The sequence below is a fragment of the Zootoca vivipara genome, chromosome 7, assembly GCF_965207765.1.
Source record: "Zootoca vivipara chromosome 7, rZooViv2.hap1.1, whole genome shotgun sequence".
Classification (NCBI taxonomy): domain Eukaryota; kingdom Metazoa; phylum Chordata; class Lepidosauria; order Squamata; family Lacertidae; genus Zootoca; species Zootoca vivipara.
In genome coordinates this window covers 78,113,516-78,257,694 of record NC_142590.1, presented here as the reverse complement: position 1 = coordinate 78,257,694, position 144,179 = coordinate 78,113,516, and the positions used below count along the sequence as shown (strand labels likewise).

At 42.9% G+C, this 144,179-nt stretch overlaps 4 protein-coding genes and 1 long non-coding RNA gene across 29 annotated transcripts; 2 read left to right on the top strand and 3 right to left on the bottom strand.

Annotated features, from left to right (window-relative positions):
* Positions 1 to 8,352: 8,352 nt before the first annotated feature.
* On the bottom strand, positions 8,353 to 15,020 carry LOC148685152 (uncharacterized). Its single transcript, XR_015951164.1, has 2 exons — positions 14,861 to 15,020; positions 8,353 to 10,306 (listed from the first exon to the last, which is right to left on the bottom strand). It is a non-coding gene; the product is annotated as an uncharacterized LOC148685152 (long non-coding RNA).
* On the bottom strand, positions 12,372 to 14,853 carry MOCS3 (molybdenum cofactor synthesis 3). The gene has a single exon (XM_035123376.3). The coding sequence runs from the start codon at positions 14,851 to 14,853 to the stop codon at positions 13,546 to 13,548; it is 1,308 nt and encodes a 435-aa protein (XP_034979267.2). The 3' UTR covers positions 12,372 to 13,545.
* On the top strand, positions 14,955 to 26,806 carry DPM1 (dolichyl-phosphate mannosyltransferase subunit 1, catalytic). Its single transcript, XM_035123377.3, has 9 exons — positions 14,955 to 15,158; positions 17,197 to 17,296; positions 19,458 to 19,491; positions 20,022 to 20,098; positions 20,206 to 20,231; positions 22,293 to 22,388; positions 22,844 to 22,912; positions 23,118 to 23,232; positions 26,461 to 26,806. Exons 1-9 carry the CDS (start codon positions 15,055 to 15,057, stop codon positions 26,563 to 26,565), a joined length of 726 nt encoding a protein of 241 aa, XP_034979268.1. The 5' UTR covers positions 14,955 to 15,054; the 3' UTR covers positions 26,566 to 26,806.
* A 7,808-nt stretch (positions 26,807 to 34,614) lies between these two features.
* ADNP (activity dependent neuroprotector homeobox) lies at positions 34,615 to 83,078 on the top strand. Of its 5 annotated transcripts, none has more exons than XM_088674636.1 (6): positions 34,615 to 35,008; positions 50,078 to 50,154; positions 71,982 to 72,097; positions 73,785 to 73,877; positions 74,741 to 75,028; positions 78,863 to 83,078. In XM_088674636.1, exons 3-6 carry the CDS (start codon positions 71,990 to 71,992, stop codon positions 81,998 to 82,000), a joined length of 3,627 nt encoding a protein of 1,208 aa, XP_088530762.1. In that variant the 5' UTR covers positions 34,615 to 35,008; positions 50,078 to 50,154; positions 71,982 to 71,989; the 3' UTR covers positions 82,001 to 83,078. The 5 variants fall into 5 exon arrangements, with proteins under 5 accessions (XP_088530762.1, XP_088530763.1, XP_088530761.1 ...); XM_088674637.1 differs by lacking the exon at positions 50,078 to 50,154 and adding an exon at positions 37,189 to 37,299; XM_088674635.1 differs by lacking the exon at positions 50,078 to 50,154.
* A 1,624-nt stretch (positions 83,079 to 84,702) lies between these two features.
* Positions 84,703 to 143,890, bottom strand: BCAS4 (breast carcinoma amplified sequence 4). 21 transcript variants are annotated; one of them, XM_088674644.1, is made up of 7 exons: positions 137,065 to 143,890; positions 128,932 to 129,003; positions 122,735 to 122,836; positions 120,600 to 120,734; positions 116,830 to 116,861; positions 108,525 to 108,555; positions 84,703 to 86,157 (listed from the first exon to the last, which is right to left on the bottom strand). In XM_088674644.1, the coding sequence occupies exons 1-6, from the start codon at positions 137,500 to 137,502 to the stop codon at positions 108,540 to 108,542; spliced, it is 795 nt and encodes a 264-aa protein (XP_088530770.1). In that variant the 5' UTR covers positions 137,503 to 143,890; the 3' UTR covers positions 84,703 to 86,157; positions 108,525 to 108,539. The 21 variants fall into 21 exon arrangements, 19 of the variants coding, with proteins under 19 accessions (XP_088530770.1, XP_034977176.3, XP_034977178.2 ...); XM_035121285.3 differs by lacking the exon at positions 108,525 to 108,555; XM_035121287.3 differs by lacking the exon at positions 116,830 to 116,861.
* Positions 143,891 to 144,179: the final 289 nt, after the last annotated feature.

The window sequence follows — 144,179 nt, the reverse complement described above, 5'->3', positions numbered from 1 at the left end:
ACCTAACTGTACAGTCCAAGCAAAATTGGAACCTGCAATAAGTGTGACTTATTTTTGCATCTTACACTGCCACCTTCAGGCCCTTTGCATAAGTTTTAAAAATATTTTTTATTATTGCTATAAAAATGTATACCAAGTGATGCAATAGAGTATTAAGAGTACTGAGACGAGTAATACTGCAGAAGCTGCAACATTTGCGGGGCGTGGGAGGGCGGCGGAATAGATGGATGAGTTCAGAGGCCCCGATTTTGCTCCCAGGGCTACTTTTCACAGGGAACCCTACCCAACTCTTGGCCCCCTTAACAAACTACAGCTCCCAGAATGCTTTGGGGGAAGCCATGACAGTTTAAAGTGGCATCATAGTGATTAAAACATATGCCATGAGTGTGGCCTAAGAAACTGGCATGATTGCCACTCCCTGGGCTGGGTGTAAGAAAGAAAGACAAGGCAGGTGGGGTTGCCAAAGAGCAGATTGAGAGTGGTAGGGCAGTGCCCACCCACCCTAATAGAGCAGCCTCCACTCATGGAGGCTTTTTCAGCCATTAGGCCAAATGGCCGAATTTGGGCTAGCAGCACAATCCCACTTCTCTCTGTGTGTTGTACATCAGTAGAGCTATTCTTAAATAAAAATAACTTATGGCACGGCCAGTTCCCACAACTATGAAATAAAAAGCAGAGTCCTTCCGATGCTTCACAAAGTTGACCTTCCTCCAGCAGAGAGGACTAACCCCAGTTTATGTGGCAGCATTTTTATTTTATTATTATTATTTTGCTGTATAGGATTTAGTCTTATTTTCAGCATCTGGGTTCAAGGAGACCTCCATTTGTGTCAGAGGGGAGTGATTTCTCAAGGTAAAGTCATGAGAGGGGAAAAAAATTAAATTTGGAGATGGAAGCAGAGTTCTTGTTCCTTAGCAACTGCACGGATACATTCGGTGTGTTGGGGGGGGGGGGACAGCAGTTATTTTGCAACAGAGGGGCCACGTGCCAATGTCCGCAGGAGCCTGCAACAGCGCCCAGCAATTTCTTCCTTTTGTGGTAGATTGTGAGTGACCCCTGGCAGTTGGACACCTGAAGAGCAATTGTTATTTATTGCTTATTTGGCCAGAGTCAGTTTGAACACTTTGGGGGGGGGTGTGACCTTCAGAGTGGGGACATACACAGTGCATTCAACAAGGTATAGAGAGGCCATGAGTGAGGCATCCTCGGCCCCTTAGTTGAGAGGAAGTGGGACTGAGAACCAATAATGGGAACCTGTTTTTGTTTTTGTTTACAAAGTCAGACCCTGAATCCATCTAGCTCCCTATTGTCCACTCTGACCACTGGCAGTGGCTCCCGATGGACTTCAGACAGATGCCCAGCCATGCCAACCCTTGATGCCTGCCTCAATCTTACATAGTGAAATACTGCCTCTTCCAGTCTCTGTCTATTTTAAGTGCTCTTCACCAGAGCAGGGATGTGGTTGTGCCATGGTCTAAAAACCACCGAGCCTCGTGGCTTGCTGATCGCAAGGTCGGCAGTTCAAATCTGCGTGAGGGGGTGAACTCCCATTGCTCTGTCTCAGCTCCTGCCAACCTAGCAGTTCTAAAGCATACCAGCGTGAGTGGATGAATAAGTACCGCTGCGGCAGGTAGGTAAATGGCGTTTCCCTGTGGTATATGGCTTCCGTCATGGTGTCCTGTTGCGTCAGAAGCGGTTTAGTCATGCTGGCCACATGACCCAGAAAAGCTGCCTGCAGACAAATGTCATAGAATCATAGAACCATAGAGTTGGAAGAGACCACAAGGGCCATCCAGGCCAACCCCCTGCCAAGCAGGAAACACCATCAAAGCATTCCTGACAGATGGCTGTCAAGCCTCCACTTAAAGACCCCCAAAGGAGACTCCACCACACTCCTTGGCAGCAAGTTCCACTGTTGAACAGCTCTTACTGTCAGGAAGTTCTTCCTAATGTTTAGGTGGAATCTTCTTTCTTGTAGCTTGAATCCATTGCTCTGTGTCCGCTTCTCTGGAGCAGCAGAAAACAACCTTTCTCCCTCTTCTATATGACACCCTTTTATATATTTGAACATGGCTAACATATCACCCCTTAACCTTCTCTTCTCCAGGCTAAACATACCCAGCTCCCTAAGCCGTTCCTCATAAGGCATCGTTTCCAGGCCTTTGACCATTTTGGTTGCCCTCCTCTGGACATGTTCCAGCTTGTCAGTATCCTTCTTGAACTGTGGTGCCCAGAACTGGACACAGTACTCCAGGTGAGGTCTGACCAGTACAGTGGTACTATTACTTCCCTTGATCTAGATGCTATACTCCTATTGATGCAGCCCAGAATTGCATCGCCTCTCTCAACCTGAAAGCGGAGATGAGCACCGGTAGTTGAATTCGACTGGACTTTACTGTCCTGAGGTCCTTTAACCTTTATTTCATCAGACTGCAAAAAAGGGTGAAGAATTACTGAAAGAGGTGGTGAGCAAAATCCAGAGTAGCCACACAACCAAATAACAGCGTAGGACCTGCGGAATCAGAAATAAAGACCTCAAGGGAGAGAGGAAAATTGCCCTATGCCAAATCAGACCATTGGCCCGTTAAGCTCAGTAATTCTGCACTGGCTAAGCATGGCTCTCCAGGGTTTCAGGCAACAGCCTTTCCCAACCCTATCAGGAGATGGACAGGGATTAAACCTGGGAACTTCTGCATGCAAAGCAGATCCTCTATGACTGAGCTGTAGCCCTTCCCCTCATGGGCACCAGGCTAGTAACATATGTTGGCATGCCCTGGCATTCTCTTATGAAATAATTTCCTTCATGTTTGGGACCCTCCAGGCTTAATTACCATTTGACTTTAAGCTTAATTATGTGCTCAAAGTCTTGAGCTGTCCAAGGCATTGTATAGTTCTATTTGTTTTCGAGCCAGTTCCTCCACAGACATGCTATGGAACTAGTCTTGTGAAGAAACACACATGGGAAGTATTACATTGGCATGAGAACTCTGCCCAGGACGGACATACCGGTATTTTTTTATGAGCAGCGAAGGAAGTGTCCCCCACTGTGTTCAGTACAACATGTATTTCTGCGCCAGGAACCAGGATACATTCTCAAAAGCTGGTTCTTCAAGCATTTGCTGAGGTTCAGTGTGAACTGAAGAAAGTATAGCCATGAAGGGCGCCTATTGGATAGTACCTGTGACATCACTAATTGCATCTTGCCACCCACCCCAAATTCCAGAGCAGTTTTGCAATGTTTTGAAAGATGCTTTTCACCATTTTATGAATGAAAATATTATATATAAAAGAATGAAAATATTATAGCTATAACGGTATGTATGTTGTCCTTAAATTGGACAGCCTACTTGATACATGAGGGAAAGGCAAGATTGACTGTTTAAGCAGCATGTAGGTCTGGCATGTTGTAGAGCCAGAAAGACACCTCAAGTGAAAGGTCCACTGTGACCACTGTCAAAGTGTTTCTTTTGGACCAGAACAGGTCATACTGCAACTCATAAAGACTGAATTCCACAAGTTTCCTTAAGAAAGATCCTTTCAAAGTGAAAGCTTTACATTTATCATTATATAGTCTATTGTGGTGTTTATACTGAACCCAGGAGGAAATTTTTAGATGACTTGGCTGGTTTTGATAACTTACTTGTAAATAATTCACTTTCTGCCTAACCAAGAGAAATATGTTACTGTCAGAATTGCAATATTTCCTTGGCTGCACAGAAACAGAACAAAATGTATTGCAACAAATGCCATAAACTGTCAAAATGTACATATGTATTAAGATGTGTCTTTAAACATATGGACTGCCTGCCATCACCCTGTTTGCTTGTTTTCACTTCTGCTACAGTTTAAATTAATGCTGTACAGTATATTATTTTTTAGCAAAGATACTGAAGTCTTGTAACGATGTAACTGGTTAAAGCAGCTGTTCCTATTTGGGTGAAGTTCAGTTCCCATCACCCCCTAACCATTAGATATACTGACTGGGGCTGGCGGAAGTTCAAAAACATGTGAAGGTCACCAATCTGGGAAATGCCAGGTTCAACCGTTGGCCTTCATTCAGCTGGTAGATCAAGACCCACTCATGGGTCACAACTCAACGTAAACCAGGTGACTAGTAGCGCAGCCACCATAGAAATATGCTGTAAAAAAATTAAGAAGTGGGTCTCCAAGATGCACAAAGGTGGGTCCTGATAATCAAAAGCATCTCCACCCCCATCGTTCAGCTGAGGTCCAGCTCCAAGGGCCTTCTGGCGGTTCCCTCACTGCGAGAAGTGAGGTGACAGGAAACCAGAGAGAGTAAGCCTTCTCAGTAGTGGTGCCCTCCCATCAGATGTCAAGGAAATAAACAACTATCTGACTTTTAGAAGACATCTGAAGGCAACCCTCTTTAGGGAAGTTTTTAATGTTTGATGTTTTATCATGTTTTTAATATTCTGTTGGGAGCCGCCCAGAGTGGCTGGGGAAACCCAGCCAGATAGGCAGTAGGTAAATAAATAAATAAATAAATTTTTTAGAAGGTTAACTACTGGGTTAATCAAAACATATTTTGACTGACTGACTTGGATAGGTCAAATGATTCAACCTCAATCTGTTAACCACCACCCATCCTACACAGCCAGGTCCTGTATCTATAGCAGTGACCAGAGGAGGAAAGATGGACGGGAGGAGTGCAGAGAGAATAAACACCATGGTGCGTCCGGACACCTTCATCTGCCCCAGCTGCAACAAAACATGTCTCTCCTGCATTGTTCTCTACAGCTACATAGCCTGCCCTTCCGTGGCTCAAAACAAAAACAAAAAACCCTTATGTGCATTTATCCAAGGAAGAAATACTAGGGAGAAAAAGAATGGATAGTACTGTTCATTAGAAGACAATAAAGCAACATAGCCTAGAAATAGCTATGAATCCAGTACAGTCTCCGTGTTCTATTTCAAACTTTTCTTTTTTAATCTAAGTCAGTGAAAGATTAATCAGGCTCTGTGCATAACAAATAACGTCATGTGGATAATTAATCAAGAGCTCTAATAGGCTTTTCAATGCTTGGAGAAGTATCCATTCATTCACCTAATTATATGACGAGTAAAAGTCAGCGCCAGAAATTTCTTCCATAATTAGATTAAGTCCCTTGATCATGATACTTTTTAAAAGTTTACATCAGCCCCTGCCTCCTTATTTCTTACTTTCTTTTAAATCTGGCAAGTAAAAGTGGCTCATCTTAACACTTTGCTTGTGCACAGAAGAAGAATATACCCTTTAACATTTCGCAGGTGAAATCTGCATATTTTACAACACTGCCAAGCTTGACTATCAGAGGACTCCGCCGTTCACCTCTGGCTGCTGTTCTGTTTCATTAAAAATTTACTCAGCAATTGCCTGACCTATGAAGCAGTGCAGAACTGAGCGTAACAGTTTATTTGTTCCATTTATTTCCTGCCTTTACTCTGAGGTAAAGGTGCTGTGCACAGTTCTCTTCCACAGTATCCTCACAAGAACCCTGTGAAGTAGGTGAGACTGTGACATAGTGACTGGCCTAAGGTCACCCAGTAAGCTTCGTAGAACTGCAGAGTTGGAAATGATCCTGAGGCTCATCTAGTCCAACCCCCTGCAATGCAGGAATCTCAACTAAAGCCAGGTTGGGTCTTGAACCAGGATCTCTTCTGTCCCTTTCAGGGTTTTTTTATAATAATTTTATTGATTTTATACACTAATAACAAACAAACAAACACATAACACCATTCATTACATTATCCTTTTCAATGTATAGGGACTTCCCTCATTCTCCCCCTCTGAGCTACATTGTCCATTTTTTTACATTCAGCAGGTTTGTTTTCTAAAACCATACATTTTTAAAAAAATTATCTTACTGGACCTAATGGTCAGGGGTCCCTTTACCATTACCTTTACCCTTCTATCCTTAATAAAATTTCTGTTATACTGCCTAAAGCCTATACTATGCTTCCTTAAAGGTTAATTATATCTTGCAATATTTCTTTAAATAGTCTCTAAATTTCTTCCAATCTTCAGTCTTCTCCTCCTTCTGGTCACAGATCCTTCCGGTCATCTCGGCGAGTTCCATATAGTCCATCATCTTTATCTGCCAGTCATTGATTGTGGGCATTTCTTGAGATTTCCAAAATTTAGCTATTAGTAGTCTAGCTGTAGTTGTGGCATACAGAAAGAATGTACAATCTTTTTTTGGGATCTCATCTCCAACTACTCCAAGCAAAAAGATCTCTGGTTTTTTTTACAAAGGTATTCTTGAACACCTTTTTTTAATTCATTATAATTTTTTCCCCAGAAGTCTTTTATCCTGGGGCAGGTCCACCACATGTGGTAAAACGTACCTTCTTTTTCCTTGCATTTCCAACATTATCAGTTGCATGATGCATTTTTGCTAGTTTGATAAGTGTTAAATACCATCTATACATCATTTTTAACACATTTTCTTTCAATACATTACATGCAGTAAATTTCATTCTTCTGTCCCTTTCAGCCTGGCACTCTGACCAATACAACACACTGGCTCAAGTAAACTTAATAACGTTCAGTAGAACATATGGACCCACTTACAAAACAGCTGCAGCTTAAACTCATCCAGATAGACAGCGTTAAGGATTGTAGCAGCACTGGCATTTCTGTGTCTCTGTGTGTCCATTTCCACAATGTGCACTGGGGTCAAGGTGCATCTGTCAAACTGAGATTAAGCTTCTAGAGAGCAGGGTAAGGGAGCTGAGCCCCCAAGAAAGGCAAATGTACTACATATTTGAGCAAACATTATTTTTAAAAGAAATCCTCAGCTGTTTCCCAAATTGGGGGGGGGGAGCAGTGAGTACTTGAAACAGGGAGAGAAACAAAAAAACTAGGCCTGTTGGAGTATATATGAAAGTGCATAATTTGTACGATCCTTTGTTGTTTTGAGATCCATGTTTTTCAGATGCTGCCTATAGTGAGCATGCTGGCTTAACATTCGCTTCTACACCGTTCCTGAGAACAGCATTGTTATCTGTTAACAAGGCTCGTGGGGTGCTGGATTTTATATACTAGCAGTACTGGAATCAAAAGAACCTTTACAGCTGACTTCAATAAAATCAGGACTTCTAGTCCCACTGCTATATGAGAAGTACTGAGAGCAGGGGGAAGCTCAGTTAGCCGCACAAGTACATTATGCTGAGTAATGCATGTGCAGGAAGCTTGGTTTTCAGCAGTACAAATTATAGAGCAGCAGGGAAGGGATAAGAAGGAATTTACCCTACTATGCATCACATATTGGCATTTACTTGTGAGGAGAAAGGAGAGAAGGAGCAATGGTCAAACACAAGTGGTTGTATCCTATTATTATTATTATTATTATTATTATTATTATTATTATTATTATTATTATTTCTATACCATCCTTCATCCAAAGATCACAGGACAATTTACAATATAACACAGTGGAGCTCCATGGGCACAATGGGACTTCCATTTCTTCTTCCTAGTGTGCATTCCTCAACCCCCAGAGCTTATTTTGAGGGTGCAAGAGAGGAATTCCTGTTGCCCGCATGCAAGTTCCTTGTGCCAGCAGTGCTGCAGCATTAGAAACGGCTCTAGGCAAGGAATCCGAGCAGGAGCAGAAATAATAAGTTCATTGGGTCCAGAGCCTGGCATGAAGCGTATGTGAGCAAGGAGCAAGTGTTCATCAATGGAAGATTAAGGTCAAGTCTGGGCCAAAGGTGAAGTAATGGGAGAATGGGTGCAGTTATACTGAGTTCCATCTGTCCAAGGATTCAGCAAAAGGGCGGCACACACACCATTCTTAAGGCATAGTTTTGTATGTCATTTTATTGTTAGGCACGAATCAGCATGAAGTAGGAATATGGGCACTATTTGTGGCTTTGTCTTGGATCTGGCTAGCATCCCCAGAAGGATGGATACTATAGATTCCAGAAAAAAGAGGGACAAGTCCCATTGAGACTAACCTCAAAGACTGGTAGATCAACTTTGCACTTTAACAGATGGATAAAGCAGTATGATCAGGATTGTCAGGAACTGATCAAAAGAATTGTTTTAGCTATTTAAGATCTGAAGGTGTGTCAGTTATGTTTGTCAGTAATGCTTGAGTTATATACTTAATCTTTCCAGAAACTGGGGGAGGGGGAAATGTGGGAATGTTAGGGATGTGGATTAGGATATATTATTAGATAGATCCTATCCAAGCTTGTGTTCGCAAGCTTCCAATATCAGCAGAGTGACATTCCCCTTTTGTGCGCAGCAAAGCATGTGTGTTAGGTTCGCTAGAACCTCTATAACAATATAACACTCCCTGGCAAAGGTCCCCTTTGTCCCTCTTAAAAGATATACACAACACAGTGTTTATAAAATAAGATAGAGTTTACTTACAGTTTCATCCTGAGTTACAGCATAATCTCAGAAAGGCAGGCTTGCTTAGAAAAGTTACAAGTATATATACATCTAGAGTCTACTTAGTAAAGTGAGACTCCATGAGGTCTCACTCTTGGCTGCAGGCCTAGAGTGAGAACCATCCTAACTAGAGATTCTCTGGAGATGTGTCCTCATCGAAGGAGGAAGTAGCTAAGAGAGCGAATGATTGCTGGTTTGGGGCTTAAATCAGCTAATCCAACTCATCTGCATATCTGGAGGAACAGGAACTGCCCTGTAGTCAGGTGTCCCTCCAGGTGAGTTCCTGTTAGTGGACACTCTAGGAACTGTTGTGACTTGTCTGCCCCAGTGTTCCATCCCACAGGAAAAACCTCTGAAAGCTCAATTCTTATTTCCCCACTGGATTAGTAGAAAAGTACTTTAATCAAGATTTATAATCCTGATACTTTAAGGGAAGGGGCACAACATGAAAATCTGATTCTTTACATTTTGTGGTAAAGGTTATCCATACAGGAAACAATCTGATTCTTTAAGAAACCTCCCCAATTTTCTTTAAAAGTTAAAAACTAAAATGCTTTAAGTACTGGGCAATTTTAGGTAGGACAATTATTCCCCTAATGGGGCATGAACTGGAGAAGCATTCTGAATATCCAACAGCCTGAAACTTAACCAGCATGTTTGTGATCCTATTGTGCCTGTGCTACTTAGCACTGTCCATTCATTTTAATGAAATCTGCATGGCCACCTGCAGCACCACACTTGAAATGAATGCAGGCAACACAGAAACTTTTTGCTTCACTCTTTTTAACTGTCTTCAGCCTGTCATTATGTGCTGCTTTTGAACTGCTAAATTATATGTACCAAATTGCTGCTGTCGATTTTATATGATTTGCACAAAATTCCAGTCCTCCCAAAATATGGTAACTGTCTAAAACGAAGCAGCTCATTCTCATCCCATGAATTGAGATTCCCGCCATGCAAAGTTAATCATGTATTACCCTGCAGCGCCACCTAGCACACGTTGATTTAACTGTGCAAACTTTAAAATGCAATTTTGCACTAGATTTACATGCTAGACTATTCCCATGGTGTAAATCTGCTGTTAGTAAATCTGCTGTTTTCCACAACAGCCATAGAGCCAGTTCATGTGTGGGCTGAATCACACTAAGAAGCTTCCAGGTTACTGCCAGTCATTGCTGCTACCATTCATCTGTCTCGGAAGATAATGGAGGAGTGCGCCTTTTGGGGTGAAGCCAAACAGTTGGAAGGGTACAGTTCCTGTGTGGTGTAGTGCCACACAGAGCCAGTGCCAGAGCCAGTGTGGTGTAGTTGTTAAGAGCGGTAGACTCATAATCTGGGGAATCGGGTTTGCATCTCCGCTCCTCCACATGCAGCTGCTGGGTGACCTTGGGCTAGTCACACTTCTTTGAAGTCTCTCAGCCCCACCCACCTCACAGGGTGTCTGTTGTGGGGGGGGGGAAGGAGATTGTTAGCCGCTTTGAGACTCCTTCGGGTAGTGATAAAGCGGGATATCAAATCCAAACTCTTCTTCTTCTTCCTGCTGTAGCTGTAGAGACTGACACAGGAGGCACGTTTTGTTGCAGCTGTCACAGAGTAAGGCATCCGGTTGTGCTGCTGCACAAGCACCATGGTGTTTATTTTCTCTGCGCTCTTTGCTGCAGTCATTCCTTCTCTGGTCACTATGGATGCACAACCTGACTTCCTGTCTCCAGGCACTGCGGTCGTCTGCAGGTTTGGTGTTGCCAGCCTTCATGGCATGTTTGCAGATATCTCTGCAACGTAGAGTTGGTCTGCCAGTCATTACCAAGGAATTTACTGCAGAGGTACAGGCTTGCTACGTGATGTACACAATGGGTGGTATTAGCCACATTATAACAGAAGTCTGTAGAAACTGCCAGTGTAGATCTACAAGTACAAAATGTAATATGGAAAGCACGAATGACAATAGCGAACATGAAAACACACATTCAAATCAACCGTGAGAGCCAATGGTTTCTCAGGAATGTAATTGTAGTGATATAAATCTAAGATTGCAATATGATTCTGAGTTGCAACCTAGGTAGGCCATGTTTCTTGAACCTAGACATTTAATTACACAAATATCTAAATTAGCAAGATCAACTGATTGGACTGTTGAGATTATGTTATTTATTACACATATATCCTAGCATTCATCTAAGGTCATGCAGACAGATAATGGGAAGGGGTGGGTGTGTAGGGTATGTTCAGCTTCAACTGTAAAATTTCATCACATGTCAAAAGTCTCTAGCACTAAGCACACTAAGAGGAAGAAAGGGGCACTAAGAGGAAGAAAAAAAATGAATGTAATATTCACAGCCTATTAAAGCTGTTAGAAACATTAACCATTTTACAATTAAGCCATATAGAGTGGTATCCAAGTCAGAGTCCAAGTAGAAACACTGAAATCAATGGGATTTAGTTAGTCATAATTAGCTTGTCCACTGATCATAATGATCTACTCCAAGATGACTTAGTCAGGTACCATCCATATCACTTTGTATTTTCCCCTAATCTCCCATAGCTTGGCTAAATACCACTTATCGTGTTCTCTAAAGCAGTGGTTTTCAACCAATGTGCCGTGGCACCCTGGGCTGCCTTTGATTGATGGTCAGGGGTGCTGTGGGCAATACTGGCCTCTGTTGCTCTTTCCTTCCCTCCCTCCTCTGATGCCCTCTCCCATCCCTGCCTTTTAAAGACTTGCACAGCTGTTTGTTGCAGCAGCCCTGGCTACAAACTCCCCAAGCAAATGGTGCCTCTGGGGCTGGGTTGCCAGGAGCTGAGACGGTTCAGAGACCAGGGGGGGCTGTGGCAGTTGCCTGGAGGACTCCCAAGGAAAGGGGAGACTGAGGCTGAGGGAACACTCCACAAGGGACGGTGTCTGAAAAAGGGTGAGAGACTGCCAACTCAGCAGGCAAGGGATGACGTAACCGGGCTCCTGAGCCCCACAGGGGTGCCACAGAAAGAATGTAGTTGGTCAAGGGAGCTGTGACCTCAAAAGGGTTGAAAACTCCTGCTCTAAAGTGCCCAGAATAGATTTGATTGAATTTCTAGCACACATGCACTCCACCCTGCAAAAAGTAGCCCTATTTCATTTCATTTAGAATAAATTTGGATTTGATATCCCGCTTTATCACTACCCGAAGGAGTCTCAAAGCAGCTAACAATCTCCTTTCCCCTCCTCCCCCACAACAGACACCCTGTGAGGTGGGTGGGGCTGAGAGACTTCACAGAAGTGTGACTAGCCCAAGGTCACCCAGCAGCTGCATGTGGAGGAGCAGAGACTCGAACCCGGCTTCCCGGATTACGAGTCTACCGCTCTTAATCACTACACCACACTGGCTCACACAGGATCACAGTCATAGCTAGTAAATGTATGAAAAGGGGACAAAAACAGTATAGGAATACTGTATAACAGGAGACACAGTGCCATTAGCATGCATGGTGCTCAGTACTTCAATCTAAAAGACTGGATATGCTTTTCTGTTTAAATTTTATTGTAGTATTCTATTAATTATGGCATGCTTTCATATTGTCAGCTGCCTCAAGAATTATTGTTACTGAGGTGGGATATGAATGTTTTAAAGTTCTCACTGTGTAAAAGTTGACTATTTAAACACATAATCAGATACTTTAAAAAAAGATGATTTGGGAATAATAAATTCTATAAAGCAACAACTGAAGTGAGAGGGATTCCCAAAACTCCAGCTTTCATCTTCATTTATCTAATGCCTCTATCTGCAAAGGAATATTGGGGGGGGGAGTGGGGACAGTATCTGTTCAAATAATCACATGGTTCTCAATCTCCCTCCTATTGTGACATTTATTGCACAGCTGTTTCACCCTATTTTCTGTCCCAAATCTCCAAGATCTGTTTGACATCATGAACTCTGAACACAGGAAAAAGCCACGCAAATGCTTGTGAATACATTTATATGTTCAGTGAGTCAAATTATTTTTGATTTATGTATTTATTTTGCAGTACTGAGGAAGCACGTTTCGTTAGCATTCTCCCAAGATCTGTTAGTTGAGTAAACATATGAGCCATGACCTTCATGCCAGAGGACATTTGCACACCAGTACAGACAAGGAGATGAATAGTACAGTACACAACGGACATCATTTTCTTGTTGTACAGAAAATGGCTCTTTCCGAAATCCACTACTAGTCGGGTTCAAGCAGATATGAGGTGGAAAACCTCAAGTTATTGGTTATATAAATGTCTTCCTCCAAGTTATTTAGGAATGCCTCTTTCGCATGATTTTATAACTCACAACCAAGTAGGTCATGAAGAAAAATGGAGAGACTGGAGCTAAAGGAAGAGATGAAGTGCTAGATAACAAAAGTTCCCAGCAATAGTGTGTGGGAGAAAGCAAAGGATATGTACAAGATGTAAACCCCATACACCCAATAGGACTCAGGAGCAAATATTCTCCAAGATGTAGAGACAGCAAATGGCATCCAAACTGATACAGTGGGATGCAGCAAAGAGGGGAAGAAGGAATACATGAGAAAATTGAAGAGTGCTCTCTCTCAATTTAACAAGGCACAATACTTGCACTCTCTCAGCTTCGTTAAGCAAAATAATTACTAAAGACACACGATGAAAAAGATAAAGAAAAGTGAAGAGGAGACTGCCATTTTCAAAGTTCAGTATCATTTCCAAAGTTTACTGGATCGGTGATGTTCAATGCTCTCAAGAGTATTTGATGTACATAGATGGAACCTGATATATGCCTTGATGTCGCAGCATCAATAGTAAAAGGAAAAGTATTAGAAATTCAAAAGTAAAGATGTAAATTAACCAGCTTATTATGGAAGCAATTCTTCTGAAATGCCACGAGTTGCATTTCTCATCAGTAGATGCATTAATTAATTAAATTAGATGCATTAAATTAATTAAAATCCCTAAATGATGTCCATTGGCTACAAGCCCATATGACTTTTTAACAAATCGCCGCACACACACTTATCTTTTATAACAACAACAACAACTTTTTTCCTAAAAAAATAAATTCCATATATTCCGAAAAGGCTTCTGCAGGATTATTACAAATATTTTCAGCCACGACAGTGACCAATGAAACGCTTGAATAAAAACAGAACGCTATCGCTCTTAGAAAACATCAATACTGGGGGAACTCTTCATCGATTTTGCTAGCCCATGCCATCAGCCCTCCCCTGATATCCTTGACAGAAATGGGACCTAGTCCATTCTGAGACAACTCCTGCAATATTCGCACAGCCTTCTGAGAGTCATTTCCCAATTTGCAGACCACGTAAAGGGGGAGAGCCGAGCTGTCGTCCGCCCCTTGCCTCGCTTCGTGTATCCTCTGCCGCAGGGACTTCAGGGCTCCTTCGTCCCCTCCTTCCAGCTTACTTAAGGGCATGTGGAGGGAATGCGGCAGGCGACAGATGTCCACTTCCACTGGCGGGCGCACGTCCACCAACACGTGAGGAGCCCGGCTGTCCAGGACCCTTTTGTACTCTTCCACAGACACCCTCTCCTCGCTGCTCAACAGGTGCAGCGCCCGGCACTTGTCCGTGGCCGATGACCCACAGAACTCCTCGTAGTCCTGGAGGGCGGTCACTGTGGGGCGGTCCCCGCAGACAGCACACCTGGGGTCCCTGGGCCTCAGCTTGATGTGGCGGAACCTGCCTTCCAGGGCGTCAAAGAGCAGCATGGACCTGTGGCATGTGGCACCCATGCCAGAGGCGATCTTGATCACTTCCAAGGCCTGGAGGGTGCCGAGGATGCCAGGCACGACCCCCAGGACCCCTCCGTCGGCGCAGTTGGTGACCGTCTCCGGAGGGGGCGGCTTGGGGAACAGGCAGCGGTAGCAGGGGCCTCCTTGGTGGTTGTACACCACCAGCTGCCCTTCGAGCCTGAGGGCGCTGGCGGAGACCAGGGGCTTCCCGGCCAGGACGCAGGCATCGTTGACCAGGTAGCGGGTGGGCACGTTGTCCGAGCAGTCGGCCACCACGTCGTGGTCTCGGACCAGCTGCAGGGCGTTGCTGGGCGACAGGGCCAGCTCGTAAGGCACGCAGCGCACCCGGGAATTGAGCTCCCCCAGCGCCGAGGCCGCCGAGCGCGCTTTCGGGGTGCCCAGGCGGCTCTCCCGGTGCAGCACCTGCCTGTGGAGGTTGTCCAACTCCACCACGTCCGGGTCCACCAGGCCCAAGCGGCCCACGCCCGCCGCCGCCAGGTACTGAGCCACGGGGCAGCCCAGCCCTCCGCAGCCCACCACCAGCACCGAGGAGCCCGACAGCCGCAGCTGGCCGCTCACGCCCAGCTCCGGGAGAACCAGCTGGCGGGAGTAGCGCCGGATGTCCAGCCGGCTCAGCGGGAGAAGAGGGCCTGGCGCCTCCGCCTCCTGGGACCCGCCGCCGCCGCCTCCCAACACGCTCCCCTCAACGCGCTTTCCCGCTGCCATGATTTACCTCAGCAGCTCACGGAGACGGTAGAAACGCCTCAGCGGCGAGCCGCGGGTGTTTGTGAGGGAGGAGGAGGAGGCCTCGCCTCTTCCGCTTCCGCGGCCCTTCGGAGCTGAGGCGGCCGGTTGGCACGCAGGCGACGCCGGCTCTACCCTTGCCAGGCCTCCGCCTCCTCCTCCGCCCCGTCTGCCGCAGCCATCATGGCCGCCTCCCGGGACAAGTACTCGGTGCTGCTGCCCACCTACAACGAGCGCGAGAACCTGCCGCTCATTGTGTGGCTGCTGGTGAGGAGTTTCGAGCAGAGGTGACTGAGGGGAGGGGACTTGCTTCGTTTCAGCGACTCTATATACAAAAAAACCCCTAGCGCTAACGAGCTCCCCCTGAAAAAATCCGCCCCGTTCCTGTACTCCGCGTTAGTTAATCTGGAATAGCTAGTCCCATCTTCCAGACCCCCGTTCCGTTTCCCATCGTCGCCGTTGCGAATTAGAATCCTCCATATCGTGGGGATAAGCTTTCCTCCCGAGGCCGTTTTCAAGGTGTCGGGGGTTATGAATCCGTGGTATATGTACCCCGAAGTAAGGGCATGATGGTATTGGGTCTGCTTAGCTTCCAGGGGTAAAAGATGTATCTGCTTCGTTTGTTTCAGGCACCAGCCCATAACTAAGGTTTTAAGGATGCGTCAGACCCATTACGCCCCCATAGAATATGTTTAGACATGACTTTTGTCTGTCTGTTGTTTTAGAAAAGCTAGGACTTTGCAGGGAAGCCCTGTGCATGTAAATCTCACTGTGTCCATTGGGGTTTTCACACTTAGGGGAGTGTGTGCATAGGATTAAAGCCTGACAGCACAAACCTGTGCGTGTCTACTTGGAAGTAAACTTGTGTCTACTTGGAAGTAAACGTGTCCAAGTGAGATTTCCTTCCAAGCAAGTGTGTATAGGATAGGAGTGAAACCTAAACATTATTTCCCCCTATCTGCATGTAAACTGGATGGTGATTTTCCAGGGACATTCCTATATTATTATGAAAATCAATTTATTAATCACTTTCCAAACCACTGTCTCAAGGCAATCTATAGACCGGTTTATGTGTACCTGTAAGTGAGTAAGCGTCAGAGTGTGGATTTTGAATGTTTTCATTAAGCAGTCTTAGGATTCTTGCCTATGGTGAAATTTTTCAGCCTGTTTTGACAGACAGAGCAAGCTGTGTGTAGATTGCCAGCAACTTCTCCTGAAACATGATTTTTCACCAGCTGTAAGCACATTATTGCATGTTGATAAAGAGCCAAAATCAAATATGATAGCTTTATTTATGGAGTACTGTAGTACAGTAACTTACTTATTTGGAATGCTGGTTTAAGGGCCAGATCTCTTGAATGGGACACCTACGCGGTAGGTTGCCAGTAGTATTTGTGAAAAGGATCTAGGGGTCTTAGTAGACCACAAGCTTAGCATGAGTCAACAGTATGATGCAGCAGCACAAAAAAGCTAATGCTGTTTTTGGATGCATCAACAGAAATATAGCGTCCAAGCCAAGGGAAGTAATAGTATCACTCTGTTCTGCCGTAGGCCACACCAGGAGTACTGTGTCCAGTTTTGGTCACCACAATTTAGGAAGGCTATTGACAAGCTGGAACATATGCAGAGGAGGGTGATGAAAATGATAAAGGTTCTGGAAACCAAGCCTTAACGTGGAACAGCTGAAGGAGCTGGGTATGTTTAGCCCAAAGAAGAGGAGGCTGAGAGGAGATACAGTAGCCATCTTGAAATATCTAAAGGACTGTCCCATGGAAGATGGAGCGAGCTTGTTTTCTCCTGCTCCGGGGGCTAGAACTTGAACCAATGGATTCAAGTTGCAATAAATGAGAACTTTTTGACCTTAAGAGCTGACTCCCTTAGGAGGTGATGGACTCTCCTTCTTTGGAGGTTTATAATCAGATGATGGGTGGCCATCTGTCACAGATGCTTTAGATGAGATTCCTGTATCGCAGGGGTTGAACTAGATGACCCCTGGGGTCCCTTCCAATTCTAGGATTCTAATCATTCAGTGTCTGAATGAGGCAAATGCCTGAGGCAACTGTGACCCATGAAATGAATAACCAACATTGGTCAACAGTGCAAACTCTACTGTTATTCTGCTGTATTTACTTGGAGCTAGGACACTATGAAGCATTTCAGTTCCATTTTGAGAGGCGAGTGCATTGTAATAGAATTAATAACACCATTTACCTTTGATGAGGAAACATTGGCTATTTCTCTCTGTTCCCCTACTGCCTTTCATAATACTTTATATACTTTAACTTTTGAACCTGGATTTAAAACGTAATTCTCTATTTTTTTCAGTGGAAATGATTTTGAAATTATAGTAATAGATGATGGAAGTCCTGATGGGACACAGGAAGTTGCTGAACAGTTGATAAAGATTTATGGATCTGATAAGATTGTGAGTCATATGTTTATTTTTTTCCTTAACTTGTTTGCTGTTACAACACAAAGTGCTTAATAACATTACAGTGGAACCTCAGTTTACACCTACCTCTGTTTATGAACGCCTCCGTTTACGAACGCCACGTACCCGGAAGTGTTTACATCTGGGTTCCGCGGAGTCGGATGCGCAGATCGCGCATGCGCAGAAGCGATCTGCGCAGCGCGTGCGCAGAAGCGTGCCTTTGGGGAGCAAATGCCTCCGTTTACGAACGCCTCCGTGGAACTGATTAAGGGATGAAATTAGAACGCATGGGTTATTCATTTTCTTAACACTGAATTGTTTACCAGTTTATTCAGATTGATAACATGGGTAGCAACATTGGGAGTAGTTTGAAATTTCCTGAATTATCATATTTGGATGCAGTTTTAATTTTCACTTTATAAAGTTGTGCTAATTCTTAGAGTTGTCATCACTTGACCTCAGAGGATGCTCTATAATAGCTGTCGGTGAGAAATCTACCACAGCGTTTCTCAACCACTGTTCCGCGGCACACTACTGTGCCGCGAGACGGTGGCTGCTGTGCCGCAACGTGAGGCAACGAGAAGGGCGATTTGCGGCCGCCAATAGGAAAGGAAGCCGGCCGGGTCAGCCTGGAGGGCGCGAGGGTGCGAAGGGTGTTCCTCCGTCATCTCCTTGCGCTCGCTCCCTGAGCGAGGCAGCGCTTCATGGCCGAGGCCGCCTCCTCGCGCTCTCCCCGCCGCTCAATGGAGAAGGCAGTGGCGCAGGGCGGCGGGGACTCTGGAGCAGCAGCAGCCCCATCCAGCGGCGGCAGTAACAGCAGCAGCAGCCGCAGCAGCAGCCGCCCCACCTCGGCGGGCTCCTCGCCGTCCTCCTCCGCCAGCCGGGGAGGGCTCTCGGGCCGCCAAGGAGCAGCGGCGGCGGCGGCTACACCAGCGGGGAGGCCTGAGGGAGGAGGCGGTGGCGGCAGCAGCAGCAGCTCCAGCTCAGCCGCGGCCAGCCCAGGAGGGAGCGGGGGGCTGGCGGCAGGCAGGACGACGGAGGCGGTGCTCGAGGGCTCTCTCAGCAAGTACACCAACCTCATCCTCCCTATTCCTCAGTCCCCCACCCATTCCCAACCCCCAGGATTTGCCCCATCTTTTAATGGTGGTGTGCCGCGTGATTTTTTTGACGGAACAAGTGTGCCGTGGCCCAAAAAAGGTTGAGAAACACTGATCTACCAGATACCACTTTCCCCATAATTTTTGCATTGTGACACAAACAGAAAAGTTTATCATATTCAGCATTGCAACAGGGGATCCAGGTGCAGTGTTAGCAATGCTTCTTCAGCTGCATATACAGCGGATGGTATTCAGTGTTGGTTGTAGTCTGAGTAGATCCATTGAAATCAGTGGACTCTACTTGTCCATTAATTGCAATGGGAATGGGTTCTACTCTGATTGTGACTCAGTTGGATATTATCCAATACATTTTCATTCATTTGATACTGTGCCCACTCAAATTTGCAGAATTAAGTCGAATACCTCTTGATGAAGTGTTGCTAAGAAAAATTGGAAATGCATGATTTTTTAAAAAATGCAATGTACATATTTCTGATAATGAACAAACTTACTCGCACTAAGCCCCTGCAGTTTTTATGTGAGCACCTAAGAGAGCATAGATGCATGGCAGGTGTATGTTCTAACCCTGCTAGTCAAGCCTCCCTTACTTTGAAGTGCTTGGTGGTGAGCCGTACTTTATGCTAAGGGAGGGGGACTTTTTTGGCTCTTTGAGCTGAAATGAACAAGTGGGTGGGTTGACCATCTGCCAATCACCTGACATCGCAATGACTTCAAAGACCCAAAGTCAGGACTACTAAGCACCACCCACAGCTGATTCAGTCAGCTTCAGCTCTATTACCCATCTTCAGCCAACCACATCTTCTAAACTTGGTCTACAGCTCTATATTCTATAACTGTTTTGATCTGAATTAATGTCTGTGTAATCCAAATGTTAAAGGCATGTTGCTTTGTAAATATGGAAGTGTAGCAATCCTATTTGAGAGAAGAGCAACTGAGTGAATATTAATATTTAGCTGAAATAATAATAAAAAACCTACAATCATGGATCATTTAATGCAATTAATCTGTTACTCATTTCTTCCACTGATATTTTACAGCTTTTAAGACCCAGAGCAAAGAAACTTGGATTGGGTAAGTATTCATTAATTTGAGGATTTACACGTTTTATATTCCGACCTTGAACTTCCAGGGCGGTTTACCATTTTAAAAAGCATAAGTTTAATCATACCTTTAACTCTATTGGCTGGCGTGTGTGTTGGAAACTTGGGGGAAACTTCCATATGTGTGTATATATACCTTTCTGGGGGTAGGAAGGCATATTTGTTGGTTTTCAGCAGTATCCAACATATCACAACTCCAGTTAAATAATAAGCTGGACCTACACAATTTTCTCTAACCATGAAATTACACTGTTTATCCCCATTTATACACTACACTTTGGGGTTGTAGTAGCTGCTTGAAACTCATGCATGTGTGACTAACTGCTGCCCAGGACAGGCAGGAGTGAGATTGATCAAGCAGCTGTTCAATAAAAATGTATGGCATTTTTTTACTCCATATGTTGACTTTAAAGAGAAACTGAATCAGCCTTGTAGCTGAAAGCTCACATACATGATTCTGAATGTGGGTGACAGATCTTGCTTTTGTATCATTTACACCAGGGACTGCTTACATTCATGGAATGAAGCATGCCACAGGAAACTTCATTATTATTATGGATGCTGACCTCTCACACCATGTAAGTGTTTCCATTGTATCTGTGTTAGTCTTTATAGTTTTCTTTATTTAACTTGCATTGAGCTGGAGTATATTTTCATTTTCCCATATCTCTCTTTTGTGTTTCAGCCAAAATTCATTCCAGAGTTCATCAGGTGGGTAGTATTTTTAGTATTTTTTTAATATTTCGATCAGACCTTGATATTTATTGCCCAGGTGCATAGGAAGCTGCCTTATACCAAGTCAAACTATTTCTCCAACTAGCTCAGTATAATCTACACTGTCAGCAGTTCTCTAGGGTTTCAGGCAGAAATCCCTTCCAATCTTACCTGGAGATTTTGAACCTACAACCTTCTTCATGTGAAACAGATGCTTTGTCCTGTCTGCATTTACATTTGGTACATTAGCAATGGGCAATAGGTTGAACAATGAAAGAAATCAGAAAAGAAGAGTCTAAACTTTAATTTTTGACCAGAATTGAATAAAGTTTGCAGCAAGGTCAGAATCCTGCCAAACTTCACAAGGATAACAGCACAGAGATATGAAAGTCGACAAAAAACTCTTAAAACTGTGGTGGCAAGGGGGAACTTATTCTGCCTATGCTTTTGAGTTTTTCTGAAAAATAATGAGTTATGAAATATTTTCCTCCAGAATGGTGAATAAAGGTTTTAAGACTAGGTTTTCATAAGCATACTCCCCCCAGAATGATTTCTAAAAACTGCAACAGGTAAACTTTTATGTAAAACTATGAACAGTATTGGATTCCTGTACACCTAGGGCAGGGGTTCCCAACAAAATTTTCTCGAGGACCCCTCATCGAGCCGCTATTGTGACAAGGACCCCCATTAATTCCTAATCCTAAAATTAAAAAGTGAGAGCCAAATTAAGAGTCTTTTTATATTTTATATTTATACGTTTTTTACAGTTACAACAGAGTACTCCATCAGTATACAGTTAGTTTTAATTTTCAGTTCTTAATGAGATGAGTTAAATCTGTCCTTTGAGTCCATTGTTTCTGAAATATTAGGTTCCAAACTTGAAACTTTCACTCTGAAATCCGACCGCATGTCGAGCCGATTCCTATATTTGTTTTTCATGAAACACATGGAAGAAAATGCTTGCTCACACCGATATGTGGTTGCAAATGGAAGGATCTTTTTCATTGCCTCATCTCCAAGTTTCTTGTAGTCCTTGCGGCATACAGCAGAACTACTGCCTCTATCTAATTCTAGTTTTGCGCTAGACTCTGCTCATGCAGGAAGCGGCCAAAACAAAAAATCTGTTTTCATACGAAATATAGTTAATATATTTTTTATTCTAATAGGATCTTGAGGACCCCTCTGGCATAGCTCGCGGACCCCTGGGGGTCCCCGGACCACCTGTTGGGAACCACTGACCTAGGGTACAACACTCAAATGCAAGAGCAAGAATCATTTTTGCCTCTAGGGGGCACTGCCGTTGTCACAAGAGAAGGGAGAATTCAGGGTCTTCTTTGCTTGTGGGCTTCCTTTTGTTGACGTACCGTATATTCCGGCGTATAAGACGACCCCCAACTTTTCCAGTTAAAATATAGATTTTGGGATATACTCGCCATATAAGAAATATGACCCGGCGTATAAGACGACCCCCAACTTTTGAGAAGATTTTCCTGGGTTAAAAAGTAGTCTTATACAGAGGAATATACATAATTGGTGGATCTGTTTCTGTCTTTTCTATCCTCTTGACCTCAAACTTGTCATCATTTGATACATATGAAGAAGCAGAAACTGATAGTGATAGCTTAGAAAATGAAAGTGATTAAATTTCATGTAGTATTTATTGAGTCTTGCTTCCCACCCCTTTTTCTCCGCTATTTTTATGGAAACAAGTGTTTTGTGTGCTTGAAACAGTGGGGGACTGGAGGAGGCATAATAAAACAAAGAAAATTATTATAATGTTGATTTTTTTTCTTCTGTTATTGCTTTTTGCCTGGTCCTCATGAACTGGCAAAACTAAGATGGGAAGAATTAAAAGGGATTAGTTTCCCAGTTGAAATCGCTCCCTTTTACTACAACCTAGACCCGCTAGTTGCAAATGGACCCTTTTCCACCCCTTCTCAACTTGGTGCCTTCCTTAAGCTGAATTTGTTGTATTAAATTGGACCTAGATTACTGGAAGTTAATAGATTTTTTGTTAATGTAAATGTGTTTCCCACTTTCTCTCAAATGTTTGCGTAGAACACAGAAAGAAGGTAACTTTGACATTGTGTCTGGAACGCGATATAAAGGAAATGGAGGTGTGCATGGGTGGGATTTGAAACGAAAATTGATCAGGTTGGTAGCTACTTCTTCCATCATTCAAGGTCTGTAATAGAAAAAGCCACACAGGAGGATTCTGAGTTCTGTTATTAACTCTTATCCTCCTCCTTTTGTTCTGTTCTAGGCTAGTCTTTCATTCTTGTTTGGTCCTAGGATAATAGCATTTTTTGTTTTCGTTCTACTTCATAGATAGTAAACCTTTAGGCAGAGATTTGATTATCTTTTTTTCTTGTAATTCTCCTGGTTGTGTTTGGCAATATATAAACCATTTACAAATGAGATAGATAAATCTTTTTTGTTCTACATGCTTCTTTTCTTGGCTTGATGTAAATTAGCAAACTCTTCCAAAGTATGCATTTGTATTGACACAGGCCAATGTTACTATAGTGAAATCCCATCTATAGAACAGTTTGTGATTTTTCAACATCAGATTCCGAATGTTTACCAAAAGTCCTTATCTTTCTTGGCAGCCGTGGCGCCAACTTCCTCACTCAAGTTCTACTGCGGCCAGGTGCATCCGACTTAACAGGCAGCTTCAGGTGTGTTGCTTCTAAAGTTGCATTCAGCTTACAAAGATGAGCAGTAATATATAAAATTAATGGTCAATTTGAAATGGATAATAAAGTCAGACATGGATTGAAATGGTAAAACTTGTTTAATTTTGGGAGTAAAGACTGCAGTGGTGGAGTGTTTGTATAACAGAAATATTTCAAGAGGTTTTGATTTTATGTACTTTCTCTGTAGGTTATATAGAAAAGATGTTTTACAAAAACTGATGGAGAAGTGTGTTTCGAAAGGATATGTTTTCCAGATGGAAATGATTGTCCGAGCCAGACAACTGGGTTTTTCTGTTGGAGAGGTAAAGAATGTTAAATCACAAACACTACATTTTATATATTATAAATTTACCTGATAATAGAATAATAATTGGCTAACAGCTGCAAAATAGCCCAGGAGGTGTAATAATAATAATAATAATAATAATAATAATAATAATAATAATAATAATAATTTGTACCCCGTCCATCTGTACCCCGCCCCCAGCCACTCTGGTCGGCTTCCAATCAAAAATTAAAACAATACAGCATTAAAAACTTCCCTAAACAGGGCTGCCTTCAGATGTCTTTTAAAAATAGGATAGCTGCTTATTTCCTTGACATCTGTTGGATTCTACTCTGTATTTTGGAAAGTTGTTTGTTCACTATGCATTTGGACATCTCTTAAGATATTGGGCAAAATTCACTTGTAGTTCTAAGGAAATCATTCCTTCCATTTCTGCTTTGCCCTATGGAATGATCTCCCCTTGGCTCCCCCAGGGTGTTGTTCTGGGCGTTCTCCCAGTCCTCCAGAGTGGATTTGGGGGAGGTGTGGGGTACGAGAGGGAGAGGGGGAACCCCATTGTGCTAATGGGAGTCCTTGCACTGGCTTCCAGTAGCAGAACAGGGCAGTTGAATCTCATCCTATGTAACCCAATTTTGCATGATGGTTCCTGACATCAAGGAGCAGGTTTTTATCTATACAGTGGTACCTCGACTTACGAAGACGATCCGTTCCGCAGCCGTCTTCGTAAGTCGAAGTCTTCAGTTCTCAAAGCGCCCGTTCTGCACATGCGCTAAGCGCAATTTTGCGCTTCTGCACATGACCGACCGCACGTGCCGCTTCTGCGCAGGCGCAGAATGCGCACGGCGAAAAGACTTCCGGGGTTGTCGACTTCGGAAGTCGAAACCTTCAGAAGTCGAGTTGTTTGGTTGTCGAGGTACCACTGTACTTAGATGTCATTTTGAATCAAGATAGTGGACTGAACCTTTCAGAACTGCACTGATTTTAATCACTGGTTTCAAAATTGTACTGATTTTTTGGTTTCTTAGGATTCCCAAACAGGTACAAGACTGCTAAGAAAACAAACATGTTTTATGAGATTTTTTTTTAAGCATAAGCGTTCTAGACTGTCTCATTCCACTACATTCCAAGCTGCTTTTTCCTGCACTGGCAAGAGCCTCCAGTAGGAGTCCCAGATTCTTTAGCAATTCTGTTTCAAGACTGTACCCTTGTTGTCTCTGAAGCAACTGAAAATGTACTAGACAAGCCTATGCCTTTGGCTCTCCATTGGCAGAAAAAACTATTGCCTAGAGATGCAACAACTCATGCTTGGCAGAGCTGCATGTGTGTGGGAAGCATGGTTTTTTCCACTTCTGCCTGCCAGCTGATTTCTGGTTGAGTATGCCAACTGAGAGTACCTAGCCAGACTTTCTGTGGATTCCACCGTCTGAGTTTGGGCCCTTGGGTATTATTTAACATATAGTCTTACACACTGGAATGTTAAAGTTCCTGCTTCAGTATAGCGAAAATAGCTGGCATTCTAAAACATTGCAAATCAGTGTTTACTATATTTAAATGACTAGCTACTGAATTAGAACCATGTGCAATAGTTATTAAAGGAGCAGCACTCTCTTGTTCTCACAGCAACCCCGTGAGGTAGGTTAGTATTGTTCCCAAATTACAGATAAGGCGCTCAGGATGAGAGGGAGTAACTTTCTCAGGGCCATATGAATTCACATGCTTCTCCAGATCAAGTCTAGTATTCTGTTCATTGAAAGGTGCTAATTTCCCTGACAGTGCGATCCTATGCACGTTTATCATTGAATATTTCCTGCATTCATTGGAAGTACTGTGTTACTTTCAGATAACACCTGCCACTGCTTTTGTAAAGGGTCAGTCAACATTGTGCATATATTAGCTCTCAACTGAATTGCTGGTATTTGTACTTTTTGCATTTTGTTTCCCCCTTATCCCACTATTTACAACCATATATACCAGCAACTGAGAATTACACTTCATGCAACTGCTAATAAATCATGCTAAAATAAAGTGTGCTGGTTTTTAAAGTGCTACAAGAGTAATTGTTGTCTGAGGCTAGTGTGTGTAGGATTGTAGCCCAAGTATGTATCCCTTGGAAGTATAACACTAATTGCAGGTATATCACTATTTTAACTACTGTTGAGATGGTGATGAATTCTGCTGCAATAAGGAAAACCCACCACCATATAGATGGGGATGCTGAAAAGAAAACCGAACAGGATTTTGTCTCTGCTTTTCCCTTTGTTTAAAAGATTTATACCCTGCCTTTTGAACAAAGAGTTTTAATAATATTTTTGCCAGGCTGTTTGCAACCATGCCCAATTCAAGACCTTGACTTTAACATACAAAGCTGAAGGAGGACCTCTCCCCATATCTGCTCACCCAGGCCTTGACATCTGCAGAGAAGGCCCTTCTCACGGTCACATCAACAAATATGGCCCATTGGGTGGTGATGCGAGATAGGACCTCCTCTGTAGTGCCACCGGATCTGTGTAACTCCCTCCCTTTGCGGGTGTATCCCTCAATAATGTATTTTTGTTCTCCTCTCAAGAGTCTTCTTTTCACCAGGTGTTTGTGGGTGGAGTGTAAGCCAGAGAAGTAATTTTTTATGCCTGCTGTAATTACTTTTTATGTCTCCTGTAATTGCTGATGTCATTGTTCTAATCTAGTGTTTATGCTGTTTTCTTGTACTCCATCCTGGGGTCCAACAGGATGAAGGGTAATATATAAGCACAATAAATGTTTTTTAAAAAAAAACAAACAACAAAACAATTTAAATCATTAAAACAACCTAACAGACAGAATAACATAGCAGGGCATTTTGCTGCAGAAAATCGTCAGATTAAAATGCTGTCAAAAACCTGAGTGAACAGAAAAGTTTTCCGCCAGTGCTTGAAAGACCATGTTAACCACAAGGAGAAAGGAGAGCCCTAACTATTATTTTGAGCCATTGGTGCTTCTGCCACCACATGCAAGATCCATTCATGCACACTAGGAACATGCTTTTACAGGAGATGGTAGCTGAGATGCTTTGGATTAGAACTAGATTTTGAGAGTGAAAATGGCTTTGATAACATAGCTGCCATCATTTCATACCTTCTCACCAAAGCAGATTTTATTCTGGACACGATGCTAGATGGAGCTGAAGTGGCTCTTTTCTTTCTTTCTATTACTTCTTGAACTTGTTACGTTAAAACTAAAATAATTTTGTGCTCTTTTTTTTTAATAGGTACCTATATCATTTGTGGACAGAGTCTATGGCGAATCTAAATTAGGAGGCAATGAAATAGTTTCTTTTGTAAAGGGACTGTTGACTTTGTTTGCAACTACATAATTTATTAAAGAGAATCTTCCTAGCATTCCATATACCTTTTCATTGGACTGAAGAAATTATTTTTATATGGCATAGTGGAATCTTGCTAAGTTTACTGGTGGCTATATATAGAAAATCATTGCTAATTTCTGATTTGAAGAAAAAATACAGTGCATATAATCTGGGCGGCATTGTTTATTAAATGTGACTAATGATCACTGTGTAATGTTTACTATTCAAAAATAAACCCATTCCATTTAAATTGTGTTTAAATTTTGGGTATGTGTGGGATGAGTACCTCCTCTGAATGGAGTAAGAGATTTGCATCCTTCTTTAACATGATATTCGTTATTTAAAGATTCACATGTCTGCAGGGGAAAAAATGGGACTATGCATGTTAGATTTTAGGCACATAGACCACGTTTGCATGTTGCATCCCAGGGAAGCTGAATGTGGATCAAGTGCATTTGCTCCTCTCCATCTGCATAAGTCAGAGCATCAGAAAATACCATTCAATCTGCCCTTCCATGTATTTAAATTAGGTGCATTTGGACCAAACAGGATCACACCCCTACCACATGAGCTGATGTGGGGAGGGCAGGTCCTATTTAGTGCTGGGTGTGGTTCTGCCTCTCATGGACCCAAACCCAGTGCTAAGCAGCCTTGCTTCTTCCTCTCCCATCATATGGCACAGAGGGGAAAAACAAAACTACATTTTGCAAGCAACTGCAGCAAAGTGAAACAGTCACACTTGCAAACTGCAGCCTTGTTTCTCCTGTCCTTGTCAATGGATGGGAGGCAACAAACAACCACTTTGCCAGCTCTAGTTTCCCCAAGCACTGAACATGGGGCTGACAACATCCCTTGCAGTGTGGTTCCCAAGCGAAACCCCCCATGCAAGTCCCCAGGCTGTGGGGGATCCTTTCCAGGGTGGGAAATCGGCCAGTTTCTCAGAGACAAGAACCACTTGCCCCTAAAACCTCCATTTTGCCAGGATTCAAGCCTCGTTTATTTCCCTGCATCCCCTGGTCCAGGGCCTGCACAGCCTCCTGTGATTCAAATGTTGTGGAGAAATAGAGCTGTGTTTATTTTATCAGCATACTGATGGCACCTGACCACAAATCTCTTAATAACTATTCTCAACAGCTTCATATGGATGTTAAGCAGCATAAAATGCCCTATGGCATAACTGCTAGAGGTCCAAAAAACACACTCCCCGTGCTAAACTTTTGATTTGGACCTTTAGGTAGGGCCTGAACCACATTATGTAATACATACTGTAATTTCACTGCTTTGGAGAATTACTATCTCTCTAGGACAGGGGTTCCCAACAAAATTTTCTCGAGGACCCCTCATCGAGCCGCTATTGTGACAAGGACCCCCATTAATTCCTAATCCTAAAATTAAAAAGTGAGAGCCAAATTAAGAGTCTTTTTATAAGAGTCAAGGGAGGAGGGAGGGGAATGGAGAAGACAGGGTACCTGCGCAGTAGCGCACAAATGAAGCCAACGCGCGCAAAGCATCTTGGGGAGGTGAGCGTTAGTAGAATGCGCACGCTGCCTCTTTGCAAAACAGTAGTGTTTGTAAAGCACCACCTAACGGCATACAGCAGAACTACTGCCTCATCTAATTCTAGTTTTGCGCTAGACTCTGCTCATGCAGGAAGCGGCCAAAACAAAAAATCTGTTATCATACAAAATATATTTAATATATTTTTTATTCTAATAGCATCTTGCGGACCCCTCTGGCATAGCTCGCGGACCCCTGGGGGTCCGCGGACCACCTGTTGGGAACCACTGCTCTAGGAATTATGGCTGGACTTTAGCTTCCTTGAGCATTTTTATGCAAAGGCAAGGCAGAAATTTTTAACAAATAATGTTCGTTTGGGACTAGATAGGCAAAAAACTTCAGAAGCACTTTGATATGGACACATGTACAGTGTGGCCTGTTTTTCGTGGATGCACCTACATAAGATTTCTTGCGGCTAAATACAACAGTGCATACTTCTCTGAATACAGCTAGTGCAGTAATGTCTTCCTGGCTGTACACTTCTCCATATTTAGATTACTGCTAACATTAATAGAATCCTAATGTGAACTGTTCATGGAAAAACAAAACAAAAAGTACACTCTGATCCCTGGCAGTAATATTTTGTGCAGTATACCTCTGCACTTCAAGAGAGTTTGGTTATTTGTAATTCATAGTATACATGAAAGGAATATGGAAATGAAGCTTCAGAATTCAGGCTGTATAGAATTGCAAATTATCTATCCATGAATGGTTAGGTTCTCTTTTGGAAAATATAGCAGGCCCACAGGTACTCTGCTCCCAAATTGTGATTGTATTGGGGGAGCAGGGATAAAACTACAACCAGATCTGTTATGTTTGTGTATAGTGGTGAATGCAAGAGATTAAGGAGCTTGCTGTGGTAAAGGTAAAGGACCCCTGACTCTGGGGTTGCGGTGCTCATCTCACTTTACTGGCCGAGGGAGCCGACGTTTGTCCGCAGACAGTTTTTCCGCGTCATGTGGCCAGCACGACTAAGCCGCTTCTGGCGAAACCAAAGCAGCGCACGGAAACGCCATTTACCTTCCCACTGGAGCGGTATCTATTTATCTGCTTACACTTTGACGTGCTTTCGAACTGCTAGGTTGGCAGGAGCTGGGACTGAGGAACGGGAGCTCACCCCGTCGTGGGAATTTGAACTACTGTATGTATTTCCTAGTGCATCTGTTGTGCATCTCCTAGTGCAGAAACTGTTTCAGTGTATCTGACGAAGTGTGCATGCACACGAAAGCTCATACCAAAATAAAAACTTAGTTGGTCTTTAAGGTGCTACCAAAGGAATTTTTTTCATTTTTTAACTATAAGCCTTAGAACCTCGTTCCCCCGGCCATGTCTCATTATAATGACAGTATGTGATCCAACTCCCTCGCCCTTAACATAGAGCCCTGGCTATAGTACTTCATACAGTCATACGTCAGGTTGAGTATGTTGCAGGTTGCATACTTTCAGGTTGCGTACTTGGCGGACCTGGAAGTGTTTACTTCCAGGTTCTGCCCTGTGCGCATGCGCAGAAGCGTTCTGCGTGCTTCGCGCATGCGCAGAAGTGCTCTATCGGCACTTCACGCATGCGCTAAAGTGCCGCTCGGGTTAAGTTCTTTTTGGGGTGTGAACAGCACCCCGGAACGGATTGGGAACTTAACCTGAGGTACCACTGTATCTGAATTCATGTTTAGGAAGCTAAGATGAAAAAGGTGGACTTTAGTTTACTTTGAACCTAGACAGCGCTTGATCAGAACCTGAGTTCATTGGGCTTAACATGGCACCTAAACAAAAAATGTTTGTAAGGCCAGATATGCTTGCAAAACGGAATTTAGAATCATAAAATTGAAAGGGACTACAAGGGTCATCTAGTCCAACCCCCTGCAATGCAGGAGTCTTTTGCCCAATGTGGGGCTCGATGCCACGGCCCTGAGATTAAAAGTCTCATGCTCTAGCGACACAGCTATTGCAGCAGTAATTCCTTGAATGCACAGGACTCAAGCCAGGTATTACCATCCTTCTCTTCACAAGAACCCTTAAAGTTAGCCTGCTGTTATGTCCAATATGCAGAGGAAGATTCGAGTTGCGAAATAGATGGTTTCAGGCAGCTGCTCTCACACATTCCGATATGAGCATAGACGACCATTCTCTTCACACCCTCTTGTTAGATAATAATAATAATAATAATAATAATAATAATAATAATAATAATAATAATAATTTATTTGTACCCCGCCCATCTGGCTGAGTTTCCCCAGCCACTCTGGGCGGCTTCCAACAAAAAAATTAAATACATTAAAATGTCACACATTAAAAACTTCCCTGAACAGGGCTGCCTTAAGATGTCTTTTAAATGTTAGGTACCGGTAGTTGTTTATCTCTTTGACATCTGATGGGAGGGTGTTCCACAGGGTGGGTACCACTACTGAGAAGGCCCTCTGCCTGGTCCCCTGTAGCTTTGCTTCTCGCAGTGAGGGAACTGCCAGAAGGCCCTCGGCACTGGACCTCCCCTTAACAAATGAAATTTAACAAATTCCATTTACGTCCTCGGTTGTCTGCATGCTGGCATTATCTTTGATTCCTTCAAAGGATAAGAAGTCCCTTCAAAGTGACTGGAAACAGAAATGTACTACTTGAATGGAAAGCATTCCTTTTAAATGAATGCCTATTTGCTCATGTTTAATTAATTGCTGGTGTTTACTAAAATAAGCTCTAGCTTTCCTTCCTTCCTTCCTTCCTTCCTTCCTTCCTTCCTTCCTTCCTTCCTTCCTTCCTTCCTTCCTTCCTTCCTTCCTTCCTTCCTTCCTTCCTTCCTTCCTTCCTTCCTGTGGCCAGAAGATTAAGGGCCAAAGTGTCATACTAATGGTCTGAGCTGATGGTGACTAACCAGAGTGGTTTAAGAATCATTCCCTCTTCCATGGGGACTCTGGGAATTGTAGTTCTCTGAGTGGAACAGAAGTCTTCTAACAACTTTCAATGCCCTTAACTAACCAGAGGTCCCAGGATTCCTTTTGGAAAGCTATGACTGTTTAAACAGGTATGATACTGCTTTAAGTATATAGCACAGATGTGGCCTTGCCTACTTTTCAAAGTGTGACTCTATATGTAATTAATCCTGAAGTAGATGGCATCTATCTGTTTCAAGAGACAATGGAGTACACATCTGGGGGGTGAAGTCAAACGGCTGCTTGCAGGCTTTTTCAATGGGTGTTCTGATCATAATGTGATTTCACACAAGTGTGCAAAGACCTGAAATGAAAGCCCCACGCCAGGGGGGAGTTGGCATGCCATAAAAATAATAGTAATGACAATTTATTTGTTTGTTTGTTTGTTTTACAACTATTATTATAATAGTCATTCACCTGTGAACATAAATTGACACAACTCTGATATCAGAAAGGGCAATATTTAGAGAATATTTCTGTGCCCTCAAGCACTCTGTCACCAACCTTAATGTGGGCATTCTTGAACACAGGAACTTCAAAAGGAGACTCCAGAGTGAAAAGACAACTTTTCAAGAAGTTCAAATCTATCACCTGGGGCCTGAGTTGAGATAACTGACATTTCTTTTCTTTTCCCATTACAAGTTTCAAAAGGCTTAAGGATGCCAGGATGTTTCTGTTATCAACACCGCTTTGTGAATTATCTCTGTCATTATTTTGCATATGTTTAAGATAATTGTCAGTTCACTGCTGTTTGCATTTCATTTCTCTCTCTAACCTCACTGCTTATAGTTAGGGACACAGGAAGTTGTCTTGCACACAGCAGGGTTCACGCTCAGTATTGCCTAAACTGACTGGCAGCAGCTCTCCAAGATTTCAGACAAGGGACATTCATAGCCCTACTTAACTTGAAGCAGCAGGGAATTTAAATCTGGAACCTCATGCATCCAAGGCAGATACTCTTCTACTGAGCTATGGTCCTTTGCATTCCCCACAACCACAGTCCCTCCAAGTGTCCCTATTTTCCAGGGACCGTCCCAGATTTACAGAAGCCACCCGTTTCTGATTTGATCCCAGAATGTCCCGCTTTTCCTTAGGACGTCCCTATTTTCATCAGAAAAATGTTGGGGGGTATGGAGTTATGCAATCCCCAAGCCAAGGAGATAAGTAACTATACAATCTTTAGAAGGCAGCTGAAGGCAGCCGTGTATAGGGAAGGGTTTTTGTTTTAAATGTTTGATGTTTTATTATGTTTTTATATGTTGGAAGCAGCCCAGAGTGTCTGGGGCAACCCAGTCAGAAGGGCAGGGTAGTAATATATATATATATATATATATATATATATATATATATATATATATATATGTGTGTGTGTGTGTGTGTGTGTGTGTGTGTAAAAGGGGCCTGCATGTGAATTGACCTTTCGCCAAAACCGCTTTACCGATTACGTTCAAATTTTGACATGTCAAATGCGAATGTCTGAGTAACACCATGCCCATGTCACAACTACCAGGTAAAACCCCCAAAACAGGGTCCATCAGAACTCTCAAATCACACAGCCGGGGAAGCTAGGAAATAGAAGGCAGAAGAGGTTGCAACATAGCGCCCTCGAGTGGCAGCTACACTGGTACTACAGCTAGAAAACCTTGGCCCTCTATCAGAGGCTACACTGGTACTGCAGCTACTAGGCTGAATGGAGGCTTGACTTTACAGACTAGGCCGAATGGAGGTGGGAACTTGCCTGGGTGTGGGTTGGGGGGAAGGGGACAGGGTAGGTCATGGATCGGGACAGGGTGGGGGGAATCACAGGGATGAGCCACAGCAACGCGTGGCCTGGCCAGCTAGAAGAATTATAAAATTGGAAGGGTACTTGTGGAGGTTATCTAGCACAACTCCCTCCTTAATGCAGGATGTAACCATATCGCTGATAGATGGGTGTCCTGCCTTTGCTTAAACACCTCCAGGGACAAACCAACCAACCAACCAACCACCATTTCCGGAGAAAGCCTTTCCACTGTTAAATAGTTCATACCCACTTGAAGTTTCTCCTAAGGTTTAGCTGAAATATGGTTCTCTGCAATTTTCACCCATTGGTTCTAGCCCTGCCTTGTGGAGCAACTGAGAACAAGTCTTCCCCAACCTACACAACAGCCCTTTAGATACCTATCATGTCTCTACTTAAAATTATCTTCTCTAGGTTAAACATACAGTACTCAGCTTTTTCAATGGCTCCTCATAGGACCTGAATAGGACCTGTTATTGTCTTTGTTGGCCTCATCTGGATATACAGTACTCCAGTTTGCGAACCTCCATCTTACAACGCCATGTCCAGAAATGGACAGAGTACCTTTGACAGGGCCTAACCACTGCATAATGGAGTGTAATTATTACTTCTCACGCTATACAGCCTTAACAGTGTACATTAGCCTTTTTAACAGATGTACCACATTGGTGGCTCGTGTTCACTTTGCTATCAGCTACAACATCTTCATCCTCTTTTGCACGTGCATCCTATACTGCATTCTGTATTTTTTAATTATTTTTTTAGGTAATGTAAATGCTTCGGACGAGAGGATGAGATGGTTGGACAGTGTTCTTGAAGCTACCAACATGAATCTGACCAAACTACGGGAGGCAGTGGAAGACAGGAATGCCTGGCGTGCTCTGGTCCATGGGGTCACGAAGAGTCAGACACGACTAAACAAAATGCTTAGTAGCCAATGAAATAAAGGCCTGTCCAATAAAAAACACCACTGGTATGCTATCTGTTAATGCCACTGTGATGTCCATCCGTTCTCTCTTGATGGTGCGCCGATGGTAGGTGCTGATGGGTGATCACCACTGTGTAGGAACAAATCTGGCAGCGTGTTACTGGGAAGTGTGAGGCACACTGCTGGTAGATCACAACACAAAAGGGTTCTGCTGCGTTATTCCAAGAGCAGCCGCCAGACTGTGGTACAAAGATGCTTCTGCCACCCTGTGCTTCTCACACTCGCTCGTGCACTAGTGCAAAGGCGTGTGACCAGCAGCTTAGCGGCACGAGGTGTCAGGATGCTCGCTCAGGTGAAGCTGGGGTCACGTGGCGAGCTCACTCCCGAGTCACGTGGACGCGGGCTCACTCCGGGCTCTTCCCCCTCCCGCGCGCCACCTCTTCCCCGACGTGGTGACCCCCTTCCCCTCCTCCCCTCAGGGAAGGATGTAGTGCCGGCTGGGGGCGGCGGAGGGATAAGCGGGCGGCTCCGCGTTCCTCTCTCTCCGGCCCCAGCCGCAGGGCGCGGCGCCTCCTAGCGGAGCCGGGGCAGATCCCGCCGCCGGCTGCCTTTCTCGCGAGAATCCCCCCACTCTGACGGGGTTATGTAACCCGCTCCCCTCACCCACCCACATACTTTTTTAAAGGGCCCGCTTCTCCTCACGCCGGGAGGGGAGGCGCGACTGAGGGGGGGGAAGCAAGTCCCATTGCCGGGCTCCGGCCTCCTCCCGGCTCAATGCCCCCCACAGGAAGGGGGGGGCGCGTGTGTGTGCCCGTGAGTCCCCCTCCTCTCCGGCCGGACAATGAGTCCCATATGCTAATGAGCGCCTCGCGTCACTTCCGCTCTTTCTCGGCCGCCATCTTGGCCAGGGCAGGTTCTGGGCAGGAGGGACCCGGCTGTATTGTCTGCAGGGCGCCTAGGGAGCCCCCCCTCCCCTTCCCCGCGGCCCGGAGCCCGACGCCCCTCGCCCCGGTGACGGAGCCGCCGCTGCCGCCCTCTCATCCCCGCTGAGGGCCCAGCCCCCGCCCTGCCCCCCGCGCAGCCGCCCCCCCGGCGCAGCCCGCCATCCAGCCCCCTTTGTCTCCCTCGCACCGCCGGCTCCGCTGCCCGCCCGCCCTGCCGGGAGCCGCTAACAGGAGCAGCAGCGCCGCCGCCGCCACCGCCGGGGGAAAGAGCGCCCGCCGCTGCTGAGGAGGAGGAGTAGGAGGGAGCGCGAGACCCAGCCAGGTAGGTGCCTAAGCGCGCGCGGGAGCCCCGCGCAACCCTCCCTCCCTTCCCTCGCCCTCCCTTCGCCGCCGCCGCCTGCTTTCTTTCTCCTCCTCCGGTGCAGCCGGGCCCGGCGGCCTCCGATGCTCGCATCTTTGCACATGCCGCTAAGAAGCACTCGCTCACGGTCCCTCCCTCCTTTCTTCCTCCTCCTCCTCTTCTCCATCCGTCCGAGGCCGGGTTGTAAGGCGCGGGAGGACGCCTCCGTAGCCGGCTTCCCCCTTTCCTCGCCTTAACTCCTGACGCCTCTCCGTTTGCATCGCTCTCTCGCTCCACCACCTCACCTCCCGTTCCTTGCAGGGAGGCGGCACATGGATGTTGGCCAGCCCGCGATTGCATGGGCTGCATCGTGGACCGATGAAGGAGGGAGGGAACGAACGAACCGGGCGGGCGTGGAGTGGGGGAGAGGATGGCGAATGCAGCCCGTCCGCTCCGGCATGCATGCTCGGAGATTCGCCTTTTCCTCCAGCATGTGCGCTGGAAGGAGAGGGGGTGCGCGGGGGGGAAGGAGACGAAGCGAGGAAAGCCCCCTACGACTGCAGAGTTGGCGCTGGAAATTTAGAGCAGGCTGCGGTGCAATGAATGGAGAACGGCCGCCTCCTCTGCGACCCCCCTCCCTTTCCTACTTAGAGGTGTCGGGTGTACTGGAAAAGGCGGGATTCGTAGCTGTAGCAGAGTAGCAGCTCCAAGAGAGTAACAGGCACCCATCCACCCCCGTAACTCCTGTTTACTGCATCCATCCCGCGCAGTAGTTCTTCTAACCTATATTTCAGACAAAGAAGAGGGGAAAGGAGGTTGTCTTCTCCTTCTGTCGCAGAAAAACACCACCACCATGCACTTTTCCCTCTAACGTGCTTTTCTACTCCGGTGTTGTGACTATTTATGTATTTGCCCGTCTCCCCCATCCCCAGTTCAGTTTTACTTAGGCGTGTGCGTAATCAGCGCGTGGCTTCATGTTAAAACTACCGTTGCTTGGGATTTGTGGCCATCGAAGGAAAAAAATACCAGCCCCCACCCAAACTGCACCGCAGCCAAGTCGGTGGAATGGAGAAATGAGCATGCAAGTCAGTAGGGGGCGCATTCTTTTCACTGGGTAAGGCTGCTGCAGAGAGGGGGGGGAGGGCCCCAGATGCACGGAATAGAGTTGCCACACAGCGCCTTCTATAGGCCTGGGAAAATGGGCCTATCACTGCAGGCTCAGTTGCTCTGACAGCAGCACAGGCAAAGATTCAGTGAGCAGAGAGCATTGATTTAAAGAATCTGGCCACTTCCATCTGCTATCCTGGAAAACGATGACCAAAAGTGTCATCCTGATGTGGTACCTAAAATCTGTGCCGTTCTTAATGCACCTTACCTCCCTGAAGCTTTTGCTAAAAGTCATGGAGGTTGATTGTGCCTGTGCCACTGAAACAGCCTGATGGTAGTTAAGAAGTTGCTTCCCAAAATCAAGGTGGTGGTTTAAAGGAAGGGACGTACCGGTAACTACAATGCAGTGAGGATGCTTTAAGCCTTTTCTAGGTTTAACATTAAACTTTGTTCCAGGTTTGAACATAAAACTTCATGATGAGTAAAGGAACTACACTTCAACTCATTTGTGATTGGGGATGCCATGTGTATTATTTACTTGCATGGCTGTTTCTTGTGTGCTGTAGTTCATGATAATAGAGATTGTTAGGAATTTCCAAAGATGCATTGCCTTTCCTCAGGCACTGTTTTTTGTTGAAGAAGTATTGCAGATATCTGTGACAAATATGTGATAGAAACTTGAGTTCTTGGGGAAAACATACAACTCCTACAAGTTCATCCTGTGGCACATGCCAATTTTATTCTCAGAATGTCAATGTTTAGTGGAGGCAATGTGTCAGATAAAGGAAAATGCCACATGTGTAGTATGGTGTGACCTACATTTACATTATTAACTCCTTCCCTGATGCCATGCCTTGTGTTATAAGAGTACTAAATTCAGTTTCTTGTCCCAGGATCTCCAACACCACTTCCTTCCCCTGGACAGAAGTGGTTCTATGTGAAAGGTGCTAAAATGAAAGTGAGAGCTAGGCAGAAGCTTTAAAAGCTTAATTAAAAGATTGCTGCTTAAAAAGCAAGACCAAAATAAGTCGTCTAACATTTTGTGTTTGTTCTAGAGTGTTTTGATGGGAGCTGGAAGCAGTTGGATAGCAACCAATCAACACATTTATTGCAATGTGCAGTGAAGCCAGAGCATCCTAGAAAAATGAAAGAACCATAGCTTCCAAGTATGTCTGGTTGAGGTTGCTTCCTTGAACTATGGTTGTTTAAAGAGATGACAGTGTTTTCAGTGTCCAGAGTATAAACACCTGTCAGGAAAGATGTGCATTTTGTCACAGTTCATGTACTTTGCAGTTAATAGAAATATTGAACTTAATTCAGACATTATCTATCCACCACACTTGTATGATTCTGCAGGAATTCATCCTACTTAATATTTTTTTACATGTGCTTTCCCCCCTTAATGTTGAGAAACATTTTCATTCCTTTTCTGCTTGATTTTTTAAGATTTAGAAAGTTTCAGCTGTGATAAATATGCCAACTGAAATTTCACATATTTGCTTGCAGGAATATTTTGGACAACTGTTCTACTCTAGTGGTTTAGTAACTGATAAGGAATCATTCTGATAGGCCATAAAACCCACTTTGAGTTGATATGATTCAATTTAGACTCTATTCCCCCCAAACATTTCATACATGTTTAAAATTACGAATGTTGGAAATCCCAGGAGATATAATACTACAGTACATAGTCTAGTTCTGTATTGCATGATGCTACTGTGATGTCTAATACAGTAAAGAAAATGCTAAAACCATTTTACTTGAGTTTCAGCATGTGGTGTCTTGAATCCTATTCTACATGCAGAAAACTGCTCAGCTACAGTTTAAAGTCAGGTGTTGTCGGTTAGTAATGGCAGAAGGTAGAAAATGTGTCATGAAGCACACATTTTTTGCAAGTTTTGTGATTTTTTTAAAAAAACAAAATAAAGATTTTTTGGGTTTACAGAAGTATGAGCAATGTCTCTCTTTTTCCAAGTAACATTTTTACAGATCAGTTTCATTTCTTGAGACATTAGTGTTATATTAGGAAGAAAAGGGGGGAAGAGGTGGAGGGGGAAAAGGTGAGTGGGGGTGGGGTCGGGTAGCGATATTTCTGTTTTACTTAATATATGTGTGGGGGCAAGTTTTGTAATTTTAAACAAATCAGAGTTGTGTCATCAAGAAAAAGGTAAATGCACAGGAATCCAGAAAGAGTTATTGACCATTGCTGCATAAAGCCCCACCTCCCAGGTAAAACCCAAATATGTTGAACTTCCCAAAGTGTGGGGGAGTTAAAAACAAAGATGAATTTTCTTGTACTGCTCTCATTTGATGCACAAAGTTCTGTAATCATTGGAAAAGGATTGGGCATAGTGCGTGTGTATGTGAAACACTTTCATAAACAAGTACTTTGTTGGCTCCCAGCAACATCGGTCACCTGGAATGGGATGGGGAACACACATTTTCTCCTCTCAACTCCTAATTGTAATTTGAGATGGGCAGGCAGAGCCCTACTTTGCCTACAGTTAGTGCAAAGCAATACTTGGACATTTCAGATAGTTGTCAATGAAATATGCACATCTCAGTGCTCTGGGCAGTGGTTTTGAGACATTTAAGATACAATACTTTTAACTGGAATAATTAAAAGATTTGGATTGAAACTTGGAGTGTTTGTATGTCAGTTTGGTAAAAATCCTGGGTACGGCCGTGTTTTATGATGCAGGCTGCCGGTGGCAAAGTTTAGAGCAGTGTATATCTTTTGCCTGCACAAGGCTGTGTATGCAATTCCGTGTTTCTCCAGTTGAAGAATATTCTGCATCGGAGCAGGAAAATACCTCTGCCTGAGACATGAAGAGTTATTACCCATTGTAGTGGGATGCATAGTCAAGCAGGTCTGACTCGTAAAATGACTCTTATTCTTATTAGATGGATTGTAAATGGACATTAACACCAAAGCAGAAAAAAAGTCAGTATCAGGTTTGAAGATCTGCTGTCAGGCTGCAGTTACACTTACCTGGAGACTCAGTAAGACTTGCATCTAAGTAAACATGAATAGGATTGTGCTACAATTCACTTGCAAGGCCAAAAATAGAAGTACATTAAACATTTTACTTGAACTGTACAAGACAGAGCATCTGATTTTTTGCCAGTACACTCCAGCCAGTGAAGACATCTATGGTTTATCATGAGGGTTGAAGGACCCTCTGGTGCAATATAGGATATGGCGCAGAGGGCTGAAATTAGTATGGGGTTTGGTGAAAATTGTGTGTTTTGCCTTAAAAGTTATTCTGATGATAGGCCACCACTGAATGCAACCTCATGCTTCCCTGAAATAAGCCACTGTCAGTAAATAACTTTATATGGTCAGGTCGGTGTAGTTATCAAATGATATTTGGTGTTTATATACTTTGCTTTTAGCTTCCATATCTGAATATAACCTGTCTATATTTATTAAACAGAACAAGCTGCAAAATGGAATTGTATTGTGATTTCAGAATAATTAAACTAGTATTAAGCAGTATGAAAGTGTGATCATGTACACAGTTAGTCTTCTTGAATTTACTGGGATTTGCTCTATCGTGTGTCCAAGCCAGTGTGCTTGAAGCCCTGAAGATTTGCACTGTATTTTAAAAGGAAAAAAGGCAGAGACTATTGAAACGAATCAACTGTGTGTGAGTGAGTGTCTTACGCTTTAGCTTGTTCTGTTTTCTTTGTCTTTTTCAATAAACTTTTTACTGTCCATGTGCCTGTCTTCATCTGTTCCTCTCCTGTTTGATTCTAGGGCTATATTTTTCTTTGTTGTCACCACGGGGCATAAGAACACACAACTTTTGTTGGATCCAACTATCCATTCCATTATCCTGTTTGCAATAATACTTGCTTATGGGTGCCTTATAAGAAACAGCCACAACGTGGTCAAGAGGGGAATATACTGTATTCTTGCTTGCTTGTTCAGGGGCCTGGTTCATGTGCAATGTTCCTGTCTGACCTAATCATCCAAGCTTTGTTTTGCTGGAGAGTTTCTCTACTCCTCTCCTCACATACCCAGTTGCAGGAGTTCCTTGTTTGTTAAAAGAAGTTACCCCATGAAACTGGCCAAAGCACTCCCTAAGAGAAAATTCGCAACTCATGATGAGTTCAGACATCATGGGAAAATTGGTTTAACAAACCAGGAAGTGTCTTCTATAGCCAAGGGGTGGGGAGAGAAAGGAAGTGCTTGAGATCAGCAGTTATTCCTGCTTCAGTAAACCATAGTTTGGACTGGGAATGTTGCATCAGACCTAGCCAAGACACTTGATAGCATAAAGGTCAGGGATACACAGAAGAATGTGTACTATAACTCTTTCATTGTGATTGATCCCCCCCCATTAGATTTTTGAAGTCAGACATCTTGTAGCTCCCAAGTTACATTGGTCATTACTATGTTGTGAAAAGTATGTCTACTTTTCTTAAGTTCACTGCAGTATTAGAGACCCTTATTAGGTACCTTATAGTTCTAGGTCTTGCATTTGTCCTTAGTACCCACAACTTAGCAGTAGGGAAATAACATACAACTGATGGTCTACCATTTAGGGTTTTCCCTCTGGCATTTCTACTCTAATTTTTCATATGAAATAGTGGCTCCATAATGCTTTGTTTTATTGTACTTGTTCTTACACCCTCTCTTCTGCTGCCGTAAATCATTACTATACAGTGGTACCTCTACTTACGAATGTTTCTACTTACGAACGGAGCTCCATCCGCCATCTTGGATGCGGTTTAGATAGGATTTTTTTCTACTTACGAATTTTTAGATTGGGTTGTTTCGACTTACAAATATTTTCTCCCAATGCATTCCTATGGGATTTGACTTGCAATTTTTTTCGACTTACGAATGTGCGTTCGGAACGCATTAAATTCGTAAGTAGAGGTACCACTGTACTAGATACCGTATGCCCTATTGATATACATTGAAACATTGATGTGTTTTGAATTGTTTCCTGTTCCTTTCTTGTTAGAAATACTGTGTTAGGATGAAGTGGCTTTAAGCAGTGATTACAGCCTAAATAAGTACTTTGTGTAAGATAGGTGTCTCATTAGTTATTAGCCATTATAGCTAAATGATAGCAAATGTCAGGGGCAAATAGAGGATGGACATTGTTTTCATGCCCTGCTTGTGCGTTTACAGGGATGTATACCTGATCACTATCAGGAATAGAATACTGGAGATAGATAGATCTTTAGACTGGTCAGTAAGATACTAAAACATTTCCTTCATGGACATGAATGGAAAAAAACCCTTTAATTTCAACATCGGGCAAAAATTTGTTAGGAATTTTGTATTGAGGAGTATAGTAAAATGTTTACAACAATGGTAGAATTGAGTGTTGCACTCTTCCATTTCCTCTGTGTCCAAGCATTTCAGCTTGTCAATTGGAATACTCTCCCCTCTTTCCCTGCCTGCTATTCTGAGGGTCTTTCCTTGAGCCAATTTTGGTGGGCATATGAGCAGGAAGCCCTGTTGTGCAAGCTGAAGTCCTTGCACATGGCTTCTGCTGATGGGGCTGGTAGGTGAGTCCCGCCCATTTAAAAAAATGGCAAGGTACTTTTTGCATTTTGTCTATTACTATTTAGTAAAACACCCAGACAGCTAATTATGAAAGTCTGAGCGTTCAACATAAAATTATGTAGGACACAAACCAGCCAAAGGTAAGCAGTTTGAAGTTTTACATGTTTGGATTGGGAGAGTTCAGCATGTATTTCATAGAATTGTAGAGTTGGAAGGGACCCCCAAGGGTCATCTAGTCCAACCCTCTGCAATGCAGGGATCTTTTGCCAATTCCATCCTATATACACTTACCTGGAAGCTAAGCCCCACTTAGTGTATAGAATTGCAGTCTTAAGCTCATGCCTAACTGTCCTGTTCAAAGTACTTCTTTTTCAGGGATTTCCACCCTGCTCTGTAAACCTAAATGGACTTTCAGAGCAGCCAACAATTAAAAACCAGTAATTTAAAGCAAGCATTTATTTAGCATGTGATGAGTGCCCAAAGCTATGTATGTTAAATAATCACAGTCACAGCAACCCTGAATTAACAGACTAGTACAGTGGTATCTCTGGTTGCGCATGGGATCCGTTCCGGAGCTCCAGTCGCATCCCGAGGAATTCGCAACCGGAGGTGCCTGTTATGCACATGGTGCGGTAAAGCACTTGTGCGCATGCCCACACAGTGAAACCTGGAAAAAGACTTCTGGGTTTGCCATGTGCGTAACCTGAAGGATACGCAACCAGAGGTGTGTGTATCCAGAGGTACCACTGTATTGGACTGAAGTTGTCAGTAGTGTGCCTTCAGCTGCCCAGAAAATTCATGGGTGAGATTGTAGTAAGCAGGCTGGGCTTCAGTTGTAGACAACAAGAAATTAATGATATGTTCGAATAGGGTGCACTGCAGTACACAATTTCTTCACCTTATTGCAGTTCTATACATGTATTCCTAAACAGTGTGGCACACCCCCATAACAACAACAACAACGAGACCAGTAGCTTGCCTTGTTTTCTTAGTGCAAAATCTCACAGAAGCCTAAGGCCCTCCAGTTGTTACTGGACTTCAGCTCCCATCAGCCCCAGCCAGCAGTCAGGGATGGTGGGAGTTGTAGTCCAAAATATCTGGACCAACACATGTTTCCTGTCCCTGTCACCCCCTCCGCTTATGTCACAACTGTTTGAGATACCGATTTGCCTTAGTATTTAATTTGCATCAATAGTTGTCTTCATCTCTGTTGTGCATCCTTCAGTACAACCCCCATGACACGAACAGTCACAGGTAGAGTTGACAAAAAGTGCTCATGGCGGTGTTTTCCCTTGGCTTGCACCCATGTATTTGTCTTAGCAAGTTCAGTACATAATTGGTGAAGGTAAAGGACTGTTCATAGGGATGAAAAATGTGTCTTGTGACCTGATAACAAAGCTGTGCCTACGTTTTGAAGAGAAATTTGCACGTTTTCCTCTTTACATGATGGGAAATACAAGGCTTTAATTTCCACAGCAATCAGTGTGATAGCTTCGTGAAAAGTAATACGTAATACAGATTGCTCTGCAGCTTAGTGCTTCATAAGGAAACGGTTAATTCCTTTTCTGTTAAGAAGTTAGGATGCATGCCCGCTAGATGGCGTGTCAGCTGCCAGTGGAAAATTCCAGAACTCGCCATGAGTGAGAAATGTATGTGAGTCAAAAGGATTCTCTTTGCTAGGCTGCAGAACAGATGGGAAGACTAGACCAAAAAAGGAAGGTGGTCTTTATAGGTTATGTCTGCCTTGAAGCCCTCATCAAAGCCCTTCCTTTTAACATGGCAATCAGGTGATGGATCAGCAATTTTCTAACCTGTGGCTCACAAGTAAAATAACCTTGGTGCTGAACATACTTTAGTGCCTAAGCCAATAGGGTTTTCTGCGTTCCAAGAATCCTGAGCCCAGCCCATGCTTGAGTATAAGCTTTCATCCTTCCATTCTCCTCTGTATTTAACTGGAAGGTTTCGTGAGAGTTGGGTAGTCACAGAAATTCCAAGAGAAGTGTTTAAATAAACTTGCAACTGGAATCCTCGGCGTTAGTGTAATTCCTCTTTTAAAGCGTATGCCAAATAACAGTTCACGTGTTTCTGTTTAAAAGGCTTCCTAGCAGAGCAGTAACCCTGGGACATGAAGTAGCCAAGTACAGTGGTACCTCGGGTTAAGAACTTAATTTGTTCTGGAGGTCCGTTCTTAAACTGAAACTGTTCTTAACCTGAGGTACCACTTTAGCTAATGGGGCCTCCCACTGTCGCTGCACGAGTTCTGTTCTCATCCTGAAGCAAAGTTCTTAACCCGAGGTACTATTTCTGGGTCAGTGGAGCCTGTAACCTGAAGTGTCTGTAACCCGAGGTACAACTGCAGTGTCAAAGGCACAAAAAGATTAAACCCTCAAACATTAAGTGACAATTTGAAAATTGCAGTCTTTTGACCTAGAATAGATGGTGCTTCCTTTACAAGCTTCATCTCTCTTGCAAACATGTGTTTGTCAATAAAAACTTTTGAAGGAATAGTGCTTCTACTCCGTAATTTCTTAGAAAACTTTCTAACTAGTGGTTGAGCCCTCTATAAATAGAAATGAAACTTATTTTGCTTTGTCTTTCAAAATAAAAGCAAAGTTAAGTTTTATAGCTGAAACTAACTTTACTTTTACAGTTATAAGGGTTTCGTTTATAAGTAATTCTAACTAATTTCACTATGAACGGTTAATATTTACATTTTCAGCAAATACATCTGCGGACAAAGAGAGAGGATTGCCCCCCCCCCCGCATGCACATAGTAGGATGTAGCAAGCACACCCTCTGTTTTGAAGTGATGTTTTTATGGTAATCAATGCCTGTACATGAAGCATGCAGTGCAGCTGAGTGAAATTGATGAGTTTAAAAAGTAATTTAAACTTGTGGCAGGATGGTGGTGGCCTTTATCCGGACAGCTTCAAAGTAAAGTATTTGCTATTAGAATGAATTTCTGATCCAAATGGTCCTTTGAGGGGGTGCACCAGTGTCTTGTAACCAGTGTTACTGTGCCATAGTACAATGAATGTCACACTCCTACATCGATATATTTATTGTATGTAGAACCAGTGTTAGCAACTCAGATAAATAACCTAATCACCAAATTGCACCTTAAACCTATGTTACAGTTGCCACAAAGGAATGTCTAGGCACCATTCTTTCCAAAAGTCAACTAAAACAAATTAAAGCTTCAAGGAAAATATTTCAGGCGCTTCTCTAAGTGGCATTTTGCTTTCCACATATTTATTTACCTACTTAATTTATATAGCTGCCCCATAGCAAAAGTGCTTTAGGAAGCCAGTAAGGTGTAGTGATTAGAGTTGCAGGTAGGTACCCGTGTTGGTCTGCCATAGTCGAAACAAAATAAAAAAAATTCCTTCCAGTAGCACCTTAGAGACCAACTAAGTTTGTCATTGGTATGAGCTTTCATGTGCATGGGTATGTGAAGAAGTGTGCATGCACACGAAAGCTCATACCAATAACAAACTTAGTTGGTCTCTAATGTGCTACTGAAAGGAATTTTTATAGTGATTAGAGTGTTGGACTAGAACTTGGGAGATCAGGGTTCAAATTCCCACTGAGTCATGAAGCTTACTGGGTGACCTTGGGTCAGTCACAGCCTCTTAAGCTACCTCACAGGGTTGTTTTAGGGATTGAGGAGGGGGGTGAATCGTGTACTACTCAGAGGAAAAAGGTGGTATATAAATGCATTGAATAATCTCTTCTGCTTACCTGCAGATGGAGATGTCAGTTGCCAACCTGGCATCCAGAGATCTCCATGTGGTTGCAATTGGGCTTCTGCCAGTTGCAAAATGCTCCTGGCACCTGGCTAATTTCCAACACTAGAACAGTTTACTGTGATTTGGGTTGGAGTAGCTGAAGGTGAAGGTTATATGGGGTTATGCTTACCTTTTCAGAGTGGCTTTAAAAATATCTGCTCTGCCATCCTAGTTTAACTGTGCTTCTCTTGTAGCCTGTTAGCATTTGTGTTGCTTGGGCTATTTTTTGTAACTGTCAAATTCTAACCTTTACCTGCAACATGCTCTGTGCTAAGGCCAGGCTGATGAATGAATAGCGGATGAACAATGTACAGTATATGCTGTTGAACATTTTAAAATCATTGTTTCATAGACTGAATTTCTTTTGGTCTATGGCCAATATCCAAAGAACCGTGAATTGTTCCAGAAACCCAAAGTGGTTTTGGGTGTTTATATCCAGCAGTAGCCCCTGTCCCCTGCAGTGTAACAAACCGCTTTTGCAACTGAGTGGATTTTCAGAAGTGGGTTATGATGAGACAAAGGAGTAATTTGTTCAAAGAAAAAAATGAATTGTTGGGGCACTAGTACTGTACAATTGTAGCTAGTACAATTTGGATGCCTGGGCTTAAGAATTTTTTTCTGGATCCTGGCTCGTGTTTAAATTTCACCTATGGTTTTAAAACTACCGTGCCATAATCATATGCTATAGTGCCTTGTAAACAAAACAGGTTGACTTGAGTGGAGGAGTCTTGTAAGCAGATGACCTAAATCTAATCTTATGAACAGTCTTGGTTTGTTCAGTGCTTACATCAACAGCAGTGTTAAAAACTCAGGTAAATAAGCAAGGCACCAAATGACTCCTTAAACTAGGATTACGGTCACCAAAATGGAATGGCCAGTTGGCATTTTAGGGCCGGACGGTTTGAAAGTTATATTTTTCAATATGCTTTTTGCTTCCTGGAATTCTTTCTGATTATGCAGATAAAACACCACAGATAGAATTCTATAGGATGTGTGGTTAATGTGTGAAAACAGGCAAGATCCAAGGATCTCCAGGCAAGCACCTCCAGATGTTGGAGATGTTGGGCGCCATCCTGGTGCCTGGACATCTTTACTTGGTCACATGTGGCCAATAGCCAGGTGCAAAATGTGCCTGGCAAATTTCGAATGCTGATCAACAGGATGATATACTCTATAGAAACTTAGTTATTTCAGAAGGAAAGTTAATGATCCCAGTTCAGTGAGTCACATAAACCTCTATTACCTTGAATGCTTCATGGAGCCAGTCCAGGCAAGATGTATTTGCTTGTCTAGTGTGTCACAGTTATCTGAAGCTATTCTGCTTCCTGAAACTTCTGTTGCCTGTTACGCCTGGAAACCTTTCCCAGAATGCCTTGTTTCCCTTACTTTATTCAAATCCCTGCAGGGTGGATTTGATTTAAATCAAACTGATTTAAATCACGATTTAAATCACGATTTAAATCACTAGTCAGTAAGGCTTGATTTAAATCATAGTTTTCTACATAAAGACTAATTCTTGCTGGTATAACTTTAATATGCAAGTAGATGAAGATTTTTAGAATAACAACTTTTCATATTAGTTTTTTTATCCCCAGTTTAATATTCATATTTGGACAACTTTACTGTTGTACTTAGGAAGGAGAAAAATAATCATTACCTGAATAATAACAATTTAAATAGATTTATTCAACTGAAACAATAAACATTACAGCATATGTTATTTGCTTAAACAAACATTCATGTTTGTTAACTAATTTGGCTAAACAAAAACAAAATATATATATTTTAAGAAACTTAGACTGTCAGCCCAGCCTACACATGAAAAACTTAAATACTGTCCACTCCAAACAATCAGAAAAATATTGTTTCTATTCTATTCACTGAACTTCTTGAAACTTAGCACTGAAGGGGTTGTTTCTGTATTCATAGGTTTGTAGAACAATAGGATTAAGGTCTTTTTCTCAACTCTGTTCATGTTATAACATTTTTGCTGTGAAGAAGAGGCATGTGATCTCTGTTGAGTCAATTCAGTTTTGAGAACTGCAAAAGTAAACCAAGCACCTGTGATAATATCTTCTAGGCAGAGAAACTGCCCAATAATCTTACAAAAACCTCTGGAAGAGCATGACATTGCGAATGGATTAATGGAATTCATTTATCCAAAAAATTAAACATATACAACCTTATTCTACATAATTAAAAAACTAATCTTTATTTCATGATGGAATAACCTTTGGGTGGTAATATATTTTCCTCAAAAAGCATTTTATTTAAAAAAATCCAATTTAAATCAAAAAAATTGATTTAAATAAAAAAAATCTGATTTAAATCAAAAAAATCCATTTTTTATTTTTAAAAAAATCATTGATTTTTATCCACCCTGAATCCCTGCCTCAAACTCTCATTTGAAGGGGCTACCTTTGAAGGTGACCCGGAAACTACAACTGATCCAGAATGCGGCAGCTAGACTGGTGACTGGGAGCGACCGTCGAGGCCATATAACACCAGTCCTGAAAGGCCTACATTGGCTCCCAGTACGTTTCCGAGCACAATTCAAAGTGTTGGTGCTGACCTTTAAAGCCCTAAACGGCCTCGGCCCAGTATACCTGAAGGAGCATCTCCACCCCCATCGTTCTGCCCGGACACTGAGGTCCAGCGCCGAGGGCCTTCTGGCGGTTCCCTCAATGCGAGAAGCAAAGCTACAGGGAACCAGGCAGAGGGCCTTCTTGGTAGTGGCGCCCGCCTTGTGGAATGCCCTCCCATCAGAGGTCAAAGAGATAAACAACTACCTGACATTTAGAAAACATCTGAAGGCAGCCCTGTTTAGGGAAGTTTTTAATTTGTGACATTTTAATGAATTTTAATATTTGCTGGTAGCCGCACAGAGTGGCTGGGGAGACCCAGCTGGATGGGCGGGGTACAAATAATAAATTATTATCATCATCATTTTCATGATGGTATTGGAACAATATCAGTGATCCCATGCTCTACTGCAACTAAACCTAAGTCCCCAGAACTGATATTAGAATAAGTAACTGATGCAAGTTGCAGCAGAAGCAAATGCATAGCAGTGATCATTTCTGCATTCTTTCGTAGAAAAAAAGTCATGTGGGGTGCTTGTTGAAATAAGCATGCCGCAAGTCAGTAGAGTTCTTTAGCCATTAGCAAGTTCTCTAGACATTATCTACTAATAAGGTGTACAGATTTTGGATTGTGGTTTTAAGTTGAGAATGCTCCTGCTACATAAATGCGCTACTGCATTTAGATATATGCTAACAGTTCCGACTTCAGTCCTATGCCCTTTTAATTGGAAATGTCCTCTTGTCCCCAAAAGAAAGGGGGAATCACTTGGTTGTCACCTCAGCACTAGAACTTTCTTTAGGATGACTATACTCGGAACAGTTGTAAGATTTCTGTCCTTCTAAAATCTCTATGGAAATCAGACATTCTTCAACTTCCATTGAAAGGGTAAGAAAAACTGCACTAGTTTACCACAGCCTGCATATTACTTACAGACAAAAAAAAAGCCTGTTTATTTTAAAATATGGCTGTGCTTAGATGATTGTTTTTATGAAATGTGTCCTTTTTGTGCTCCAGATACATCTTTATTTTGATTTTAATGAGCAAGTATGTCATTATGTGCAAAGTTGACTAACTTAGAAATACTGCAGGTCTATCCCTTCATTGCCTGGGACTGTCACCCGCATCACATAGAGAGTTATGGAAGACTTACTGGGATGGGATAGTGCATTTGGAAGCCCTATTCGTGAACTTGGGATGAAAGACTGTGGTCTTGAAAGAGGAGTGCATGCACACAAGCCTGGCTAGAACATCCCTGCATGTACTGGTTCCACTTCCGTCCTTTGCATGTTCAGTGTGAAGATCTGAAGTGACAGTCTCTCAAGTAAAGGCTTTCTGATTCCAGGGAGGATTCTAAGCATGCTTGCCCAAAAGCACTTAGAATCCCCTTCAGACTTCCGTGCTGAATATGGAAAGCTCTGAAGTGGAACCAGTGTGTGCAAGGATATTGGGGGCAGGTTTTGCATCCCTCTCCCCACTGTAAGCCCACAGCCATTATTCCCAAATGCCTGAATAGGATTATAGCCATCAACAAATTCTTCCTGTTGGTGCTTTCTCTGATAGCACTGGGAATTAGTTAGCTATTAACTTAAGCATGCATAGGTTTAAGTGCTGTGACCAGCAATGGAGAAAAGTAGAACTAAAGGCATGCTAATGTACAGAAAAAGTATACGAGCCAGTGTTTTGATGAAATCGCAAATATATATATATATGTTGAGATGCTACCTTGCTATAAGCACTACTTTGGATTTTGCTTAAAATGTAGGCTAGTAATGAACAGACTGTGGCATAAAACTGATAAAATTCCAATTTATTGCATACTTAAGTGTTCTGTATGCTTATAGATGAACTCCTTCGCTTATTTTTCAACGAAGTATTTTGCTGCATTGGCAGATATGGATTGGCTAGTGTGCTATGTTTTTGTTCCAAGTAGTTACTTTTTTAACAGTGCCACTTTCTACTGTAATATGCTTTTAGAACTAATTGTCACAACCATAACTCTTAAGGCTTATCTCACTTTAATTTTATTTAACACTTGGTTTTGTTTAGGAGGATATGAACTTTCGCCTATGCCTGTGCTGTGACCTCATATAATAGGCGTAATACTCGCTGAAGTGGGAGGTTCGGTAAGGACAATGATTTTTTGGAAGCTTTTGCACAAAATGTCCTCAATAAGTTTGAAACCAAAGCACTATTAATATTGTACATAAAATGTCTGTATTATGTACACTGAATAATGAAAAGAGACTTTTAAATGTTCAGAAATTGGTACTGCACCCAAGTGGTGTGTAGATGAATGGTTACTTTGGGACAGGGGTGGGCAACCTAAGGCCCATGGTCCACAAGCGGCCCACAGGGGTTGTTTAACCGGCCCATGAGCTGCCCCCGAACCAAGTCGCCCACTTGGCGAGTCCCCACGCGCTGTGCTAAACCAGTGCGGTGCAGGGACTCGTTTCTGCGGCGCCGGAAATTGTGTCTGTGCAAACGCAGGCGCCAGAAATTGCGGGCACACGTGTACGCAATCCGGCCCTCGAAGGGATCTCTGCTGGAGTGAACCAGCCCAGGTGAGGTAAACCTTACCGCCCCCTGCTTTGGGACATGGGCTTTCATTGGCTATACCAAAAGCTGGCAGAGATAACTTGCTGGGAGCTAAGTAATGTGGTGCAAAAAAAATTGTTTCCAAAGGTGCTTGCACAAAACCAGCGGTAAAGGAGGGGTGCCATTCAGGGTGGATAAAAATCAATGATTTTTTTTAAAAAAAATCGGATTTTTTGATTTAAATTGGATTTTTTTTAAATAAAATGCTTTTTGAGGAAAATATATTACCATCCTAAGGTTATTCCATCATGAAATAAAGATTAGTTTTTTAATTATGTAGCATAAGGTTGTATATGTTTAATTTTTTGGATAAATAAATTCCATTAATCCATTCGCAATGTCATGCTCTTCCAGAGGTTTTTGTAAGATTATTGGGCAGTTTCTCTGCCTACAAGATATTATCACAGGTGCTTGGTTTACTTTTGCAGTTCTCAAAACTGAATTTGACTCAACAGAGATCACATGCCTCTTCTTCACAGCAAAAATGTTATAACATGAACAGAGTTGAGAAAAAGACCTTAATCCTATTGTTCTACAAACCTATGAATACAGAAACAACCCCTTCAGTGCTAAGTTTCAAGAAGTTCAGTGAATAGAATAGAAACAATATTTTTCTGATTGTTTGGAGTGGACAGTATTTAAGTTTTTCATGTGTAGGCTGGGCTGACAGCCTAAGTTTCTTAAAATATATATACATATTGTTTTTGTTTAGCCAAATTAGTTAACAAACATGGATGTTTGTTTAAGCAAATAACATATGCTGTAATGTTATTGTTTCAGTTGAATAAATCTATTTAAATTGTTATTATTCAGGTAATGATTATTTTTCTCCTTCCTAAGTACCGTGTTTCTCATATTATAAGACACGTCTTATATTTATTTTTTCCTCAAGAAAACACACTATGGCTTATTTTCAAGGGATGTCTTATTTTTTTCCTCCTCCTCCTGCCACGGCCGGCATTGCTGCTGCGCCTATCACTATGCCTTATTTTCGGGGTATGGCTTATATTCCTTGAATGCTTAAAAATCCTCCTATGGCTTATTTTATGGGTATGTCTTAAAATATGAGAAACAGGGTACAACAGTAAAGTTGTCCAAATATGAATAACCCATTAAACTGGGGATAAAAAACTAATATGAAAAGTTGTTATTCTAAAAATATTCATCTACTTGCATATTAAAGCTATACCAGCAAGAATTAGTGTTTACGTAGAAAACTATGATTTAAATCAAGCCTTACTGACTAGTGATTTAAATCGTGATTTAAATCAGATTGATTTAAATCAAATCCACCCTGGTGCCATTGATGTTATATGAACTCAGGCAATGTATAAAAGGTTATAACTACAACTATGTCTCTCTATCTATTAAATAAAAAACCTTTATTTTTCCAAATACAATGCAACCTAGAGAGTTGTAAGTAAATGAAGAATGCAACCATCTCTGACCCCAGTGTACCAAACCTTGGAACCAAAAGAAAAAAGATGTACCCCAATCCTGGCAATACAATTAGGCAACAAATACATAAGGATAATACTGCTTGAAGCTGCTGGAGGTTAATCAGGGAAGCAATGAGATTAACAACCAAATTGTGAAGGAAATAATATGCAATATTAATAGACCATGTTGCATTATAACTCCTGTCATAGTGACATGGTAGTCTCAGTCAGTATTGTTTAAGGTTCTTTCGTTTTCAAGAAACATTGGTTTGAAATCTAGGCTGGTTCCACATATGTTATTACCCTGAAATTCACAATGTATGTAGAAAGTGAAATGACTGGCTGAAGTTAATTAAGCAGATTTGAAAACCTATTTAGCAGCATAGTAATACTTGAGTCACCTTTACAAATAAGCAGTGTTTGAAACCCAGATGGTTGAGTGTCTCTGAATGAAGTTGCTCTTAAAGAAGTTGCCAAGTTAATGCATTTTAAACAGAGATGTAATTGCACCTGTTCGAAAGCTTAATTGAAATGTTTCCTAGTTTGAGTTCCATATTTATGAACGAATATAAAATACCTTTGCTTTCTTTTAAACTAAAGAATTCATTTTTGCATCTTAATTCAAACAGGTATTATATTCCTTGTAATTAATCATTTCTCCAGAATACTATTGGCACCAATTTATTGGGGATGTTTTCAAGATGGAATTTGCAACAAACTTTACAACAAACATCAAAGTTAGAAGGAAGCAATGTGACAAAATTATTTTAAGCAATAGGCAAATTAACAGCCTTTTTGCCAAATAACTCCTACTGCTGCATATGCTAGAGCAGGGCATAGAATATTTATCTGTAATGACTTCTGGCGAGATATTGTTTTGCTTTTGTAGGCTTTGGAAACTATTTTGTAGTACCCAAGCCACACAGTAATTAAATAGGGATGAAGTGTGTGGTAACTCAAGAAGAGGCTTGGAGAAGGGCTCTCTTAACCTCCCTTTTTGTCACCTATTGCCCACTGAACTGCAGCAGCAATGGTTTCTTCTGGTTTTGGTCCTATTGAGTCCCAATCTTTCTTGATAATTGGGGCTTGTAAATAAACATTTACCTGCGAGAATTTATTTCCTGAAATGTAATGCCGTTACAGGAATGTGTATATATATGAACAGTTAATGTAGTTCCTTGCCATGAGTTTGTTGTCCTGGGCAACAGTAACATGTGAATGAACTATAACATTAACTCTATCTTTGCATTTGTTCTTGTACATGTTCCTGGAACTGTGGGAAAGCAACTGCAGTGCTCCTGTAAGTAAGTGTGAACTGAATCCTGGTGGACTGCTTAAAATGGTATGACTAAAGGAAATAAAATGCAAGTAGGATTTGAGGCTGCTTCCTCTTCCCGCACCCCAAAGATTAGTATTAGTGTCATGAGTCCTGTGGTGGTGCTGGGCTCAATAGTGGAGGATGAAATAATAATAATAATAATAATAATAATAATAATAATAATAATAATAATAATTTATTTGTACCCCACCCATCTGGCTGGGTTTCCCTAGCCACTCTGGGCAGCTTCCAACAAAGATTAAAATACTGTTCATTAAAATGTCACACATTAAAAACTTCCCTAAACAGGGCTGCCTTCAGATGTTTTCTAAATGTCAGGTAGTTGTTTATCTCTTTGACATCTGATGGGAGGGCATTCCACAAGGCGGGCACCACTACCAAGAAGGCCCTCTGCCTGGTTCTCTGTAGCTTTGCTTCTCGCAGTGAGGGAACAGCCAGAAGGCCCTCGGCGCTGGACCTCAGTGTCTGGGCAGAACGATGGGGGTAGATATGCTCCTTCAGGTATACTGGGCCGAGGCCGTTTAGGGCTTTAAAGGTCAGCACCAACACTTTGTATTGTGGTTGGAAACGTACTGGGAGCCAATGTAGGTCTTTCAGGACTGGTGTTATATGGTCTTGGCGGCCGCTCCCAGTCACCAGTCTAGCTGTCGCATTCTGGATTAGTTGTAGTTTCTGGGTCACCTTCAAAGGTAGCCCCACGTAGAGCGCATTGCAGTAGTCCTAGCGGGAGATAACTAAAGCATGCACCACACTGGCGAGACAGTCTGCAGGCAGGTAGGGTCTCAGCCTGCGTACCAGATGGAGCTGGTAGACAGTTGCCCTGGATACAGAACTGACCCGTGCCTCCTTGGACGCTGTGAGTCCAAAATGACTCCCAGGCTGTGCAGCTGGTTCTTCAGGGGCACAGTTACCCCTTTCAGGACCAGGGAGTCCTTCACACCAGCACGCCCCCTGTCCCCCAAGAACAGTACTTCTGTCTTGTCAGGATTCAACCTCAATCTGTTAGCCGCCATCCATCCTGCAGCCGCCTCCAGGTACTCACACAGGACCTTCACTGGTTCTGATTTAAAAGAGAGGTAGAGCTGGCAGACAGTGGTTTGACTTCACCCCAGAAGCACACTCCATTGTGTCTTGCAACAGACAGATGCCAACAACAGGTACCAGTTGCCACAGTTGAGATTATAGTAGTTCAGGTAATATGGGAAACATTGTAATATATAATAAGAGAGTTGGGTAGGGTACTGAAGGACAGGCTGAACATATGCCACCAAACTCTTGCTAATTAATAGTTAGAAAACTGAACAAGAGCAGCTGTTTTTGACATTTTGCTACCCTTGCCTGTGAGCACTCTGATTAGAAAGGGTTGGGTGAAATTCTAGCCTTTGATTGGAAGCTAAAGTAGCCATTGAGTAAACTGTAGGTCCCCTCCTCACCTCCCTGACCATTTCCTATTGTGGTAGTGTTTTCCTTTTTTGCAAGCCTTTGAGACCAGGCTCAGAGAACATTTTGAGCTCCAGATTGGTTCACAATTTGAAATTAATCCAAAGTGGTCTCGCAGTCCCAGTTACTATGTCCCATTTGAGAAAATGTGGCTATTCTTGAAGATAGAACCTCAGTTTCCATGCTGGTGTTTGTCTTTTTAGTTTGTAGTGTTCTTGTATTTCCCGTAATCTTGATTGAAACACATATTTATTAAATTGGAATAAACTGGAAAAGTTTATATTATAAAATGCAAGCTACATGTTTGGTTTACTGTTTAATAAGTTCATTTCCAGAGGGGTAGCTACGATAGATGAGGTTTGTCTGCTTCTTTTAAGGTGTGGTGAAGTGCAGCACAGTGACAGGCTCTGCTTTACTAAAACAATTTTAGGTATCAATCTGTAATGCTATGATATTGCTATATTTAGGATTTAGAGCATTCTGGCCTTATTTATGCAGTTATGCTGTTCAGGTGTTTGTGGTTCCGCCTTTTGATGATACCAGCTATTATGTATAAACTGATTTTAAACGGAGCAAGAACTGAACTGCTTTTTATGTTGCTTTTCCATGGGAGGTTATTACAACATTTGTTTCCAGATAAACACAGGAAGTAGTGGAAGGAAAGCACTTGCTGTGATAAACTGTTCTTAACCAGCCAGCACAGCCTGCAATTCAGTGTTTCATGTTCTGACACCCACAGTCTAGTAGTTGTCTGTCGGCAGGAGCCGCAGACGGTTTCCCCCTAAGAAATTCAGTCCAATTAATAGTATTAGATTAAAGCTGCATACTTTCTAGCGCTTGTTTTGTTGTGTCAGTTCATTCTTGCTTTTCTTTTAACAACTGTTTGTGGTTTCCTGTATCATAATGAACGTGGGAGGACAATGCACACTACCTTACCTACATTAGCTTGGTCTAAATGTTGGGATGAAAAATTCCTGCCAATTTTATGGTGCAGAGCAATTCAAAGGCGAAGTGGGATCAAGAAAGTAGAGACAAAGTCCCCCTGTTTCGTAATACTGAAACGTGGGGTCACTCATTGAAACAGATAGAAGGTTTAGGATACACAAGAGATAATTCTTCACACTGCATAATTGGACAGTTTAGTTGATTTGTAGCCATCTGATACCAGATAGTTTTCCAGTTGTCTCAGTCATGGCTGTAATAGTTCAAAAGTCCCTAGTCAGGCTATTCTGACCTTCAGAATAGTCTCTGCTGTAGTTTTGAAGGTGAAATCTTCCTGAGGAAGTCTTGCACTGAAGATGTGAAATTCTCTAACCTCAGGGTGCATTTGTTTTGAATGCAAATTGGTCCTTTTAAAACCCCTATGTGCACATTGCAGCTTGGGTATGTTGGTTGAGTCACCTATGTACCTCAGTCTCTGAGGTCCAGTAATGAAATTTATTTAATAAAAACATTCCTTCCAGTAGCACCTTAGAGACCAATTACCGTGTTTCTCCTAAAATAAGACACGTCTTATATTTATTTTTCCTATAAAAAAAAACATCACGGCTTATTTTCGGGGGATGTCTTATTTTTTATTAAGCATGGTACAGCATTGTTACCGGTAAGTACCGGTATGGTACGGGGCTTTCTTGCGCCGCCCGCTGAGCCCACTGCTGGGGCCCTGGGCTTGACGCGGTGCGGCGCGGTGCGACTGGGGCTGCTGCCGGCTCCTGCCGGCTGCTGCGGCTTCGCGCGCCGCCCGCTGAGCCCACTGCTGGGTTCCTGGGCTTGACGCGGCTGGGGCTGCTGCCGGCTGTTGCGGCTTCGCGCGCCGCCCGCTGAGCCCACTGCTGGGGCCCTGGGCTTGACGCGGTGCAGCACGGCTGGGGCTGCTGCCGGCTGCTGCGGCTTCGCGCGCCGCCCGCTGAGCCCACTGCTGGGTCCCTGGGCTTGACGTGCAGCACGGCGCAGCTGGGGCTGCTGCTGGCTCCTGCCGGCTGCTGCGGCTTTGCGCACCGCCCGCTGCCGGGTCCTGGGGCCCGTTCAGCCGGAGCTCAGTGCGTCGCTGTGCTGGGGCTCCCGCTGGGCTGGGGCGCAGCGCGCGCTGCTGCGTTTGCCGGCTCCTGCTGGGTCTGGTAGGTACCCCCCCCCCAGACGTCTTATTTTCGGGGGATGTCTTATATTTTTTTGCTTGTAAAAGATCGTGCCATGGCTTATTTTAGAGGCACGTCTTATTTTAGGAGAAACACGGTAGGTTTGTCATTGGTATGAGCTTTCGTGTGCATGGGTATCTGAAGTGTGCATGCACACAAAAGCTCATACCAATGACAAACTTAGTCGGTCTCTAAGGTGCTACTGCAAGGAATTTTTTTATTTTGTTTTGACTATGGCAGACCAACACAGCTACTTACCTGAAATTTATTTATTCAGGGTTTTTTATACTGCTTTTGAAGCTTGTTTACATAATTAATGGCAGCTTAAACTATGTTCCAGTGAAGTTGTTTCAGAGTCTCCTGCAGGGATGGGCTTTAACATGCAGATCTTTCAGACGCACCAGATTGTCTACACAGGTTCTGGCTGTCTTGGATAGCAGTCCTTTCAAGAAATACTCAATCCTACCCCCCAAACCAAATTTGGAGAGAGATCAGACAATTTCCATGGGATTTCTCCTGCCACACAGCTCTTTTTTCAGGTGGAAGAAGTCTGTCACATTCTCCACCCCCCAAAAGATTGAAAAATGGGGGAAATGATTATGAAATAATTTCTTTTAAAATGGACAAAAAATTTAAGACAAAGTTTCCATATACTTACTGCACCAAAATGTTTTCTAAAACTGTGTAACAGGAAGTCTTGTGTAAGATGATGTACAGTATCAGATTATTGCAATTCCTATGCACTGAGGACAAATTGGTCCTGAATTGTACCCTTAGAGTACAGTGGAACCTCGGTTTATGAACACCTCGGTTTACGAATTTTCGGTTTACAAATGCCGCGGACCCATCTGGAACGGATTACACTTTCCATTATTTTCAATGGGAAAGTTCGCTTCAGTTTATGAACAGACTTCCGGAACCAATTACACCCATGCTTCGGGTTAAGTACGCTTCAGGTTGAGTACTCCGCGGACCCGTCTGGAACGGATTAGTCCACTTTCCATTATTTTCATTGGGAAAGTTCGCTTCAGTTTATGAACGCTTCAGTTTATGAACAGACTTCCGGAACCAATTGTGTTCATAAACTGAGGTACCACTGTAGTACTCTCAAATGCAAGAGCATACATTTCTGCCTCTTGGAAGGCACTGCTATTGCCAGAAGAGAAGGAAGAAAGATTTAGTGCCTTCTTTGCTTGTGAGCTTTCTCTTGTTGACATAGTTGGTGGATTTGCTTCTGTCTAGGCATTGAAGGATTGAGAGTGAGAGAAAGTACAGAGCTGCATAATTTTGTTTCCATATAATTCATGCCGCTGCAAATATGTTGGATCCAGGATTGAAAGGCAGAAATGTAAGTGACGATAACATTGCTTCTGCATTTGACTGGAATACAAATCACACAGCACACTTAGGACTTGATTTTGGAAGGGTACTTTCAGATGTTGCAGAGTACAGGACATCTCCAGGTATTTGGCCAAGAAATGCAGTTTGGGATTCTGCCAAGTACAGTATATCACTCTTGCAGCATGGTGGCAAAGCCTTTTGTACAGCACAGCCCCTGGTACCTCTTGCTTCTGCAGCAGGCGAAAGATGTGGGTCTGGAAATACACCAAATCAAGAAATGTACTGATGCGAACAGTAGAGGCCTGGTTAAATCTAGGGATTTTTAGAAGTTCATTGTAAATATGGTGACAAACACGAAGAAACAGAAACAGATAGTGATAGCTTTGAATAAGAGACTGATTACATTTCATGTAATGTTCATTGAGTTTTGTTCCATCTTCCTTCCTTTTCTCACCTCTTTTTATGTCTGCTTGACACTCTGGAGGAGTGGAGAAGACACAATAGTTTTCAGAATAAGTAATAATTTGTTTTACTATACTGTCTATGGTTTCTGCTTTTATTGTTTCTCAAGAGCCTGCTCGTCATAAACTGGCAAAACCAAACAGTTGCTGGGCTCCTTACAGTTTAGCTTGTGGCTCCAGTTTCAACAAAAACTTATAAATTCCATTTGTAATTCTTGAATAAACTGTACTTTTAATATGTCATACATGATAATTCTATTATAAACCAACTTGTAAATAATGCATTTTATGTTCCTCAAGTAACAAAGTGACTTTGTATATATAAAGAGTACTTAAAACAAGTATTGCTTTTCTCTCCCCCCCCTCAATTTTTTTCAAAAAAGATTTCTGAGGGAATATAGGGGGCTTTTTGTTGGGGTTTTTTTTTTTTTGGCCTGGCTTCAATGTTTCCATAAATTTTACATCTCTATTTTTTGTTTGTTGTCACTTGATGTTGAGTTTGAAAAAAAAAGTATTGGATTGCCTGGCTGTGTTTGGCTGCTAGGGTAAAAGCATTAACCCTGTTTTGTGAGGTTTCAATCTTTTATAGGTGCTACCTTTCATTTTAATTCTTCAGCAACATAAAAGTTCTGTGCAAGGTGAAACAGTTATAATTAGAAGTTTGACTTGACTTACCACTATATTGTTTGAATGAGTCTTTGACCTAATTAATACCTAACATTCCTGGCTCAATAGACCTTTGGGCCCATATCCTCATCCCTCACCCCGTCCCTCTCTCTCATGCTGGCTTCAGCCCTGGTCTCTTTAAACCAGGGGTCAGCAAACTTTTTCAGCAGGGGGCCAGTCCACTGTCCCTCAAACCTTGTGGAGGGCCAGGCTATATTTTTTGGGGGGGAAAGAGAACGAATTCCTATACCCCACGAATAACCCAGAGATGGATTTTAAATAAAATGACACATTCTACTCATGTAAAAACACATTGATTCCCGGACCGTCCCCAGGCCTTAGTTTGCCTATCCATGCTTTAAACCATAAAGGTAAAGGGGCTCCTGACAATCAGGTCCAGTCATGTCCGACTCTGGGGTTGCGGTTGATTCCCGGACCGTCCCCAGACCTTAGTTTGCCTACCCATGCTTTAAACCATAGTTCCCTGTTAACATCCGCAACAGGGAACTATGGCTTACTGTTTATTTACTAACAAGGATCTTAAAAGCAGTTCTATCCTGATTTGATGTTGTTAGTAAGCTGTCCCAAAGCTCTTCATTTTTGACATTAAAGAGAGCTAGTATGCAAGAAGAAATGCATGCTCTGGCTTATTAAACCAGAAATTATTTAGCCAGAAATATTATAAATGAATTGGCCTATTATTTTCTTCAGGTCAGATCCAGAGAACCATGGCTGAATTTCCACACAGAAATGAACCTCTCCTAATTCACAAGGGATGGGATTGGGAATTAGGAGAAATCTATTTTTCTTATTTAAAGTTGTTTTTGTTATAAATATGTGCTCCTGAAATGAAGTTGAATGAATTTGGTTTCCCATTCTTTTATATTCAGCCTGCTGTGGCAATTTCTGAAATACTTTAATTGAGCACTTAAAGATTGCTCCCTTAACAGTTTTTAATGCTTCAGGTATAATATGAAATGCTTATAAAAAGAAAAAGTAATCCATATAGGGCCCTAACAACTTTGCTAAGCACTGCCATGCAACTTGTATATTTAGGCTGGTTCTTAAGTGATATAATGAAGCTACATTTTCATTTAAGATTTACAAGCTGGCCCAGTCCAACTGACCATTGAACAGTTTTGGCTGTGGCTGGCTTTATTCCAGCTCCTACCTAAGTAGGCAATAGTTGTTAGTGTCTACATAAGGGCAGAAATCATTACTATGTAAACAGTTTAGCTTATGTTAGATTATTTTATCAAAGCATCACTATGAAAATATTATCAACTTTGTATTTGTTGAAATTGGTTCTTTTTTTTGCAGGCAATACCATTTATCTAATTGCGCTACTACAAAACGTAGTGTCAGTATTACTAATGTAAGCAAAATAAAAAAATTCCTTCAGTAGCACCTTAAAGACCAACTAAGTTTTTATTTTGGTATGAGCTTTCGTGTGCATGCACACTTCTTCAGTATCTGAAGAAGTGTGCATGCACACGAAAGCTCATACCAAAATAAAAACTTAGTTGGTCTTTAAGGTGCTACTGAAGGAATTTTTTTATTTTACTTCGATCCAGACCAACACGGCTACCTACCTGTAACCAGAACTAATGTAAGCAGAATGCCTACTAACATGCAAAAATGATTTCTAATTACATATGTGCAGTGCAATCCTATGCATGTTTGCAATTGGCGAGAGCTGGTTGTTGTGTGATAAGAGTGTCAGACTTAGGACCTGGGAGACCAGGTTCAAATCCCCACTTAGCCATGAAGCTCATTATGTGATCTTGGACTAGTTACTGCTTCTCACCCTGGCCTACTTTACAGAGTTGTTGTGTGGATTAAATGAGGAGGGGGAGAACCATGCAATGCCACATTGAACTCCTTGGAGAAAAAAGTGGGATATAAAGACAATAAACAAGCAAGACTTGCTCCCTCGTGTATTTAGGATTTCATCCTCAAAGTGATGTACAGAATCAAATTACAAACAATATAAAACATTGGAAGACAAAACACATAGTGAAAACAGCATTACAGTAATTCACACAGGTTCATAGTTTCATCTGGTTTGGTAAGAACGCATGAACACTGGGAGTTTGTTGATTCTTTATGTATTATCATTGTAAAACTTCTATACCAGTGCATGCACTTTAAGTAGTGATCAGGTCCATAGGAATTTATTTATTTTTATTTACATCACTATTCAATAACATCATATGGGTGGCTCGCAAATCGAAAGAATAGAAGACAATACAAAACAAATGAATTACAAAACCTGATTTACAAAATTGAGAAACAAAATTGGCGACAGACCATGCATTTGGCATCAGTAAACCTCTTATGGGAGGCTGTTCGTAACTTCAGTGCCACCACCAAAGAAGGCCCTAGTTGCCAGCCACCTCACTTCATTTGGGAGAGGCCCTCAGAGCAACATGTCTAAGATCTTAAGGATTGGGTAGGTGTATTTGGGAAAAGGATGATCTTTCAAGCAGCTTGGCCGTTAGGCATTACAGCAGGGATGGGTAACCTTTGGTTCCCCAGATGTTAGATTACCACTGCCATCATTCCTGGCTGTTGAATACGTTGGCTAGAGTTGATGGCAGCTGGTTCCACAACATCTAGAGGGCCACAGGTTCATCACCCCTGCTTTAAGGGCTTTGAAAGTTAAAACCAGTTCTTTAAAATGGGGCCCACAAACTGACTGCAAGACATTGCAGCTGGCAAAGCAAAGGGAAAATCTAGCGTCTTGTGACTTTGAGCAAGCTGCTCAGCTTCTGTTTCCCCTTTTGTAAATGAAAGAACTCTATACAGGAATAAATATAAGTGGAGATCTGCAAACTCTTGAATATTTGTGTGTTTACAGGCCCACTTGTTCCCGGCTATACGGACCTAGATTTGAAACAATAAAGCTGCTAGCACATTAGCAAAGCTAAGCAGGGTCCGGTATAGTTCCAAATTAGATGGAGGACCATTTGTTAGAGATTCCTGGATGACTCTTGGAACCTCCCAACTCTACAATTCTGTGATTCTAGGAAGGTACTAATTTCCACTCGTTGCATCAACATTTTCAAAATAATTGTCTCCCTGACCTCTCTTAAAGACAGTTTGTGGAATCCAGTTGGTGCCCTTGCACACATGGAAGGGCTTTTGGTTCAGTGGAGACATCCATTAATGGAAGATGTGGGCGCACCTTCTGCCAAGTTTCCCTTGCCAGTGCCACTGCCCCTGCAAATCAGCACCACAGAGTTGGGGAAAACCATCCAGAACTTGTTGGGAGGTGGTATGGAGAGCAGCAGGGGAATGGGGGAAATCAGCAAAAATCTTCTGTGCTCCCTTGTTAGCTGGATCAAAAGCCTTTCTGTGAATGCAAGATTATAGATTGGATTCCTCTCAGTTGGGAACTAATTGGACCTGGCTGGTGCAGAACAACGTTTTAAATAGGAATTGAATTGAAACTTTAGATGGTTTCTTGAGAAATAATTTAGTATATGGCCTTGTTGCTATTATAACTACCTGTCTTAAAAAACCAGCTCCATTTTACCTCGGTGTTGTGTGATGATTGTGTGTTTAAAGCTTTTCTGACCAGGAATGTTCCATGACAGACAAGTAGCTGAGCCAAGCCATTACCCGAGATGCTTCATTTCAATCAGATGAAGCTAGATTTCTCAGAATTATTTCAGACAATGCAGCCTACCTACCCGAGGCTTCTATTTTGTTGAATTGGTCTGATTTTTTAAAAGTGCTAATTTTTTAAAAAAGTTTTTCCTTCTGTGGTTTTAATTTTTTTTATTAATTATAATAAGGTCCTGGGATGGGTTACAACAATTAAAAATACAGTTTAAAGCGGTTAAAAAACATCCAATTAAAGAATTGCAAAAAGTAGGGTTAGTCCTGAAAATAAACATCTCAGGTGTCAAAAGCCAGGGTAAAGAGGTACATCTTCAGCATTGCCAGACGCTCCTCTGAGGGAAGGAGTCCTACAGTTTTGAGGCTGCCACTGAGAATGCTCTCTTTAGGGCTACCACCATCTTGAGGGTGTCAGAACCACCACTGCTATTTTTAGCACCTGAGATGGTCTGTAGAGAAGGAGGCTACCTTTAATGAACCATCTCATTTAGATCTGTGGGGACATCCTTGCTACAACCCATTATCTGAAGTTGTCTTTGAAAATATACATGAGATCATGTCTAACTGCAAAAATAATGTTGAAACATATAAATTAATTTTAAAAAAATCCTTCGCAGTCCTCTTTCACAAAGGAAGAACACTTTTGGGAAACTGGAGGTGAGATTTCAGCGCAGCACTTGTTTCTAGGCCTTTTTCACTAGCTGATGGTCACATCCTCATTTTGCCTGTGTGTCCTCTGAGAATGTCACACACAGCCATGTTTGTTGGCAGACCAATGTTTCATTCTGATTCACCATTGGCAGCCTTAATGGTTCTTCTACCAGAAGTCATAAGGTACAGGAACTGTACCAGAAGAGGAACTTGCAGGAATAGGAAGGCTCTGGGAACTCATTGCCTTCAGCAGCTACAAAGGAGTGTGTGTCAAGTTGTTTATGGGTCTAAAGGATGGTTGCTTTTCAAATGGGTCCTGGAGAAGATGCAACAATCAGCAATCTAGGATGATGAAAACTGATATTTGATCTCTTAGAGAGGATTATTGGGAAAATAGCAGTCTGTGATCCCTGACCAAAAGCCTAATATACTTTGCACATTAGCTTCTTTAGTCAAATGGACTTCCTCTTGTTTTAGTTCCATTTATGATGCTTAAATGTTGCCTCGCTGGATTAGATCAAAGGTCCACTTAGGCTAGCTTACTGACTCCAACCTTTTAAGTATCTGAGTTCTAATATTTTGAGGTGCTAGAAGTCATTTCTTTACTACAGGGTTCCCAAACTTGAATAACTAGCTGTTGTTGGACTACAGCTCCCAGCATCCCTCGCTAGCGGGACCAGTGGTCCGGGATGATGGGAATTGTAGTCCAAAACCAGCTGGAGACCCAGGTTTGGGAAGCCCTGCTATACTCCACATAGTTCTGTCAGTCTTAATAAGCAACCCTTGAGATACGGCAACATGATATTACAAACGTGGGCATCATGGGCACATAACACCATTAAGATTGTAGTTTTCTTTTTTTAAAAAATTCCCTTATTCCCCCCTGCCTTATTTTTACTACCAAAGCTCATTAACGAGATACCTAGTGAGCTTTCTATTATAACCTCCATTTTTTTTCATGTGACTAGCCACTTTTTAATCCTCTTCAGGATATTTGTATTTAGGATATTTGTCTCTCAACATCACTTAGACCAGGGATGTACCAGGTTGCAGGCCTTTGTGCGTTTTTGCTGGGGTGGGGGTAAGGGTTTGAAATAATAATAATAATAATAATAATAATAATAATAATAATAATAAGCACTTCCTATTATGATGGGAGAAATGCATGTGTGACCTAACTGGTCATTGTGGGAAACCTGCAAGCAGGATTTGAGCACAAGAGCACTCTCCCCTCCTGTGGTGAAGTGTATGTGTGAGAGGGATACTTGTGTGTCTGTGGTGTGTATGTATACAGTTAGCGTGTGTGAGGAGGAGCAGGTTAGCCACCTTGTACATTTTTTTTCCTCCTGGGAAATGCTCCCTGATATTAGACCGCAAGGGACAGCATCAGGGTGTGGATCTGGGTGTAATCAATATTGTGTGATTGCCACAGTCAGGATGAGCAGCACCATTAATGACTTCTCACAGGAAGCATGAGGTGGGGCAGGAGCAGCAATGGCTGCACTCTCTCTAGTTTTCTGTTACGTTACCCCCATCCCCAGCAGTCACAGCGCTGCCTTCCAATTCAAAATGCACCTGCTGATCCCAAAAGATTGGCGACCCAGTAAGCCTGTCCGATTGTTGCTCAGATCTCCCTTCCCTGCTAATCCCTTTCTTCATCTTGCTTACATTACCTGTGCCTGGAGTTCAGTTCCAGGCTTGGTAACAAACAATTGTTTTTTTTTAATTATTATTAAAGATTTTCTTGGCTTACAAAGATATGTGCAATGTCTCTCATAACGTCCTTATAAATCAGTTTCATTTGTTGAGACATTGGGAAGAAGGGGGGAAAGAGGTAGATGGGGAGGGTGGCGTCGGGTGACGATGTTTCTATTTTGCTTAGTGTATGTGGGTTGGTTTGTTTGTTTGTTTTTTGTCAGCGTCGCTTGTGTAGGTTCTCTGCTGTTTGCTTGCATTCCTTTGGTGGTGAGAGATGTTTGGGTTGGCCTAGGATATGGTTGTTCATTTGTGGTTGGCTGTAATGTTCTTTGTGTCGTGTGTGAGTGGGGTGGGTGGGTGTTTTAGATCAGGTTAGCCATATTGATTTGTATGCTGTTGGTGGATTTTTGTCGTTGTCTTGTTGGGCTGTGTATGTGATCAAGGGGAACCATGCCGGGGTGAAGCAGTCTTCTTCTATTTGTCCCTGTGTCAAGTTTCAGCTTATTGGTTAATTTTTCTAGTAGGGCTGTTTCCCATACTATTTGGTACCATTGGCCCATGATTACTCCTGACAGGTCTCTCCAGTGTCTGGTTATGGTGTTTCTGGTTACTGAGAGTAAGTGGGTTATGAGTTCTTTGTAGTGTAATTGGGCATTATTGTCTTGGAAGATGTTTAGCAAGGCTGGTTCTGGGGTGATTTCTAATACTTGTTTGGTTATTTTACATATTTCTCGTATGGTTGTTGTCCAGAATAGTTGGATTTTGGGGCACTCCCACCACATGTGGAAATATGTGCCTGTTGAGGTGCAGTAACAACCAATTGTTGAGGGTATTTCTTCTTCACCAGCCAGTTTGTTTTACCTTGAAAGCCGCATCAAAGTGTATTAAATAAATATTTGAGGAGAATTGGGAGACTAGTAATTCTGCTGTTGGTTCAATTCTTCAAAAGCATTCGCAAAGCAAGATCAGAATTCTAAGCAGAGAATGCATTGTATTACTTTCAGAGAAGAGTGGATTCCAGGCAGTCATGGTAGCATAAGATTTTTCAGTCATATGGGAAAAGGTTTTGGGTTCTAGATTGGAATTGTAACAGGACCTGTAGTGAAGAAATGTGCACAGGACGAACAGTTATTTTATTTTATTTGCTTCAAAGCTAAGCTGGGTCCAGTATGGTTTCAAGTTGGATTGGGGACCACATACTGAGATTCCTGCATTGCAGGGTGTTTTACTAGATGGCCGGAGGAGTCTCTTCCATGATTCTATTATTGCTTTGTAACTCATCTTTTCCAGCCGCACTTTGTGAATATAGGTCATATTGAACCATTCTAATTCAGGGAAACCAGCCACCTTCTTCACAAGTGAACAATTGCTGTGTACCATTATTAGCAAAATGCTCCGTGAAGGTAAAGATACTTCTCTCTCCAGTTGTGTAGAGATGAAAATCACAGTACTCACAACCAGAATGAGGCGTGCACTAAAATCTTAAATCCCCTGAATGCTATGAAGTGATCTTATGCCCTTATAACTTTTTGTGAGCACAAAAATAAAGCAGCTCCATTTTTCATGGACTCCAGCATCTTAAGGTGGTGGGGTTTTTAAAGCAAGCATTTGGCCTTTGTGAATCAGATCACTATGCATGTGGTTGCTCACTTCTTATCCAGATAGTCAATGTGTTTGTGAATTACAGACACATCAAGAACATTAATAGGTTCTCACACAAATGAAATGTTCATGTGCAAGTGTATAATCTTTTAATTGCGGTAGAATTATAATAAGGTAGAACTGATACTGTGAATGGGAATCATTTTTGTATTCCATGGGAACCTGCTTCATTAGGCAATCAGTTGCACAATATTTTTTCCAGAGCGGCCACTTGTAAACATGTGGTGACAGCTTTTTTTGGGGGGGGGAGGCTTTAGTCCTTCAGTTTTGCAGGATAAAATCCCAAACAAAAATTAAAAATAAATACTAATACAAGGGCTGGGGGTGGGTGGGAATGTTGCTAGTAAATGTGATTACTACAATTTTGCTGATAAGTACAAAATCTACCAGACAACTTAACAGTTACTGGAGTGTTCAGAAGCTCAGATAGTCAGAATTCTCCTGGCGAGTGTGGATTGTGTGCTTCACAATTATGCAGGTTTCTAAGCTACCTTATTTAGTGTGGCCTCGTTCTGAATGTCTGTTTCTGCCCTGGCCAGACATGTTATTGGAAGTGACCTGTTTTGTATGAAGATGCCCTAAATGCTGGTCATGCATTAGTGTTGTTGCGTTAGGTGAAAGCACTCGAGGGAGGTGGAGCAGAGGCAGCGAGGAGTGTGACTCACTGAGAGCTTCAAGGGCAGATGAAAGAGGACTGCAGTTGATCCCGGGGCTTGAGATCCCCCCACCCCTGCTCTACAAAGACCAGTAGCTACAAGTGGTTTAAAAACAAAGTTTGCTGGAACTTGCTGCTGTTTAAACAATGCACTTTGCTGAGTTGTCTGGAAAGAAGGGAGCATCTTAACAGTAGTGAGGGCGGGAGTAGGCATACATCTTGCCTAGCAGGTGGTTCTAGCTTAAGGCAAGCTGCTTTTCAAAATAAGCACTTCTTCGTGGTTTGAATGAACCAGATTCTGCAGGTGCATTATGGGAGGTCTTAGTGTTTGCAACCTAGTATAAAACATCTCCTACATGACCCAGGCAAAACCTTCAATTCTGCCAGCTTTAAGAATGAAATTACAAGGGCAGCACAGAGGTGGCTTGCTCACAAACACACGCAAGCACATACATAATGGACAGCCCTTTGGCTTTTAAAAATCAAAATCGATCCTCATCAATTGTAGTAAAATAGGGGTGGGCTTCTTCTTTGTCCCCAAAGACTGCATGCTGAGGTGGGCTATGGGCCACATGGCTGTAGTAGGCAGGGCCTGGGCTCCCCCCCCCCCCGCCTACTCGCCAACTTAGTCTCTTGTACGTATCCTTTCCCCAGTTTCAGTGTGGAGAGAAGAGAGGTTTAAGCACTGAGATCCAATAACATCTTCCTCCCTGCTGACAGCTGCTGGGAATATTTCATCTGGGCAGTGAGAAAAGGAGGGCATATGTTGGGAAATCAGTGAGCAAGCCATTGTGTGCATCTTGCACACCCTGTATTATTTGCACTGGAAACAGCTAGGCAGCAGGACAAGGGAGGTTGAATCGGCTGGGGAGGGAGCCAGAGGCTGCAGATTGCCCGAGTGCCATTATGAGACACTTTGAATATAGTGGGTGGAATTCAATGTCATACTCCTAGCCATTTTGTCTGTGTAAGCATTACAGTACTGTATGCCCGATGGAATGATTTCCTCTCTCCTCTGCACTGAGCTGGGGGTTTCTGCCCAGAGCTGGAGGGTGTGTTGGGGGAAGAGTGGGAGGGGGCAGCGCTGTTGCACAAGTGGAAGTCCTTGAGCAGTGCTTCCACTGATAGGGCTGGTTAGGAGAATCCCGGCCAGAATGTTTGTTGGGAGACTAGTTCATGAGTGACAGGCATATGAACAAGTAATAGTGATGAACTGTATAATATATTTCAAGTCAGGTAATGGTACACCAAGAGGGCTGGCTGGTTTGTTGCATGGTAGAAACAAAATATATTTGTTTCTCCACAATATGAACCAAAAGAAAGACTTGGGTTCTGCTCTTTCAGCTTTTGAACGTTTATTGGCCTTGTGTGTTAATTCTTAGCAACTGGCAGGGCAAACAGTCCCAATTTTGATAATAGGATATACATTTTTATTCTTCTGAGAATGCGGATTTTCTGGAACTGGTTTTTTGCTTCACTTGTAATTGTATAATTAGGATGATGCACAACCCTAAGTACAAACTGCAGATTGTAAATCACCATCCTCCAGCTACTGTCATAATTATGGTAAGTGGTGAACTCTTAACACAGAAAGTCTGTTGTGTGTGCTTATTCATATCTGATATTGATCAAATACTTTCTTAAAACAAAATAAAAAAATTCCTTCCAGTAGCACCTTAAGAGAGCAACTAAGTTTGTTATTGGTACGAGGTATCTGAAGAAGTGTACATGCACGCGAAAGCTCATACCAATAACAAACTTAGTTGGTCTCTAAGGTGCTACTGGAAGGATTTTTTTATTTTGTTTTGACTACAGCAGACCAACACGGCTACCTACCTGTAACTAAATACTTTCTCAACTTCCCTATAATCGCATTAAGACATAAGGTCCGCTAAGGAGCAGTTTAATGTTATTACAGTGGTACCTAGGGTTACAAACTTAATTCGTTCCGGGGGTTCATTTTTTAACCCGAAACGGTTCTTAACCTGAGGTACTACTTCCGCATTAGCAGAGTTTGTAACCCGAAGCGTTTGTAACCCGAGGTACCACTGTACATTCTTCAAATGCATCATTTTGCAGGCTCGTAGAAGGCTATTTTAACAACTTTAGCAGTTGTCATATGCTTGGGACAGCTGATGCATTTATTTATTTTCTATCCTGCCCTTCCTTAGAAAGGAGCCCAAGGTAACAAACAAAACAGCAAAAAACCCACAAAACATTTTAATAAGAATCACACCTCCTCACCGCTAGATAACTTCAAGAGTTCCAGTCACAATATATTTCAGCAGCCAAATGCTAGGGTACAATTGCAAGGATGTTTAAAAGTCTGCCCAAATGGTAATATTGGGGGAGACAGGTGCACCTCAGTAGAGGAAGTATTTAGTAAAGTAGGAATTGAGATTAAGCCACTGCTTTAAGTTGTAAGTATTGCCAGGATGCTGATGCAAGCAGTTGAAATTCAGATTTAAGGTTCTGATGGAGTTTGAAAAAGCCAAGTTGTTGATTAGTTATGAGAATGCTGTATGGGTTATGGGAGTGGAGTGGGATGTGTACTGCTGCAGGTAGGGTGTGTGTGTGTGTGTGTGTGTGTGTGTGTGTGTGTTACATAGGCATCCCCAAACTGCGGCCCTCCAGATGTTTTGGCCTACAACTCCCACAATCCCTAGCTAACAGGACCAGTGGTTGGGGAAGATGGGAATTGTAGTCCCAAACATCTGGAGGGCCGAAGTTTGGGGGTGCCTGGTGTTGCACTATTAAGAAATAAGTTTCAATAAACTTTGTAATTTGAAATCCCTGGAATTTGTCATACTAGTTTCTAAACGAGACTTTTCAGAAGAATGAGCTGAATTCACAGTCATTTGGATTTTGAGGTTCAAATGCTTTGTTGTTTGGTTGTTGCTTTGATCTTCTAGCTGGTATAAGTCAAACTCCTAGCCTGTCTGCCCTTCTTCATTGCGTGCCCATATCCCCGCTTCCTTCGTGCACTAGACTGAAAAACTGAACTCAGCAATTTCACTGAGCTAACGTAGTCTGTTGAAGAAGAGGGTGGTGGTGTGAGCAATGGCTGATTTATGTGTTCTTCAAGAAAATGGACAACTGCATCATGACATAGAAAAGACTTAACGTCGGGCACAAGCCATTCTGTTTGCCACGGCAAGTGTGGGACTCCACCGAGGCGCATGTGACAAGGGACTGCAACTTCCTCACAACATCAGACCTGCAGAAGTAGGCAGAGATCATCCTGGCCGTTGCTTGGCTGTCCTTTCCACCTTCCCAGCTCCAAAGTTGGAAGGATGACCAAGGCTTGTACATCAGCTGTCTTGAGTCATGCAGGCAACAAAACAAGCAATATCCTTAAATCGGCCAGCCTTGTATTTTACAGAGCAGACAAGGGAAGGGTTCAGGGGAAACGGTGGGGTATAAATTGAATTAGTATTAATTTTGAAGGTGCCTTTGATTCTTTCTCCGCATTGACCCTTTCTCTTGGGAAAGGTGAGTTGTGTGTTGGAAGCCTTTTCCCCTTCCCTGCAGAAAGGCCACTCTCCTCAAGCCAGCGAACTCCCATTTCTAAGGGAGAAGAACTGGTGATTACAATTTTTTCTTTTATTTGTATTTGACTTTAATGATTAAATGTTCATAATTAATTTAGATACTTGTCCAATAAGACATTGGGCTGGGGTCACCTAACAAGTCCAGCTCTGAGGGGAGGGCGAACTCCCAGAAAGTGTGCACTGCAATGCTTGCACTGACGTTCCCCTTAGCACAACATTGAATTCCATCCTTTGTAGTTGTCTTTAATTTTTGTGTATTATACGTGCATGTAAACAATTGACTTGGCCAGCAAAGCCAGCCAAAAACTGTAGATCTTTTGTCAGAGTAGAATCTTTTGTTGGGATGAATGTGACTTTTCCACATAAGAGTGGGTATGTAACTATTGGTCATAAAGTTGGATGTGTGTGTTTTAGACCAAATCTGGATACTATATTCCCTGTTCCTGTGGTGTGTTTTTTTTTTTTAAAAAAAATTTCCTAAAGTTTACTTACCTGGCTCAACTTTGAAAACAAGATGGCTGAACAACTCAGTTTATTTTGAACTGCCTAGAATCTGAGGGATATGAAGTACATAAATGTAAACAGAAAATTGAGTGATAACAGACTTTTTGATATGAATTCAAGCACTTTGGGACAAAACGTTTTGAGAAAGAAAAAAAATGTTTCCCCTCCCTCTTCTCTCCCCCCTCGCAGTAGAAACTATGTTCCAGCTTCCTGTCAACAACCTTGGCAGTTTAAGAAAAGCCCGGAAAACTGTGAAAAAAATACTAAGTGACATTGGTTTGGAATACTGTAAAGAGCATATAGAAGTAAGTCAAATCTTTCATTGAACCCTTGGGTTGCAGTTTAAACTGAAGGACTGTATCTTCCATTGGGAATATTATAAACTGAAAGGTGAAGTTTCAGGAGAGCAGAGGTCCAAGGAGTGTTGCTGAAGAAATGCCCACGGAGTTGTTTCAAGGCAAAAGGATGATCTCACTGTGATAAATATCACAGCATTAACTGTGGTAGACTGCAATGATCTATTCTAGTAATGTAGTACAGTGCCTCAAACCGCTTCTCCCTCTGCAGTGGAGAACCTCTTCTCCCTATTGAAGGGTGGAAAACCAACCATGAAACTGAGGTGGTACAGCTAGCCGGCAGGAAAGGAGAGGAAGAAAAATGGAGATGCTACAGAATACTGCTTATTGCAAGCCCAACACGTTTTGGAAAACCTTGCTGGAGGGCATGTTTTTATCAACAGTTCTGACACACCAGGGGTTACTGCAGTATCCTTTGTATATTAGAATTGTTGCTAAAATCTGCCCTTGAGAAATGATTTTTTTCCAAAATGCATTGGGCTAAAAATGAACGCTGTCTTGTAGCCCTTCCAAGTCTTCCCACCCCCAAATCGTGAATCTGACTTACACATTTCAAAACCGTGAAGCTGCAATACTAGATTCTCTTGTTTAGCTACTACCGGTACCAAAGTTTTAGATTACTTCAAATAAATGGGTGTGTGTGATTTTTTGTATATAACCAACAAAATGGATTGGTGTTAATGCCCAATTTATCAGTAATAAAATAAAGATGCACACTGTGTCTGTTTAGTGTTCACAACTGCAGCACTTAAAAGCAGCTATGATTGATTTCATTGGGACCAATTTAAGCATGAAATACTTTGAAAACGGGACAGGTTATGCCACAATAAATTTGTTGGTCTTCAATGTGCCACATGACTCTTGCTTTTGAACAAACGCTAAATGCATATTTTGAAAAATGTGGGCTGAAATTTCATGTTACCTTTGATTTTTCACACAATCATTTCTAATTTTTGTAGTCTGGTATATAGATTCTGCTCCCGCACAGGACAGATCTAGGAGGATTCTACCCTCTAGCCAGGGAATTAGTGCTCATGCCCTCTCCTTTTCAGAAGGTTTGGCTCTGTTATCTTCTGATTGCCATGACAGTGGTATCTTGGAGAGCATCCTCAGTAAAGGTTCCCACTGAGCCTAGCTTTTTAGAGACTACTCTTTCCGTTTCTATGCCTTTTACTTTAAAGTACAAATAGCCTGTTGGCGCACAAACTAATCTATGCTCCTGCAAGTACTTCCTTGCTCATATGGTCTGACAGGCTCATTCCCTCGAATAATTTTTCATATGTGATTATCTGTATGACTTACAGATTCCATAAAAAAATAAACAGACTTCGTAGGGGAAAGTGAACAGGGGCCAGACAAATTCAAGCAATTTTAAGTCATCTTCATTTCAAAGGAATGTTAAGTATCTGTCTTCTATTGAAGTGGTTGTATCATACCCTTAATTAGTATAAAAATGCATTAATTAGTAAAAATTATACTCCCTGGGAGGTTTTATGTTAATGAGTCCTTTTATTTGTAATTCTTGGTACCTTAATAATTGTTCTTGAATTTTCAAGATCTTAAGAAATGAATAGGCAGTCATTCTGTGGTTTGTTATTTCTATTTATGCTTTTGTCAATCTTTTCCACTGTTGCAGGATTTTAAGCAGTTTGAACCCAATGACTTCTATCTGAAAAACACTACATGGGAAGATGTTGGATTGTGGGATCCTTCACTTACAAAAAATCAGGTTGGTAATAACGTGGTAAAATGACCTTATATCTGAAACCAATTAAGTTTGGAATCGTGTTTTTATGACAAACGTTAAGTGCTTTACAACCTAAAAAAATTTCTGTTTACAAAAGTAATAATTCCCACTGATTTCAGAGAGATTTATTGCAAGATGTGTGTGCATAGGTTTACAGCCCAGATGTCAGCAGGGGTGGGACAGAAGAAAAAGAGTGTTATAGTATTATGGGGACTGCACTTTGGTGTCTGTGGAAACGGCAGTTGCTGAGTGGTGTCTCAGGACTGAGTAGGTCTGTTGAAATCTTTTGGACTTGAGTTTGGCAGTGAGTGTACTCCTGAGTATGACTTAGTTGGCTATTACCACTAGTAGTACAACATATTGAAGGAATTTTAACTTAACTAGCAAATTTGGTGCCCCTTTCAAGATAAGCAGAATTGAGAACGAACTGACAGCAGGTAGTTCAACTCTGATATACTACCAAAACATAGTTTAAAAAGCTTAACAATGGTTTGGTGTGTCTGAATTGACAAAGCATAGTGTATACAGTGAGGAGGGGGGGGAAAGTATTTGATCCCCTGCTAAATTTGCCCGTTTGCCCTCTGACGAAGAAATGACCAGTCCATAATTTTAATGGTAGGTTTTATTGTAGCTGTGAGAGACAGAATAACAACAGGAAAACCCCAGAAACCCAGAAGACAAAAGTCAGAGGTGGATGTGCATTATAATAAGTGAAATAAGTATTTGATCCCCTATCAACCAGCCAGATGTCAGGCTACCTGGTATCATCACTGTATGTAACGAGCTGAGAGTAGAAGCACCTGCTGTAAGGGAGAGGTCTTACCTGTAATCCCACCTTGTTACAGTACCTGTACAAAAGACACCTGTCGACAGAAGCAATCAATCCAGCAGATTCCAAAGTAGCCACCATGACCAAGACCAAAGAGCTGTCCAAGGATGTCAGGGACAAGATTGTAGACCTGCACAAGGCTGGACTGGGCTACAAGACTATTGCCAAGCAGCTTGGTGAGAAGGTGACAACAGTTGGTGCAATAATTCGCAAATGGAAGAAACACAAAATAACTGTCAACCTCCCTCGGTCTGGGGCTCCATGCAAGATCTCATCTTGTGGAATTGCAATGATCATGAGAAAGGTGATGAAGCAGCCCAGAACTACACGGGGGGACGGGGGGACTTGTCAATGATCTCAGGGCAGCTGGGACCATAGTTTAAGGTTACCAGATTTTTTCCATAAATCCGGGGACGCTTCTAAATAAATAAGAAAAAGTCAACACCACAGATCAAGGTTTGCTTTAAAACTGAGCTGGCGAGTAGGTCCTCTCTGCGAGTGGGCAGGCGGCACCCAGTGGGGACCCCAAGATGCAGCTGAGCCTCCTGCTCTCACTGCGGGGCTGCCCCAAAGCTCCCAGCCACCATCGGCTGAAGTGATCCTGCGCTCCCTGCCGCTCCCAGATCGAGCCCAAAGCTTTTGCACAAACACACCCACCCCACACCGCTTCTTTCTATTTCTCTCCCCAGCCCACCTCCCCACCCCACCCCTCCTCGTCTCCTCCCCAAAGCCATGCAGCCGCAAGCAGCTCACATGGAGTGGGAAATGGCCAGTGGTGGCAGATTGAGCCTTTAGATTATCTTCTTCACGTTTGGTACTTAGTTGCCAGAAGCCTCCCTCCCCTCCCATCAGCTTGGGTGGATGTTGGTGGTGGCGGCAAGGAGGCAGAAGAAGCGGGGTGGTGAAGAAGAGAATATATATATGTCTCTCCCCCCCCCTATATTTTTTGACTGCCGCTACTTCTATACATGATAATATGTTTATATGTTTAGCTGAGCCCGGGGGTGGGTAGAAGAGAGAGAAAGAGAGGGGGTGGAGATTGCCAGAAGAGGTGGAGGCTGGAGGTGGCGCCAGTTCAGAGCTAGTGGAGAGTCTGTGTTAGGACTTTGCAATCCCCAGTCACACTGAGAGAGAGGTGCATGGACGAAAAGGGAGCTGGCAATACAATTCACTGGGATTTTTCTTTTTTTTCTTTCTTTTAAGGGTGATTTCACTTGCCCCCCGCCCTCCTTTCCCTCTCTGTCTCTCTTCCTTTCCCCATTGCTTTGAGCGCGACCAGCTTTGCTCTTGATCTCTGTTCATGGGGGAGCAATGTCGAGGAGAGGGGAGAAGCGGGGGGGGGGAGCGAAGCTTGAAGACGGGTTGGAACTGGATCCTGCCAGAGGCCAGGATGCCATCCAGGGAGATGTAAATGAGGCCGATGGAGAGAAAGGGGGCTTTTCTTTCCGATTTTCCGTCTCTTGCAGTTGTGCTTGTGCTTTGCAATTATAGCACCTTCTCCCCACCAAACAATTGAGTTGATTCTGGCTGCTCCTGTTGGCATCATCATTTCCTGGGGACATTTAATGAAATCCGGGGACATTCCGGGGATGGAATTTGTCCAGAAAAACATTTGCAAATCTGGTGACTGCCTCTGGGAACCAGGGACGTCTGGTAACCCTACCATAGTCATCATGAAACAGTTGGTAACACACTACGCCATGAAGGACAGAGATCTTGCAGAGCCCGCAAGGTCCCCTTGCTCAAGACAGCACATGTACAGGCCTGTCTGCAGTTTGCCAATGCACATCTGAATGACCCATAGGAGAACTGGGTGAAAGTGTTGTGGTCAGATGAGACCAAAATCAAGCTCTTTGGCATCAACTCAGCTCGCCGTGTTTGGAGATGTGTGCAAACCTGGTGGCCAGCTACAAGAAACGTCTGACCTCTGTAATTGCCAACAAAGGTTTTTCTGCCAAGTATTAAGTCATCTTTTACAAAGGGATCAAATACTTATTTCACTCATTATAATGCACATCAATCGCTGGGGTTTTTCCTGTTATTGTGTCACAGCTACAATAAACCTATCATTAAAATTATGGACTGGTCATTTCTTCGTCAGAGGGAAACGGGCAAATTTAGCAGGGGATCAAATACTTCCCCCCCTCACTGTAATAGGCCAACAAACTAGAGCTGGTAAGCCATAATTTAGTTTGCAAGGCATAAACTATGGTTTAGCGTGATTAATGAATTGACAGACCATAGTTATGGCCTTTTGTTTTCCTTGCAGAAGCTGCTACACGATAGAGAGGAGTGAATCTGTGATTTATGAAACTAAGAGTGCAGAAAATGAAAGCAGTCTAGCAGCCTTGAATTATGGTTTGCCTGTTGTGTGTTTGGAATCTCAAAACAGTGATTTGAGTTCCACACTAAGTTTAGCACGAACCATGGTTTGATGTCTGAAGTGTCAGGATATATTTACCGGAGCAATCTGAGTTTATCTACCGTATTTTTCGCTTCATAAGACACACTTTTTTCCTCCTAAAAAGCAAGAGGAATTGCCTGTGCGTCTTATGGAGCGAATGCGTGGGTTTTTTGTTTTGTTTTTAAAGAAAGAGCTAAAGGCTAACTAGCAAACGAGAAAGGAACCCGCTCAGCAGCTGATTGCAAACGATCGGGGAGGGAGATAAGAGAGCTAGCTCCCCTCATGCCCCCTTGCCTAGGCCTAAGTTGTTGTCTGCAGAGGGAGACATGTGACTGGCTGATTGGATTATCTGTCTGGAAACTGTTGAAATGGGTCCCTTTCCTTTCCTATAGAAGAAGCTGCAGAACTGCAAGTTGAACCCCATAAAAACAGGATTTTTTCCCTTTGCAAGGAAACTCAGCAACTTTGAGTTGATCCTAAAAAGTGGAGCTTTTCCCTTTTGCAAAAAAAGATGCACATCTCTGAGCTGGACCGTCCCGTCCCCCCAAAAAACGGGGCTTTTCCCATTTGAAAAAAAGCTGCACGACTTTGAGCTGATCCTCAAAAAAATGGAGCTTTCCCGCTTTGCAAAAGAAGCTTCCTCAAATATTTAAGGGGGGGGCAAAGGCACCTAGGCCTCTAGGAGTTGGCTGCTATGCCTAGGACAATTCAAGAAATCAAAATATTTTTCTTGTTTTCCTACTCTAAAAAACTAGGTGCGTCCTATGGTCAGGTGCGTCCCATGGAGCGAAAAATACGGTAGTTGCAGAGTGTATCCGATTGAAAGTTTGGAAACTTTGATAAAGCCATAATTAGATGTTGCACCAATAGAGATTATAAAAAATAATTTGTGCATGCTTAAGTATTTATCACTGCTTGAGAATCTGGTATACGCTGATGAATCACTGGACTGGTTCAGATATAGTGGGAAACTGCGCTTTCGTGTTATGAGAACATGCGGTGGCACAGGTTAGGTTTCTGTGCTCTCCCATTACTTCTCTGTACATGAGAAGAGGAAATGGGAAGCTGCTTTCGTTGTTGAGCTCAATAGAAGCCATGTCCTAAGTCTTCCACAAGTTGGGGGGGATCAAGTTCTGAAACTGGGAGCCTCCTTTACTTGTGGAGGCTCCTTACACAATTTAAAACCCTTAGTTTGAAAGTGATGTGGCTCTGTGAAGCTTTCAGTCTCCTCAAGCACAAAGTTGCAGGGGAAGGGTGGAGGAAGCATGCAGCCCAAAGCTCACTGCAGCTCGTTCTCTTAATGGGAAACCATGGTTTGTAGCATATGCTAACCCTACTCAGAGTAGACCCATTGAAGTTTATGAACATGGCTAACTTATGTTCATTAATTTCAGTGGGTCTACTCTGAGTAGCACCAGCATAGGGTACAACCCATGGCTTCCTATTACGTCTTAAGCAGGCAGCTGTCTTGGTTTGTAATGCTTGATTTGCAGGGGCTGAATGATCAAAAATAAGGAAGATGTATTTCTCTGTGGTCTAGGACCAGTCTTCTTTCTTAAAGACTTTTCGATGAATTGCCTGATTTTTGCCAGCATAAAAAAATGTTAAATGGGTAGTAGTTTCATAAGTTTGCCTTGAGGCCGTGATCCAGTGAGTCAGAAGGATTAGGAAAGGGAATGCAAATCAAATGCTGTTTTTCTGATACTTAAGTTTCTTTTTTGTTTTGTTTTTAAGGACTATCGGACAAAACCCTTTTGCTGCAGTGCATGTCCATTTTCCTCAAAGTTCTTTTCTGCCTACAAAAGTCACTTCCGGAATGTTCATAGTGAAGACTTTGAAAACAGGATCCTTCTCAATTGTCCCTACTGTACTTTCAATGCAGACAAAAAGGCTTTGGAAACACATATTAAAATATTTCATGCTCCAAATGCCAATACACCAAGTGGAGGCATCAGCACTTTTAAAGATAAAAACAAGCATGATAGCCTTAAACCTAAGCAGGCTGACAGTGTAGAACAAGCTGTTTATTACTGTAAGAAGTGCACTTACCGAGATCCTCTCTACGAAATAGTTAGAAAGCACATTTACAGGGAACATTTTCAGCATGTTGCTGCACCTTATATAGCAAAGGGAAGTGAGAAGTCACTCAATGGGATTGTACCCTTAAGTTCCCGAGAAGAGGGCATGATTCACTGCAAACGCTGCCTTTTTATGCCGAAGTCGTATGAAGCTTTAGTACAGCATGTTATCGAAGACCACGAGCGTATAGGATACCAAGTGACAGCAATGATAGGGCATACAAATGTGGTAGTTCCAAGATCCAAACCTTTAATGCTAATTGCTCCAAAACCACAGGATAAAAAGCCTATGGGACTTCCTCAGAGGATGGGTGCCCTGTCCCCTGGAAATGTCCGGTCTCTTCCATCACAGCAAATGATGAATCGACTGAATATACCAAAGCCTACATTAAATTCTGGAGGAGTAAACATGATGTCCAACGTTCATTTGCAACAGAACAACTATGGTGTGAAATCGGTACCGCCAAGTTACGTTGGTCACACGGGAGGAAGGCTAGGTTTAACAGGTAGTTCTCCAGTTTCCCTATCCCAGCAGTCTCAATCAATGAAGCAGTATTCCCCAAGTGGAAACGGGCGACCTTACCCTCTTGGAGGGGAACCAAGATCGCAGGCTACAGCAAGGTACTCTCTTCAATCTGCCAACTCCTCTTCACTTTCATCAGGCTCACTGAAATCAACATCATTAGGTCAGTCTCCGGCAGCATCCAGAGTATTAGCCCAGTCCACACCCAAGCCTCTTGCCGTTGGCCCTATATGTACCACTTCTGCCAATACTTCATCAACTCAGAAATGGAAAATTTGTACAATCTGCAATGAGCTGTTCCCTGAAAACGTGTACAGTGTTCATTTTGAGAAAGAGCACAAGGCTGAAAAGGTGCCTGCAGTTGCTAACTACATCATGAAAATACATAATTTTACTAGCAAATGTTTATACTGTAATCGCTACTTGCCTACTGACACGCTGCTTAACCACATGTTAATCCATGGTCTATCTTGTCCCTACTGCCGCTCAACATTCAATGATGTTGAGAAGATGGCTGCTCACATGCGAATGGTTCATGTCGATGAAGAAATGGGGCCCAAAACTGATTCCACGCTAACGTTTGATTTGACATTGCAGCAGGGTAGTCACACCAATATACACTTACTTGTAACTACCTACAACTTGAGAGATGCCCCTGCTGAATCTGTTGCTTACCATGCTCAAAATACTGCTCCAGTTGCACCAAAACCACAGCCAAAAATTCAGGAGAAGACAGATGTACCTGTAAAAAGTTCTCCTCAAGCAGCAGTCCCCTACAAAAAGGATGTGGGGAAAACACTTTGTCCTTTGTGCTTTTCAATCCTGAAAGGACCCATTTCTGATGCACTGGCACATCACTTAAGGGAGAGACATCAAGTTATTCAAACAGTTCATCCGGTAGAGAAAAAGCTTACATATAAATGTATTCATTGCCTTGGAGTGTACACGAGTAACATGACTGCCTCAACTATAACCCTGCACCTTGTCCACTGCAGGGGTGTGGGGAAGACTCAGAACGGTCAAGACAAAGGTAATGTTCCTTCCCGACTAAGCCAGTCTCCAGGTGCAGGACCTGTGAAACGTACTTATGAACACATGGAATTCTCTCTGTTGAAGAAAAGAAAAATGGATGATGATGATTCCCCTTCCGTCTTTGAGGAGAAGCCTGAAGATCCTATAGTGCTGGCTTTAGATCCCAAGGGTCATGAAGATGATTCTTACGAAGCTAGAAAAACATTTCTCACCAAGTATTTCAATATGCAACCATATCCCAGTCGGAGGGAGATTGAAAAGTTAGCTGCCAGTCTTTGGCTTTGGAAATCTGACATTGCTTCACACTTCAGCAACAAAAGAAAGAAATGCGTTAGAGATTGTGAAAGGTTTAAACTAGGTGTCTTGCTAGGTTTCAACATGAAAGAATTGAACAAAGTTAAACACGAAATGGATTTTGATGCCGAGTGGTTGTTTGAGAACCACGACGAAGAGAATTCCAGAGTCAATCCTAGCAAAACTGTTGATAAAAAGATAAACCTAGAGAAAGATAATGAAAGTTCCTCAGACAGTTTTGAGAACATAGAACAGGAGTTCAATGAAAGCAATAGTCCATTTGCAGAATCTGTGTCTAACTCTGGTCACAAAACATCTATTCATAGTATAAATGAGACACCAGATGAAAGCATATCTAAGGAGACAACTGAGGAAGCCACTTTGGAGTCCCCGGAAAAAATAGACCAAAAGGAGGATGGAGACCCAAAATACAAAGAGAGTAGCTCTGCAGAAGAACCAACAAAGCTGGTAGCTGAAGGTTCAGACAGTGAAGGTGACCAAGAAGATCAAGATGATCCCATTGAATGGAAAGTAGAAGCATCGCCGTCTGAAAGCGTACCTGGTTCTCAGCAAGTGTCTGACTTTGAAGATAATACATCTGAAGTGAAACCAGAAACTTGGACGGATGAATCATCCCAAAGTGAAGATGCTACTAATAGTAAACCAGTTGCAGAAACTAAAGGTGCTGCCTCTGAGAGTGACGAAGAACAGTCAAAGTGGAAGAATAGTTCCTATGGAAAAGTGGGCGAGTTTTGGTCCAAGGACCAGTCACAGTGGAAAAATGCAACAGAAATTGAAGAGAGCTTGTCAAATCAGCAGATGGAGTGGCAGAACAGCACAATTGACAGCGAGGATGGAGAACAGTTTGACAGTGTGACTGATGGGGTTACGGAATCGATGCACAGCACCCTAACTGGGGTAGAGCTAAGTAGTCAGCAAGCATAAGCTGTTAAAACTCGAGACTCCGTATCCTCCACTTGACAACCGTCTAAACATTTTCATTTCAGAATGACTGCTAAAGTTCATTGTAAACTGGTACTGCCTTTTGAATGCAAGGTCACCTGCTTAGTGGCTGCGAGGCAGCCGCACCGATTCCAGTTCTTATTTCAAAGTATGCTGTTGGCAAATCTCACTTGAGAGTATCTGCTGTGACGAGCACAGTAACTTAATGTGAAAATGGATATGTTGGTGGCTCCCAGTTGCTCACTGAAGAAAAGCAAAGGTTTTATTTTATTGGCATTTTCAACATATTTCACTCTGTATATGTTCAGCTGTATGTCTTTTTAAACATTACCCTTTTTCACATGGTAGTTTTAGGGCCAACATATGAGCTACCAATTCAATGTGTATAGTAGGACTCTGGGGAAATTGTTTTTTTCATGTATCATTCTGAATAGTTGAAATGTATATTTGTACAGTCTTTTAGACCTATTCAAGTGATGCTTATGCTATTGTTATTGTGTACCCATCATAGATTTGGTTCTTTTTTCCTTTTTTTTAGTGTTGCCCTGCTGTGTAATAAATGCTGTACCTAGTTTACCTAGCAAAAAGCTTGAAACTGCTATAGTAAGAATTTTGACAGACTTAGTTTTTGCACATAACCTTGTACAATCTCAAAACAGAGGCCAGCAACATAAAAGTATATCTGGACTCTATTGTATTATAGAATTTTCTTGTTCTTGAATATCCTTGACATTACAACTGATGACTATGAATTTCAGAGCCATTTTCTGAAATCTTTTAAGCTAAAAAAAATCACATGCAAGAAACAAGTTTGCAGCTACTAATTTTGACACCTTTTAGATCTGTATAAAAGTGTACTGTGTTAAAGCAGCATACGGAAATGAGTGCTGCATTTTTGGATATTTAGTTTTATCTTTAGTTAACACCAACATGGTGTTGTATTCATTTATACCATCTAATATATGACACATTGTTGTAGTATGGATAATTTGTGATCTTTATTTCCCCTTTGTATTCATTTAAGCATCTAAATAAATTGCTGTATTGTGCGTAATGTAAACATTTGCTTTATTACAAGGTCTGCATCCCTCATTCTAAAAACTGCTTCATTGTGTTGGCTTTTGTTGAAAGGAAGCAATCTTGGATGATGATGCCTTGAGAAAATGAAAGATTTCTGCTGAAGCAGTCTCATACAAATCACAATAGGTGGCCTATATGAAAACGAATCCCATGGAGCCTCAATCAAGTAATAGACAAATACAAATGTAAAAGACTATATAGGTTAACTGATGTGCAAATATGCAGCACAGCCAATTTAAAGTTAAGCATTTTAAAGTCTCATTGCTTTCTGTGGGGAAGTTAAATGTATGCTTAAAGATGGGGCAGATACGCAACATGAAGATAAATTAAGGCAGTAGTGAACATTGTAACTTTGGGAAGTGTTCACATATCACAGATTTCAAATACAATTCATGCATTTATCAGCAAATGTTAAAAGTAATATACCAGGGGCATCTTATTCCATACTAGGAGTGAATACTTGATATGTAGCTTCCCCTAATGATGTTGTTGTTTAGTCGTGTCCGACTCTTCGTGACCCCATGGACCATAGCACGCCAGGCACTCCTGTCTTGCACCGCCTCCCGCAGTTTGGTCAGACTCATGTTGGTAGCTTCGAGAACACTAATGATAGGCATAGAAAAAATACTCCAACATCCCAGTTTCAACTTTGTTCAGAAACCATTCTGTTCAAGTGACACAGCTTACTCATTTTTTTCAGTTATTGAAAAATGTAAATGTTTTCCCCTTTTTCTAAGACCTAACTTGTGCAGAAAGAAGCTTTTTAAACATCTTAGTTTTGCTTCATTATGTTGCAATGTGCTGGAATCAGGAATGCATCTTGTTCTAGCAGGAAGCGGCAAGAATACAGCCTGAGCAACTGATAGTGGTGGACTCATAAGGCAAAAGCTCCTAAGAAACCTTACAATCATTCTGATGATATATATTGACTACTTTTGCAGAGGAGGGTAAGTTAGTCTGTATATTTGCAAGTTTTTCCCCTACCAGTTCATGGATATAAGCAGGTATTAGACAGTTCCTGGCAGTCAATCAGGTATTTGGAGTCGCCCACAAAGCAATTAAATCCAACTTGCATATTCCAGGCCACAGCCTGCCATGAACATAAAAGTATATGACTTGCACTGCTGCCCTTGAAGCAAGTACTGTTTGTATTCACGCCCTCTTAACCTTTTTACAACCCCCCCAAAAACACCCAAATCCTTTTTGCTAAGAGTTCTCCCTAATGTGTCAGCATTCCATATGCTAATAGGATGTATTCCAGGTACTTGCCACATATACTTGCATAACATTTCATAGGTCCTAAACTACATCAACAGAACCTGCTCCTTTTCTGTGTTTCATTTTTGGTTTATGCCAAACTTCTTCACAATTGCAGCATAATTTGTGTATGTGTAATGCAGCACCAATGTCAATTTTTTAAAAAAAGTTTTCACACTTGGTTTTTAAATTTTATGCACATGATAGTATAATAAGAAGCCAGGTGTACCGTCAGATGTAGGCAACATGATTCTAAAGACATTTTGGGAGCCCTCATGGGTAACCTTGGATGAGCAAGATTGCTTTCATTTTATATTGCATTCATGAAAATCAATAGATTGCAGCAGTCTGATCATATATTTTTAATATAGCCTTCAGTATTGATCAGTTCACTCGAAAGGATACAGTCGTTTACTTCTGTAGTCTAAAATCTACATCTCCAGAAATTAGCAATAGTTGTGTCAGTGTGCATCGTTAGTTGTGCATGTCTTCAATGTTCTAAACAGTCCATTGCTGTTGTGAGCAAAACCAATGAAAAGAGCTGAAAGATCCTATGGTTTGAGCTCCTGTAATTGCAACATCTGCAGTAACAGTTGTGTACGTACACGGTATAAATACAGATACACATCTTGTTCTTAGCTACATGACAGAATTTAGGCATCCCGACAGTGCCATTCATTTCAGTAGAAGCAGAACCATATACACAAAGGCCCATGTGCTGATCAACTGCCTTAGTTAAAATGACGTGTTAATTCATTTCATCCCATTTTAGGGAAGTGCTTTTTATAGAGATCAGAAAATGCTTTAAAATCGCATTTAATGGAGAGCTGGCCCAAGACACCTTGGCACCTGAGGCAAACCACAAAATGGTGCCCCCCTCCCTGCCAGGGAAGAAGGGTGAGTGGAGATCTGTATCGGGAATAGAGATCTACACTGGGATCTGTCGTGTGGATTCTGCCTCAGGCAGAATTCTTTCCTCATGGGTGGGCCGGCCCTGTATATGAGCAGTACCCTGTTTCATATGGGGTAGTCTGCCTCGTATGGCTTATATGTACTGCTTCTGGTTGCTTATACCTTTGTGGTTGAGCTTGTAACCAAAGGTTCACGCCTCAAAAATAAGACGCTTGATGCAATGGTCTCTTTAGTTTGTATTACGTATTTTAATTTGCTTGTTTTGAACATGCTCTGGTTCAATAACGAGCATTTTCCAGAACTAAACCATTGCAAGTTACATTTCAGAAGAATTTTGAATATATGTGCTATTTGGAAGGGCGGGGAGTAAGTAAGACTGTGCCACTTTCTTAGGCAACTTTCAAAATAGGATTTCTACACTGCAACAGCCTTGGTATAAATGAAAGATTGTAGCAGTTAGGCACAGAATAGGAAAATAGCTCCTTGCTGCAATCGATGGTACTTAAGGTAAGTAATTTTCATCCAATTTTGACATCTTAAATGTGCTATTCCTGCTTTGTTTACATAAATCTGTCTCGAATGGAAGCAAAGCAACAAGAATGTATGAAGTTTTTGTCATAGTGCAAGGACCATCAATACTTGAAAACCAGCAAATCTGGGGATTAGTTTCTCCCTCACGGAAAAGATAACAAGGCAGAATTATTACCCCTCTTCCCTTCTTTGGTCTAACATCTATTTTACTCTATCCCTGTAGCTGTTCAGATCAAGTTCTCTCAAATGCAGCCTTAGTGGTTCTGGTACTTGCTGCCTATATATTTGATAGGAAAATAATCTTCAGTTCTGTAGAGTTCTGGCAGGCTGTAAGTGTGCTGTGAAGCTGTGGCATGTTTCTGAAAAAGAAGAAAAACATTAGTTCTCCCTTAGCTGGTCGCCAAAGAATTAGATTTAAATTAAATTGCGCCTAACAGATTAAAACAAATTTAAATGTATATTGTACATAATATCTAAGTGGAAGTGGTCTTCTGAGCATCAAAAATAAATTTGGGAATTCTGAATATTTCAAATTGCTGTAACAAACTAATGGTAAAAGTTGTAAACAAACAAACAAACCCCAAAAGCTTTAGTCCTGTTAGCAGCATGAGAACCAGACAAAAGTTGATATATGTCTAAGTTTGAGTTGCCTTGCCTGCAGATTTACTGGTCAGGGAAAGAACCAATTTGTGACAAATTACCTCTTGAACATATGTTAAATTGCTGAAAATCAAGTAATCTGATGTTTGATTTGGTGCAGAAGAAGATGGCACCTATCCTGTTGGCAAGTCCTTCAAGCACCTCAAATTTTGCTGCCTTTGCTTTGTATCAGCCCGAACTCTTAATCTGTGGATGTATCAAGTTCTGTTGTACCATTTGAAGCTTTTGTTTTGTAAATGTATCACACTCAATAATTTAAGCTCTTGGGTCTTTGTTTCAATTCTGTGCTACTTGAGGCATTTAAACAGTAAATTAACACTGAAATCTTTCTGTGAGTGAAAGACCTTTCTGGCTTTTCTTCATCTAGGCCAGTGGTTCCCAACAGGTGGTCCGGGGACCCCCAGGGGTCCGCGAGCTATGCCAGAGGGGTCCTCAAGATGCTATTAGATGCCAAGCCTCTGGCCCGGCGGAACCGGCGGAACTGCCGGCGGCGGTGCGCGGGCGCCAATCGAGCCTGGTGGATCACCGGGGAGCCGCTGAAGGCCCCCCAGCGACCCCACCGGACCGAGGCTGAGTGCGCCCGGCCGGAGACTCGGCGGAACCCCTGGGCCTAGAGGCCCGAAACCGCCTTCCAGGCCGCGGACCCCGCGGCGACCGCGTGGGTGTCGGAAACGTCCGGCGGAGCAAGCGAGGAGCCGCTGAGGCCCCCCCACAGGCCCGCCGGGCCGAAGCCGAGGGCACACGGCCGAGCGGAGCTCCGTGGCCCGAGACCTCCCACCGCGCAACGATCCTGGGGGGCCTGCCTCCCGACTGCAGTCGCCATCACCCCTAGCTGCCTAAGAGGGGGAAGGAGCCCCCCCAAGCGAAGGCCCCCGATCCCGCGGCTCCTGTGCGCCACACGGGGAGCCTCGTGGGGACCCGAAGAACAAAGGCCGCACCGAACCTGCTGGCGCTGGCGCTCCTACCGCCGCAAATACAGCCACCCCCAGAGGAGGAGAAAAGAAGAGGGGACGACAGGGAAGAGAAGGCCCCACCACCACCCTCAACCCAGGTGAAAGGGTAGAAACCTCCCCCCCCTCCAGAGGGAAACCCCCCCACCCCCCGACGGCCATCACACAGCCACCACCACACCAACGCCCCCCCCCCAAGAAAGATAAAGGAAAAAGGAAAACAACTGAAAAATAAATAAAACCACTTTTTAATTTTAGGATTAGGAATTAATGGGGGTCCTTGTCATAATAGCGGCTCGATGAGGGGTCCTCGAGAAAATTTTGTTGGGAACCCCTGATCTAGGCAATGACCAGAAGTAACTTGGGGGAGGTAAATACAGTGGCACCTCGACTTACGAATGACTTGACAACTGAATTTTTCGACTTACAAATGGGGGTAGTGGCCGCGCGCTTACGAATGTCTCAACATCCAGAAAAGACCCGCGGCGGTTTTAGATAGGGATTTATCGACTTACGAATTTTTAGATAGGGTTGCTTCGACTTACGAATTTTTCCGTTTTCAATGCATTCCTATGGGAAATCGCGTTTTCAATGGCGTTTTTCAACTTACAAATTTTTCGACTTACGAAGGTGCCTTTGGAACGGATTAAATTTGTAAGTCGAGGCACCACTGTAACTGCAGGAGTAGTTTGTATTAGCTTGGCAAACATGGGTTTTTTGGATACTAATGCCCCCACTGGTAGACTTGGAAGCAGAATGAAATATTCTAGAAACATCCTCTTAATCCCCCCGCCCCCCAAAAATACCATATCAAAACTGGACCATGTGAGGCCTGGACTGACTGCTGGCAGGAAGACGGCAGGTCAATGCATCATGATTTCAGTCTGGCCCTTTGGAATTAATGACTTTCTGAACTTGGCCTGTTGGGCATCTGCATCATTGTCACAGTAAAGGTAAAGGACCCCTGACAGTTAAGTCCAGTCGCGAACAACTCTTGGGTTGCGCGCTCATCTTGCTTTACTGGCCAAGGGAGCTAACGTTAGTCCACAGACAGTTTTTCCCGATCATGTGGCACAATGGAACACCGAAACCAGAGCAGCACACGGAAACGCCGTTTACCTTCCTGCTGGAATGGTACCTATTTATCTACTTGCACTTTGATGTGCTTTCAAACTGCTAGGTTGGCAGGAGCTGGACAGGAGCTGGGACCAAGCAACAGGAGCTCACCCCGTTGCGGGGATTTAAACCGCTGACCTTCCGATCGGCAAGCCAGCTCAGTGGTTTAGACCATCTGCCTCTGAAGGGGGTTGGGGGAAGCAAGTTTCTGTTCTGTTCTGTTATATAATAACTCAAAACTCTTCTTTCATTTAAATATAAAACTGAAAGGATGAGTAAGTCTGTTTAGAAGAGGCTGGTTCTGGATTGACAGGATGGGGGGATTCCTAATTCTTGTGAGTTTGAAAGCACATTTTAGGCATGTGTACCTGGAAATAAGTCAAATTGTGTTTTGCTGGACTTCCTCCCTAGTAATTACATTCATGATTGCAGCTTTCAGACTTTATGAAACTTCAGTCCAAGAAAGCAGCTTAACAAGATACTTGAGGACAAGAGAACTGAGGCACAAGGTAGTGAAATCTGCTATACTGCCAGCTGTCAGTGAAAGCCTATTAGGAGGGTCTTCTATTCTTAATCACCTCCTCCAGAAACTGGGCAGGGGGAAAGGAATGAATAGTATTTTGGTATTTTGCTGGAAGCAGCCCAGAGTGGTGAGGGAAACCCAGCCAGATGGGCGGGGTATAAATAATAAATAATAATAATAGTCAACAGGGCCTTTGTATGTTACTGTCTCCTCTTCAACTTTTAGTTACTCACAGCTTCCTCTACAAGAACCCTTAGCGCACCCCCCCCCCAATATACATATTTTTAAAATGCAATTCATTGAATCTCACTTCACCATTCCCAACACGCTAGGTCAGTGGAGACTACCACAAATCCTAGACATGTATAATAATAATAAAATCCGTATTTTATAATCATGAAGAAAAAATTAAATTCCATTTAGCCATGCAGAAGCATTCTCCTAACAGCCAGAGGTCCGCAATGATTACACATCTCGGTGGAATTTAAAGCATTTGATTCAGCTATGAAGTTGGAACAGGTTGATATCAAACTTGACCCTCCCACTGTAGTAAGGAAATCGTAGCTGTGGTAAGGTAGGCGACTGCTTGAATAACATTCCCTAACCTTACAAGGGAAACCATTAATGGCCTTTTCTCCAGTGGTTCCAGAGTGGGACAGTTTTAACTTCTGGAGAAGTATCTCCATTGTAGCAAAGTGACACCAAGGACCTCACCTGAGTGCCCAGCCCAGCAGGTAGCTTTATTTCATTGGTGCATCAGAGACAGGTGCCCTTTTCTGGCCGAGACACTGGCTATGTTTGGTTGCACCTCCAAAGCCTGAGAGTGTTCCTGAATTCAGATGGCCGCCTTCTCCTGGTATAGTTAGTTTCTTGTGCTTGGCAAGAAACCTTCAACGCAGAGCAGGAAGGCACCAGAGCCAAAAAGGCTGGTGAGCACTGCAGTTCCTTTGCAGCTCTTCGCTGATCTCCAGCTTTTGCATCCGTAGTGAGGCAAAGGTGCTCCGTCACAGCAACCTGCCTTTCGCATTGCATGGGTGCACTCCCATCATTGCACAGAGTCTCCCTGTGGGCAAAAAGGACTGAAATGCTGCAGGGGAGGTTTAACTGATAGTGGCACATCTCCGTCACACAGTTTGAGAGCTGAGAGCCAGCACCCCCACCCCTGGTTCATCAGCCTCAAAATGGCATCGGGCCACAGCTCAGTGAAGGCTGTTGCACATCAGCACTGAAACCAGCATCTAGTGGCTTCCTCCTGACTTTTTCTCTTGGTGAATCAGAGTCAGCAAGTGCACGGGAGGAATGCTGGTCTCGGCTTTTCCCCTTCCAAGCAGCCCTCCTTCCCACTGAGGTGCCGGATCAAAAATGTGGAAAGAGCAGTACCTCTGCAGTACTGAGGCCTAATTATGATAAAGAACACCAGCACACTTCCCGCCCCCCTCCGGAGGCCCAAGTTTGGAGTGTGACCAGTGTCTGCACCCAAGGGGCAGCAGCTCAGATCAGAACAACATGGAGAGGGCAGGTAGCCATGTGTAGCTTCTGAAGTGAGAAGAAAATGGAGGTGACTGGCAGTTCCCAGGCTCCCTCCTCTTTGAAGCAAGCTGGCCATTCTCTCTGAAAAGCAGCAGTACTGCTACTCAGGAGCTGAGCCATAGGTTGGAATAAGTTTTTTTTATCTTTATAATGCTATTTTTGTGTTCAAACAACTAACAAGATTGGGCACTATCCCCCTTATAGCCTAAAGATCACATTGTTCTTTTCATTAAAGCATTAAGGTTACCAGTTGACCATTGTTTCATTCTGCTGGTCCAGCTTCCCTATTCTAGCAAGTTGAAGGGTAATAATGCATGCATTTTGTTACCTATCCATCTTAAAGCAGCACCGGCCTACAGGTGGCCCCTCCCTCTGTTGCTGGCATTTCATCAGCCAGCACAGCCAATGGTCAGGGATGATGGGAATTGTAGTCCAACAACATCTAGAGGGCCACTTGTTCCCACCCTCATGTAAGGGAAGCTAACTGCTAGAATGAGTGCAAAAAGGCTTTTCTGGGCCCAGTACACTGTACATGGATTGCATTTTCTGCATTCACAAATGACACAGATTTGCATATTATTTGCCATGTGCAAATTTGCACCCTCTTCTGCGGGTGGGGCTGGCCCACACAGAAGGAACTGCTTCGGTAGTTGACAGGTGAATCTTTCCCCATAATTTGATTTCCATACCAGAAAAGGTTTCCTTTGCCTAATTTGTGCTTGCCACACTGCTGCTAAAGGCACAGGAGCCCTGCTTTCCTTCAGTCCCACCCTTAAACATGCAAAGAACAGGTAAAGAGAAAAAGCGACAAACCATTTGGGCAACCTGGTAATCCTGTTTTTAAAATAACTGTATATATGTGTAATATAGCATCCACAGGCAAAAAAGGTGATGAGACACCAGAAATAAAAACACAAAGCCAGGTATATTAGCAACCCCCCCCCCATTGCTACATTCCACTTGTGATGCTGTACAGCAAAGCACAACTAAAAACCAGCTTGTCAACTGTCACAGTGGCCGGAGCGGACTACTTCAGAGTAACGACTCTACCCAGCTCTGCATTTTATTCTTTTATTGGTGCTGTGTATTTACAGTGCTGAAGTCATTGCTATTTACACAGAGCGATGTGTTCAGTCAGGTTCAGAACCTCCGAATGGCTTTTGGCGCGTCTTTCTCCAACACAAAAGCTTTGGTAGACCCATCCTCTTTCCTCTCCTCTTTCTGCGCAATTCCGGAGTTGGGGGGATGGGTCTCCCCCCCTTATTTGCCCCTTCCTGTCCCACCTGGGACCCTGGCTCCGCTACCTTGCCTGAGCCTCGGACACGACTTCCTGCTTCCCCACTGGAATCGGAACTCTCTCTGCTTTCCCCTGTGCTCGGGGATGGGCTTGAACTCAGGAGGGGAGGGACTTCGCGATATCCTCTGTCCCTCACATCCACCCCCCTCCCAAGCTCCCCTTCTCCCCTCCCCAGGTCTCCCCCCTGTGTCGGTGACGACTGGAAGCCTAAGAACTCAGTACTTTCCGAGCCCGTTGGTGTGAACACCTCCCCCCAGTCCTTCGCTCCCCCCCCTTCCGCCTGGGAGGACTGGAATCCCAAAAAGTCCGTGGCGTCAGAGCTGGTGGGGGTAAAAATGTGCTGCCAGTCAGCTTCTTCCTCTGACTGAGTGGATCTCGGCGACGCCCATACTTCTTCCTCTGGTTCCTCAAACTCCGCTTCCCATCTCCATGGTGAACTGCTCTCCCGTACTTCCTCCCCCTCCCCCTCCCCCTCCCTTTCCATGTGCCAGGGCTTGGGTCTGTGGGGAAAGAGGGCGTGAAATTCTTCCACCAAGAATTCCTCCTGTATCTGAGTGGCTGGGACCCATTCATTCTGTGACGGTGGAGCATCCTCCCATGCCATGAGGTACTCCAGGCCCCCCACCCCTCTCCGTGAATCAAGGATGGCCGTGGCCTCATTGAGTGGCTCCCTGCCTTCCCTCTCCCCCCCCTCCCTCGGGGGTTTGTTCGCTGTCTCGGAGCCTGCTACTTTCCCTGTACGGCGACAGCAGCGATCTATGAAACACTGGATGCACCCTCATGTCCTCTGGTAGTGCCAATCTGAAGGCTACCGGGTTGACCTGTTGCGTGACCGTGAAGGGGCCCAGCCGTCTGGGCTCCAGTTTTTTGCACCTCCCTCTGGTGGGCAGGCCCTCCGAGGACAACCAGACCTTGTCCCCCACCCTGATGACCTCCCCTTGTCGCCTGTGGCGATCTGCCCCCTTCTTGTACGCCTCCTTGGCCATCTCCAAGTGTTCTCTGAGCTGCTGGTGCACCGTCTCCAGTTCCTCCGCCCAATCCTCTGCCAGTGGGCAGTCTCTGACGCGATGCTGGGGGGAGTTGCAGAGAAAGCAATTCCCGCCCCTTCCCTCCTTGCGTCTTGTCGCCGCTGGGGTTTGAAAAGCCCCCCCGCGCGCGCTATCAATTTGCATGGGTTCCTGGTCTTGGCCGGCCCCTGGCATGGCGTGAGGTGGCTGTTGGGGGAGTGGCTTCTCCTGCGACTGTGGGAACCAAGCCCGCTTTGCGCGCGTTGCTTGCTTGTCGTTCCACCGGGATTCCTGTCTCACCCCCACCGCTAGAGCCGCTTTGCTCAGCTGATCCATATTACTGGGCTTTGGACCTCTTGAGAGCTCATCTTTCACCTCCTCATTCAACCCTAGGTAGAACGCCGCTTCCATGGGAGGCGAGTGCAGTTCCCACCCCAGTCTGTGCACTAGCATGGTGAATCTCGCCCAATATTCGCGAACTGTCATTGTTTTTTGCCTCAAATTATGCAGTTCCTCTTTGGTCTGGTCCATATGACTATCAGATGCATACATAGTTTTCAAAGCCTCTAGAAATAGTTTGACATTCTTCATGCAAGGATTTTTTGTCGCGATTAACGGTCTTAGCCACTCCCTGGCTGCCCCTGTAAGGTGTTCCACAATAAACGCTACCCTGTGCTCATCATCCGGGAAGTCATCATGGTGCAGCTCAAGAGCATACACTATCTCAGTCTCAAAGCCATGATATTCCCTCGGGTCTCCATTGAACTTGCTTACTAGGGTCCCCGCTCTCCTTCCTGGCAGCACTTGGAGTTGGGGGGCCCCTCCTGCCTTGTTTTTCTTGGCGTCCAGCTTGTTTTGGAGCTCTACCGCCACCGCCCTTAATTGCAGCTCTTTGTCCTGAAGCGCTCTCACCTGTTCCGCAAGTTGTAGCCGGTCCTCCTTGACCTTCTCGGTTTCTTCTTTCGCTGCCTTTAATTCCCCCTGTGCCTGCAGCGCCAGTTGCTGCAGGTCCTGTTGGGCTTTCTCCGCGATCTGCCGCCATTTCTCCGCCTCTGACACACTCATCCCGGCAACTCCAAAGTAGCCCCAAAAAGATTCGGAGGTTGCTGTCACAGTGGCCGGAGCGGACTACTTCAGAGTAACGACTCTACCCAGCTCTACATTTTATTCTTTTATTGGTGCTGCGTATTTACAGTGCTGAAGTCATTGCTATTTACACAGAGCGATGTGTTCAGTCAGGTTCAGAACCTCCGAATGGCTTTTGGCGCGTCTTTCTCCAACACAAAAGCTTTGGTAGACCCATCCTCTTTCCTCTCCTCTTTCTGCGCAATTCCGGAGTTGGGGGGATGGGTCTCCCCCCCTTATTTGCCCCTTCCTGTTCCACCTGGGACCCTGGCTCCGCTACCTTGCCTGAGCCTCGGACACGACTTCCTGCTTCCCCACTGGAATCGGAACTCTCTCTGCTTTCCCCTGTGCTCGGGGATGGGCTTGAACTCAGGAGGGGAGGGACTTCGCGATATCCTCTGTCCCTCACATCAACCTTGAGAAATAACTGTGAGCAAACACAGTTTCACATTCTAAACTCACTTTCTGCCATGAACCAGCCACCAACTCCTATAACAGGAGGAAGCATACAATGGCTGGAATTCCAGCCCCGCTTAACTGGGAGGAAGCCCCGCTAGCTTCAACAGGATTTACTTCTGAGTAGAACTGGTTAGGACTGCACTCTGCGTCACAGGCATCCAATTTTAGTTCTTTTAACCAGACAGATGCCTCTTTGTACTAGGGAGTTGTTGTTTTTTACCCTCCACCCACGAAACTCCAAGACTTCAAGCAAACTTAATCTGACCTGGTTATTGTGTGTTTACTAAGATGCACAAGTCCCACTTGTATTCAGCTGAGCTTATTCCCAGGTTGGTGTGCACAGGAGACTGATTCCTAAGAGGAGTTGCCTTAAGCCAGTCACTGGTGGTGGGAGACCAGGGAAAGCAGAACACTCTACTTTTTAGTTTTCACTATTCGCCTTATACTGGTAAAATAAGAAGGAAAAGCACATCTGATCAACATCTTTCCTAATAGCTTGCTAAAAAATAAAAGCTACTCCCCCTTTTCCAGTATTCTGCCTCAGTAGCAAAGCCATAGGATTTTTAAAAGGTTAGATTATTATTATTTTTTGTTAAAGTTATTAATATGCCTTATAGCATAACTTCAGAACTATAGTTAAGTTCTGCTTTGTAGTAATACTGAACCCTTTTGCCCCTTACAAGAAAGCCAAGACCGCAATCCTGTACCCACTTATCTGGGAGTAAGTCCTGCTAAAGGGCAAAGGAAGATGAGGGGAAATAGTAGATCTTTAAACTGCAGATATTTCAAAGCGAATAAAAAGAGCCAGAACCAGGAAATAAAAAATTGTACTTGATGGGGGAAACAGCAGCTCTTTAATATCCCAGGCTTTCCAACCACCTGGTATCCAAGCGTCCATTAGCTAAAAACAATGAAAGGTGGGAGCAGCCAGCCTAACTCATCTCACACAAATCACTCTTGCCTGCACATTTTCCTTTGCATCTTCCCCTAAGCCTGGTGACTTCACTTTTTAAAAAATAAAATGAAAGCTTGCAGTCCAGCACATCACTGCCCTCTTATCTGCCTCTCAGCAGCCATTAGCGGCAGAATTCACACTCGCCACCAGGCATTTTCGGGGTGGGGTGGGGGTGGAGAGGAACTTATGCCTGAGATGCCAATGTTGCCGACAGCCAGCAGAATCAATATTACACTATATGGGCCATTATAAAAGCCATTCCTTGTATCTATTTTATTTATTATTTCATAGAACCGTAGAGTTGGAAGGGACCCAAGGGTCATCTAGTCCAACCCCCTGCAATGCAGGAATCTCAGCTAAAGCTTCCATGACAGATTTATTTATAGAATAAATGAGACCCCTGGGTATAGGGCAGCATATAAATTGAATAAATAATAATAATATATTGCCATCCCATAAATTACTATCCAAGTTTGTATAATCTAGGGTTACCTCTGCAATGCACTCTATTGATACTGTTCAAGCAGTGGTGGGTCAATATAATCCACACATTCTGGAGCTATCAACTAGGAATCCACTGTCTTCCAAGCCTGCCTATGACCCATAAACACTAAACTGTTGAAATCCTTCATACCTTCTGCTATGAGACAATTTGCTTGGGACGTATCAATGAAACTGTTATCTATAGGCTAAGAAGTTCAGCCAGGAAGGGCATGAGAGTGGTATTCTTTAAGACCATCACTCCAAAGAGAGACGCTGAGTCTAAACTAGCATTTTTTCTAAAGATAGTCAAATAGGAAAGTAGTTTGTCAAACAGTAAAAGCTAAAGGGACCCCTGACCGCTAGGTCCAGTCGCAGACGACTCTGGGGTTGCTGCGCTCATCTCGCTTTACTGGCCGAGGGAGCCGGCATACAGCTTCCGGGTCATGTAGCCAGCATGACCAAGGCGCTTCTGGCGAACCAGAGCAGCGCACGGAAACGCCGTTTACCTTCCCGCCAGAGCAGTACCTATTTATCTACTTGCACTTTGACGTGCTTTCGAACTGCTAGGTTGGCAGGAGCTGGGACCGAGCAATGGGAGCTCACCCCATCTCGGGGATCCGAACCGCCGACCTTCTGATTGGCAAGCCCTGGGATTTTTTAATGTTGGTGTGCCAGCCTTGGTGTTGCCCCACTGTCTTAGGACCCCTAGACTTCTGGTCAGGCTAAATTAAGGTAAATGAAAGGATTAATATTTACATGTTCTCAAAGTCTGAAACATTTTCTAGGAGCCTATACATTACTTATAGCTTTCACTTTCCATTTTGTTCATCTTGCTCCCAAACACTGCTTATTGAGAAGCTAAGAAAACTGAGAAACAAACGTAAAATACCTATGTTGTATTAAATCACAATTAACTGGTGCTCACTCGATGATACTAACAAGGGAACTGTATTTTCAAAGTTACATCGATATTGAGGTCCAAGCAGCTGGAAAGATTAGTTCCTATTTCTCCTGGGGTTCACAGTCTAATAGCTGCTCAACAGAAGCAAAGAATAAAACATACATGGCAGAGCGCTAGGCCAATTGTTAAAAAAAGGTGAGAGGCCACATCACAGAAGATCTGCACAAAATCAAAAGGTTTTGCTGTCCACATAACCACCATTCTAGGATTAGACAAGATTATCTGCTTCACCATATAACTCTCCTCATATTTCTGTGAGGGACCAAAGCTTGATCAATATGGACAATTCCATACTTTCAATATCGTAATCTGTGTTTGTGGGGCAAGTGGCTTTTTCAAACCAAAAACACCTTAATAAAAAAAGGAATGCATACCCAACATCTATTTCTATGTATAGAGGGTCAGACTCCTAGCACTTTTGCGTTGGAATTCTCCCGAGTCGACAGTAGTTTGTAAGAAACACCAAAGAAGTGGGGAGAGGGGAATTCTTACAGCATCTGTCTCCATGTCTTCATTAGTCACCGGCTTAAAAAAGGGGAGATGTGATTATTGAGTTAATTTTCCTTTATACGCTGGTTTGGAAGCCTGTTGTCAGACAGAAAGGTGGGATATCAATATTTTAAATAAATCCAAGGCAGTCTTGGGATTCCCAATCCCTACGTAGCAGTACATTTATAGGAAAGCATCAGCAGATGGGAGATGCTTCATGTGACTTCTGCTCACGACTAATTCTCTACAAATGTGTCTTCCTCCCACAGCTGTTTACACACACACACACACACACACACACACACACACACAACCATTCCCTTCTCCCCTAAGCTAGGCCCAAAGATCAAAAAGTGTCGCTGGTTGTGAACTCAGGGGAGATGAACTTGCAGAGAAAACATGGGCAGGCAGGGAGAAGGGTTCGATACCCTGGCCCCACATGATCTCAGAAAATGCAGGTCTGGAATCGGGCATTTGCCAAAGTAACATGTAACTTGGTCCTTGACTAGGCATTGTTAAAATTCCTTCCGATGTTTACAGATTCTGAAGGGCCTATATAACCAATGCCCATGAACTGCATTCTACAAAGAACCTCAGTCAGTGTAGGTGGAGTCAGAGACTAATGGCACAAACAGCTTGGGAGTTGGCAAACTGCCAAGAAGAGGCCTTCTGAGTACTTAGCAAAGTGAAATGCAGATTTACTTAAGCACATATAAAAAGTAGTGGCACAGGTAGGCAGAAAGTGGGTGCCGTGGAAGAGAATTTTGGTGCCGTACATACTAAAACCCAATGCACTGGACACAAAAGTTGTAAACTGAGCCCTTTCTGCCATGCGAAATCAGGAGAAACTTGTGCTTGGAGGAGAAAAAATCAACAGGTTATGAGAATCTCCATCACCCAGTAAATTTGGATATATAACCAACCACCCGACACTTTAATAAAAAGGTAACGGTACCCCTGACCATTAGGTCCAGTCGCGAACGACTGAGGTTGCAGCACTCATCTCGCTCTATAGGCCAAGGGAGCCGGCATACAACTTCTGGGTCATGTGGCCAGCATGACTAAGCCGCTTCTGGCGAACCAGAGCAGTGCACAGAAACGCCGTTTACCTTCCCACCGGAGAGGTACCTATTTGTCTACTTGCACTTTGACGTGCTTTCAAACTGCTAGGTGGGCAGGAGCTGGGATCGAACAGCGGGAACTCACCTCGTAGTGGGGCCTCGAACCCTCAACCTTCCGATCGGCAAGCCCTAGGCCCTGTGGTTTAGACCACAGCGCCACCTGCATTAGCCGACACTTTATTAAGGATCACGGTAAGGGTAGGCTAAACTAGTCATCCTGAATAAGCACAACATCTTTATGAACAGTAAATGATAATATATTCTTTAAATTATATCAACGGCCCTTTTCTACTTGGAATATGAGCTTAGAAGATATACAGTTTTGGATTTTAAACTCCTAAGGGTCACACCCCCTGACTTCCTTATGAGGACTGAATGGGGGGAGGGAATGGAAAAGAAAGGTTTTTTTCCAATAATAATAATAATAATAATAATAATAATAATAATAATTCCTCCTCCACCCACAGCAGGGATAAAAGAAGTGGGGGACTTCATATCTGTATTGGAGGTAGGGAATGTGAAAGAGCGGCATAGAGATTGGCTGCATGGCAGGAGGCAGGTGCCATGGAAAACACCAACCACCGGCTGACTACACAGAACTGAGCTCATCTCAATAGCAATTATGGAGCCTTCATTAAGACACTTCTCACATAGTTCTAGGCTTTTGGGGGCTAGACGTTTACTCTGAAAATAAGAGACAAGGAAACCATAAAGGCACCAGATGCTAGCTTCTATACTTGAAATTGCAAAACATATAATACATGCAGCCCTAAACCTGAAATTGGGAATCAAATCCGGCAGTCCTTACGACATTAGGAACCTCTGTTCGGCTCAAGATCCCTGGTTACTCCTCTTTTCAGCCATGAACTTAGCTAAGCTTTCCTATATGATGTTGCCAGAAGCGACATGTCTATAAATGAGGGCCTCTGCTTGTTTTCTATCTGCTGTTTGTGATCAACTTGACAGTCTGTATCTGCTGGCACTCTGGGCTTTGTGCAAGGGCATTTTGCTCTAGTTTCTAACGTAGACTGTGCTGCGTTGCCTCTGAACACGACATACTCGTGCTGAAAGGAAGAAGAAAAGAAAATGCTGATGTCCAAATCAAAAAGCGCTTAAACATGCTCCATCTGCTGCATGGTCCCCCCAAGTGGAGGGCTATTCTTATACCCACTGCTGTGTCTGTGGTATCCACAATGGCAGACAGCTGCAGAGCTGCAGTTTCCCAGCTGATGCCAGAGGTAGTCAATTAATGAAAAGTCTCAATTAACAGCACCAGGAGGCAGGCCACTATTCTCCACATTTACACAAAGAGGGGAAACCAAGTTCAGGGAGGCTACACTCCCCGCTCCAGTTATAGATAAGAGATTAATGCATGACCCAGAATCTCCTGGAGTCAGATGCGGAAGAAGTGCTAACTTCAAATGGAAAAAAAACCAAAACCCATGTGCTACACCGCTATGAAAAGGAGCCACTTGTGCAAACAAACTCTGCTACTTGAACCCAAAAGGGAGGGGATAATACAAAAAGGTCAGTGTGTGGCCTCAAAACTATCCTGATTCCCAAGAAAGGCAGAAAACCCAGACCCTGAAATAATGGAGAACTGTTTGTCAATTAAAGGGTTAAGCAGCTGCAACCCACACCCCGGGGGTCCATATAACTTTTTGGGGGGGCGGAGGCGATATTGGTGCACAGATCCTGGGGATAAAAAAGCCCATTCAACATGGCATGGCATAGCCAGCTAAGAGGGAATAAAAATAGTCTTGTGTATGACTATGTGAAAACTCTCTCTCTCTCTCTCTCTCTCTCTCTCTCTCTCTCTCTCTCTCTCTCTCACCATAGAACTGGCACTGCAGCATGGATGGGGGATGGGAAGCCAGAAAGAGAAGCTGCAGTAATCATGGCGACTCCTGCAGGCTGAGCTCTGCTAGGTAAACCACAGTGAAGCACTGTGTAATAGCAACCGCTGGCCACAGCAACTGCAAAGAGAAAGAGCTAGAATTTCCCCGGCAGGCCAGGAAAGCTTTGCTCCTACTGGCCAGGAGAGAACACACACACACACACACACACACACACACACACACACACACACACACACAAATGCACACACCTTTCTTGTCGAATTAAGAGGCAACAGGAGCTTCGGTGTTCTGCAGGTTAAGTGCAGTTGCACGAGGGCAAAGAAGTAAAGGCGGTTTAACACTCAACCGGAGCTGCCGTTAAGGCAATGGGATCTTTGGATATTCAACTGCTTCTGTTAGCAGGAATGTTCATCTACCAACAATCATTCTGAAATAACCTATTGGCGCCCGATTATTTGAAATGAGCTACTTAAGAGTGACTAGTGCAAAAACTTAGATTGCAGTGCAGTAAGGAATGGCCTGCAATCCATGCAGGAAAATGTACTGATACTCACGTGCGAACGTACTGACTAACATCCTTAGACGTTTTTTCTGACCAATTGTTGCTGTTGTTGTTGTTTCCATTTATATTCTGCCTTTTATCAAAAGATCTCAGGTCGGTGTAAAACATAAAAAACATACAAGGTGTGCCATTTGTTTGGTTCACAGGAAATACATAATGCCAACAATCAGCTAGTAAAGAAAACGTAAAGGGGGGCTCTCTGGCACGTCCAAACCCAGAGTTAAAAAGGTGGTGGGGGGAAGTCTCTTCCCTTCGCCTTAAACCTGATCTTCCATTGATCTTAATGTCCCCCAAAGGCTTCTTTTCCGCCCTCTTTAAGCCTAAGCGATTGGAATTTTGACATCAACTTTGGTCCAGGAGGCAGATCCTTTTAGGGATCTGGTCTATGGAGCCAAGAAGGTTCCCTGCTCCTTCTCTACATGATCCCACCTATTCACCTTGGCTAGGGAGAGCCATTCAAGATAAGCCTGCCTCCTTGATCCATCTGGGGGGAAGAGGGTAGAAGCTTCCACAGGCTTCAAGAAAACGGGTGGATAAATAGTACAAAAATATAAATTCTCCCCTTTCCCACCCATACCAAGCTTGAAGTTAATGATAATTAACCTAAAGAAGGACTCTGATTAATAAATACAGTCGTACGCTGGCTCCCAAACGCCTTGGTACGCAGACATTTTGGCTCCCGAATGCCACAAACCCGGAAGTGAGTGTTCCGGTTTGCAAATGTTCTTTGGAACCCGAACATCTGACGGGACTTCCGATGGGCTGCAGGAGCTTCCTGCAGCCCATCAGAAGCCGCGCTTTGTTTTCCAAACGTTTTGGAAGTCAAACGGACTTCCAGAACGGATTCCGTTTGACTTCCATATAATCATATTACCTTTCTTCAAAAAGCAACAACATATGCCCACCTCCCTTGTCTGACTTGTCTTTCAGTTTCTGTAAGTTTCTTGAGGGCAGGCACCTGTCTCTTTTTTCCAAAAGATGTTCTGCGTTGATGGAATGGTACATACAATAGGCTTTGGGGACAATCCTATGGCAAGATCTGCTGGAATGAGCAGATTGGGGTGCAGAGGATCCCCATCAACATCAAGTACTTGACCCTGGCTCGGCCAAAGATACATTGGCTTAATTTGCTAATCAGGACTCATCCACCTAGTTTGAAGCTGGCAAAGCCAAGGCCAGTGTAAGACCCTAAAGGGGGGCATTCCAGGGGTGCGGCAGGCGCAGGACCAGAGAGTGGTGACTTAGGCTGCATCTCAAGCCTGCCCAGCTCAGCCATGTGACTTGGCAACCCAAAGTAGAAGACTATTTTAAAGGCTCACTTGCTTTCCTTCTGCTGGGCTTGTGCCCTGCTATGGAACAGAGTTTTGGTCTGCTGTACTTTACTTTGCCTTAACTTACCCTAGCTTGCTTTTCACCAGTTGCTCGTGCATAGGATTGCTCCCCTAACCATTATTTCTCAAGGAAGAAAATATGACAATCCTAAAAAGAGGTTTACATGACACACATCACCTTTATGCTATGTTAAGCTGCACCATTGTGGTGTTATGCTGGTCACAAAAAATGCAGTATGCACATTTTCTCAATGGTAAGAAAATCAATGAAGAGAATAAAATTATAGACATGATATTTCTTTTAATTTCTTGAGGTGGGGGAGTATTTTTTGTGTGACTAATGTAACACTCAAGTAAAGTAAGTTTTACTCTCCAAAGTTCAGCTGATTGTGCTCCTAACATAAAAAAAATCTTGTCATATTCACCACAGGAGAGAGCAAACTGTCAATACAATAAAAGGTCATTAACCTATTCTCTATTTCATTGGAGAGATATTTAACTGAACTTTAGAGGGAGGGAACAGAGAAATTCAGAGTCATCTTGCATGTCGTGCTTCTGGTTGTTTTGCTCATGTGTAAAACGCCATTTTGAAAAAACTGTCAGATAATGAAACTTTGGGAAATTATCTTTAAAATGTTATTGAACAAGTTAACTGTATATGAAAATGAAAAATGAGTCTATAGGTTGACATTTTCATAAAATTACCCACCCAACTATGAACAATTACTTTCTTCCAGAAGGAAGTCTTTGTACGGTAGGCCACTGCCTGCCTGTTCTTCTAGATAATGAATAGCATGTGTTTCATATATCATCCCTCTGTGTTGCCACAGGTTTGCCGTGGTTTAAGTATGAATATACTTATATTTAAACTAGGGGCTAGGCTTCTGAGCTCTATTTCTACTTCTTCTTGAATAAAAACTAGCTAGAATAAAGGAGACAAACATCAAAGAAGTCCATGTTCCCAAATCCCTGATATCTGAAAAGTTTGTGATGGGACCATCCATAAAATATTTCCAAAATATGTTTGTCTTCAGCCCAGTCAATAACAATGTACACTATTCAGTGCCTTCATGTTTAGAACTTGTCAGTTGAACATATCAAAAATAAGAAAGCACATCATCAGATACAGGCCAGTGCTATGATAATAGTATTTAATCTGCATTTGCTAAGAGCCCAATCACTGCAATATTTATAACAGCTTAGGGTACAGGAAGCCATGCACAGCTTCTCTCTATTTTTTTATTGTGATTTGGAATGCTGTGAATATTTGCAATTTTGGGGTGAACAACAAAACTGCACATCCACTTTCCCCAAATGGGAGCAGGTTTACAAATATGACCAGATCAGTAAAAAAAGAAAGAAAAATAAAAGAGGCAGCTTCATCGTGCAAGCTGTTGTGCATTTATGCCAATCGCACCTGCAGTGCCAACTATGATAAAGATCTGCATTAAATTATGGTGCTGTGTCTTTGAATGGGCAACATGAAAAGCATATGTGATGCACATTAATGATTGAAATCTACTTTGTGAAAAAGGCATAGCCACTTTGGTGGACAAGTGTCACAAACGTGTGATGCCAAGAGACACGGAAGCAGAAAAGGCTGTGGAAATAAAAGGAACAGGTTTTGCACACCCTTATTAATTTTCGTCTCCATATTAAAAGTGAGTAATTTACACTGTAGACAAATGAATGCGTTGAGAGGAGGGGGAGGGATCTGGTTTCAAAATTTCACACTCCTCAGTTTTTCCTCAAGGACTCATTGATTGCCAAACCTCAGCACATATCAAATAATTCAAGTTGAACAAATTCATTAACTTGTAAACACTACTTAACTAGCTGCAAGTCCATGACAGAAGCCTACATCATTGTTAAAATCAGCATCTAGGGGCAAGGACTGCGTTTTGTGTGTTAATACTTGCCATCTGCTCATGTTGCATTTTCACCACAGGGAAAAAAAATGGAATGGCAGAAGAGTGCTTCTAGCTTATGCGGAGCTACTGTTTGTATAGATGCACAAAGTTGAACGAAGCAAAGCAGACAAACCCCACACCACAGGGGGGGAAAAACCAGAACCTGAGCAAAGTTGAGTGGCTTTTCAAGGTATTGCTTGTGCCTTACAGCCACCAAACTGGGAAATCCTTTGGAGGGAGAGAGAAAGGGGGGGAAAGTTCCTGTGCATATTTGATACTCCAGACAGCAAGAAATTTGCCTCAGGGAAAAGCTCTGTGGAGAGAGTTGGGGGAGGTGCGGTGCGCTGAGAGCCGAGCGAAAATGCCTTGTGTTGGGAGGTAGGCGAGAGATCAGCCAAACGTTATGACTCCTATAGGCCACAGTGAAGAACAGCACCTTTGCTGCAACCACCATTACATCACAGCCGGAGAGCTGCTAGCAGCCTACAGAAAATGGCCATAATCCTACCCAGCCAAAAGCAGACGCAGCAGCACACACCCCACTTCTCGGCATGCGGCTGGAGACTTACATAAGTGCTTCCGCTCACCGGAAATAATTATTGCCTTGAAAGCAGTTGCCCTTTGAAAACGTCCATCGAAGGCCTAGGTTTTATTCGTTTTTAAGCAGAAGACTGGCCTGTTGCTATTGACAGTGTGAGCCTTGGTTTAGCCAGACCTTAACGTGTTATACTCTTCCTGCTTCCCTTGCAGAATGCTGGTTTTAAGACTGCGCAAGGTATTCCATGCAGCACGAGTCGGCTGATCTTATTATATAAAGTCCTTCAACAGGGAAACATGAAAAGGACCTTTGGAGAAGAACAGAAAACTAACATGCAGCTTTATCAACAAATTGGTTTCCTTGGGGCTTTTTGCTACCAAACAGGTCCATAAGAATGTGTTGCTGTTTTTAGAGTTTGGGTAATAGCAGATTTTGATTATGAATTGAGGAACATGCTGCCATTTTGTAGGTGTTCAAAAGGACTGCAGAAACATTTACATTCTGGGGTGTTAAAACCAAAGCAAGTACATCTCTGGTAGGTATGTTGAGTTTGAGAACGTTCTCATGTCCCATCTAGTTTTTTTAATTCCTCACTTGCATCTCTTCTGTACACTGCAATCTCATTTCTCCATTCAGCAAAGTATCCTTGTTTATCATTATGAAAGGCAAGGGTGCTAGAGGAGGAGTCTTGAAAGAAAAAAACAGATTGAAAATGAACCCTTCTTTGCAGGAAGATGATAAGTTTCAAACCTCTGTTCATAAATTTCACATGGTATTGACGATTAAAATACTTTAAACAACTGATAGAATAAAAATTCTTTGGAAACTTTCTGAATGGAAAACTTGGCCATGATTTTATTCAATACATAGCCATTCATTCACCACTAGCCAGACTAAAGTATAACATTTTCATTAAAAAAAACCATGGGACACAGAAATACCAACTTCGCCCTCACCAAAAGTAGTGTTCTGATTCACAATATATAAAACTTGATTAAAACCCCCAGCAAAATTAAATTCACAATTCTTCACCAGCAACAGGCAACAAATATTGTTATGTGAGATTTTAAAGAAATAGCCTCCCAAAATGAGTTTCTCATATCAATATGTTCCTCAAAGATAAAAGCCATGCCACCTTTTTCTGATTTTAAATGGAAGCCATTGGCTTAAAGATCAGCTAATTTAAGGAAGCCCAAAGAAAGAAAGTCTCCTGTCTCCTCTTCCCCTCTGCAACTACTCACGACCCCCAAAATACCTATTTGTAGGGTCAGGGGCTGGTGGGATGGAGCATGGGAACCTTTCCTGTCAACTTCCTGAAGTTAAGTTATCCTGGGATCCAAGCTACCGTGTTTCCCCCTTTTTAAGGCGTAGTCATAAAATAAGCCATAGCAGCATTTCTAAGCATTTGAGAAATATAAACCGTACCCCGAAAATAAGCCATAGTGATAGGCGCTGTGTGGAAGAGAGCACTGAGCTCCCCGAGTCAGCAGCAGCAACGCCGGCCGCAGCAGTGTTTGCTGAGTCCTTTCTTGCTTTTGGGACTTGGTTACTGTGCTGGCTTGGGATGGTGTGTGTGCAATTGCTGTTGCTGCTTCGTGTTTTTCAGCTGGATTCTCTGGGTTCTAAGCACTTTCCCCCGTTTGTTTGCGAAGCAGCACTCGGCTGCAGCCCCTGCCTCTCCCGGCGGCTGCATCGATCCCCAGGAGGCTGCATTTGATCGCTATCTCCTTTTCTATTTCTTTTGTCTTTGAGCACCCGGCCCCGCCCCCTCTCCCCTTCGTGGAATGAAGAACGGAGTTTTAGCAGCATTTCCTCATTATAAAAAAAAGGTCAGGAACTTTTACTTTAACCTCAAAAATGGGATATTTCCTCTCTCTAAAAACAACTCTGACCTGAACACCAATAAAACGGGGGTAGATCACCTCCAGTTTATAAATCCGCAAGTAGATCGCAGTCTCCTGGAAGTTGGGCTCTATACTTTGGCTGATTGCAAGCCTTTGCATCTTTAAAAAACAAAAACCATGCGCTTCTCAGTCTTAATTTTCCTTTAATTCATCCCCCTATACCCTCCTCCAACCATTGCCTCCTTCCATTCCTTACCCCCCTCCCTCTCTCCCCACTTCCCTCACTCCTGTGCGATCTCATTTAGTCATATACTTGCTTTTTCTGTTGTGTTGTCTATTTTATATTTAATATTATTACCCTTTATGATGTTTTTTTTTCCTTGCGATAATTATTTATTTTTTATCTTTAACTAACTTTCCTTTCCATATTTTTCCATATATAACTCAACACTTTCCCATTCCTTCTTAACTCTTTGGATAGAGTGCCCCCCCCCCATTATTGTTGTTAATTTTACAATTCCTGGATTTTTTATGGAACCGAACAGCTTGGGTGCTTCAGAATGTGCCTTCTGTTGCTACAGGGCTATGGGGCTTCACTATTTGACCCCCCCCCCCAGGTTGGGATTTTTAAAGTAGTTCTGTGGGTCCCAGGGTGCAGAATCACCCCCGATCCTTTCCTTTGTCTAAACAGACCTCTTCCCCCCTGACTTTGGAAGGCTGTGCTTCAAGGGTGATACCAGGGGTTTTTTAAGACCTGCGCCTCTTAAGGATTGTTACGGTCCATAACTTCCATTGCTTTCTACAGGGTTGGGGGTTTAAAGCACTGCCACCCCCACCCCACCCTGCAGGCGCTCGGAACTGGCAGCGCCAACAACGCGCCCAGCAGCGCGCAGAAGAGAGCACCGAGCGTCCTGAGCCAGTGGGTCCCAGTTGTACCAGCACTTTTTTTAAAAAAAGACACCCCCTGAAAATAAGCCACTGTGTGTTTTTTTGAGGGAAAAAAGTTATAAGACGGTGTCTTAAAAAAGGGGAAACACGGTAATAAGTAATTCTCACCTCAAATGAGCCCCCCCCATCCTTTAAGGAAAGTTAATAGCTCAGTGCTAAAGCACAGAAGGTACTTGGTTCAAGGGCTGAGAAAGAACTCTCTCTAAAATTGTGGTGATGTGCTGTCAGCCAGTATAAATGACACAGTGGTACCTTGGAAATCGAACAGAATCCGTTCTGGAAATCCGTTCAACTTCCAAAACATTTTTGGAAACCAAGGTGTGGCTTCCAATTGGCTGCAGGAAGCTCTGAAGTCAATCAGAAGCCATGGAAGCCACGTCGGACGTTCAGGTTCCAAAGAGCGTTCACAAACCGGAAAACTCACTTCCAGGTTTGTGGCACTAGGGATCCAAGGTACGACTGTACTGAGCTTTGGTCTCTCAATGTAAGGCAATTTTCACACTTGTATTTCTACATGGTCATACACGGACAGCCTCCTCTGAAAGCGATAATCCTGATGCATCTCTGTATTGAGAGTGATTGCATACTCCAATTACAATGCTGTGATAGGACAAAAATGTACCTTTCCACCCCTGTGATGAATGTTCTGAGGCCAAAGCATAGGTGCAACATGCACTCTACTCCAAGGTTGATATTTTGGGCTCACCAGAGCCTTTGTTTAATTTAGTCTCATGGTGCACTACGTAGCAGTTCTCTAGTGGTAGCAAACCGTTTTGGAACAACAGCTATAAATTGCTAATCAGAACTTTATTTCATCCCAAGTCTCATCAACAACGGCATGACTTTCAGAATAGGGTTGCTATTCTCGGCTTGAGAGAGAGAGGGAGGGGAAAGAGGATTAGAGTAAAATAGTGATAGTAAGCAAAATGAATGAAGGGAAAGAAATCAGTCAAAGTGTAGCTGTCCAAGAATGTTATTTCTGTGCTCTTACTACCACATGAAGATTTTTAGAAGCAGAACAGGGCGATCTGAATCAGCATGCCCTCTTTCATATTTACCTTCCTGCTTCTTTGTTAAAATCCTGAAAATCTGAAGGGGGAAGCAGAGAAGAGGAAACCGATTTAGTAGTTTTTCCATTACTTCAGTCACCCTTACTAGTAACGGATTCCAGATGTTTATAATCCTAAACAGGGACAACTGATACATCGGAGAAGTGGGGGGGGGGTGTGCAGCAAGCCCCACCCAGACTGCCAACAAGTCGCACAACATGAAATACATAATAAAACAAAAAAAGGAATAACCCCCCCCTCCCACAAACACATTTAAAAAGCCAAAGAATATTAATCAGCCAAGGGCCTGGTTGCAGAGAAACAGTTTCACCTGATACCTAAAGATATGTAATGAAGGCACCAGGCAAGCATCTCTGCAGAAAGCATCTCACAAATGGGGAGCCACTGCAGAAAAGGCCCATTCTCGTGTTGCCACCCTCTGAACGTCTCGTGGAGGAGACACACAAAGAAAGGCTCAGATGATATACACGCTTTCAAAACTTGTTCTAAACTTTGAAAAATGAAGTGCCTAACATTTCAAAAAAGCAACAGAGTTCTATTTCCAGCAAGGCGGCGGCGACTGCATTGGAGAAGTGTTGCTAAAATACCTTTCTAAAAAGTGGTAGGTGTCCAAAAAAACATGACTAATCTGACCTAACCTAAAGTGGCAACACCACTCAGGAAATGGCATAGGAGGGGTCTAACCAGAGGCATGCATGAAGTTGAGTTGGGGGAGGGCGAGACAGGAAGGCAGCAATCAACTCCCCAGACCAGACCGTGAGAGGCAGGGCTAAAGTGAAATCCTAGCTAGAAGCAGAGCTGCACAATCCATGCAGATGTGCTCCAATACACTCTGGGAAGGAATTTTAGTATTTACTATACTGCACCACAAACTCAAAAGCTGTGCTACTGCCCTTTCCGAATGAATCACTTAAATGATTTTCAGGAGATGTATCACTTTAAGATGTGTCTGGGGTGGAGGTTTCTGGAGTTCTGGTCGTACATATTAGCTTTCATTATGGGTGCAAGTTTCCAGCCAAAATTGGAAAATGCAAAGTAATGGACACCTAAGGGGTGTCATTATGGCTCAAAACTATGGCTCATTTAGCCACAAATTGCAATTCCAACAACCTACCAGACCAGCCTATAAACTCCTAGCAGTAATTCTTTATTGTTATTAACACAACTCTTTGAGCACTCGTGTGATTCACAGGTCTCTCCTATGATTCACTCTCGCATTTTTGCTAGTTCTGCTGGGTGGGTCGTGAAACTTGATCTATAATGCAGGACAGCAGCCTCTACTACTGCTGTACCCTAGCAACCAGTAACTTATAAGCATACTGCCTCTGAACCTGTAGGTAGTATATAAGCATTATGAGGTGTCCTCCCCTTTCAAAGCCATCAAAATTAGTGGTCACCACTGTAACTTGCACAGTGAATGCCATGGTTTATTTATGTGCCGTTTGAAAAACTACATTTTTCTTTTATTGCTTCAGTGGATGGCCCCAAGTTCCAGAAGAAATGATGGGGGGGGGGGGAGTCCACCTTTCCCCAAACATAATTTGAAATCTCTCTTGAATTGACAGAAACCTCTCCCCACCCCCCTTAAAATGAACCAAAATAGTGGCGGTGGGACTGACTTGAGATCCGCATATAATTTGAAACTGAGAAAGGAAAACAGAATTAGAGATCTAGCCTCAGAGCATATTAATGTTGACTAGCAGACAAATGGGATGAGGGAGGGTGGCAAGCTAAGTAGCAAGGAATATCTTTAATGATAATGTAAACATTGTTTCCTCTGTGCTGATTTACTTCATCGAGGGCAATCAGTTCCAGAACATGACAATCCTTGCTACTGTTGTTCTAGTTAAAAGTACAGTAGTAGAACATTAGCTTCTCCTGTATCGGCAACGAATCCATTCACGTGAAAGGAACATGCAACCAAATGCCAGACATTTAACTACAGCTCCGTCCCTTATGTGCATTCCACTCGCACAACCACGTTTATGTGGGACGCTGCGAAATAAATAAATAAATTGCCCTTCCCTTACTCGGGACTGCTGGTTGAGCAAGGGAAGGTGGATTGATCAGTCGGATTGATCAGTGGCGCACCTTCTCCCTGCCTCTGTACCGATCCTGGCCAGCCACTGCACGCACTGGCTCCCCTCAGGCAGGCGGGCAGGCTGTGCAGTAGCCCTGAGCAATTTCCAGGGTGAGTCTCTTTCTCTCCCCCCCCATCCCCCTTCCCGCATGGCCTCCCTATTAAGTGGGGTGCTCCCCAATTTATGTGATTTCACTTATGTGTGCAGAGGAACAGATTGTAACCCCCGTAAGGGGAACGCCTGTAATTAGCAATGGCAACCCCTTGCAGAGACAACCAGGCCCAGATCAAGAATGTATGGTAATTCCCTTCCTTTGTAAATATGCCTGTGCATGGCTGGAACATATGCAGACACTTAGTCAATAGTGGTGCAAAAAAACACTGTCATGCTGCAGTCCCAGCAGAAGGAGCAGTTACAAAGGGAGACAGGAAAGGGCAGGAGACTCCCAACCACTTTCCTCTGGAACGAGTTATGCTTCCCTGTTGTAGCTCATAGATATCGATGCAGCACGGGACAAGCCTGACAATGCAATTCATAAGGCACTCCCCCAGGCTGAAACATGAATGCAGCGTTGTGCTCTAACAAATCTGCTGGGAGGCACAATAAATGCTAAGATAATCAAATGCGGAGCTAGAAATAAAGTTACAATATTCACATAAAATACACTGTTGTATTATACTGACCTGATATCAAATACATATGATGGACTACTGTCAATAGCTGCAATGCTCTTGACACCATTTATTTTTTAAAAAAAATTAACTTTGAACCGATTACTTAGGAAACAAATGTACATTCCTGTAAAAATAAAATATAATTATTATTATTATTATTATTATTATTATTATTATTATTATTATTATTTATACCCCGCCCACCTGGCTGGGTTTCCCCAACCACTCTGGGCGGCTTCCAGCAGAATATTAAAATACAATGATTCATCCAGTCTTAAAAGCTTCCCTAAACAGGGCTGCCTTCAAATGTCTTCTAAAAGTCCGACAGTTGTTTATTTCTTTGACATCTGCTAGGAGGGCATTCCACAGGGCAGACGCCACTACGGTGGTACCTCTGGTTAAGAACTTAATTTGTTCCGGAGGTCCGTTCTTAACCTGAAACTGTTCTTAACCTGAGGTACCACTTTAGCTAATGGGGCCTCCCACTGTCGCTGCACCGCCAGCGCGCGATTTCTGTTCTCATCTTGGGGCAAAGTTCTTAACCTGAGGTACTACTTCCAGGTTAGCGGAGTCTGTAACCCGAAGTGTTTGTAACCTGAGGTACCACTGTACTGAGAAGGCCCTCTGCCTGGTTCCCTGTAACTTTGCTTCTTGCAGTGAGGGGACCACAAGAAGGCCCTCAGCATTGGACCTCAGTGTCCGGGCAGAACGATGGGGTTAGAGATGCTCCTTCAGGTATACTGGGCCAAGGCCATTTAGGGCTTTAAAGGCCAGCACCAACACTTTGAATTGTACCTGGAAACGTACTGGGAGCCAATTTACAGTAGGTCTTTCACGGCCAGTGTTATGTGGTCTCAGCGGCCACTCCCAGTCACCAGTCTAGCTGCCACATTCTGGATTAGTTGTAGTTTCTGAGCCACTTTCAAAGATAGCCCCACATAGAGCTCATTGCAGTAGTCCAAGCGAGAGATAACCAGCGCATGCACCACTCTGGCAAGACTGTCCATGGGCAGGTAGGGTCTCAGCCTGCGTACCAGATGGAGCTGGTAGACAGCTGTCCCGGACACAGAATTGACCTGCACCTCCATGGACAGCTGTGAGTCCAAAATAAAGAAAGCACATGCATTGTTTGATACCACATTGCAGAGATTCAGCACCAAAGAAACTGGACTGTCTTGATGTACAGTGCATCCCCACATAACAGTATCCATCCACAGAAAAATTATGAGGATTGGAACATTAGGTCACAAAGTCCACCTCATTTCTTTTCCTTCCTTTCAGGGATCTGAAGATCTAAATTACCCTACACTGGGGAAGAAGGACAGGCCAATGTTGTACCAATGTAGCACAAAACTGACATGGAGAAGTTCTCACATTTGACACTGATGAGTTATTCCAAAGAAAAATGTGATCCAATCCAAGACTGGGTTGAGTTTCTTTTGCTCTCCACAATAGATCAAATAGGCCAATGGAAAAGAAAAGTAGCAATATATTATGGTGGTTTATAGCATAGTGGCAGCTAGGGATGGGTGAATCTACCATTTTCGGTTTCTCAATTTTTCAATCTTAAATTCAATTCTCCATATTTCCGCATCACCCTGCATTTTTAATAACAGTCCTCATAAAAATTCATCAACATGTTAGTGCAAATTTCTCCTGATATATACATTTGCTTGCAATTTTGCCTAATATATGCATTTGTGCAAAGCAATTTTCCCTAAAATAATGCATTTTTTGTGTTATTTTCAGTAATATGGAAATTCGTAGATGCATTTTTGTACTCATTACTTGGTAAGAGAAGTTTCGGAGAAGCTGCAAAATTAGGAGAAGTGCAAATTTCAAAGAATTGCTGTGTTTTGGTAAATGCAAATTAGGTAAATTAATCTTAAATGCAAACTGAATCCAGTTTCTCCCCCATCCCTAGAGGCAGCTTGGCTGAATTGCACCAAAATAGGATCTTTGAAATCTGATCGTAACATTCCTTTCTAGTGATTTCATTATGGTTCAGTCTTTGGCAGCTGAAAACATGCATTTTTATCATCTGGAGATGGGCAGCCAGTGGTCTCATAGCATCTTGGTTTCAGAACTGTCTAGAAGCTGTAGTTTTAATCAGTTCTCTCTAGTTCTCCCGAGTAAAAATGATGTTGTGATCTCAAAAGCAAGAGAACTATCTGTGGGTTTTTTTTAAGTGTTTAGTTATGCAGGATAATGCATTTGCGAAAAAGACAAAGCATTGTCCATGCATTGCACATCAGATGGCTAAACAGCATATCAGATGGCTGAATCTGTATTGAAGTTTTTGAGCATTTAAAAAATGTGAATGCTGGAGCAAGACATGCACACTTCTCTGCACCACCCCCTTCAGCCAATACAACTGGATTCTCTCTCCAATGTTTAGTGAAGGCAGGGCAACTTCCGGTCCAGAGTTCCTGAAGAATGCTAAAAGGGGGGTGGGGAGCAGAGACAACAGTATACAATGCTGATGTGCTGCTCTTCATAAACAGAGAAAGAATGCTAGAAAAGTATTGCAGTTGTGCATATTGTCTCAAGGCTCTTTAAGGCCAGAATACAGCACACATAGACAGCTGCAACTAGCTGCTATTCCACAACACATGGAAGCAAACAACACAAAGGCAAAAAGCCTCACTCCAGAAAACTACAAAAAGGCTTCAAGAAGAAATGAAACGATGTAAAGCACCGAGCACACGTCTGTTCTAATACATACCGGTACGAAAAAAAAGTCTACATTCTATTTTCTGATCTAGGTAAAGGTAAAGGGACCCCTGACCATTAGGTCCAGTCGTGACCGACTCTGGGGTTGCGCGCTCATCTCGCATTATTGGCCGAGGGAGCCGGTGTACAGCTTCCAGGTCATGTGGCCAGCATGACAAAGCCGCTTCTGGCAAACCAGAGCAGCACATGGAAACGCCGTTTACCTTCCCGCTGTAGCGGTTCCTATTTATCTACTTGCACTTTGACGTGCTTTCGAACTGCTAGGTTGGCAGGAGCTGGGACCAAGCAACGGGAGCTCACCCCGTCACAGGGATTCGAACTGCCGACCTTCTGATCAGCAAGCCCTAGGCTCAGTGGTTTAACCACAGCGCCACCAGATGATCCCAAAGCTGCAGACTTGCACCAATGGGTAACAACTACTCCATCAATTTCTGGCTTATTTAAGCTCTACTCTCAATGGAGTTTAACTTACACATTTAAAAGCACTGGTTAAAGAACTAAACCTTGTGGAACACCATGCACCAAGTTCATTGGGTTGAACCTGTGTCTCCAAATATCCAGTTTAATTGGAGAATAAAACTACCGGTACCAGAAACCAACCCCCAACACCCAGACCAGAAAGGACAACTCGCCCTTTAGAATAGCATGGTCCTCTGTAGAAAAGCTGCTGAGAGGTCCAGTAAGATCAGCAGAAAAGTATTCCTCCTATATCCTATATCCAGGAGCAGATAATTCACCAGGGCAACCTATGTATTCTCTGCCCCCAAATGAGGTCTGATACCAGACTAAATAGTGCATCTTTCCTCAATTATTTTCAAACACATCCGAAGTCGCTCTACTACCAACTGCTCAAACAAATTCTTTAAAGACAGGACACAGGCCTATAACTGGCTAGATCGTATTTCTTAAGGAACTGGTTTGCTTTTTTAAAGGAAGGCCAAGTCACTACTACTTTTACAAGAGAGATAGTCTTGCCCTCCTTCAAAGGGGCATCTAGAATACAAGACGATGATAATTTGAGAGTCCTGGCTGCCCAACTACTCAGTAAGTTGGAGTGGGAACTCAAGATGTTGCTGGATTCCAATGCCTATCAGCCTCAGCCAGCAAGGTCAGGGTGATGGATGTTACAGTTCAACAACATCGGTTCAGTTCAACAACATCAGTTCAACAACATCGGGAGAGCCACAGATTCCCTCTTCCTGCTGAGCAAGTAACTGTTGTCTTCCATTTTCTGATTATTTCCTTTCAGTGAAACCAGATCCTATGAAACACCAAGTGAGTGAAAAATCTGAATATTTACAGGAGAGGAGGCTACCTCTCTGTAGTTCCCAGCCATGCACCTCCAGTTGCCACCTCTCCAGAGTAGTTTAACTGAGAAGAGGAAGAGAAGGAAACTTAGGTCTCCCATATGCTATCCTAGGAAACTGCAACTTACTGCTGGCTTCCTCCTTGTCCTACACAACTGCAATGGGGCAGAAGTTGGGAGGGGGGGAATCATGGGAAGTGAGATATGGGCCTGGAAGGTAGCTAGGAGCAGGGCCACACAAATATGAGGTATTCCAACCCTAAAATGTTACCTGAAGTAGCATGCCAGTTACAGCTTTCAGTGAGAGTCAGCCATGATCAAAATGAGTCAGAAATATCTCTTATGTATTCAACAGCAGAAGTTGTTAAAAGCTCCTCTGTAGATTGCACACTAGGACCCCTAACCCTTACTTCTCTTTCCTGGAGGTTTCCAGCATTGCTCAATATTGCTTCTGTTAGCCTCCTGCTTTTCATGCACACCAGAGGCAGCTTCTCTGACACTTTTCCAGTGACCCGATAAGTGACATCAACAAGCTTCTGTTGGCAAGTAGCCAGATCTTTGAGAGTGTCATGTGTGCAGTGACAGCAGCGGTGAGACAGCAAAAGGGGCATGGGCTCAGGTGATGCATACCTGCATTAAACAGCTACAGCGCTGCCACTTTTTAATCTAGAAAATTATGGACAGTCTAATTACATCAACTAAGGCAAAGTTGGGAGTACATGCAACCACATATAAGCAAGTGGTGTTTTTTTTTTACATACCCTATTAGCCTAAGCACAATTCAAACTAAGGATGGGGTTTTTTGGCATACAATGTTTGTGCAATTCAAAAACCTTCATGTGCTGCCTTAAGAAGCCCTTCCTCCCAAAACACAAAGCTATTTTTCAAACTGACGACACCAGGGATTTTGTTCAGACAGACAGTTCTTCCTTTGCTGAAATATGGATAACAAGCATCTACTTGTTATGGACAGAGCTCCAAAATATGAACAACTCAACATGGCCATAGTGCTACCAAGTATCCGCAGCATACTGTAGTATTAGTGTGTCCAACCATATAGGACAGGTTGGGAACCTGAAGACCAGGGGCCAAATGGGGCCATCCAGGTCCTTTTATCTGGTTCTTGGGGCTTGTAGGGGGCCCTCTACTCATGAGGGAATGCAACCCTTGGGCTGAAAAAAGGACAGCTCTGGTTCTGATCCGCTCTTAGCCATAAGCCTTCGGACCAGTCACTATTTTTCTGTCTTGCCTACCTCACAGGGATGTTGTGTGGGTAAAATGGGCAGTGAGATAACATTCCATTTAACTTGGGAGAATTAAGAGGATGGGCTTTAGGGAGCTGAGACTGCAAATTATTGTATGTGTGAAAACCAAAACTCAGCAGAATACAAACAAAAATCATCATTGAGTTCTTTCTCTACTATATTAACATTTATATTCAGCTGTTGAATAAGCTTCCAAAATAGTGTAAAAGCCGTATTAGAATTTTGATTACATACCTGCATGGTTGATCTGTCAGTGAAAAGATTAGCTAGTGAAATAATAAAGAGAAAAGGGCAGAAACATTGCACAAATAGAAAGGAACAATGTCCTACATATATGGGGGAGTGATCTTCCTCTAAATGTCAAATGCATTTAGCAATAATTCAAAAGCAATAATTTCCAACATAGGTGGAACCAGATGCAAAATATTATTGCATCTAGTGATCTGAGGGACTGGGATAAATATTTTTCTTCTGTGAGCAATCAGAAAGATTAAACTGTTGTGCTGTCTTACACTGTTTTGCATGTACATGTGTGGATGAATATGTACTAAATACACAAGCAGGAGAAGTTACATTTAGGTATGTTCCAGAGTCAACCTTAAATCTAGTTCCGTTAATGTTCCAATGGTTTCAACAAAACATTTTACTCATTCAGTTCCAATTCAATGCAACAGCTAGATGAGTTTTAAAACTAACTTCCAAAGTCAACTGAACTAGGATTTCTGACCTAGCTGTTAAAGCCCAGATGACCTTGTCTGTCTCTAATGTGGTTTAGCTAGTATGATATTGTGAACAAGAAACCTAATCTATCTCAAAGGACTGTTGACAGAACAAGTAGAAAATATTGCACACTGCTTTGAATTCTTTAGCAGAAGGATAAAATAAAAATGCAATGTTTAAATGTTGGACTGGCTTCTAATCCCACAAGTGACAGTAAACATAAGGCTAAGGTTTCACACGTAAGTCAACGTGGTAAGATTCGTGCAGTGGTAACTTTGCACAAGTTCACACATGAAAGTTCATCATTCATTGATCAGGTGTTATCATCCAATCTGATGCACCTGCCACCACACCCACATAGAGCTGATCTCCACTACTATCTCTCCCAGCAAGCAGCAGCAATGCTCAGCATTGGGAAGTCAGGCATGCAGTGTCACCCTACTTGTGCTGCCCCACCAACCACTGCTGGTAAAGGTAAAGGGACCCCTGACCATTAGGTCCAGTCGCGGACGACTCTAGGGTTGCGATGCTCATCTCGCTTTACTGGCTGAGGGAGCCAGCGTACAGCTTCCGGGTCATGTGGCCAACATGATTAAGCCGCTTCTGGCAAACCAGAGCAGCGCACGGAAACGCTGGTTACCTTCCCGCCGGAGCAGGGCCTATTTATCTACTTGCACTTCGTGCTTTCAAACTGCTAGGTCGGCAGGAGCAAGGACCGAACAACGGGCGCTCACCCCATCATGGGGATTTGAACCATCGACCTTCTGATCGGCAAGCCCTAGGCTCTGTGGTTTAACCCACAGCGCCACCCGCGTCCCTAACCACTGCTGAGGTCAAGCTAAACCAGGCATAGACAAACTCGGCACTCCAGATGTTTTGGGACTACAACTCCCATCATCCCTAGCTAACAGCACCAGTGGTCTGGAATGATGGGAGTTGTAGTCCCAAAACATCTGGAGGGCCGAGTTTGCATATGCCTCAGCTAAACAACAGTTTTCAATGGAGACAATTAAAACATTCTGTTGACTGCCTTCAAATACTCAGTAACTATGTGATGAGAAATCTGGAGATACTAAATTTTCTGCTAACCAGTTCAAAGGTTCTTTTCATACGTGACAATAAACTCTGAGATTCTCTCCTATTGTGTGAATGAATGTTGCTAACATGGAGCGAAATGCAGAGGGATTTTTAACTTGGAAGTACATTTTAGCTAATATAGATCTTCCATTTGCATGGCAGCCTTATGTAAGCAAAACACTTAGCCTAGTATGCAAAAATGGCATTCTTTCTGCATTTCCAGTGTTGGGTGCTGTACCGAAAATATGTTATGGAGCTGTATGAACGTGCCCTGAGCAACGTAACTTTAATTAGAAGCCCATTTTAAGTATCCCTGCAGTAGCAATGATTTTGCATTAACTGACCTCTGTGTTGGCACTTCAGAAAATTAAACAGGATTTTAAAAGCAGTCAAATTGCTTTAAAGTTCAAGGTGAAAATAACCCTCAAAAAGTTCATCTTCCTACAACACTTTCAAATGTATTTGTAGGAAATACACTATATTTTAAACTATAAGAGATCTGTCCACCATTCTTTTCTGTTTAAAGAATATGGCAGAGCTTTTAAGAGCATGGCAAAATGAGTCATTAGCAAGGAACAGAACAAAACCACATTCACCTACAAACAATCTGAAGTCCTGAAATCATCTCACCACAGAGATGACCTGGCAACAGCTTACTGTGCTCTAACAAAATCCAGGATAGACTGCTGCAATGAATTATACATGGGGCTATCTCTGAAAAGTGTTTGTACTTTCAACAAATTTGGCAGCCAACCTTTTAACTAGCACTGGCTGCTACGAAAATGTTATTCCACTGGTTAAAGATTTGTCAATGGCTTCTGTGTTGTTTCTGAACTCAAGCCAAAGAAATGGTTGCAATATTTATAGTGCTAAACAGCTTGAATCATAGTACCTAAAGACCGTCTTCTCCCACATGAACCTGATTGACAAATTATGTCAGCTTCTGGGGACCCTTCTCTGATTGTCCAGTCTTCAGAAATTAGGGAGATTACTATTAGAGAATTTTGAATTATGGTGCTGGAGGAGACTCTTGAGAGTCCCATGGACTGCTAGAAGATCAAACCTATCCATTCTTAAGGAAATCAGCCCTGAGTGCTCCCTGGAAGGACAGATCGTGAAGCTGAGGCTCCAATACTTTGGCCACCTCATGAGAAGAGAAGAATCCTTGGAAAAGACCCTGATGTTGGGAAAGATGGAGGGCACTAGGAGAAGGGGACAACAGAGGACAAGATGGTTGGACAGTGTTCTCGAAGCTACGAACATGAGTTTGACCAAACTGCGGGAGGCAGTGCAAGACAGGAGTGCCTGGCGTGCTATGGTCCATGGGGTCACGAAGAGTCGGACACGACTAAACGACTAAACAACACAACTATTAGAGAGATGGCCTTTTATGAAACTCTACAGTACATGTTTACTTCATGCATTGCTCTCTTTTGGGAGCAAGGGAGAAGTCTGTCCTATTCTCCTGTACTTTTAGGAGTCCTCTTTTTTACTGCTCTTCTGGTCCAATGAATTTATTGAAATTTATAAATTTAGTTTTAATTTCTATTGGGTTTTATCTTCATAAGGGCTTTCTTTAGATGAAAGGTGGCATAAAAAATTGTAAATAGATAGATAATAGTTTCTTGGGTTGCCTTTGCAATGCCTGCACAGAACTTGGCATGGTGATTAATCTGGTGATTAAGAAATGGAGGTGTGTAAGTTACATACTCAAGATTACAGTACTTGGGTAAGTGATATGAGCCATCCTTTCGTGGTCAAAATAGAGGTTGTATCCCAACGTCTCAGGTTCACAAACTGCTGCGGACTTGAATTCTAGCAGTGGTATGATGGACCACATAATCATTTTATCAGCAGTTCCGATGTAAGTGGGAAGTGCTTTTGAGGCCACAAATTGCAATTCTAAACAGGGCTCCATGTCTCTAAAAGTGATTCTCCACCCATGGCCAAAAAGCATCAATTCCAGGTAAGAAAGAAGTACATAGCAACATTCCACAACACCCTGTTAGCAGTTAATAATTTCATTGTTTTCTTCCACTGTATGCAAACCACTCTGGGAGCCCTTTTTTGGCTGAAGATTGGGGTAGAATGCTCTAAATAAATAAATATAAACAAAGAGCAACACTGGATGAATGGAATAACTGTAAGGAGATTATTTCAACAGGCATCCTCCCTCCTCCAATGCATCACAGAACTTTGACACTTACTTTTTTAAATGAAGGCATAGCTACTGAGCCAAACAGCTTCTGCACAGCGTAGGGAAAGATGGCGTGAGCCTTCTCTGCCTCCAGGACTTGTTCTTCTAGGAAAGAGACATGGTGTCCTACCATTTTCACAAATGCCTAGAAATTCCGGAAGAGAAATAAAAGCTAAACAGTCTCTTTTTTTAAATTTGGTTTTAGTGCTGCCCCAGTTTTATATCCCAGCTTTAAAAACATCTCTCCAGGGTCTCTGCTTCCTCCAATAACTCACGAGTAGTTTTTTGTGAGCAACAGTCATGCTAAATCAATGCGCGACATGTGAAAAGAAGAGGGCTGTACCAATTCTCCTCCTAGTCCAAGCAAAATTACGATGTATTCAACAGAAAATAATATTTAGAATTTATTGGACTCCATTACATCTGTACAGAAAAGGATTGTCGAAAACAGCATTTTCTTGGAGATGTAATAAAGATAATGCTTCTTTAAAATACATGTTTTTACAATGTCCTATATTTACTAGGTTTGGGGAGAAAGTACTGGATTATGTAAACAGGGGTGTATGAAAAACGCTAAAATGTTCAGAGGATAATATTCTTTTGAACTACATATCTACTATATGGAATTTCACAACTGGACATCAACAACAACAATAATACCGTATAGTATATCTAAAAGCATAATAGAAACATCAAGCATTAAAAACCTCCAGATTCTCCTTGACATCTGATGGGAGAGCGTTCCACAGCAAGGGTGCCACTACCGGGAAGGCCCTCTGCCTGGCTCCAAGTAACTTCGCTTCTCACAGTGAGGGAACCAGCAGAAGACCCTTGGAGGAGGACCTCAGTGTCAGGGCTGAGAGATTAATGAATTCATCAATGAATTCCCTGTGCCCTTACTATGGCCAAAAGACTGATATTGCTGCACTAGAAAGATAAATGTGCAGATCCATTTATTCAAAGGACTGAAGACCTGGCTACACTTGCCACCTATGAGTGGATTGCTTACAGATGTAGACTTTTGCATGGGCACTTTCAAATGCTTTAATTAACTATGCAAATCTAATATAATATAATAAGAAATGCAAATAGGTTCCTTCAACTATCATACACACATATAATGTTAACATTCCAGACTCAATTGTGCTAGGAAGAATTTCCATCAGTGCACACAGAGGTTGGGTTTGAAATTTAAGAATTTATAGTCCTGATAACACAAAGACTTCTGAGTCACTTAAAGTGATATTAAACAATGCCATATGTATATTTCCATGTTTTGCTGCAGAAGCAGACTTCCTCAGGGCCATTACAAGAATGTGGCTTGTTAAAGAGAAAACATAATTCTGTTAAGTCACACAACCTTCCCTCACATAAACATCCAGCATTCACAACACACATGCACTGTGGAAGAGAGAAGCAGGCAGATTTGCTATTTAATAGAGTAAAATAAGACATTTGAATGTGCGTATGCAATACCTTATCTGTATTCATTTATATTCACACACACAATCCTCATAATACATATATGCACACATTCCCATCTCTCAACAAAACCATGCACATGCAACTATCACATACATAGAACATTCCCATTTTCAGTCTATCAGTTGACTTCAGGATTGGTTCAGCAGAGAAGGGCATTAGGTAGCACAAATGAACTGTACACTCCTCAAAGTGCCCTTAGGCTCTGTATGTAAATTCTAACACTTCTGAGTAGTTAGAATATTTATAAATGTCCCGTGGATGAATCAATGGCCTAAGAGGTCTCATTTCAATCTACTGAAATACTTGTAGCCAATAGCTATGAAGATTTCAAAGACTGCAGATTGTATTTACCTGAGTTTTTATTACCTGGTTTGTTTGTTTGTTTTTTTGGGGGGGGGGAGGCTGACAAAAGCATCGTATTACTGCAACTCTGCATGTTCTAGGCTTTAGTTTGATGCTTCACTGACCTCTTCACAGCATTCAAAAAACATGCAACAAGAAGCTTCATCGTATCAGTCTTGCAGAGAGCTGAATAATGTTTTCATGTTTCTAGGCATCACGACCGGATTTCTAGGCTCACTTTTAAATCTTCAACACAAACGCAGAAAAGAACTTTCACATGCATAATCTTCAGGACAATTACTTGATGTGATAACAAACCTCTAGCTTATCCACTTTAGTATAGATGTTGTTCATTTCTATCACCTTGGCTTTAATTAGTGGAATTGCCTCATCCAAGAGTTGGGATGTATTGCTTCTAATCTGTATAGACAAGGGGGAGAAAAATCTGTATCAGAAAGCTCTAACAATAAATACCAGGCATCTTTCATTCACTATTTAGAAACTGAAGTACTATTACTGTGTTTTATATTATATAAAATATTATATCAGTACTGTGCACTTTCCTTAAGAAAGTTAGCATATACTGTATAAATCTCCTGATGGCCTCCCATTCAGTCCACACCTACTTATCCTCAATGATGCTACAGTATCAAGTGCTCCGTTATGAATTGAGAACCATGAAAATATTCTCCAGATGTTGCTGCACTACATCTCCTGTTACCTGATGAGAGTTCAACAAGATTGAGAGGACAACTGGTTCCCTACCTTTGCTTTTGAATCTGGGCACATGTATTTGCAACAAAAAAACCACATATTTTCACACAACAATACTGTACAGTGGTACCTCGGTTTACGAAGGCGATCCGTTCCGGGGAGCTGGTCGCTCCCCGAGTTTGTCGCTTGCCGAAGGCACGCTTCTGTACGTGTGCAAAACGCCGATAGAGCACTTCTGCGCATCCGCGCGCGCGGAACCCGGATGTAAATACTTCCGGGTCCGCGGCGGTCGCTCTCCGAGTTCGTCGTAAACGGAGGCGGTTGCAAACCGAGGTTCCACTGTATAGATATTTGGCTTTCCGTTCACCCTCGTAGGAGAATGAATGCCATGTGTATCAAGTGACCATTAGGCAGTGTTTTTCAACCACTGTTCCGCGGCACACTAGTGTGCCGCGAGATGTTGCCTGGTGTGCCATGGGAGAATTACTTTATATATAGTCAATATAGGCACAGAGTTAATTTTTTTAACATTTTCTAATGGTGGTGTGCCTCGTGATTTGTTTCATGAAAGAAGTGTGCCTTTGCCCAAAAAAAGGTTGAAAAACACTGCCATTAGGCATTCTCCAACTGACAATTAGTTGCCTTCAAAGCTATCCAGTGAAGACTCTGCATAATGCTAAGATAACATATTCTTTACTATAGCACTGCAGAACCTGAAGCGCTCCAGATGTTGTCAGACTCCAGCTTCCATCCGTTCCACCTAGCATGGCCAATGGTCAGGGATAGTGGGCGTTGAAGTCATACAACATCTGGAGGGCCTCCCATTTCCCACCCTGCTTTACACCAACAAAAGATGAAGCAGACAAAGGTGGTATCATCACCATTTGACATCCCTTTGACCCAGGCCTTTGTTATCCAAACATTTACAAAGCAACAGAGCACTTCACGGACTAACAAGGTTATGATGGCAAGAACTCTAATCCATAGAAACTTATGCTATAATATAACTGTTAGTATTTAAGGTGCTTCAGGACTCTGTTGTTTTTACAGCAGCAAACAAGCATGGCTCACTGTCTGGAAATATTTAAAAATCAATGGTTCAAGGACAAGGAAATGGAGCAGAGGTTAGAAACTGACCCTTAATTTACCAGAGATAAGCAAGTGAAGGTTGCTTGTTAATGCTGAAAGAAGCAACCTCAAAAGGCCTTTTGCAAAGCCAACGTAAGTACATTGAAAAGAAATACAGTTTGAAATGTAGACAAAACAAGAAGATATTAATCTACAGAAGAACACTGAAGGCAAGCCCTATAAGGTCAAAACGGGCATCTTCCTCCAGATGCAGAAATATATAAGAATCAAATAATGATAGAATTATACTGTTGGAAGGGACCACAAGGGTCATCTAGTTCAAACCCCTGCAATGCAGAAACCTGTCCCTCAAGAAGTAGAACACCTTTTTGCCAGAGATTAGCAGGTTGAATTAAGAACCATACCAACAAAGAAACCACCATAGAAATATGCAGCAAGCCCTTATTTACTCCTCACCCGTGCACCCCCTTTGCTAAGAGAGAAATTCCATTCTATCCTCCACTCTTAGATAAAGGGAGAGTGTTGTGAACTCTGATGGGATCTTCTCTCCTCTCCTCTCCTCTCCTCCCTTCCCACATGGCAGGTACTTGAAAAATAAGATAATCCCCTTTCTCTGGGAGAGGGGAGTAGCCAAAACAATCTGAGCAAGGTAGATCCTCCTAACTAGCTCAATTGGTATTGGGTGGGTGGGTGAGAAGAGGGAACAGAGGGTTCTGTGTTTATCAGGGAAACAACCAGTATGAGGAAGTTGCCACTGCTACATGGGAGAGAATGCCTTTGATTTTTTTTTATAAAGAGGGCATCTGTCCCTTCAAAATACTTTTAGAAAAAACACCCCTTGATATTTTTGTTTCTTCTTGCCCACATTATTTTTGTCCCACTGATCTGACACAGGATGAGAGAAGGCAGTAAAGTCTTTGTGTGTGCTGGTGCATGTGTCTGCCTGTCTTGAGACTGAATGACAGTTCTATTTTCCCTTTCTTCTTTTGTGTCTACATATTTCCCGCAGTGAGCCTCAAGCTTGCACACTCTGCCCTTCCCAGCCAGCATGGTGACAACAATTGCACTAGACCAGGCATCCCCAAACTTCAGCCCTCCAGATGTTTTGGACTACAATTCCCAACTTCCCCAACCACTGTTCCTGTTAGCTAGGGATCATGGGAGTTGTAGTCCAAAACATCTGGAGGGCCGCAGTTTGGGGATGCCTGCACTAGACATTTTCACTTCTGTTTTAAACCAACCAGTTTGCTGTGACATTCACACTCAGGCAAACTGTGGTACAGTGGAACCTCGGGTTACATACCGTCCTCCTTACGAATGCTTCGGGTAACGAGCTCCGCTAACCCGGACGTAGATCTCCCTAGTTGCGAACTTTGCCCCGGGATGTGAGCGGAAGTCGTGCACCGGTGGTGCAGCAGCAGTGGGAGGCCCCATTAGCGAAAGCGTGCCTCATGTTAACAACGGATTTGGCTTAAGAACGGACCCCTCCAGAACAAATTAAGTTTGTAAACGGAGGTACCACTGTAGCCTTAATTATGGTTGGTGGAAACAAGTCAACTTCAAAAACATAGGACTGGCTCACATGTAACACTAAACCAGCCTTCACAGGCCCCGTGGCCTCCTGACGTTTTGGTCTACAACTCCTAGTTTGCGAACCCTATGCCGCACCATCAGGAGGGAACCAAAAAAATGAAAGCGAAGATGTAGAGATCCCAAAACATGACTGATGGATGCCAAGACGGACTTAGGTATAAAACAGCCCAGTGTGCCATCATTCTACATCTAAACCCTTCTGCTTCGTAGATTAAATGAAATAAGTCTCAACAGGTTTACTATGTTCAGCAAATCTAGCTTCCCTGGGCTAGATATCATTACATCAGTAGGCTGTTTTTTAAAACCCTCAAAACATGAGACTTTGCTGATTAGTTCTGTTTCACACACCCTGCTGATCAAGGCTCTCACATCTACAAATATGTGAATTTGATAAAAATGTATGGCTGTGTAAAGAAAATCTGATGTCGTACATATCTAATGTGATAGATCTCATTTTATATATTTATATAGCCAGCACTCTCAGTTCAGCCACATCTTTGCCCAAAGATTGTTTAAAGTTAGGATTCTCACAAATCATAGGAACCAACAAATTTATGCAAATATATAAAGAATCATTGAGCCCAATAACTGTAAGAACTAAACATACCCAGAGAAACAGGATACTGACAGCAGTGAAACAAATTAATGTAGAATGTTTTATTGACTCACTAATTAAAACGATGCATCCATTTCTTCATGACAACAAACAGAAGACTATAAATCCCTTGGTTTGTTTTTATGTGCAAAAATTGGAATGAATCTGAAAGATGACATGAAATTTTATTGGATACTATTTCATACACTGCTGAAAGGAAGCTGCCACTACAGGTATTTAGCACTGCCAAGCAGAAATTCAGTAGACTAAGCATAATGCTTTGATGCTGCCAGATCAGGTCAATAATTTGTATACAGCCTAATTATTCATACTTCAGATTCTCTAAAAATGTTTTCATGGGTAAAGCAAAGATGAAGCAAGCAAACAAGCCCCCACTGAGGAAAGGGATTTGGGGTGGGGAGGAAGGATCTCGAGGGGGCACTCAGTTTATTGAACCAACTTAAATGATTTTTGAAAGTTTTAAATAGCTGAAATGCCAATAAAATGAAGTGTACCTCTAAACTCAGTATAGGCAAAAGTTTCAATTAAACTTTCCCTATAGGGAAAATGAAAAAAAAAGAAGTGGCTATTCCTCCAGTGGCCCTGAAACTTGCAAAAATATTAGAGCCACAAATTCTAACCATTTTGTTTGAACAGTTCCAAGCTTGAAACTTAAAGCACTATAAGATTGATCAGAATAAACCTTTGGCCACTTGCAGAGTTGAATCAATTTTCCGCATTCAATGCAATATTAAATCAGTAACAGGGGAGTAAGCAACACTGCCCCTGTTCCAGCTGTTATGAGTAACATAACTTTAAAGTCCCAAGAATAGTGGTTTGCGCAATTCCAAGCACTGGTACTTACCTTTAAAGGCAGCCCTACATAGCTTGGGACCTGGATAATGCTTTCACCTACATCAACCAGCCTGTATACTAATATCTTCCCCAAAGGTCTTCCTCTGGGTGCTGCCGCCACCATTTGAAGCAAATGGGAGAGGGCCCTTTTAGTTGAGGAGCGTTGCTTGCAAAGCCCTCTCCCTATGGAGGTTTGCCTGGCAAGAATGCAGATGTCGTTTAGATCCCCAGGCTTTTAACCTCCACTGTAATTTTCTCCTGCTGCAATAGTCAGTGTTGCCTTCTACTGTTTTTGCTTGTTACTGTTAACCAAAATTTTGAAATGAAGGCAGTGTAAAAATGCTGTCTGCATGTGATAGGGTTGAAAACAACGGCAAAATTTCACTGGAAACCAAAAATCCGATTTAAAAAGAAGCAGGATTTTAATTTACTCACCTATGGAGAGTTGTTTTGCTTCTTCAAATCACACAACTGTTTTCCAACTTATGTAAACATTTAGACTAGTATCACAACCTTATCCATGATTACTCAAAAGTATACACCATTCAATTCAGTGAGGCTTACTTCGGGTAAGTGGGAAATGAGGATTTTGTGAGCTGCAACTGTCACAGGGAATTTAGAGGTGGCAGGCGCCGGATAGCAATAGTTAAACAGAAGGCTAACTTACTGTTTCAACGAACTGTACTAATTATGTTATAAAAATATTTGATGTCTTTCTTGGGAAGAGCTGCTGCAGCATTGCTGCTTTGGGTGAGTTTGAGACATGTCATAATTTTCTTCATTTGCACTTGCCTAACTAATTCCTATTAAAAAGGGGCCAAGCTGGGCTGCTGTGACAACATGCAGCAATTCCACTTCTCCTGAGCATTTCCAATAGCACTGCATATACAGCAGTGGCGAGGAAGGATGCTGATAGCATTCTTATCAATTGCAGCTTATCACTATTTTGGGACTGCATTATTATCAAAGCCATTATTCAGCCACCCCAGCCCAAGTCTTAAACCATCAACTGGGGGGGACGCCAATCATCGTGACAGGTCAGCATGGAAACTCATGAGAAATGCGCTTTGCGACCCCACCAAATAATAAGGGCAGCAGTGCTAACAAGCAACTTTTCCCCAAAATGACCTTGGGGTACCTGTTGTGCTGAATGGCACTAGAGTTTAACCTCTCTAGAATCTAGAAGAGGGAACATACAGAATTGGGGGGGGAGAGAGATGAACCTGTCAGAGTGCTTAAACAACAAAAGCCAGAACGGCATGGGGATGATCTAGGTTCCTCGATGTGTGTGTGTTGTAAGGAGCACATTAAATTTACAAGCAGAGAGCACTAGTCTAGGCCCTTAAATATTAGTGCGCCATAGTGCCACCTTGTGGCTAAACCATCGCTGTAATAAAAAACCATTTCAGGGAAGGTTGTAATCAAGATGGCTGCCTCGGGAAAAGAGAGAGAGAGAGAGAGAGAGAGAGAGAGAGAGAGAGAGAGAGAGAGAGAGAGAGAGAGAGAGAGAGAGAGAGAGAGAGTTCCCTCCCTCCCGTCACCACAGCTGCCTGCTGCCTTGCCTGAGCTGCATGGCTTCTGAAACACTCACAAGATGGCCTCCACAGGAGCCAAACAGAGACAACAGTTGCAGTGTTCAAGGTCTACAGAGGTGGAGCTAAGTACATACCAGATCAGTCATGCCACAGAACTCATCCAGTCTAATTAACATCTCTTCTATAGACTCCTCTATTTCTTTCACCTGGAAAGAAACAAATAATCTTAAGGAAGTTGCATCTATGAAAGAGCAAGGTGATCGCCTTCCAGGAATAGATACATTAGCATGGTCTGCATTTCAATAAAGTTCAGCGATGCCGCTCAGCTATTAAAATTAAACGCTGGTAATCAAATAAAATAATCATTTGCCATTTAGCAATTAAGTGTCACACACAGGCACGCAGGCACAAAATCAAGGTTTTTCAAGAAATAGGCTACATTTTCAAAACGGATCGCCTCTGAAGTTTCAAGACTGCCCATGGCTATTCTGAAGCATAAGATACCTTCACATTTTGAGTATTTATGCTTGGACAGTCTGCACGCATTATAGTTGGTACATTGCTGAGACATAGGTCTACTGTCCAAGCACAGATCAGTTTTTAAAAATGGAAATCACATTTAAGTGAAAATCACATTCTCCATTTTACAGCAAGCACTCTTGAGAGCAATTTTAGACAAATACAAATCTTAGTTGAGCTTTTAAGCTTGGATGTTCACTTCTTTCAGAGTGGGATTTCCAAGGAAGTATTTCTATTGTATAATTAGTAATAGCACCAGAAACTCTTGGGACAGCATGTTGTGGAAAGGAAATAAAGTGAGAGGAGGTTTGGCCACTCGCAACATCTACCTTCTCTCTTTTGTGCTGATGGAAGTTTAGAACTTCTTCTGTGTATACTTATAGAATGGTGACATTTTCTCTAAATTTGCTATCTGGAAGACAATTTCAGAGTTAACAGTCTCAGCAGCCAATCATTCACACTCGTAAAAGTTTGACCACTTTAAAAATTGAGCAGGTTACTTAGGGTCTTGAAGTGAATATAAAGAGAGAATCCTGGTGAAAGCTAGTTTTCTCTACCCACCTCTGGATCATCTTAGGACTGGTGTAGACAACCTGGGAAACAACCTCAGATTTATATCCCACCCCACTCAGGGTCGGCAAGTAAACCAAAGTGTAATGAAAATAAAGGAAAACCATTAATTTAATGACTTTTTCATAGCATTTCCCAACTTAACCCATAAATAATATGGCCTGACTCTTAACCATAGTTGACCAAGGCTGGTAGCTTTGTCACAAACTGCCCTCATGCCAGCATAGATACCTTGCCTTAACCATGGCTCATGCTGAGGTTACTGTGTTAACCATAGTTCCAAAATCATATTAAGATCCACACTGAGTGCCTATTACCGTGTTTCTCCAAAAATAAGACACCGTCTTATATTTATTTTTCCTAAAAAAAAAACACGGTGGCTTATTTTCAGGGGATGTCTTTTTTTATTAAGTATGGTACAGTTTAACCTATCACTATGGCTTATTTTCGGGGTATGGCTTGTTTTCGGGGTATGGCTTGTTTTCGGGGTGTGGCTTATTTTCGGGGTATGGCTTATTTTCGGGGTATGGCTTATTTTCAGGGTATGGCTTATTTTCGGAGAAACACGGTAGCTTCCGAGCCAAGTTCAAAGATTTGCTGCTGACATTTCAGGCCCTAAACAAGCAGGGACCAGTTTAGCAAACTCCCTGCCCCAGTACAGACTAAGGGTGGTATCCAACTGACCCGTTCCATCAGTGCAAGGATTTAATACAGAATAAGTGAATTAGGGTTGCCCACTGTTCAAGATCAAAACCCTCTTCATAATTTCATAGAGCGGTTTTGCCACAGAGATATTACCCCTTGGGATAAAAACACAATGGTTATAGTATGGGGATGAAAAACTATAAGATCATCTGTTGGTGGAATTTTTTTCAGTTCTGAAATGTTGCCACCAATATGATATTGCAGGCTTGTCTTTAAATATGTAGGCAACACCTATCAGAACACCTTAAGCATCTAGTAAACCAACAGCTTTATCTTAAAACAATGAAACAAAAGGTATTCATAGGGAATTCTTTGAAGAAGGCACTTCCTATGATGTCTCTGTGCTAGTATTCAAAGCAATATTTTGATTATTTCTATACAGAATTATTTCTATATCACCAAACATTAAAATAAACCAATATGGGCAGTGAACAATATAAAATGATTACATAATAAGATTACATCAAGAACTCAATAAATCAGAAGAATAACTCAGTTTAACTGAATCACCTCTTAAGGAAAAAGCATGGGAAAACAAATATGTTTTAAGTAGGCACCTAAACACCAATACTGTAGGCACCCGACAACTATTCACTGAGAGCAAATTCCAAATAGCAGGCAACACAACACTAAAAGCCATTTTTTGTGTGGACTTAAGAGCATGCAGCACTACTTAAGAGCATTTATTTCAAAGATTCAAATGACCAGGCAGAGGCATACAAATCATGACAATCCCAATTTGCTTGGGGCTTTATTTGCTAAGAGAAAGACCTTAAACTTGGCCCGCTAACTTATTGACAAGTCAGTGCTGTCCTCTCAGCAGTGGTGTTACATGTTGTTGAAAGGAGACTCCTCCTTGAACAACTTCGCTGCTGCATTCTGCACCAGCTGCAGCTTCCAGCCAACTTAAAGGAAAAGTGCATATAGAGTTCATTACTGTAATTTAATGGTTACTGACCTTCTCAGGGTTATGGGCACATTTCTGAGAACGTATTCTGGATAGCAAACATAAAATGGCCATGATGCAGTGAGACACAGCACAAAATAGCTGCCGCATCCAAAGGCGCAGAAAAGGAGACATGGCAACAGAATTGTGCAAATATGGGAAACTTTAATTTAAAAACTGCTTGGAACATGCAAACAGCCAAACACATTCTTAGAATCTCCTTTTCCAAGCATCACTCAGTCTTATCTGTTGTGTTGCCTGTTTCTGGTGAGGTGTTGAAGATTTAAAACTAGAAGAATAAAATGTGTTTCAAAATTATTCTTGAACTCAGTTATTGCATGAATATAAATACATGCACTATCACAAATGAGAAGATTTATTTATTTCCGGATGGCTAGTAATCATGCTATCTTTATTATTTAAATAATTTTTTTCCCACTCCACAGCCAGAAAAGGCTCCCAGAGTGGCCATGCAGGTCACTAAAAAGAAAAAGAATAAAACACAGAACCTGACCCCAGTCTTACAATCTGGAAAGGCATGGCACAAAAGGAAAATGAATTGGGAGGGGGGAGGAAATGATCAAATGCATGTAGAAACTATTTGTTACAAAAATACGGACACACAGAATAGAAGAGAATAGCTGATGAGAGACAACACATCAGAGTTGTGGTTGAAAAACTGCCCCAGCCTTGCTGACTGTGTAGACTATGCTGCCTTTTACTGGTGACAAGCTTTTGAAAAGCACAAAATTTCACTTCAAGGAAGAATAAAAACAAAGAGTTGTAAATAAATAATAATAATAATAATAATAATAATAATTTATTGTTTATACCCCGCCCATCTGGCTGGGTTTCACCAGGTACTCTGGGCGGCTTCCAGCAGAATGTTAAAATACAATAGTCTATTAAACATTAAAAGCTTCCCTAAACAGGGCAGCCTTCAGACCTCTTCTAAAAGTCTGGTAGTTGTTTTTCTCTTTGACATCTGCTGGGAGGGTGTTCCACATGGTGGGTGCCACTACCGAGAAGGCCCTCTGCCTGGTTCCCTGTAACTTGGCTTCTCGCAGCGAGGGAACCGCCAGAAGGCCCTCGGCGCTGGAACTCAGTGTCCGGGCAGAACGATGGGGGTGGAGACGTTCCTTCAGGTATACTGGACCGAGGCCGTAAACCAATGAACAGGCTTGCTACTCTCACAAACTGGAACCACACCCATTTTAAATTATTCTGCCATCAATGCAAAGGGGCAAAAAGATCTTACAAGTACTCAAACGTGCAAGTAATGTGAATATGTGGCCTTAGGTTCTCACCTGTCATTTAGTCCCATAAACAAAAACTCATCTCAAATGGAAGAGAACCAGGAAACAACAGCAGCAGCAGGTTGCATTAATGTTTAGCTTGTGCCAGCAGCTTGTTTGCAATAATATAATATAATATAATATAATATAATAATACCAGCACTATCATACCATTGCTAAAGCCTATACAGGTACTTACAACATTATTTCACCAGTTCCTGACATTAAAATAGAGCAAATATACTTTTGCAAGCATGATGTTCAACTACATGATATGTCAGTTACTTCTAGTGTTTATAGATTCTATGAAAAAGAACACTAGAATGTATGTATGGGAAATATAACCATGATTAAACCACAGCAAAATGAATACTGAAATGAAGGTCCATAGCTCAGTGGTAGAGCCCCTGCACTGCAAGCGGAAGGTCACTGCTTCAATTCCGGCATCTCCAGGTAGGACAGGAAAAGACTCCTGCCTAAAATCCTAGAGAGCTGCTGCCAGTCAGTGTAGACAATACTGAACTAAACAAACAAACAGTCGGACTCAGTATGAGGCAGCTTCCTAGATTCCTAATGCGAATTCTTAGCGTTTTACCCATAGTAATGTCTAAGTCAAAAGCAAGGAGTATTTGACGTTTCTTTCAGCTTCCATTTTAGGAAAAAGTTTATTGAAAAGCTGGAGCCTTGGTATTTTTAGATTAAAATCCAAGGAGTATAATCTACATCAAATCCATTGCAGGAAACCTATAGCTTCACACCTGGAGAATCTTGAGATCCAATCATATAATGAGATTGCTTCCTATGGAAACATGCCGAGTTACATATTTCAATACTTTTACCATAGGGATTTTGTGTATCTTTCCTGCCTGAGAGTTGGATTTTAAAAATAACACTATTAAATCATTAAGGAGACTCTGCATATATAATAATTTAACATCCTTGGCATCGTTCTGTACATTGCCTTGAGCAGTATTAGACATGTGACTTACACATACAGTCGTACCTCGGAAGTCGAACACAATCTGTTCCAGAAGTCCATTCGACTCCCAAAACGTTTGGAAACTAAAGCGCTGCTTCTGATTGGCTGCAGGAATCTCCTGCAGCCAACTGGAAGCCACGGAAGCCCCGTCAGACGTTCAGCTTCCAAAAATAGTTAGCAAACCGAACACTCACTTCCAGGTTTGCGGCATTCGGGAGCCCAAACTTTTGATAACTACGGTAAGCTGTTCGAAAACCAAGGTACAACTGTATATTAAACAACATTTCAGGGGGAAGGACGGAAATTGTACACAATTCAAAAATTAGTAACTGTGCACAGTTCTATGCCAAGTGACACATTTCAGTCATGTAAGAACCAAAACTGTAGCACAAAGGGCTTTAGCATCTTCTATACGTGGCACCACATGAACCCTGCAATTCCCCCCACTGGAGGCGTCAAAGGCACATTTGTATCACATTCAATTCAGATAGAACCAAGGTGCATTTAGACTTCTTCTTTTTTAAACCAAGATAGATCTGTACACTCTGTAGTTAGCAGCTGTAGTAGTACTGGAATTATATGGATTCACTTGGTCACTTCAGAGTAAAAAAAGCAGGGTCTAAAAGGCACAAATAAACCAACACAGCTTCAGCTGTACAATTTACATTACTCTTAGCACTGCAGCCACCATGGAATGAGGGGGGGGGGAAAGAATGAGGGGGGGGGGAAGCAGCCTTCATCCTATTCTCTCCCTGGGCCAGTCTGGGCACATTCAACAATCCTGCTGCAAATCACAAAAACAGGAAAGAGATGCTGAGCCTGTAGCTCATTCATTCATCTTTCTCCTAGTGACTCTGAAGGTTTGTATTCGTCAAAGTACATTAAGCACACAAAACATTTTCAAACATCTGTCTGTGGTTACTTAACGTGAATCTGCTAAAATATGCATTAAAAATAACTATTAGGTGACAAATTAAAATATCTATTCTACAGCAATATGAAAGACAAATGAGCACACACAAAAACACAATAAACCACCAATCTTTTGCAACCTTCAAAGCTAATGGATTTCTCTCCCCCCCTTTTTTTGCTGTATTCTTTTTATTCTTATTCTTATTCCTTATGTGTGGTTTAATAGATCTGAGGTGGCTAAGCTACAGCAAATCAGGCATCCCCAAACTTCAGCCCTCCAGATGTTTTGGACTACAATTCCCATCATCCCTGACCACTGGTCCTGTTAGCTAGGGATCATGAGAGTTGTAGGCCAAAACATCTGGAGGGCCACAGTTTGGGGATGCCTGCTCTAAATAAATAAAACCTTTTTTTATAGGGCAACCATACACATGCTGACACAGAAGTTTGGGTGTATACAGCAACATACTTTGCATGCAGACAGGTCCAAATTTCCATTCCTGGCATCTTATACATCTTATACTGTACTCTGTATAAGGCAGCTTCTTGTATTATTTCTAGATAAACGGGCACAGCGCTGTAACCATAGGATATAAAATTAATTTTTATAACATTAACTGACATCTGCAAGCAGATGTGTCTGTGCGTACAGAATTCTTTAGCTTTCCTATACTTCAACAAACACTGAAGGGAAGGTGGCTAACTGTTAGCTTTGGTGGTGTTCATAGCTTTGTAAAAAAGAAAAGAAAATGTGATTATGTTTTACTAAGTACCGTAGTTTGTTTTTTACTGCATTGAGGTTTTCTTTGAATTTCAGCCACCCAGACAGCCCAGCTTGGTAGAGGAGGTAGGTGGGACAGAAATCTTAAATAATAAAGTAGTTTGATTTTTAAAAAGATAAAGGCTGCTTTCACCAATCACACATGCTCCCAGTTTATTTATCTGCTCTTCTAAGAATAGCGGTGTCAAATAAGTTTGTGTATAGCAGAACTTCTTTGCCTGATATGCTAACTATGCATTCATCAATTATTTTCCAGGTTGCATCTATGTATTAAGACAGACCATCAGAAAGCTAACTAGTTCAAGTTAATTATTTTGGATCCACACAGAATTGCTTTTACAGAATTAAGACTGCCTTTCTGGACAGCTGCTATAAGAATCTGCCTTTGGAACAGGGTTTGTTAGTGGGTTTAAGACAGTTATAAAAATGTTGTTGGCTACATTCCTTTATATAAAGATTCACATTTAAAAAATCAGGAAAAGTTGTCCCATCAAGTGGGAGTTGAGTGTAATTATTAATTTATTTAATAACATCTTATATACCACTTGATTGTTGTAGAAGAAACCTCAAAGCAGCTTACAAAAAAGATACTGATCACCTAAAATATTACAACCCTAATTAAAAGCATACAGAAAGTTAATACCAGAATAGAATACATTAAAACGAATTAAAACTCATACAAACTTTCTAAATATCTGCATAGGCTTGTCTAAATTAGAATGTCTTCAGCAGGCGCAAAAAAAGAATACCACTGCGGGACAAGGGAAATAATGCTACCTTGCATATTTTCTCTATTTGCACTGGCTACCAGGAAAATAAGACCCAAATTTGTGCCTCAACTCTGAATGGATCCTCACCCCCACCCCACCCTCGGCTTCCCTTTGTTATGGCTTCGCTTAGAATTATAGAATTGCAGAAGGGTAGAGCTGAAAGGTACCCAAGGGTCATCTAGTCCAACCCCCTGCAATGCAGGAATCTCAGCTAAGCATCCCTGACAGAGGCTATCCAACCTCTGCTTAAAAACCTCCAAGGAACGAGAGGCCACCGCCTCTAGTGGGAGTCCATCCCAAATGGCTCTTACTGTTAGTTTAGTATTCTATTGTGTGTTTGTATCTAAATATGTGTGTGTGTGTGTATACTGTATATGTAGATATATTTATATGTATGTATGTATGTATGTATGTATGTATGTATGTATACACACACACACGATGGAATACTAAACTAAGTCTGGCATCTACCTATATATAGGCGTGTGCGTGTGAACGTATACACACACACACATCTACCTATATATAGGCGTGTGCGTGTGAACGTATACACATACACACACACACACCAGACACGCGTTCAAAGCTGCTCCCAATACGCCTCACACTTCCGCCAAAGAGACAAACGAATCCAACCCCCAACCCAAAAAAAAATTTTGGCGGGAACCCCGCCCCCGCCGCCACGCCCACCTGTCCTTCCCACCACCGTAGCTAAGCAACGCTTTCCCCCTCTCCCCCCCCGCCGCGGGCGACCCCTCGAGCCGCGGCCCTTAACCGCCCACGCACGCACCTCCTGGCGCCCCTCTCGCCCCGCCTCAGGGGCCAGGTAGAGGGCGAACTGCCGAGCCTCGCGCTCCTCTTCTTCCGCCTCCTCCTTCTCCGCCCTCATCTGGGGCTCCCCGTGACCGCCGCCCTCCTCCGCCTCCACCTCAGCTGAGGGCTGCAAGGTAGTCGACGAGACAGGGCCTTCCCCCCGCTCCGAGGCCGCCGCGGCGCTCATGGCGGCCGTCGCTGCCGACAGTCGACTGGGCCCGGAGGCCGCGGGTAACGGCTTCTCCAGCGCCGGCTCAGGATCTCGCCGCGGCCAAGCGCCGTCGGTCGGATCCGAAGCGGCTCCCTTTTTCCTGGGGCCGCGGGTCGAGCTCGGGGCTCCACCTAGCGGCGGCGGCGGGGAACTGCTGCTCATCCCGCCCCAAGGGGGAGAGAGGCGAGCGGCGGCGCCTCCCATCGCCCTCGATTTTGCCTCTTCCCCCTCGCATCTGTCTCTCCAGATGCCGTTGGAAGACGGCTCCCATCGGGGCCAGGGTGAAGCAGCCACCTCGGGCGGAGGAATCACAGGCTCGCAGAGTCGGAAGGGGTACCGAGGGTCATCTAGTCCAACCCCCTGCAATGCAAGAATCTTTTGTGCAACGTTGGGCTCGAACCCGCGACCCTGAGATTAAGCTGTGGCAAGGCAGGTCAGCACTTCCTGTTTGGCATCAAGCAGTAATAGCCTAACCCATGCAATAACCAATAGCTCATCATATGTCTTTTTGGAAAGATCAGTTGACAAAATTAGCCCATTGCAGTTGAGCAGAGTCAGAATGCATTGCCTTCCTTCTCTGTATTATTGCACGTATGTCTGGCTGTTGACCAATTACAATGCAATCTTTAAATGCTTGGCTATTCCGGCATAAGCTCTGTCAAGTTTGAAGGGACTTCCAGGGAAGTGTACTTAGGTGGTTTGGTGTTATGTTGTAGAGACTGCCTATTTTGGTGAGAACAAAAATGAACATTTTTTTGAAATAGTTCTAAGTAAAGTAACTGCACACCTGATTATTTGCTCCTTTGCTCATTTAATTGTTGCATTTATTTACTACCTTTCTGCCAAGACACCTTGGGGTCTGTTAAGAATTTAAAATACTAAAATAAATAATGAAAAACTTTTTTCAGGTGATTGAGGATACTTTCAGGAGTTTATTATGGCATGGGTTTCCTAGGCCATGTTACGTTTCCTGCCCCCCCCTTCTGTTTGTTCTAGAGTTTGTTTGTTTGTTTGTTTGTTTGTTTAACTCAACAGCTTGTTGTTGTGTTCCTTTGGTAGCTGCAAGACAGACAAGAACACAGCAGGTGGAGCTTTCCCTTCTCCATTATACAGTGATGGGGAAGCTGTAACTGCTGTATGCTATGTAAGTTAGAAGAATAAGAATGCAGCCTTTACATGCAACCTGATGCTTTGCATGCTTGCTCAGATATTGCCCACGGAGTTCAATGAAACTTACTTCCAAATATTTGGGAACAGGATTGCTACCTAAATGATATGTGTCAGTATTTGAAAGCAGAAGCCTATGTGCATTGAAACAGTAGACACAACCTGAATAACAGGCAAACACAACTGGCCAAATGCAAAAATGTCCCTTTACAGATAGCAGACACTGAAAGTCTTAAGGAGCATGAAGGTATTCCCAGAATTTTTTTTACACACTGCAACATCATCCATGCTTGCCCTAGTCTAGGACCAGCAGCAAGATTCTTTACATAATGGATGTAGGTGGAGACTTGTTCATAGAACAGTCATAATTTACACTGGCCCGTAACCAAAAGAAATTGCACACAGTTGAAGCAATAGACATTAAGACTTAGCCCCACTCAAATCAAATCAAATCAAATCCGTTTATTGTGAGGACCATGCCTGTACACAAATATCAACACAACAATAATTAAAAATATTAAAATCCATTTCATAATATCCCAACAAGACCTTCATCCCACAAAACACGAAGAGAAGGAAAACAAGCAACGAGTTAAACAGACGATGAAGGGGTCTTTACATTGTCATCTATAAATCTTTCCCTGGCTTTCATGGCCTTCATCACAAAAACCGCTACCGCATGGGTAATACGTGGGTTTGCATCAACCAACAAAAATTTTACTCTGTCTTCAGGATTGATTATGGAGTTGGGTATAATTTGCAGCATTGCGTCTCTAAAGCCCGAATAAATGGGGCAATAGAGGAGGTAATGTATAAGATCCTCTTTAATTTTCATAAGGCAAGGGCATAGACGATGTTCTACTGGGGTTTTTGTGAATCTACCGGTCAAATATGCAGTTGGCAATGTTTGAAACCGCACCATAGTAAAAGCTCTCCGAAGGGTGGGATCAGTGATCTCCACCAAGTAGTTGGCACAGATTTTGACTGCTTTTACTCGGGGAAACCAGTAGCAAAACCCAGAGTTTTTTATCTTCGTGGTGTCCAAAAAGGCGTCTTTTTCAAATATCCATTCCCGAACTTTATCAGGGCTCCACAGTTTGAGAGTATTAAACTCAGGTAGATTGTATCTGGATAGAATATCTAATAGGTTTTGACGCCAAGTAGTATTATGTTGTAAAGATACAAAGGCTTGTTTGGCCGATAAGGTGTTCGAGGCATCTGCGAGGTTGGTGAAAAAACGCAGAAATCTTAAGTGGGCCCTGGCAGACACAGAAGGTAATCCTACTTCCACTCTTAGGAAAGCTGCCGGAGTACTCTGAGGGAGGCCTAGAATTCTTCTGAGATAAAAATTTTGGAAGATTTCAAGCCGTTCTAGCAGCTTCTGGTTCCATCCCCAGAGTTCTACCCCATATAACATCTGGGGAATCACTTTACCAACAAAAGCTTTTAGTGCCGGGATCACCAGTTGCCCTCCCCTTGAATAAAAAAAGCTGAGCAGAGCACCGATTGTCCTACGTGTTAGAAGGGTCGCGGCCTTGAAGTGGGCAAGCCAGCTAGATGTAGCTTGGAAGGTGATACCAAGATATTTAAAAAGAGGACACTGTTCAATTATGCGTTCATCTAAAGACCATCTAAATGTGTGGCGAGCTCTAGTAAACACCACAATTTTTGTTTTGTCATAGTTTATCTTTAGAGAGTTTTGGGAACAATAAGCTGCGAGCCCCTCCAGCATGCTGTGTAGACCCCTTCGAGTAAGTGCCATGACAGCCATGTCATCAGCATATAGCAATATATTCAGGTGTTTGCCTTCCAGGGCAGGAGCTGATGACTTGTACTTCGCCATATGCTGAACAACATCATTTATATAAAAGTTAAAGAGGAATGGCGCTAACAAACAACCCTGTTTAACCCCTTTCCCCAGTGGCAGTGGGTCAGTATAGTTGCCTGACATCCCAGTTCTGATTTTAACTGTGGTATCTGTATGTAACTCTCTAAGTATTTTGAGAAGTCGTCTATCAATATCTGTTTGATATAGTTTTTGCCATAATTTGTCCCTACAAATTGAGTCAAAAGCAGATGTAAGGTCTACAAAAGCCACAAAAAGTTTGCTCTTATGTACCTTTGTATACTTATCTATCATTGTCTGTAGTACCAAACAATGACCTGTTGTGCTATGGCCCTTTCTGAACCCTGCCTGTTCCGGATTAAACAAGTTAGAGTGGTCAGCCCAGTCAACCAGTTTATTTAGCAGGTAACGAGTATAAAGTTTATACGCGATGTCCAGGAGACTTATGGGGCGGTAGTTTGAAGGGTCTTGGGGGTCTCCCTTCTTATAGATGGGGGCTACGAGACTCAGTTTCCAGTTTGGTGGGATTCTGCATGTATCATTTATTACCGTAAAAAGTTGGGCCAAAATAGCGGCCCACCACTGGGCATTTAGTTTAAACACCTCCGGGGGAATCATATCCTCACCGGGAGCTTTGCCATTTTTGAGTGTTTTAATTAGCTGTAAACATTCTAATTCGGTAATTTTATAAATTTTATAAATTTATTGCTGAAACATTCAAATAGTGAATATTATGTATATTAATTTTTAGCAAAATAAATAAATACAGTACTAAAAAAAATATTGAGATGTGCCTCTAGATTTGTGTCTGCCGGCTTTATATATATATTAGGCACAATTTTGTAGCCTTTAGTGGAACCTGAGATTATTACTTCCACCTTTTGTTCCTTTTTTTTGTACTAGATATGCCCTAACCTAATTAAATCCGTTTAACATTGTTTCACCTTCAATTATTACAGGCTGAAGATTTTCACAGTGCACAGCAACATCATTTTCTCTGTCTGTTGTTGTGTTCTACTTTTCATCCTACCTGATGAAGAATGTTGATCAACTGTAATTTTTGCCCACCTCTTTGTAACATTTTTGTTGGATCTATTAAAGGTATAAAAGTAACCTACTGTTACATTTTGGATTCCGCCCTCCACTCCAAATGGACCAACATGGCAGCCTGCCATAATATACGGTACCTTTAGGTTGTTGCACCTTTCCTGGAATGTGAATTCATTTTCTGAAAGGGCAATTTCTTTCTCAATTCTTTGACTGATGCTTGAAAGCAAAGATTACTGACAATGTTCACTCATGTCAGTAACATGCTCACCATCTGCAAGAGGAGGAAGATCTGGCTGTTTCCTTATAGCTTGGTCTAACAAATTACTGGGTATTAAGAAATAATTGGGCATCACAAGGGAGACATCTTATGATAAGATTTAAACTGCTTTACTTCAAAGTGATTACATTCTCAGGACTTAACCAAGTTGGCACCTTACTTTGCAGAACCTCTTCAAAATGAGGGGATACACAGTAACTTTCTCATAATCTATTTCCAAAAGTTTTACATTGGCAACATATTTTCACTGGCAGACAAGATTTGTTTTTAAAAAGAGCCATCATATATGGGGGGGGGGGGTTAAAAAAGAGAGAGAATCAAGGCTTAAATTTCTAATAAGCCCCTTACTTAAGTCACTGGAGGCTAAAATTTCTTAATTATCAGAACAGTTGAACAATGGAACCAATTACCTGGGGGAGGGTGTCTCCCATGCTGGGGGTCTTCAATCTTTGTATCCGATTTACTAAGATTTTCCAACTCCAAAGACTACCCATGGTGGATACATGTAAACCTCAGCCCCTCCTTATTTCTCCTGGGGAGTTAGGGGAGGAAAAACAGTAACCCATAAGGAAGGAAAGAGAATCTTGTTTCTCTCCCACATTAAATGAAATATTCATTTCATATTTCCACTAGTATCGGTATAAGTATAAGACTACTTTTTAACCCAGGAAAATCTCAAAAGTCGGGGGTCGTCTTATACGCCGGGTCGTATTTCTTATATGGCGAGTATATCCCAAACTCCATATTTTAACTGGAAAAGTTGGGGTTCGTCTTATACGCCCAGTTGTCTTATATGACGGAATATACAATATGTTGATACAGTGGTTCCCAACAGGTGGTCTGCGGACCCCCAGGGGTCCGCGAGCTATGCCAGAGGGGTCCGCAAGATGCTATTAGAATAAAAAATATATTAAATAGATTTCGTATGATAACAGATTTTTTGTTTTGGCTGCTTCCTGCATGAGCAGAGTCTAGTGCAAAACTAGAATTAGATAGAGGCAGTAGTTCTGCTGTATGCCATTAGGTGGCGCTTTACAAACACTACTGTTTTGCAAAGAGGCAGCGCATGCATTCTACTAACGCTCACCTCCCCAAGATGCTTTGCGCGCGTCGGCTTCATTTGTGCGCTACTGCGCAGGTACCCTGTCTTCTCCATTCCCCTCCCTCCTCCCTGGCGCGCGCTGCCTCTTTGCAAGACAGTAGTGTTTGTAAACAAAGCGTTTTTCGCGGAAGCTACAGTTCGCGTAGTTAAAAATGGACCGTTTGTTAAAAAGTGGTTCGTTAAAACAACAAAGGCCTAAAGATGAAGAGGAAAATAATGCATTTGATGTTCAAGCAAGTAAGTCAGTGACTCTCGAACCGATATTGTCAGTGTCCATTGAACCTAAAGACTCTTAATTTGGCTCTCACTTTTTAATTTTAGGATTAGGAATTAATGGGGGTCCTTGTCACAATAGCGGCTCGATGAGGGGTCCTCGAGAAAATTTTGTTGGGAACCCCTTTGTTGATATTTCTCTCGTTTCTCAGCAATGCCATTCTGGCGGCAATGGAATCACCCACCAACTGAGTTTGCTATTAAGAGGAGTAATATTGTGGTAAATATCAAAAATCTAGTGAATACTTCACTGGCATTTTTAGTAATCCTTAAGATGTTAGGTGGCTAATGGAAAATGTATTTAAAAAATTCACACATATACACAATTTACTGGTACTGGTAATTTTGAAACTAAGTTGGAGTTCCTCAGTAAGTCATGAAATTCCCCCTCATTTTCACCCATTTATTGGTGAAGGCAACTCAAATTTCAGGGGCACCCTGTGAGACACCAAAATCTGCTCCAACAACTTGATACCAAGGCTGAAGAGCACCAGCCTAAAGGACTTGAAATACCGTAAATCTGTTCCTGGGCAGATGAGCATTGGTATACCTATTGAAACAACATATTGGGCATTTTCTTGTGGATATGCAATGCCAGCCATCTTTTGTGTGTCACTGCCGAAACAGATCTACCCTCACTGTACTGTATTGAACTATCCCTCCATTTCCTGATTCTCTGGAGCTACACATGTAACTTGATCCCCTACCATCTGTACTCATCAAGCTAGACTTTGCACCCATGTCTTCAGGCAATCTCTCTCTTTACCACCAGATGGCAACATTTCGGTGGCTACTATTGATGACAATACCAACAACAATCACATTCAGCAGCCATACAAATTGAACCAATTAATACTTTTATAAGTAGTATGGAGGCATGGCCAAAAAAAAAAAAGTATGCAGGACCATCAAACTGGCATGTCTGCAATTAAGCATGCCAGTTTGATGATCCAAGAGTATTAAAAGAACTGGCAGAGGTGATTTCAGAATCACACTTCACACTGGCAATAATCTTTGAAAATTCCTGGAGAACAGGCGAAGTTCCAGCAGATTGGAGGAGGGCAAATGTTGTCCCTATTTTCAAAAGGGAAAAGAGAGGACCCAAACAATTACCGCCCAGTCAGCCTGACATCAATACCAGGAAAGGTTCTAGAGCAGATCATTAA

Coding starts and splice junctions, on each gene's coding strand:
- DPM1 (XM_035123377.3), top strand. CDS start 15,055: ATGGCCGCCTCCCGGGACAAGTACTCGGTGCTGCTGCCCACCTACAAC. Junction 19,492..20,021: donor AGCAAAGAAACTTGGATTGG/GTAAGTATTCAT, acceptor CATTTACACCAG/GGACTGCTTACATTCATGGA. Junction 22,389..22,843: donor TTGAAACGAAAATTGATCAG/GTTGGTAGCTAC, acceptor CTTTCTTGGCAG/CCGTGGCGCCAACTTCCTCA.
- MOCS3 (XM_035123376.3), bottom strand. CDS start 14,853: ATGGCAGCGGGAAAGCGCGTTGAGGGGAGCGTGTTGGGAGGCGGCGGC.
- ADNP (XM_088674635.1), top strand. CDS start 71,990: ATGTTCCAGCTTCCTGTCAACAACCTTGGCAGTTTAAGAAAAGCCCGG. Junction 73,878..74,740: donor CTTCACTTACAAAAAATCAG/GTTGGTAATAAC, acceptor ACCTTGTTACAG/TACCTGTACAAAAGACACCT. Junction 75,029..78,862: donor TTGCAATGATCATGAGAAAG/GTGATGAAGCAG, acceptor TTTGTTTTTAAG/GACTATCGGACAAAACCCTT.
- BCAS4 (XM_088674639.1), bottom strand. CDS start 137,502: ATGGGAGGCGCCGCCGCTCGCCTCTCTCCCCCTTGGGGCGGGATGAGC. Junction 122,837..128,931: donor TCTGTGGCATGACTGATCTG/GTATGTACTTAG, acceptor TTGTCTATACAG/ATTAGAAGCAATACATCCCA. Junction 97,390..120,599: donor CTATGCCTTCATTTAAAAAA/GTAAGTGTCAAA, acceptor CCCTTTTTTAAG/CCGGTGACTAATGAAGACAT.